The sequence below is a fragment of the Scyliorhinus torazame genome, chromosome 12 (genome assembly GCF_047496885.1).
Source record: "Scyliorhinus torazame isolate Kashiwa2021f chromosome 12, sScyTor2.1, whole genome shotgun sequence".
Lineage (NCBI taxonomy): Eukaryota > Metazoa > Chordata > Chondrichthyes > Carcharhiniformes > Scyliorhinidae > Scyliorhinus > Scyliorhinus torazame.
The window spans coordinates 111,273,165-111,417,343 of record NC_092718.1 but is presented as its reverse complement, the minus strand read 5'-3'; positions in this window follow the sequence as shown (position 1 = coordinate 111,417,343).

Below are 144,179 nucleotides of genomic sequence, written 5' to 3'. Positions count from 1 at the left end.
TCGGCAACGAACTAGGGAAGGTGTTAGATGTCTCGGTGGGAGAGCATTTAGGTGACAGTAACCACAACCCCTTGAGTTTTACCATAGTAATTGAGAGGGATAGGAACACACAGTATGGAAAGATATTTAATTGGGTGAGGGGAAATTATTCTGCTATTTGACAGGAGTTGAGAAGCATAAAATGGGAACAATTGTTCTTGGGGAAATGCACAACAGTAATGTGGGGTTTGTGGAAGGAGCACTTGCTGCGAGTGCTGAATAGCTTTGTCGCACTGAGATGAGAATGAATGATAAGAACTAGGAGCAGGAGTAAGCCATGTGGCCCCTCGAGCCTGCTCCACCATTCAATGAGATCATGGCTGATCTTTTGTGGACTCAGCTCCACTTTCCGGCCCGAACACCATAACCCTTAATCCCTTTATTCTTCAAAAAACTATCTATCTTTATCTTAAAAACATTGAATGAAGGAGCCTCTATGCTTCACTGGGCAAGTAATTCACAACCCTTTGGGTGAAGAGGTTCCTCCTAAACTTAGTCCTAAATCTACTTCCCCTTATTTTAAGGCTATGCCCTCTAGTTCTGCTTTCACCCGCCAGTGGAAACAAGCTGCCCGCATTGATCCTATCTATTCCCTTCATAATCCTATATGTTTCCATAAGATCCCCCCTCATCCTTCTAAATTCAAACGAGTACAGTCCCAGTCTACTCAACCTCTCCTCGTAATCCAGCCCCTTCAGCTCTGGGATTAACCTAGTGAATCTCCTCTACACACCCTCCAGTGCCAGTACGTCCTTTCTCAAGTAAGGAGACCAAAACTGAACACAATATTCCAGGTGTGGCCTCACTAACGCCTTATACAATTGCAGCAGAACCTCCCTAGTCTTAAACTCCATCCCTCTAGCAATGAAGGACAAAATTCCATTTGCCTTCTTAATCACCTGTTGCACCTGTAAACCAACGTTTTTCGACTCATGCACTACCACACCCAGGTCTCTCTGCACAGCAGCATGTTGTAATATTTTATCATTCAAATAATAATCCCTTTTGCTGTTGTTACTACCAAAATGGATAACCTCACATTTGTCAACTTGTATTCAATCTGCCAGACCCTAGCCCATTCACTTAGCCTATCCAAATCCCTCTGCAGACTTCCAGTATCCTCTGCACTTTTTGCTTTACCACTTATCTTAGTGTCGTCTGCAAATTTGGACACATTTCCCTTGGTCCCCAACTCCAAATCATCTATGTAAATTGTGAACAGTTGTGGGCCCAACACTGATCCATCAGGGACACCACTAGCTACTGATTGCCAACCAGAGAAACACCCATTAATCCCCACTCTTTGCTTTCTATTAAGTAACGAATCCTGTATCAATGCTACTACTTTCCCCTGAATGCCATGCATCTTTTTCTCATGCAGCAACCTTTTGTGTGGCACCTTGTCCAAGGCTTTCTGGAAATCCAGATATACCACATCCATTGGCTCCCCGTTACCTACCGCACTGTTAATGTCCTCATAAAATTCCACTAAATTAGTTCGGCACGACCTGCCCTTTGTGAACCCATGCTGCGTCTGCCCAATGGGACAATTTCCATCCAGATGCCTCGCTATTTCTTTCTTGATGATAGATTCCAGCATCTTCCCTACTACCGAAGTTAAGCTCACTGGCCTATAATTACCCGCTTTCTGCCTACCTTCTTTTTCAAACAGTGGTGCCACGTTTGCTAATTTCCAATCCGCCGGGACCACCCCAGAGTCCAGTGAACTTTGGTAAATTATCACTAGTGCATTTGCAATTTCCCTAGCCATCTCTTTTCGCAGTCTGGGATGCATTCCATCAGGTCCAGGATACTTGTCTACCTTTAGCCCCATTAGCTTGCCCATCACTACCTCCTTGGTGATAACAATCCTCTGAAGGTCCTCACCTGTCATAGCCTCATGTCCATCCGTCACTGGCATGTTATTTGTGTCTTCCACTGAGAAGACCGACCCAAAAAACGTTCTGCTCTTAAGAGGATGACCAGAGTGAGATCAGGGCCGATCAGGTATGATGGAGGGAACTTGTGCCTAGAATCTGAAGAGATGAGGTAGACCCTAAATGAATACTTTGCTTCAGTATTCACTAGAGAGAGGGTCCTTGTCGCCCATGAGAACAGTATGAACCAGGTTAATAGGCGCGAACGTGTTGATAGTAAGAAGGAGGATGTGCTGGAAATTTAGAAAATCATCAGGTTAGATAAGTCCCCTGGGCCTGACGGGATATAGCCAAGGTTACTATGGTAAGCGAGAGAGGAGATTCCTGCGCCGTTGGCGATGATCTTTCCGTCCTCACTCTCCACTGCATTAGTACCGGGTGATTGGATGGAGGCGAATGCTGTTCCACTGTACAAAAAAAGGGAATAGTTCAATCTCTGGGAATTACAGACCCACAGTCTTACGTCTGTGGTTAGCAAAATATTTAAAGGTTTCTGAGAGAAAGGATTTATGATTATTTAGAAAAACATAGTTTGATTAGAGATCGTCAGCATGGCTTTGTGAGGGGTAGGTCATGCCACACAAGCCTCATTGAATTATTTGATGATGTGACGAGACACATCGATGAAGGTCGGGCAGTGGATGTGGTGTGCATGGATTAGTGTAAGGCATTTGATAAGGTTCCCCGTGGCAGGCTCATTCAGAATTTTAGGGGGCATTAGATACAGAGAAATTTGGCTGTCTGGATACAGAATTAGCTGGCCGAAGGAAGACTGCGAGTGGTAGTAGATGGCAAGTATTCCGTCTGGATGTCGGAGACCAGTGGTATCCAGCATGGACCTGTTGTGGGACCTCTGCGCTTTGTAGTTTTAACAAATTGCTTGGATGGGGAAGTGGAAGGATGGTTAGTAAGTTTGCATGTTGGTGGAGTCGCAGATCGTGTTGTGGGTTGCTGTAGGTTACAACAGGGCATTGACAGGATGCAGAGCTGGGCTGAGAAGTGGCAGATGGAGTTCAACATCGATATATTTAAAGTGATCCATTTTGGAAGTTCGAATTTGAAGGCGTATGGTGTGTTGGCTTTCATTAACAGGGGGATTTTGTTTAAGAGCCGCGAGGTTTTGCTGCAGAATTATAAAACTCTAGTTAGACCACACTTGGAATATTATTGGCAAATCTTATGAAGAAAGGTTGATGGAGCAAGGGCTTTTCTCACTGCAGCCTAGAAGGCAGAGAGGTGACATGATTGAGGTGTACAAAGTAATGAGAGCATGGATATAGTGGATAGCCAGAGACTTAACCCCGGGGTGGAAACGGCTGCCACGAGGGGACATAATTTTAAGGTGATTGGAGGAAGGTGTCGGGGAGATGTCAGAGGTAAGTTATTTGCGCAGAAAGTCTTGGGTGCCTGGAATGCACTGCCAGCAGAGGTGGTAGAGTCTGAGTCATTATGGACACTTAAGCGACTCTTGACAGGCATATGGACAGACGTAAATTGAAGGGGTGTAGTTTAAGAACAAACAAAGAACAAAGAAATGTACAGCACAGGAACAGGCCCTTCGGCCCTCCAAGCCCGTGCCGACCATGCTGCCCGACTAAACTACAATCTTCTAAACTTCCTGGGTCCGTATCCCTCTATTCCCATCCTATTCATGTATTTGTCAAGATGCCCCTGAAATGACACTATCGTCCCTGCTTCCACCAACTCCTCCGGTAGCGAGTTCCAGGCACACACTACCCTCTGCGTAAAGAATTGCCTCGTACATCTACTCTAAACCTTGCCCCTCTCACCTTACACCTATGCCCCCTAGTAATTGACCCCTCTACCCTGGGGAAAAGCCTCTGACTATCCACTCTGTCTGTGCACCTCATAATTTTGTAGACCTCGATCAGGCCTCCCCTCAACCTCCTTCGTTCCAGTGAGAACAAACCGAGTTTATTCAACCGCTCGTCATAGCTAATGCCCTCCATACCAGGCAACATTCTGGTAAATCTCTTCTGCACCCTCTCGAAAGCCTCCACATCCTTCTGGTAGTGTGGCGACCAGAATTGAACACTATACTCCAAGTGTGGCCTAACTAAGATTCTATACAGCTGCAACATGACTTGCCAATTCTTATACTCAATGCGCCGGCCAATGAATGCAAGCATGCCGTATGCCTTGTTGACTACCTTCTCCACCTGTGTTGCCCCTTTCAATGACCTGTGGACCTGTACTCCTAGATCTCTTGGACTTTCAATACTCTTGAGGGTTCGACCATTCACTGTATATTCCCTACCTGCATTAGACCTTCCAAAATGCATTACCTCACATTTGTCCGGATTAAACTCCATCTGCCATCTCTCCGCCCAAGTCTCCAAACAAGCTAAATCCTGCTGCATCCTCCGACAGTCCTCATCGCTATCCGCAATTCCACCAACCTTTGTGTCGTCTGTAAACTTACTAATCAGACCAGCTACATTTTCCTCCAAATCATTTATATATACTACAAAGAGCAAAGGTCCCAGCACTGATCCCTGTGGAACACCACTGGTCACAGCCCTCCAATTAGAAAAGCATCCCTCCATTGCTACTCTCTGCCTTCTATGACCTAGCCAGTTCTGTATCCACTTTGCCAGCTCACCCCTGATCCCGTGTGACTTCACCTTTTGTACTACTTTACCATGAGGGACCTTGTCAAAGGCCTTACTGAAGTCCATATAGACAACATCCACTGCCCTACCTACATCAATCATCTTAGTGACCTCCTCGAAAAATGGTATCAAATTAGTGAGACACGACCTTCCCTTCACAAAACCGTTCTGCCTCTCACTAATACGTCCATTTGCTTCCAAATGGGAGTAGATCCTGTCTCGAAGAATTCTCTCCAGTAATTTCCCTACCACTGAAGTAAGGCTCACCGGCCTGTAGTTCCCGGGATTATCCTTGCTACCCTTCTTAAACAGAGGAACAACATTGGCTATTCTCCAGTCCTCGGGGACATCCCATGAAGACAGTGAGGAACCAAAGATTTCTGTCAAGGCCTCGGCAATTTCCTCTCCAGCCTCCTTCAGTATTCTGGGGTAGATCCCATCAGGCCCTGGGGACTTATCTACCTTCATATTTTAAAGACACCCAACACCTCGTCTTTTTGGACCTCAATGTGACCCAGGCTATCTACACACCCTTCTCCAGACTCAACATCTACCAATTTCTTCTCTTTGGTGAATACTGATGCAAAGTATTCATTTAGTACCTCGGCCATTTCCTCTGGCTCCACACATAGATTCCCTTGCCTATCCTGTAGTGGGCCAACCTTTTCCCTGGCTACCCTCTTGCTTTTTATGTACGTGTAAAAAACTTATTTGCCAATGACTTTTCGTGACCCCTTCTAGCCCTCCTGACTCCTTGCTTAAGTTCCTTCCTACTTTCCTTATATTCCACGCAGGTTTCGTCTGTTCCCAGCCTTTTAGCCCTGACAAATGCCTCCTTTTTCTTTTTGACGAGGCCTACAATATCTCTCGTTATCCAAGGTTCCCGAAAATTGCCTTATTTATCCTTCTTCCTCACAGGAACATGCCGGTCCTGAATTCCTTTCAACTGCCACTTGAAAGCCTCCCACATGTCAGATGTTGATTTGCCCTCAAACGTCCGCCCCCAATCTATGTTCTTCAGTTCCCGCCTAATATTGTTATAATTAGCCATCCCCCAATTTAGCACATTCATCCTAAGACCACTCGTATCCTTGTCCACCAGTACTTTAAAACTTACTGAATTGTGGTCACTGTTACCGAAATGCTCCCCGACAGAAACATCTACCACCTGGCCGGACTCATTCCCCAATACCAGGTCCAGTACCGACCCTTCCCTAGTTGGGCTGTCTACATATTGTTTTCAGAAGCCCTCCTGGATGCTCCTTACAAACTCCGCCCCGTCTAAGCCCCTGGCACTAAGTGAGTCCCAGTCAATATTGGGGAAGTTGAAGTCTCCCATCACCGCAACCCTGTTGTTTTTACTCTTTTCCAAAATCTGTCTACCTATCTGCTCCTTTATCTCCCGCTGGTTGTTGGGAGGCCTGTAGTAAACCCCCAACATTGTGACTGCACCCTTCGTATTCCTTATCTCTACCCATATAGCCTCACTGCCCTCTGAAGTGTCCTCCCGCTGTACAGCTGTGATATTCTCCCGAACCAGTAGCGCAACTCCGCCTCCCCTTTTACATCCCCCTCTATCCCGCCTGAAACATCTAAATCCTGGAACGTTTAGCTGCCAATCCTGCCCTTCCCTCAAGGAGTTCTCTGTAATGGCAACAATATCATAGTTCCAAGTACTAATCCAGGTTCTAAGTTCATCTGCATTACCCGTAATACTTCTTGCATTAAAACATATGCACTTCAGGCCACCAGACCCGCTGTGTTCAGCAACTTCTCCCTGTCTGCTCTGCCTCAGAGCCCCACTGTCCCTATTCCCAAGTTCTCCCTCAATGCTCTCACCTTCTGACCTATTGCTCCCGTGCACCCCCCCCCCCCCGCCTGCCATACTATTTTAAACCCTCTAGTGTGACACTAACAAACCTCGCGGCCAGGATATTGATGCCTCTCCGGTTTAGTTGCAACCCGTCCTTCTCATATAGGTCACACCTGCCCCGGAAGAGCTCCCAGTGGTCCAGATAACGGAAACCCTTCCGCCTACACCAGCTGTTTAGCCACGTGTTTAGCTGCTCTATCTTCCTATTTCTAGCCTCACTGGCACGTGGCACAGGGAGTAATCTCGAGATTACAACCCTCGAGGTCCTGTCTTTTAACTTTCTGCCTCGCTCCCTGAACTCCTGCTGCAGGATCTCATGCCCCTTCCTGCCTATGTCGTTAGTACCAATATGTACAACTGTTGATCTCCAAATTTCTTTCTCTGTCAGTCTGGCCTCAATAAAAGTTGAGACGGATTCGCACGTAAACAGAAGTTATTTATTTAGCTTGCAAGCTTAATCATCTTACAGAAATGTAAGAGACATCCAGCCTCTTTCATTCCAGAAAACGACTGAACTAACAGACAAAGGGATCTCTGCAAAATCAGTTCAAATGGTATCAAGTGTCACATACTCGACGGACATAGGTCAGCCTATGTCCCTCCTGACCTGTTCGATCTATTCTGATTGGCTCACTTCCAATCCCTTTCTCTGGCCCCTATCAATGAAGCATCACCCTCATAGACACACCTCTTCCTGATTTTTCCATGCGGTCTCAAATTCCTTTGTCCCTAACTGCAAAAATCAAAGTGGCTTATTTCTACATTACATTAACTAGTAACTCTAAAGTAACTATTTTATATCACATTCGTCATTCCCTCCTTTTATCATTCCATGATAACCGAACTATCCAATCTATAGCTACGGTTCCTCATCTAAAAAGATTCGTCGCTGCATTTCCAATTCCTGTCTTAGCCCCCCTTCATCTGCTTCACCCTCATGGATTTTAACAGTTAAATTTTTTTCTCGGTGATTGGGGCGGTGATCTGATCCAGTGCACCCAGCATTCTACCCATCACACATTTAAGGATGGCCAGGCCCACAAAGATGCAGCCGATAGCTACCACTAGATACATGGCCATATTTATCAACCAGTCCTTCCATCCTCCAAATCCCCAGTTACCCCAAGAGTCAGGATCCTGCATCCCGTCCAAGTGATCCCGTATGCGATCCATAAATTTAGTAATGTTAGCAGTCAAGTCCTGAATCCCCATAATACACTTGCCCTGTACTATGGCGCATACCCCACCCTCACGGGCCAGAAGATAGTCAAGAGCATACCGGTTGCGTAAGGACCTCCCAGTAGCCCAGTTTATCCAATTTTGAAATGCCCATTCGGGCCGCCCAGCAATGCAGAAAGCCCTAGTCCCAACAGTGATATGAGAGACATTCGCCCAGCCACAAAGGAGCTGGAGGCCAGCGTTCAATGGAACGCAAGTGGTGCTATAACAAATGCATTGGCCAGACGCCTGGGTGATATGGCACCTCCTGTCCGTACAGGTGGGAAACAGACATGTTATATTTGTGTCCACCTCTACCAGCAAACAGCCATATCCTTCACTGCTGAAGCAATTCTCGTACGACCGGGAATCCCTATTGGGAGTGAAGTGGCTAGGTATGTACGCCCTCCACCGTCGCAGCCTATCGTACTGTGAATGAGAATTATCCCGAGGGAGGGGAAGGCAAATAGCCGGTGGTGCTGAATCCGGATCGTAAGGAAGAGTGACTTGCTCGGGCAATGGCTCGGAACGCTGACAATGAACCACCGTTTGGGGAGTGCCCCAAAGCGGTGAAACAGAAAATAACCTAGACACCGCTGCGGGGTTTGGGTAGCAGACAACCCGTCCCTGGCCATACAGACGGTGGTAAATCTGGTAGAAGAGATTCATACTACCCGGGTTTTCCTCAGTTTGGCCTTTAATTAACTTAAGTGCATCTCCCGGTAACCTACGTTCTAGCTGTACTTCCCTCCTCACACGCCCCGTCCTCTCTCTAGTCCCTTTCTCTTTCTCATGGTCTCTTCCTACACTCTTCTGACAGCCTGATGTTACCTTTATTGTACCACTTTTAACACATCCAAAATCAAATTTACATGTATTTCAAAAACAAGGCAATGTCCATATAATGTTCCCTTCCCATCGCCGGGGCCGGTGCAGCTGCTTCATGACTCCCGCATTCTCCTTAACTTTGATGACCTTCCATGAGTCGATACCATGTCCTCGTATATGGGGGCAGTGAAGAACATCACCTGTGCATAGGTGATGTATCCTTGTAGATTGGTTGGGGCTACACAGATACATAATATTCCCCTTTTCCATGTCCATCGCCAATAACACGCCAAGCGAAGTGAGGCCAAATATCAGACAGACGATGCGTAGCCACTCCATCATGCTCCACACCTGTAAAATAGCACTGGAGAAGGGAGGCAGGTTAGTATCCGACCTTTTACAGTAGTGGAGATGGGCTCAATTTACAGTGATGTAGGTGGACCCAAGCACTTCGCCCCTCCACTTTAACTGCTGTGGGGGTGGTAAGGAGAACTTGGAAGGGCCCGTCCCATCGCGGCTCCGACCCCTTCCTAGTCCAATTTTTGACCATTACATAACTACCGGGCTGGACTGAAAGTGAGCTAGGTACTGGGCAATGGCTCGTGAGCCGCGCGGACTTGGCCATGGAGTTCCTTGAGCACTTGCGTAAGGGCTAGAACATAGGTGGTCATTTCCTCAGTCATCTGATGAAACTGAACCCGTCTGGGAACCTGCAGGCTCCAGGGAGTTCTAAGAGGCCTGCCATAGAGAATCTCGGCGGGAGAGAGCCGGGCCGGTCCCGCAGGTGTAACCCGCAGCTGGAAGAGGGCAACGGGGAGCAACTTAAGCCATGTCAGTCCCGTGTCTGCTCTTAATTTAGCCAATTTAGTTTTGAGGGTCTGATTGTGTCTTTCAACCACCCCGGCTGCCTGTGGTCTGTAAGCACAGTGTAACTGCTGGCGTATGCCCAACTGGGAGCAAAACTCCTTGTTAATTTGTCCAATAAAATGAGGCCCATTATCTGAACTTAACTGAGCTGGTATACCGTACCGGGGAATGATTTCCCTCATCAAGACTTTAACCACAGTAGCAGCTTTACTATAGATAGTCGGATACGCCTCAACCCATCTGCTGAACACATCCACAATGACCAAAACATATTTATAACATTGACACCTTTCCAACTCAATGTAATCCATTTGGAGCGTCTCAAAGGGACCACTGGGCAACAGGGTTTGCCCCTTCCCACAAGGGATACCTTTTCCGGTGTTATATTGCTGACAAATCAAACACCGATTACTGATACTTTGGGCCAACCCCTGCATTTTAGGGTGCCACCAAGTGTCCAGCAACAAATCACTAGTCCCCCGAGCCCCACAATGAGTTGCAAAGTGTACACATTCGATGACCCATAAAGCCAGTACATCAGACATACAAGTCTGATGTGCAGGCGTGGTCCATAAAGAGGAAACAGAATCATATGTACAACCTAACCGTTTCCACATTTGTTTATCACTCTCAGGAGCGTCCTCCTGTAACCTTATGACGTCTTGGATGGTTGGCATTGGCTTGTCAGAAGCAGACACATTCATAGTAGATCGTTTAGTCTGACTTAACATTTTAGGCACCATCACTTGCTGAATTTGTGCGGCTGTGCGCGCTGCACAATCTGCTCGTTCATTACCAACGTCAACTGGGGTTGTACCATTCGTGTGGGCAGCACATTTAATAACGGAAATCTGCGCTGGCAGAAGGAGGGCCTGCAGTAGGTCATTAACTAAACCCCGGTGGGATATTTGACCACACATAATCATGTCAGGTTGTTCTGACGAAATGTCACTCAAATCGCCCCTTATTGTGGTAGTTTCCTGAATCAAGGCTAAACAGTCGTGGCCAGGTGCGTCTTCATGGACAGGGGGACCACTAAGAAAACAGGCTGGATTGATAGTGGCACAGTATTTAAATGTCAGACGTGGATTGTTCAAAAGGTATATCTCATACCTATTCTGACGAGCTGCGGTAAGATGCTGACCATTCGCCCCATATCCCTGGCATGGTACTGGTCATGGACCTGACGTGTAATATGAGGGCTTGCCGAAGCTGACTGTGGCCATAAATGTGGTGATATTGTAACAAAATCGGCTGTACCTTCTTTTCCCGTGACTGTGGCTGTAACCTTGACTGGCCATTCGGTCTCAAGTAATGGCCAGTATTTGTCCTCCAACTCCCTGTTTCGTCCAGTTCTGTCATAGGCCAGGGTAACGTGATGCAGTGATAGTGGCTGTTCAATGTCTAACGTCCACCACTGGGGGGTGATAGAAATATAGCACTGTTGTCTCATCCTCCTCTTCGCTGATCCACCCACCCAAAGTCACTATATTGGAGCTCCTGCTGGTAAACTACCATTTCTGCCGCTTGTTGGGATCGCAGATCATCCTTTTTCATTACATACTCAGTCTTAACCTTTGTAACTGAGCCTCCTTCTTGGCCTACACCCTCCTTCCAGTAAAATCTGACTGCCCTTGCCATCTGGGAAGGGTCGTTCTCTGTCCAATTCATGTTATTACATTTCACAGCAGTAACCACAGAAGGTGGTAGGCAATGCATTAACATAGCACAGTATTGAGGGGAATTCTGACCATTTTGATACAGCAAATCGCCTGACTGCCCCCGGTAGATTTCATTAAAACGCCCCAGACATTCCTATGGCTCATCAATCTTCCTAGGTTTTAGGTCTAAGATAACAGAAAGATTTATGGGCCTTTGAAATGTGCTATTCAACGCATTCAAGATCTGTGTCCTTCTTTTCTCTATTTGCTCTCTTTTTTTTTAAAACTTAAAAATGTTTGAAAATTCAAATTGAATTACTGCAACTTGCAAGCTTAGCTCTGATCTCAACTCAGAACTAAATTTACAATTTGCTTAACACAAACTTGTATAACATTTACAACTTAATTATTTCTTTATCTTAACAATTTTTTCTTTTAACAAGTTTTTTTTTCTGTTACATACACATAAGTATTAGCAAAATCAACTATCATAAGTATTAGCAAAATCAATTATCATCTTCAGATTGACACTTTTTAAAATGGTGTCCATGATCTTCTTTAAGTTTCTATTAATCTCCAGATAAAATGAGATAAACCTTATTTCAAGTAAGTAAAATTTAAGATTCTGGCAATTTCAATCAATTGCTTTCGAAAATAATAACTTTTATCAAAGAGGTGGAGAAACCCACTGGTTTCCTTTAATTAATTCAAAACGTAACTTTGCTGGTGTTCACTGACTCAAAGGAAAGGTATCCGATTACACTGCAGACTGTTATCTCAAGGCCTGAGTGAGAAGCACTGTCTGTTTTCAACTCCGCCTGCTGCTGTTAACCCTTTGAGAGACTTCTGCTTCAACCTCACAATCTCAACTAGACCTCGGAACTTTACAGTCCAAGGAGACAATTTTAGCTTGATCAACTATATATTTAAAACACTCACACATAGAGTTGAACCATCTTCAGATTTAAAAACAGTTATACTGGACTGAACCCCCATCTATTGAAGTCCCATCAGCCCCTGAACCCATATAATAGACTGAACCTTTATTATTTAAAGTCCCATCAGCCTCTGAACCCCGATAATAGACTGAACCTTTATTATTTAAAGTCACATCAGCCTCTGAACCCCGATAATAGACTGAACCTTTATTATTTAAAGTCACATCAGCCTCTGAACCCCGATAATAGACTGAACCTTTATTATTTAAAGTCACATCAGCCTCTGAACCCCGATAATAGACTGAACCTTTATTATTTAAAGTCACATCAGCCTCTGAACCCCGATAATAGACTGAACCTTTATTATTTAAAGTCCCATCAGCCCAAAACCCTAACCCAAGCCGAAACAACAATATGAAATCCCATCAATTAAAGTGCTAATCCCCAGACTGACCTGTGATTTCGTCGAGGCGGTCTTTCTGTGCCAACCGCGAGTGACCAGACTAATCAGACGATAAAAAGAGGGGAACAATCAATGCTGGTCGTTTTCCATTTCTACATTGAGGGCCCTTTGTTCCCGTCCTCCTGTTCATAATCAGTCTAATTCTGATTTCGCAGTTGGAACAGGATCGCCCAGAGAAATCCCGGTTTTCGGCACCAAATGTTGATCTCCAAATTTCTTTCTCTGTCAGTCTGGCCTCAATAAAAGTTGAGACGGATTCGCACGTAAACAGAAGTTATTTATTTAGCTTGCAAGCTTAATCATCTTACAGAAATGTAAGAGACATCCAGCCTCTTTCATTCCAGAAAACGACTGAACTAACAGACAAAGGGATCTCTGCAAAATCAGTTCAAATGGTATCAAGTGTCACATACTCGACGGACATAGGTCAGCCTATGTCCCTCCTGACCTGTTCGATCTATTCTGATTGGCTCACTTCCAATCCCTTTCTCTGGCCCCTATCAATGAAGCATCACCCTCATAGACACACCTCTTCCTGCTTTTTCCATGCGGTCTCAAATTCCTTTGTCCCTAACTGCAAAAATCAAAGTGGCTTATTTCTACATTACATTAACTAGTAACTCTAAAGTAACTATTTTATATCACATTCGTCACAACGACCTCTGCCTGTTTGCCCTCCCCCTTCAGGATGCCCTTTCCCGTTCGGAGACATCCTGGACCCTGGCACCAGGGAGGCAACATACCATCCTGGAGTCTCTTTCACGTCCACAGAAGCGCCTATCTGTACCCCTGACTATAGAGTTCCCCTATTACTATTACTCTTCTGCGCTTTGACCCTCCCTTCTGAACATAAGAGCCAGCCGTGGTGCCACTGCTCTGGCTGCTGCTGTTTTCCCCTGATAGGCTATCCCACCCGACAGTATCCAAAGGGGTATACCTGTTCGAGAGGGGGGGCAACCACAGGGGATTCCTGCACTGACTGCCTGCCCTTTCTGATGGTCACCCATTTCTCTGCTTGCCCCTTGTGTGTGGCCACATTTACATAACTGCGATCTTTGACGCTTTCATCCACCTGCATGCTCCTAAGTGCATCCAATTGCTGCTGCAACCGAACCATGCGGTCTGTGAGGAGCTCCAGTTGGGTGCACTTTCTGCAGGTGAAGCCATCCGGGACGCTGGAAGCCTCCCGGACCTGCCACATCTCACAGTCAGAGCACTGAAACCCTCTAACTGATAATGCTTCAATTAATTAAAATTACAATTAAATTTAAAAAAAATGTATATATATATTTTAATTTTTTTTTCAAAGTTACTGTTAACTATCTGTTTCCGAGCACTAGCACTCGATTTCTAATAGAAATGCGAAAGCTAAATATAGTACTCTCCGATCTCTGGCTTAGATATCCCTCTAAATTATAATTAAGTAATTATGTTTAATTAGTTACCAATGCTTAATTTTTTAAATTTAGTGTAGATTCCCAACCAGCCACACAGGCCACAGCTTTTCTGTGATGTCACTTCAGTTTCCCCCCCGACACACACAATTTGAAAAAGGTATAAAAGTAAAAATTAGTAAAAATCACTTACTTATCTTTTTGCCCTCTGAGTGTGTTAGAGGTTGACTTTAGGTTGAACTTAAATCAGGATAAATGACCGGCACAAGATTGCGGGGTGTAGGGCCCGTACTGTGCTGGACTGTTCTAAGTCCTATTTGGACAATAACTTGCCTTTCTATTTTTCCCCGTCAAAATGGATAATTACACACGTATGTACATTAAACTACATCTGCAATGTTTTGCCCAAATCTCCGAGCCTACATATATATGCATCTGCATTTTTTCATTTCTTCATCACAGCCTGCCTTACCACCTATTTTTGCATTATTCGCAAATGTTGCTGTGTTGTACTCTTTCCCTGCTTGCAGCTCATTCATATAGATTTGGCATAGTTCAGGCCCGACGACTGATCATTTCGGCATGCCGCTCATTATATTTTTTCAGCTAGAGAATGGCCCATTTAGCCGAACCCTTTACTTTCTCTCAGTCAGTCAATACTCAATCGAGCCCTGCACTCTACCCCCCCCCCCCGATCCCCTGCGATATTCCTTTCTGCATCAGTTGTCATGCAACACTTTGTCGAATGCCTTCTCAAGTCTAGAAATACCATATTCCCAGGTGTCCTATTATCCATCTTGCTGGTTAAGACCTCAAATAACTCAAACAAGTTTGTCAATAATGTTTTACCCTGCATAAAAACATGCTCGTAGATTGAGCTTTGACGTTCCAAATGTTCGATCAACTCCTCCTTCACGCGTCACCCCACCACAAAGGTCAATCGAACATGTCGATAGTTTCCTACCATGCCTCTCTCACTTTCTGAGTCGGGGCGTCACTTTAGCGTCTCTCCAATACACCGGGACTCTTACAGAAACCAGGGAATTCTAAAATATCATAAACAATGGTTCCGATTTCCCTGCTGCAACCTCCATTAATACTCTTCTGTCCATGCGAGAAGGTCCAGGAGATTTCTCTGCCTTCAATCCCATCGGTTTATTCCATACCATTTCCCTAGTTATGTTTATTGCATCACCGTTCCTCTGCATTAACGGTAGTTTTGGATTTTTTGAAAAATATCTTCCTCCATGAAGCAGAGACAGAATATAGGTTCCGTGCCTCCACCCCCTCTGTGTTCACCATTATTACCTCAGCTGCGTCGTCCTCTAAACGGTCAACATTTTCTTTAGGTGTTCTCTTCCTCATTTTGTACTTTAAAAAATATTTTATCTGCAATGATTATTTTTCTGATAGTTTCCTTTCGTAGTTAATTCAGCTCTTTTGGTTTTATGGTCATTAGTTTTTTGATGAACCATAACCTCCTCCAATCCTCCAACGTAATATTGGTTTTGAACAATGACAAGCCCCAGTTTTTGTTTTAATGTCTTTCCGACTTCCTTTTTTCGCCATGGAATGTTTTTATCCCTTTTACAATTCCTCTTCCACTCAGGAATATACTTTAATTGAGAGGTAATAAATATCTCCATGAACATCCGGCATTGTCGCCCAAGTATACTACTCTCAAATAACTGTCCCGTGTCTACTTGGGTCAACTCTTTCCCCAGGTCTGTATAATTACCCTTGCCCAGCAGTAAAACTCTGATATGGTACATCTGTCTTCTCTCACTCAATCTGAACTGAAATTCGAGCATGCTGTGATCACTCATCCGAGTTGATCAAGAACGGCAAGACTATTTAGCAATCATTGTTCTTTTGTAATATTCCATTTAAATTAGACTGCTCCCTGGTTGGCTTCATGACATCCTTTTCCAAGAAGCAATTCCTTTTACACTCTATGCCATCTCCCTCGATTGTACCCTTGCCAATTTATTTTGTCCAGTCAATGGACATTTTAAAATGACTCATGATTGGCGTTACAACCTTTTCACAAACCCCCGATATTGATTGGTATATATTATGCCACACTTTGTAAGTGATGCTCGGAGGCCAGCAAATTACTCCTTCCAAGGAGTTTTTCTTCCCTTGTTTGTTTCATTTTATTTTCACCAATATCCCTTAGAACGAATACCATTCCTGAATACAGTTTTGCTGCCATCCTTACCTAATAAAGCAACTCCATCTCATGTTACATCCCGCATATACTTTTGGGACGCTGAGTAGCCTTGGATAGGTAATTGTCAGTCCATATATCCTCGCCCTCTCATTAATAACCACCAACTCAGACCCATTGTATCTCTTTGTGCTGTCATCTCATTGACCTTTTCCGAATACTGCATACATTTACATCCAAGGTTTTGAAATGTGCCCGATTGATGTCTCTTTCCTGTGCATGGATTTTATTGGGCACCACTCTTTTCACACATTCCTTTTTTTTAAAATTCGAGTACCCAATACATTTTTTCCAATTAAGGGGCAATTTTACGTGGCCAATCCACCTACCCTGCAGATCTTTGAGTTGTGGGGGCGAAACCCACGCAAACACGGGGAGAATGTGCAATCTCCACACGGATAGTGACACAGGGCTGGGATCGAACGTTAAACCTCGGATTCGTGAGGCAGCAGTGGTAACCACTGCGCCAGCGTGCTACCCAACCTTACACACATTCTGACCTCGTGGAATCCCTACTGTGCAGAATTAAGGCATTTGTCCGTTCGCGTTTGCACTGAGTCCTTGAATGAGCGCTCTACCCATGACAGACCACCCTGGCATGCACGTACCTGGACACCAAGGGACACTTTATCATGACCAATCCATTTCAACTGCACATCTTTGGAATGTGGGGTGAAACTGGAGCAGCCGGAATAAACCTAAGCAGACACAGGGAGAATGAACAAACTCCACACAGACAGTGACTGAACGCCTGTTCCCTGGCGCTGGGAGGCAACAGTACTAACCACCGAGCCACCGTGTCGCACTTTATTCATCTCTGATAACACTCGGCCTCATCCTAAAGGTTCAATCCAGAGTCACCTTTCATTTTCTCAATGAAATTTTCTTTCTGCTCGGTCTGCGTTCCACTGATCGGCTTGCTCATCCTATAAACCTCTATCTTCTGACATGCTGACCTGCTGCTTTGTTTCACGTGAACCATTAAACATCTGGCAGTTTTAACCTCAACTTCAAAGCACTAATTTGTAACTTCACAACGTTCAAGTCCTCCACAATTCGAGATCGGTTTCTCTTCAGAATTGATAATGATAAAGTGTGTGGATGTCTCTTCCGGAAAAAATAGATTCAGTTGAATGACCCAATGCAAGTTTGCAATGCGAGCGAATTAGCTGCGCACCGTATAAACACATTGGATGCACGGGCTTTTGGCTCGAAAGTCTGGAGCGATGCCGACATCATTGGTGTAGTGACGCACTCGAAAGTAAAATGTGATCTATGCAGCGGCGACCATTTTAAATGCTTGCCAGAAGCAGACGTGTAAAAGATATGGAACAACGCACTTCTCGATGCAGTGTCCATCATTTGGAAAATTGTGCACGAATTGCAAAGGCAAAACCCATTTTGGTAAACAATGTATCACAAATAAGACGGTTAATCTGGAAATGTCTAGCAGTACTGGTGATGATGTTTACTTAGAGGGCACATTTTCATCGATGTAGTCTCGAATGAAGACAAGGCCAGCGATGCAAGCGTAAATATCGCCAATAGAAAGAGACATGTATAAGAATGATACTGCAACGGTAACAAACGATATTTGGACAGTTTTGCTCAGAATAAATAAATCACTCATCAATTTTAAGCTAGTCACAGGAGCAAGAGCGAATCTCATCAGCATCAGGGATATTGAAGCTATGAATATGAAATCGAGAATTCTAAACAAGCCAGTCTTCTTGAAGGGTAATAATGGTCATAAAATTAACTCCTTAGCCATGTGCAAACTCGATGACAAAGCTCACAAAGTCAAGTTCTCTCGAGTAGCTAAAGATCATGAGTCGCTGTTAGATGTTGAAGCGTGTGAAGCACCAGAACAGGTAAAACGAGTGTGTACCACTGACGTTGCACTAAACACACGCGGCAGCTCGGTGGAATACATTGTGCAGGCATTTCTGGAAATTTAGAACATAGAATTTACAGCGCATAAGGAGGTGATTCGTTCCATCGAGTCTGCACCGGCCCTTGGAAAGAGCACCCCACTTGAGCCTTACACCTCCACTCTAACCCCGTTATCCAGTCTCACCTTATTTGGACAGGAAGGGCTATTTAACATGGCCAATCAACCTAACCTGCACATACTTGGACTGTGGGTGGAAATCGGAACACCCGGATTAAACACTCCCAGACACGGGGAGAAAGTGCAGACGTCGCACACACAGTGACCCAAGCCTGGAATCGAACCTGGGACCCTGGCGGTGCGAAGCAACCGTGCTAAACACTGTGCTACCGTGCTGCCCCAGGATTTGTCAGGGCTTTGGTGTTTTGCCTTTCACCTACACGATTCAACTAGAGAATGATGCTCATATCGTGATCCATGATCCGAGAAGAGTCCCAGCACCGTTACGTTGCCGTCTTAAAGCTGAATAAGACAGAATGACAAACCTTGGTGTGATCAAAAAGATCGAAGAGCCGACAGATTGGGCCAATGCGATGAAGTGTATTAAAAAACGAAGTAATCATATCAGGTTGTGCATGAATCTCAATGACCTCATTGTAAACATAAAAACGAACACTATCTGACACCTGCACAAGAGGTCGCAATTGAGATGATAGGTGCAGCACATTTCAGCAAACTTGATAATTCGTAGGAATTCTTGCAACTGGTGTTGGATTAACAGAATGCTAAATATTGGGCGTGTAATGCTCCATTTGGTAGATTTTGCTTGCCATTATGCCCTTTGGCATAACTTCAACATCAGAAATCGTCAATATAGCGATGGAGCAAATAGTTGAATGCATTCAGGGTGTTCGAGTATTTGTCGATGACATCATCATTTGAGGTTCCACACGAGAGGAACACAATGAAAGGCTAATCAGAGCACTGCAGAATTTTTAAAGAAAATGGGTGATGTCCTAACGGGGCCAATGTACATTTGATGTGCAGGAAATACCGTTTCCAGCAGGCAGGTTGTCTGCTCAAGGAATAAAGCCTGAGGACATGAAAAAAGAAGCCATTATGAATATGCCTCGAACAACAGAAAAAAAATAGAGCACTGAGAATATTAGGCATGAGTACTGTAATTGGTGAATTTATTCCAAACCTCTCAGCCAAGACAGACTGTCTCAGAGAAGTTCTCAAAAATGTAAATAACTTAACGTAGACAGACGCACATCAAGAAGAGTGGATCACATTGAAAACAGCTCGATCAACAACTCCAGTTCTAACACTTTTTTTTACCCGACCAAGGACACCCAAATGTCGACAGATGCATCGAAGGATGGTTTAGGTGCAGTTGTGTTGCAACAGTGAAATGATAGTGATTGGAAATCAGCAGCATATGCATGCAGATCAATTACACGGTCTGAGTGACGTTATGCTCAGTTTAAATGTCAAATGTCAAAACCCATAGCTGTCCTTCTTTGCATTGACCAATTTATTTTGTTTTCAGAATTAAAAAGACAGACTGAAATTATCAATCATACAGGTGGGAAAATTACATTTGTATCGTTGGTCGGCAACCTGTTTTGCCCGTTGATACACAAAGAGCAAGAGGATATCCATTATTAATTTCAAACTTGCATCGCATTCACCTGCAAAAATTAACACACGTATAAGCATAACGTGAACAGACACGGATATCACACTTACTGCAACGGGTAAATTATGTGATAATTTTCTTTCTGCAAGGCAGTTCCAGCGAAACGTGAACATTGCCTCAGAAATGAGAAGTCAATCATGTCCCAATTCTTCAGCAAAATGCCAATACGCAATGCACTGCAGTGCAGAAATCCTTTAGATTATTGGGGTCACGCGTACAACTGTGAGAAAGTTTTAAATCTACTCATGCTTGCACTTCATCCGATCTAACTTTGTGTTCTCACGTTTTGCAATAAAAATATACATTTAATATTCTACTGTCATATACATAGGTGTTCTAATCATTCTGGCGACATATCGCCGAAAATATTTTGAGGCATAATCGAAATTGTTCAATCAGGAAAACATAATTCTGAGACTTGAATGACAAAGACTTTTGTTATAAGTGGAACTCGCAATTTATCTGCTATAATTCAGGGCTTGGGCAGCACGGTGGCGCAGTGGGTTAGCCCTGCTGCCTCACGGCGCCGAGATCCCTAGTTCGATCCCGGCTCTGGGTCACTGTTTGTGTGGAGTATGAGCATTCTTCCCGTGTTTGCGTGGGTTTCGCCCCCACATCCCAAAAGATGTGCAGGCTAGGTGGATGAACACGCTAAATTGCCCCGTAATTGGAAAAAAATAATTTATACAGTTGAACTGCATAAAATACTTATTCTTCTGGAGCAACGCCAAAGCTATTTGCTGCATAGAATGCACCACACAGCCAGAACACTGTCGTGTTTTAGAACAGTCAAGACAGCCTCGAAAATGTGTGTGTGATACTGCATAACGAGAGGCTGGATCATGAAAACACTACGATCTGTTAGAATGAAGACCAACGTGTCATTTATGGTAAAATAAAATAGTCGCTTGTGATCCACAAGCGACGACATCTGCAGTTGGAATTGGATTTTCTTTACTGTCACGTGTACCGAGATACAGTGAAAAATATTTTTCTGCGCGCAGCTTAACAAATCATTAAATGCATGAAAATAAAATACAAGAAAAGAAAATACATAACAGGCAACACAAGGTACACAATGTAGCTTGTGTGCAGGTGTGTAGTGATCATCAGGTCAGTCCATAAGAGGGTCTTTTCGGAGCCTGGTAATTGCGGGGAAGAAATTGTTTTTCAGTCTGTTTGTGCGTGTTCACAGGCTTTTGCGTCTCATGCCCGATGGAAGAAGCTGGAAGAGTGAGTGCGCAGGGTTGGAGGGGTATTTGATTATGCTGCTCGCTTCCCACAGGCTGCGGGAGGTGTAGATGGAGTCAGTGGATAGGATGCAGGTTCGTGCGGTGGACCAGACGGTGTTCACGTCTCTCTGGTGTTTCTTGCGGTCTTGGGCCGAGCAGTTGCCATACCAGGCTGTGATACAGCCAGATAGGATGCTTTCTATGGTGCATCTGTGAAAGTTGTCAAACGTTAATGTGGTCATGCCGAATTTCCTTACTTTGATGAGGAAGTATAAGCGTAGTTGTGCTTTCTTGGTGGGAGCGTCGACATGAGTGGACCAGACAGATTTTAGGAAATGTGTACCACTCGGAATTTGCAATTGCTAACCATCTCCACATCGGCCCCGTTAATGCTGCCAGGGGTGAGTACAATAGTTCGCTTCCTGAAGTCAGTGAGCAGTTCTTTAGTTTTGCGGGCATTGGGGGTCAGATCATTGCTGCTGCACCAGTCCACGAGGTTCACTATCTCCCTTCTGTATTCTGACTCATCATTATTGGAGATCCAGCCCACTATGGTCGTATCGACAGCAAACATGTTGATGGAGTTGGAACCACATTTTGCCACGCAGTCGTGAGTGCACAAGGGGTATAGTAGGGGGCTATGTACGCAGCCTTGCATGAACCGCTATCGAGGACGATTGTGGAGAAGGGTTGTCGTTTATTCTTACTGATTGTGATCTGTGGGTCAAAAAGTCGAGGAACCAGTTGCAGAGTGAGGAGCCAATCACTTTGAAATAGACTGTTCGCAAAATCAGCATGGCCTGAAAGCAACAGGTTTTCCATTGTGTGGATTGTACGGTCAACTGAGTTCCGACTGGACATAAAATGTAAATGTCTGTTTGTAGCTCTTGACGGTTAGTTAATTGGACTCTCAGTGTTATCATAGCAGTTTTAAATAACTAGTGAATTGCATGCACGTCGAAGGGAAATTACTGCAAAATATAATTCCATGCATTGAATATCATATCTGCTGCGTATTGCACCTGAAACAAGTCAGCGTCACAACTCGAAAAAAATAATAATATTTTGGAGGAGAAAATCCATTCCACATTCCACGCATCATACATTATTAGTCATACAATTTTTAAAAATCTGGTGACACTGAAGAAAAACATGCTATAGTGAACGCACGACACGCCTCTTCGAATCACTGGGAAGGACATTGCGAGGATCACGTTGAAATATTTAATTAACGTGCAGGCTGAAAGTAAATGGAAACATACATTTCGAAGTGTATTTGGGCGCATATTGGACCCCCAGGCCACGCAAATTCAGTTACAACTGAAGTTCAGAAAGATAACTTCTGTTTGTACAGTTCTTTCAGCGAACTTCCAGTCAGTCATGATTAGCTGCACCAAAATTGTGGACAAAAGTATCAATCCTGCGCAGTTGCCAGGTCTTATGAATCTCTTTCCTGAGAAAGAAATTAAGTACCTCAGTGAGTATCGACGCAACCTCCATAGATTCAGCGGAAGAATAGAGGGGTGCGGGACTCTGTGCTTGAGCTATGTTTTGATAACGTTTGATATGCACGTTGTTATGGGCGAGGCGTTTTCAGAACCCCAAAATGTATCATGGAGTTCAACCAATCTATCCCTTTAATGGATTTGTTGCTTTTCCTTGCACACGGCTTTTTCCCTAGGTGTGGGATTACAATTAAGGACACGTGGGTTTTTTTAACACAAAACACTGTTTATTCCATGAACTCAACTTAACATCTTAAATAAACATTGGATCTCTTAACACCCCTTACTTCAAAGATAACTCACAACATATTGCAACAGTAAATAACTCCTTAAAATGGTCTTTCAAACTTCCAAGAGGCTTAACACCTTTAAGCAGTATCACATCAGGTTAAAGGATATATATATTTCTGCTGAATGGCTGAGATATATTAGCTTGGTTGACTTCAGCTCCAGCACCTTACTTTCTTCCTGCAGCTCTTTGGACACACACAGACACACACAAACCGATTTTTCCAACCCGGCTTTCTACTTTTAAACTGCTCTCAGCAAAACCAGCCAGGCACTTTTCAAACTGAAAAACCCAACTGCAATATGGCTCAACTGAGCTCAGCCCCATCCACTCTCTGACATCACTGTTTTCTTAAAGGTACATTGCTTAAACATCCATGTCTTGAAGGGACCCTCACTTGAAACCTCCCCCCAAGAAATAAAATAAACCATCAGCTTCAAGATGGTTTCATTTTTCACTTTTGCACCATCCACTAAGAAATGTACACAGTAAATTTACCTTCTCGTTTGAAAATAAACCCCACATGCAAACAGGTATCATAATATCGTCATTTTTTCTTTGATCTTCTTCCTCCAACCGAAATCCTTCTCCATTGACAGTGTCTTTCAAAAAATTCTCTGCACGATCCATCCATTCCTTTACTCCTTCGCATTTTTCTTCAGAATTAGATAATTTAGTTCAATCTGACCACAGAGTCCCTTGCAATTCCCCAATACAGGAACGTTGGTGATCACAGCTTTCAGGCAGTCAAATGCCTGTTGCAAGACCGCTGTCCATTGAAATTTTTTAGGTTTCTTTAGCAACTCCATCAGTGGAATAAGCACGCCACAAACCTTTTGCACAACTGTTCGATCAAATGCCAAGAAATCGCATTATTTTCCTTCGTTTTGAGGGTATCGTAAACTCCGCAAGGAAAGTGATTTGGGCTGCTCCAAATTCACTTTCGGCTATGTTCATCACCAAACTCGCCTCCTGAAGTAGATCGGATAACTGAATACGATGTTTGAAATGCTCTTTCTATGTCGGGAAATTGGAAAAAAAAGCAGATTGTCCCACTTTCTCCACGCAATCCTTCAAACGTGGGTTAAGATAACAGCCCGTTCTTGTAACTGCATTCACCTTTCTATACTCCACAAACAACCGTTGGGTACCGTCTGGTTTAAGTACTATCACTACGGGTGAGCTCCATTCGCTGCAACCCACTTTAAATATGCCATTTTTCAGCATACTCTCAATCTCTTTGTTAACCTGTGCCAAATTTAAAGGGTTAAGTCTCTGGATGTTGTTTGATCGGAACAGCATTTCCCACATCGACGTCATGTACAGCCATTTTAGTACTTCCCAATTTATCTCTACAAACTTGCCCATGTGATTTCATGATGTGGAGATGCCGGCGTTGGACTGGGGTGAGCACAGTAAGAAGTCTTAGAACACCAGGTTAACGTCCAACAGGTTTGTTTCGATGTCACTAGCATTCGGAGCGCTGCTCCTTCCTCGTGTAATTTCAATAACTCTATCAGGTCAGTTCGTTTTTTCTCTGGAAAGTAACTTAACAATTCATCCCAATTTTTAAGAACATCCTGATTTTCCAATTTAATTTGAGGTATGTCAAATTCACAGTCATCTGGATTTCGTTCGTCACTTTGAGTTAGAATCATTAATATCTCCTTTTTTTCCTCCTTCCCTTCCAAAGTACCTGTTAAGCGTATTCACATGACACACTCGGTGAGTCTTCCTTCTATCTGGTGTTTTTAACCACATAATTCACCTCACTTAATTTCCTTTCAATCTGATACGGTCCACAAAACCTAGCTTTTAACACTGGTAACAACACTAAAACTTTATCTCCACTGGAAAAACTACGACCTTTGGATTTCTTGTCCGCTACCTGTTTCATTATATTCAGCGCAACTTTCAAATGTTGTCTAGCAAATTCACCTGCTCTATTTAATCGTTCCCTAAAATTGACACGGAATCCAATCGTGTAATTTCCGATTTCTCACACACCAATTTTCCCTTAATCAATTTAAGTAGTCCTCTTACCTCATGACCAAAAATATGTTCAAAAGGAGTAAATTTGGTAGACTCATGAGGTGCAACCCTACTTGCCAACAATACGAATGGGATTCCTTTATCCCAATCCTCTGGATAATCTTGACAATACGCCCTCAACATTGTCTTTAATGTCTGATGCCACCTTTCTACCTCTACCTGCGATTCAGGATTTAAAGTGTTTTATTCCTGAGCTAACCATAACTTCTTTGAATAACTTCGCAGTAAAATTAGTTCCTTGATCCGATTGAATTTCTATGGATAGTCTATATCTAGTAAATAATTGAAGTAACTACTCCACAATACTTTTCCTGTAATATTACGTTCTGGAATGGCCTCTGGAAACCTAGTAGACACATCCATTATAGTCAAAAGATATTGATTCCCACTTTTTGTTTTAAGAAGCGGTCCTACACAATCAATTAGGACCCTTGTAAATGGTTCCTCAAATGCTGGAATGGGTATTAAGGGCGCTGGTTTTATCACTGCTTGAGCTTTCCATATCACTTGACATGTGTGAGATGATTGACAACATTTATCTACATCTTTATGTAGTCCAGGCTAATAAAAATGTTTCTGGATTTTAGCTTGGGTTTTTCTTATTCCCAAATGACCTCCCACTGATCTAACAGAGGTCAATAGAGCGGAGCTGCTGATTGGCTGTTGCAGGAGAGATTTGCATCGGTCCGTGTGCTCACCCTAACTTAGTGGTGTACCTGAGCAAGAGACCATAGCTGTTCAAGGCAAGACAAGCATCCAGCAGAGGGCAGTAGAGCGGAGCTGCTGATTGGCTGTTGCGGGAGAAATTTGCATACGTCCGTGTGCTCACCCTAACTTGAAGGTGGTTTGTGGAGGAGCTATTGTCAAGTGACACTTAAACGTCCCTCCCAACCCCCACCTCGAACAAAAAAAACCAACCGCTGTAAAGATCAAGAGGAAGGCCCATGGGCAGGTAGAAGTAAAAAGACGTTGAACCGTGACGTTACAGCCTGTAGTTAAGGGATTGGCTGGTGACTGGTAAGTAGTTTTTCTTTTATTTTCCCTCAGCTGTTATCGTGCGGGGCGCAGAGGTTGCTGAGTGCGTGCTTGCTGAGAAGGGGAGTGAATAACAAGCTTCTTCTTTTTTTTCCTTATTCTTATCTCGAGGGGATGGCAGGGAATGTAGTGCACTGTTCCTCCTGAAGAATGTTTGAGGTGAGGGACGTCGTCAGTATCCCTGCTGATTTCATCTGTGGGAAGTGCACCCATCTCCAACTCCTCAGAAACCGCGTTAGGGAAGTGGAGCTGGAGCTGGATGAACTTCGGATCATTCGGGAGGCAGAGGTGGCCATAGATATAAGTTTCAGAGATGTAGTTACTCCGAAGAATAAAGATAGATGGGTGACGGTGAGAGGGGCTAGAAGAAAGCAGTCAGTACAGGGATCCCCTGTGGTCTTTCCCCTTAGTAACAAGTATACCGCTTTGGATACTGTTGGGTGGGACGACTTACCAGGGGTAAGCCATGGGTTCCAGGTCTCTGGCACATAGTCTGTCCCTGTTGCTCAGAAGGGAAGGGGGGGGGTAGAGCATTAGTCATTGGAGACTCCATAGTTAGGGGGATAGATCGGAAATTCTGTGGGAACGAGAGAGACTCGCGGTTGGTGTGTTGCCTCCCAGGTGCCAAGGTGCGTGATGTCTCGGATCGTGTTTTCTGGATCCGTAAGGGAGAGGGGGAGCAGACCGAAGTCGTGGTGCACATAGGTACCAACGACATAGGTAGGAAAAGGGATAGTGAAGGATGGCAGTAATTCAGGGAGCTCGGGTGGAAACTTCGATCTAGGACAAACAGAGTTATTATCTCTGTGTTGTTACCCGTGCCACGTGATAGCGAGACGAGGAATAGGGAGAGAGAGGAGTGAAACACGTGGCTACAGGGATGGTGCAGGAAAGAGGGTTTCAGAATTCTGGATAATTGGGGCTTATTCTGGGGTCGGTGGGACCTCTACAAACGGGATGGTCTACACCTGGACCAGAGGGGTACCAATATCCTGGCCGGGGTGGGGGGGGGGGGATTTGCTAATGCTCTTCCGGAGGGTTTAAAGTAGTTCAGCACGGGCTTGGGAACCTGAATTGTAGCTCCAGTATACAGGAGGTTGAGAGTAGTGAGGTCATGAGTAAGGTTTCAAAGTTGCAGGGGTATACCGGCAGGCAGGAAGGTGGTTTAAAGTGTGTCTTCTTCAATGCCAGGAGCATCCGGAATAAGGTGGGTGAACTTGCAGGAATAGTTGTTGCTGGTGCCGGAGTTTAGAAATGTCAGAAAGCTCAGGGAAGGTGGCAAAAGAGGGGGAGGGGTGGCATTGGCAGTCAAGGACAATATTATGGTTGCAGAAAGGGCGTTTGCTGAGGACTCGTCTACTGAGGTAGTATGGGCTGAGGTTAGAAACAGGAAAGGAGAGGTCACCCTGTTTGGGGTATTCTATAGGCCTCCGAAAAGTTCCAAAGATGTAGAGGAAAGGATTGCAAAGATGATTCTGGATAGGAGCGAAAGCAACAGGGTAGTTGTTATGGGGGACTTCAACTTCCCAAATATTGACTGGAAACGCTATGGTTCGAGTAAGGTAGATGGGTCCATTTTTGTCCAATGTTTGCAGGAGTGTTTCCTGCCACAGTATATAGATGGGCCAAGGAGAGGAGTGGCCATATTGGAATTGGTACTGGGTAATGAACCAGGACCGGTGTTAGGTTTGGAGGTAGGCGAGCACTTTGGTGATAGTGAACACAATTCGATTACGTTTACTTTGGTGAAGGAAATGGATAGGTATATACCGCAGGGCAAGAGATATACCTGGGGGAAAAGCAATTATGATGCGATGAGGCTAGACGTAGGATGCATCGAATAGACAGGAAGACTGCAGGGGATAGCCACCATGCAAATTTGGCGCTTGTTCAAGGAACAGCTACTGCGTATCCTTGATAAGTATGTACCGGTTAGGCAGGGAGGAAGTGATCGAGCAATGGAACCGTGGTTTACTGAAGCAGTCGAAACAGTTGTCCAGAGGAAGAAGGAGGCGTATGCAAAGATGAGACGCAAAGGTTCAGTTAGTGTGCTCGAGAGTTACAAGTTAGCCAGGAATGACCTAAAGAGAGAGCTGAGAAGAGCTCGGAGGCGACATGAGACGTCTTTGGCAGGTAGGATCAAGGATAACCCTAAAGCTTTCTATAGATACATGAGGAATAAACGAATGACGAGGGTAAGAGTAGGGCCAGTCAAGGACAGTAGCGGGAAGTTGTGCTTGGAGTCCGAGGAGATAGGAGAGGTGCTGAATGAATATTTTTCGACAGTATTCACACAGGAAAAAGACTATGTTGTCGAGGAGAATACTGAGATTCTTGCTACTACATTAGAAGGGTCTCAGATTCTTGAGGAGGAGGTGTTTGCAGTTCTGGAAAGTGTTAAAATAGATAAGTCAGCTGGGCCGGATGGGATTTATCCTAGGATTCTCTGGGAAGCTAGGGAGGAGATTGCTGAGCCTTTGGCTTTGATCTTTAAGTCATCTCTGTCTACAGGAATAGTGCCAGAAGACTGGAGGATAGCAAACGTTGTCCCCTTGTTCAAGAAGGGGAGTAGAGATAACCCCGGTAACTATAGACCAGTGAGCCTTACTTCTGTTGTGGGCAAAATACTGGAAAGGTTTATAAGAGATAGGATGTATAATCATCTGGAAAGGAATCATTCGATTAGAGATAGTAAACACGGTTTTGTGAAGGGTAGGTCATGCCTCGCAAACCTTATTGACTTCTTTGATAAGGTGACCAAACAGGTGGATGAGGGTAGAGCAGTTGATGTGGAGTATATGGATTTCAAAAAAGCGTTTGATAACGTTCCCCACGGTAGGCTACTGCAAAAAATACGGAGAATTGGGATTTAGGGTGATTTAGCAGTTTGGATCAGAAATTGGCGAGCTGGAAGAAGACAAAGGGTGGTGGTTGATGGGAAATGTTCAGACTGGAGTCCAGTAGTGGTGTACCACAAGGATCTGTTTTGCGGCTACTGCTGTTCGTCATTTTTATAAATGACCTGGGGAAGAAGGATGGGTGAGTAAATTTGCAGATGACACTAAAGTCGGTGGAGTTGTGGACAGTGTGGAAGGATGTTACAAGTTACAGAGGGACATAGATAAGCTGCAAATGGAGTTTAATGCAGAAAAGTGTGAGATGATTCATTTTGGAAGGAATAACAGGAATACAGAGTACTGGGCTAATGGTAAGATTATTGGCAGTGTGGATGAGCAGAGAGATCTCGGTGTCCATGTACATAGATCCCTGAAAGTTGCCACCCAGGTTGAGAGGGCTGTTAAGAAGGCGTACGGTGTGTTAGCTTTTATTGGTAGAGGGATTGAGTTTCGGAGCCATGATGCCATGTTGCAGCTGTAGAAAACTCTGGTGCGGCCGCATTTGGAGTATTGCGTGCAATTCTGGTCGCCGCATTAAACGAAGGATGTGGAAGCATTGGAAAGGGTGCAGAGGAGATTTACCAGAATGTTGCCTGGTATGGAGGGAAGATCTTATGACGAAAGGCTGAGGGACTTGAGGCTGTTTTCGTTAGAGAGAAGAAGGTTAAGAGATGGCTTTATTGAGGCATACAAGATGATCAGAGGATTGGATAGGGTGGACAGTGAAAGCCTTTTCCCTCGGATGGTGATGTCTAGCACGAGGGGACATAGCTTTAAGTTGAGGGGGGATAGATATAAGACGGATGTCAGAGGTACTTTCTTTACTCAGAGAGTAGTAAGGGCGTGGAATGCCCTGCCTGCAACATTAGTGGACTCGCCAACACTAAGGGCATTCAAATGGTCATTGGATAGACATATGGACGATAAGGGAATCGTGTAGATAGGCTTTAGAGTGGTTTCGCAGGTCGGCGCAACATTGAGGGCCGAAGGGCCTGTACTGCGCTGCAATGTTCTATGTTTTACTGGTACCTCATGTGCAACTCGCAACACCTCCTTTCTATACCCTACCGGCAATATTACTTGATGAACTTCTGGCCACTTTTTATCCGCCTGCATATGTACAGGTCTCCATTTTCTCATCAGGACATCATTTTTACTGCAATAACACTCTGCTATACTCTCAGATTCCTCTTCCGTCTACGCTTTCTGATGTATCCGTTTTATTTCTATATCTTTCTGTTGTAAATCCGCTAATTTTCCTGAACTAAAAATATCCGCCTCATCCTCCACCTTTTCTTGTTCTTTTTCAACCATCTGATCAAAAATCTTTTCTGATAATTGCATTTCAACTTCATCTTCACTCTTTGATTTCTCCTCTTGTCTTAACCTGTGAGTTTGCGACGTTGTTACTCCACAATCCGGACAAATGCCAGGATATTCGTCCTTCAACACTTCAGTTGACTGATTTTCCAATGGTTTATCAACCACAGTGGCATCACTCCCACCTGCGATCCAGCTATCTCATTGCCCAAGATAAACTGTATTCCTGGACAAGATAGTTTATCTTTTGCTCCCACTACCACTTCACCACTCTTCACTGGACTTTCCAACCTTACCATATATAATTGAACGCTGCTCCTCTCACCCATAATTCCACATATCACCACCTTTTCCGGCAACTTTCTTCCCAAACTACATAATTCGTCATCTCTTACCATTAAAGATTGACTAGCCTCTGTATCTCTTAAAATTGTAACTTTTTTGCCCGCTCCTCCTGATACACACGAGAAAACTTTACCCACACAAGTTCATTCTTTCAAAACATCCGGCAACTTCTTAACAATTACTTCTTGAACAGGTTGTACAATCGTTAGCACCTCCTTCGCTTCCCTTGGGCTTTCCTTTACCACTCTAACAAACACTGTCTTATCCTGTTTTAACACATCAGCCTTCCCAGTGCTTTTCTTCAACCACCAACACTGTGACTTTACATGGCCTAGTTTATTTCAGTGAAAACATTTGAAACTTTTCATTTCTTTTCCACCCTCCTGTATTCCTTTTTTAATCTGTGGTAGACTCTCTTTATTGTTTCCCATCAGATCACTTTTACCTTTAGCACTTGCGTATTTCTCATGTCCCCAGTTTCTATCCCTCACCGGCTGAAACTGATGTCGGAAACCAATTTTTGATTTTTCAACTAATTCATAATCTCCTGCCATTTCCGCTGCTAATCTCGCAGTTTTAAGCCTCTGTTCTTCCACATGAGTTCTCACTACATCAGGAATTGAATTTGTAAACTCCTCCAAAATTATAATTTCTCTGAGCGCTTCATATGTTTGGTCTATTTTGAAAACCCTTATCCACCTATCAAAAGTACTTGGCTTGAGCCTTTCAAACTCCATGTATGTTTGACGAAATTATTTCCTTACATTTCTAAACCTTTGTCTGCAATCCTCAGACACTAGTTCATATGCAGTTAATATATATTTCTTCACCTCCTGATACGTTCCAGATACATCCTCCGGTAGTGATGCAAACACTTCACTAGCCCTACCTACCAGCTTTATTTGAATCAGTAACACCCACATGTCCTGTGGCCATTTCATTTGTTTAGCTACCTTCTCAAATGAAATGAAAAAGGCTTCCACTTCCTTCTCGTCAAGCCGTGGCAATGATTGGGCATATTTAAATATATGTCCACCAAGCCTTCGACTATGACGCTCTTTCTCACTCTCCTTATGACTATCATCCAAGTGTACGTTTCCCTTTACGTCTGACAATTTTAACTGAGTGTCATGTTTCATGACCATTTTCTGAAGTTCAAACTCCCTCTCTTTAGCTTTTCCCTGATCTGTATCTCCCTTTCTTTTTCTTTTTGGTCTGCTGGGGCTATTCTTTATTTTCTCCTTTCTTTTCTCTCCTTTTCTTTTTCCTCACTCTCTCTTTCTTTTTCTTTTGCCCCTCTCTCTCTTTCTCTTTCCTCTCTCTCACTCTCGTAGGCCTACCGCTTTAATTCTTTCTCATGTTCCATTTGCTTAATTTGCAACTGAATCTTTGCCATTTCCAATTAGTCAAACTCTATCTCAGGCAACTTTAAATGCTTAACTACCGCCATAATGACCGCATCTGTTCGCATTTCGCCAGGTAATGTTAACTGCAATGTTCTTGCCAAATCTAACAGTCTGATTTTCGTTTCTGTCCGTAAGGTACTTCGTATGACATTCCCCACCCCAAAGACTTCTGAGCCTCTGAAATAGTCATTCTTCACAACACTCTCCCCACTTAATAAAATACCACACCGGAAAAGCAACAATCCTTCACTGTCTTTATGTTCACAAAAGCCAATCCAATCAATAGACTTTTATCCCCCTCGAGCCCCCAATTGTTATGGGCGAGGCGTTTTTAGAACCCCAAAATGCATCATGGAGTTCAACCAACCTCTCCCTTTAATGGATTTGTTGCTTTCCTGCCACACGGCTTTTTCCCTAGGTATGGGATTACAATTATGGACACGTGGGTTTTTAAACACAAAACACTGTTTATTCCATGAACTCAACTTTACATCTTAATTAAACATTGGATCTCTTAACACACCTTACTTGAAAGAAAATTCAGAAAATTTTGAAACAGGAAATAACTTCTTAAAATGTTCCTTCAAACTTCCAAGAGACTTAACACCTTTAAACAGTATCACATCAGGTTAAAGGATATATATTTTTTCTGTAGAATGGCAGAGATATATTAGCTTGGTTGACTTCAGCTCCAGCACCTTGCTTTCTTCCTGCAGCTTTCTGGACACACACAGACACACACAAACTGCTTTTTCCAACCTGGCTTTCTCCTTTTAAACTGCTCTCAGCGAAACCAGCCAGACACTTTTTAGCTTCTCTCAGCAAAACCAGCCAGGCACTTTTCAAACTACAAAACCCAACGGCAAAATGGCTCACCTGAGCTCAGCCCCACCCACTCTCTGACATCACTATTTTCTCAAAGGTACATTGCTTAAACATCCATGTCTTAAATGTACCCTCACATGACACAGGTTCCTGATCTTTACTATCCCTCAAAACACGGGAGAATTTTATAGGCTCATTAAAACAGGAAGAAAACGCACATAACATAACATTGATAGCAAAAGCAAAATGCATAACATGTGCAGGGAACTCATCTGCGGCAATCGGTTTTGGCTCATCAGTGACACAGAAACTCAGTGAGAAAGATCGATGGATTATTGCTCAGAAGCATGTTTTTTTTTACAAATCATGCAAGGAGACAGCAAGCTCCCTCTGTGCATTCTGAAGTTTCTCTACATTCAGATAATAATTTCTGTTTTTTTCCCCCACAAAATGGGTACCCTCGCACTTAAACATGTAAAACCAAAGTGGTAAACGTTGGTCCACTCAGCAGACCTTTCCATATCCACTTGTAATTGCTCTTATTTTCTCATTGCAGCTTACCGTCTCCCCAAATGTAGTGTCGACTGCGAAATTTGAAACAGTGGCTTCAATCGTGGCATCCAAGTCATTAATAAAAATCATAAATAGTTGGGGCACGTGGACTCATCTATATGGCAGCGCAGTCCCTAAGACAGCGCATTAGTTGCATCCTGCCAAACGGTAAAATACACCGACACATTTATCCCGGTTCTACCTTCTTTCTGTCAGCCAGTCAGCTATCCAAACCAATAAATTGCCCCAACCCCATGTGTGTTAAGCTTCTCAAATGCCTTATGGAAATTCGAATATCGTCCATTTACCGGTCAACATTATCCACTTGGCGTGTTAAATGTTCGAATACCGCTAGAAAATCAGTCAAATTGCATTTACCTTTTTGAAATTCATGCGGACTCAGATGGTTGTCATTTTGACTTTCTTAATGTACTGTTATTACATCCTTAAAACAGATTCTCGCTATTTCTCAATTACAAATGTTAAGCTATCTAGTGTAAAGAATCCTAATTTCAGTTTTCCAACCTGAAGGAATAAGAGAGAACGAAGCATTTTTCCAATCCACAAGAAATTTTCCAACATCTGTGGAATGTTGAAACATTATAACCAGATTCTCCACTGCCCGACCTAGATTGTAACACGATCTGCTTACACGATCTGGAGACTTGTCTTTTCTTTAAACCCATTTAAATTTCCGTACATGAAAATGAAAATCGCTTATTTTCACAAGTAGGCTTCAAATGAAGTTACTGTGAAAAGCCCCTAGTCGCCAAATACCGGCACCTGTTCGGGGAGGCTGGTATGGAAATTGAATAGTGATGCTGGCCTGCCTTGGTCTCCTTTAAAAGCCAGCTATTTTGCCTAGTGTGCTAAACCAGCTCCGTCGTTATGGTTGTTCATAGTTGCTCCTTTGCACAACCACTGCATTGTCTGTTTCTATTGGTTCTATGGCCCCTCACCGTGAAAACTGAGGCAACATATTGATTATTTCGTCACTGACATTCATGTGCTCAACACTGTTCACATTCTGGTTTCATCCTCCAAGGGAGCAACGTGAAGTGCACCGACGCTGTAATACACTGAGTGATGATTTTGCTACATTTTTGAAAATGTTGCACTAGTTTTCTTCATTATTCGCCTTTGCGCTTTGTATTACTTTTTTTTAGTTCTTTTATTGTTCTTTCAAATGTTTCCCAAATCATTCAGCCCGCCTTTGTCTTTTGTAATGTATGATGCCTTCATTTTTATCTTCCTGTTTTCTTTAACTTCTCCGTTCAGCCATCGATGCTAATTACCCCTCTTAGAAGATTTCTTCTTCTCTGGAATTGATTGTAGTTTGGCGGAATTGAATATCTTGTGAAACAACTGCCATTGCATTTCAACAGCCCTACCTTTTAATAATCGTGCTCAGTCAACCCGATCTATCTGTATCAGCATGCCGATGCAATAACATTTGTTTAGCACCAGAAAGAGAGTGTGGAAATGCAGTTTCTCGCCCAAAAATTGAATTTTTAATTTTGGCATTCCATGATCGTTCTTTCAATAAGGTAGTTCAATCCAGAATGACCTCTCCAGAATAGCATGGTCGCTGATTTATTTCAGAATATATTGTTCCACCAAGCAATTTCTCACACATTCAGTCACCTCGCCCTCGAAGCTACATTTACCAGCTTGATTGCTCCTGTTTATATGCAGAAGGAACTCACCCATGACATTTGGCGTCGCTTTCTTAGAAGTCCCCATTATTTCCTCAGTTGTGGTATGTCCCAATGCACAACTTCTATTTTGGGGACCTGTACACTCTCCCTTGCAATTTCATTCTTGTCCACAGACTGACTCCACCTCTTGAACTTCAGCGCCGGTATAATATATTACTTACATAGATACATAGAAGGTAGGAGCAGGAGGAGCCATTTTGGCCCTTCGAGCCTGCTCCGCCATTCATCTCGATCATGGCTGATCATCCAAATCAACAGCGTAATCCTGCTTTCTCCTAAAAACTTTTGATGCCATTCGCCCCAAATGCTTTATCTAGCACCCTCTTGAGTTCAATGTTTTAGCCTCAACTACTTACTGTGGTAATGAATTCCACAGGTGCACCACTCTTTCTGTCAAAAATGTCTCCTCATCTCTGTCCGAAGTGGTTTACCCATAAGACTGTGACCACTGGTTCTGGACCCAAGTACCATCGGGAACATCTTCCATGCATCTATCCTGTCTCGGCCTTTTAGACTTTTAGAAGTCTCTATGAGATCCCCCTTGTACTTCTGATCTGCAGCCAGAACAATCCTAACCGCGTCAATCTCTACTCACATGACAGTCCCGCCATCCCTGGAATCAGCCTGGTAAACGTTCGCTGCACTCGCTCGAGAGCAAGAAGATCCATCCTCAGGAAAGGAGACCAACCCTGCACATAATATTCTAGGTGTGCCCGTATAATTGAGGATAATTGTAACAACACATCCCTGCTACTGTTCTCGAAACCTCGCGCAATGAAGGCCGACATACCATGAGAGTTCGTTACCGCCTACTGGATCTGCACAAGGACACTCAGGTCCCGCTGCACACTTCCCTCTCCCAATTTAGAAATGTTCAGGTTGTAATCTGACTTCCTGTTATTGCTGCCAAAGTGAATAACCTCACACTTATCCAAATTATACTACATCTGCCATTGGTTTGCCCACTCCCCCAACCTGTGCAGTTCATGCCTGAGGGTCTCTGCATCCTCGTCACAATTCACACTCCCCCCAACTTGATATCATCTGAAAACGTTGTGATGTTATATTTTGTTCGCTCATCCAAATCATTATTATATATTGTGAATAGATGGGCTCACAGCCCCGATCGCTGTGGCACCCCACTTGTTCCTGCTTTCCAGTTTGAAAAGGACCCATTAATCACCACACTTTGTATCCTCTCTCCGAATCAATTTTCTATCCATCTCACTAGACTTCACCCACAACCATGAGCATTCATTTTGCACAATAATCTCGTATGCGGGAGTCTTTCAAATGCCTTCTGAAAATCCAAAAATAGCATATCGACTGGCTCCCCATTGTCTCGTGCACTTGGTACATCTTCAATTAATTCCAACAGATTTTTCAAACATGATTTCCCCTTCATAAATCCACCGTGACTCGGACTGATCCTGACACTCCTTTCTCAATGTTCCGCTATCATTCCTTGATAATCGATGCAATAATTTTCCTCACTACTGATGTTCGGCTTGCTGGTCTATAATTTCCTGTTTTCCCTCTAACTCCGCTTTGGAATATTGGAGCGACATTATCTACCCTCCAACAGCACGGACTGTTCCAGTGTCTATAGAATCCCGGAAGAAGACCACCAATGCATCCATTATTTCCAGAGGTACCTGCCGAAGCACTCTAGAATGCAGATTATCAGACCCTACGTATTTTGCCGCCTTCAATCCCATCAATTTTCCATTACGATTTCTCCAATCATATTGATCTCCCTCCGTTCTTCCCTCTCAGAAAACCTTTCATTCTCCAACATTTCTGGTATTAGATGTGCGTCCTATTTTGTGAAGACAGAACCAAAGTATGGATTGAATTGTTCAGCCATTTCATTGTCCGTAAAAATGCATCCCCCTGTTTCTGTCTGCAAGGGGCCGACATTTCACTTTACCGATCTACGTTTCTTCACATATCTATAGAAACTCTTAGTGTCAGTCTTTATGGTCCCTGCAAGCATTCGTTCGCACTGTATTTTCCCCTTCTTAATCAGTACCTCGGTCCTTCTTTGCTGCATTCTAAACTGTTCCCAATCCTCAGACTTCTTATTTTTCTTGGCCAATCTGTGTGCTTGTTCCTTGGATCGGAGCACGTTTCTAATTTCCTCTGTAAGCCATGCACTGGCCCTCTTGTCCAATTTGCTTTTGTGCCAGACAGGACTGAGCGGTTTCTGCAGTTCCGCCATGTGTTCTTTGAATGTTTGCCATTGCCTATCCACGGTCATCCCTTGAAGCAACTCTCCCCAATCGATAAAGGTCAACTCACGCTTCATATCTTCATATTTGCTTTATTAAGATTCAGCGCCCTCGTCTCCGAATCAACGACTTCACTCTCCATCTTGATTTTAAAAAGTCGATCATGATATGGTCGCTTATCCCCAAGCGGTCTCGCACAGCCAGGTAGGCATAGAATCTCTTTTCATTACACAGTACCCAGTCTAAAATGCCCCGTTCTCCAGTTGCTCCCTGCAGATATTGTGAAGAAAACCATCCCGTGTACACTCCAGGAATTCAGCCTCTATGGCATTGTGGCTAATTTGATTTGCCAATCTATGTCCAGATTAAAAACGCCCATGATCACCGATATTCCTTCATTACATGCATCTTTAATTTCTTACTTAATGCCATTGCCAAAATTAGTACTGCGTGTTTTGGGTCCATACATGACACCACTAATGTTTTTTACCCTTTGGTATTTCTCAAGTCTACCCATACAGACTCCACATTGTCACAACTAATATCGTTTCTCACTGTTGTGTTAATTGCCTCTTTAAGCACAATGCCAAGCCACCACCTTTTCTTTATGCCTGTCCTTCCTAAATACTAAACACCCTGAGAAATTCATTTCCCATCCCTGGTCACGCTGCAGCCATGTCTCCGTGATTCCAATTTTATCGCACCGATTTATATCTATCTGCGCGATTAGTTCATCCACTGTATTGCAAATGCTCTGTGAATTAAGGCACACAGCCTTTAAGTTTCGTTTTTTCGCATTGTTTGTCTTCTGTCAATATTTTTCTTTTCACCTGGTTTGAATTTTGCCCTTGGTTTCTTCACCGATCAGTTTCCTTATTCCCTTTGCTATCTTTTATTTTGTCCTTGATTCCTCTTCCTCTGACTCCTTCCATAGGTTCCCCTCCCGCTGGCATGTTAGTTTAAACACTCTCCAACAGCTCTAGAAAACAATATCCCTTGGACATTGGTTCCAGTCCTGCGCAGTTGTAGACCGTCCGATTTGTAATGGTCCTACCGGTCCCAAAAATCTGAATCCGTCACTCCTGCACCACCTCTCAATCCACGTCTTCATCCTTTCTGTCCTGTCATTCTTACTCTGATTAGCACATGGAATTGGAAGCAATCCTCACATTACGATCTTAGAGGTCCTGCATTTTCGTGTAGCTCCCACCTCCCTTAATTCAGCATGTGGGCCCTCATCTCGTTTTATACCTATATCGTTGGTGCCTATATGCACCACGGCAGCTGGCTCTTCACCCTCCCCATCAGGAATAGAACAAAGAACAAAGAACAAAGAAATGTACAGCACAGGAACAGGCCCTTCGGCCCTCCAAGCCCGTGCCGACCATACTGCCCGACTAAACTACAATCTTCTACACCAGAATGTCCTGCAGCCGCATTGTGATATCCAGGAACATTGCACCCGGGAGGCAACATATCATCCTTGAGTCTCGTTTGCGTCCGCAGAACGCCTGTCAACTCCCATTACAATCGAATCCCCTATCCGCTGGCTCCAATCTCTTTTTCACGCCGTCCAGTGCAATAGAGCGGGACACGCAGGCATGACATTGGCTCCTGCTGTTTCCAGTTTTACTAGGGCAACAAGGTAGCACAAGTGGATAGCACTGTGACTTCACAGCGCCAAGTTTCGATTCCCTGCTGGGCCACTAGCTGTGCGGAGTCTGCACGTTCTCCCCATGTTTGCCTGGGCTTACTCCGGGTGCTCTGGTTTCCTGCCACAGTGCAAAGATGGGCCGGTTAGGTGGATTGGCCATGATAAATTATCCTCAGTGACCAAAAAGTGTATGAGGGGTTATTGGGTTGAAGTAAGGGCTTCAATGAGTGGGTGCAAACTCGATGGGCCGAATGGCCTCCTTCTGAACTGTATGTTTTATGTTCTCCTGCTGCCTTCCCCTGGTGCGCCATCTCCCTCAACATTATCCAAATAGTTATCCCTATTTTGGAGGGAAATGACACACGGGACCACGCATTGTCTTCCTGATCTTCCTCTGCTTGTTGGTCACCCATTTACTATCTCCCTCAGTACTCTTTATCCGCGGTGTGACCAACTCACTAAACGTGCTATCCACGACTCCCCCAACATCGTGGGTGCTCCAAAATGAGTCCATCCGCAGCTTCAGAGTCATCAAGCGGTGTAACAGGAGCTGCAACTGGACGCACTTATTGCACGGGAAGGAGCCAGGAACAGTGGATGAGTCTGTCAACTCCCACATCGAACAAGGGAGTCATCACACAGATCTGGGATCTCCAGCCATGTCGTAAACCTTAAGTTAATTTGCACAATTAAAATTGCCACCAAAAAATGATAAATGAACAGAAAAGAAAAGCTACTTATCTGTCAGCACTACATACCAGATATATTGTAATTTAGCAGTCTCCGAGGTCTGCCACTGGAGACTGAACAGGCACTTCTCTCCCTTGCAACATTTTCCCTCCAGCAGTTCCACCGAACTCCATCTTTCAGTCAACGCCAAGACCAATTTCTGTCAACCAAGGCAGGACTCACCGTGGAGACCTGTAATCAGACTGATTGTGTTGCTGTTCCTGCTTCTGTTGTTGCTGGTTTTGTTGTTTCTGCTGCGTAATGTCGAGGGTGATGTATTTGGGCGACACCCACCCCTCTCTTGCGGAGGGGTAAGGATGTGTACCGTCCCTCCATGGCGGGAAATCATCACACTAGATTCACCAGTACTGACTGAAAGTACAGGGAGGAGTGAAGGAAGCCAGGAACGGAGGAAGAATGGCAAACTCTTGCTGCGTACAACTGAGGAAGGAAGGAGAGGAACTGGTGTCTTATACCACCCCCCCCCCCCTCGCTCCTTCCTTTTCCTTGGCTTGTCATGAACAACTCGGCCCCTCCTTGGGCTGACGGTCTGCTCTCCATGATCCCTCTCTCAACCCGCCCACACCCAACACTCAGTCATCCCAATGGTACTGGTACACCCAGCGGCAGATTGCTGTGCCCCTTCCTGTGGTGAAGATCCCATCACAACATCTGAGGTGGGAGTGCAGTCCGGATGGGCCATCCAGGGCTGAAGATCGTTCTCCGCCCTCGGTCTTCACACACCGGTGCCTGAAGTGGTATTTGGACTGGTAGTGGGCCCGCCCGGGACGGAGGCCCTGCCCTGCCCTCAGTGCTCTAAATCGTCAGCCTCAGTGTGAGTGGGAATATTCAAGGAATTTTTTTGGACCTCTCGAGGGCCGACGATCGCCGCCCACCTTACAACCATCTGTGGCGGTGTGGAGCAGTGTGGGACATTGTTTACCCCCTGCCAAAGGCATCACGTGGGCTCCAGGTGCTGGGCGATGTGGGCAGGTGGATTAGTGCGGAGGGCCCTGCAGCGGTGCAGCCCCCATTCCCCCTCTGCAGGCGGCAGATTTCCCGGCAGGGAGGGACGGTACACGTCCTTATCCCTCCGCAAGAGAGAGGGTGGGTGCCGCCCAAATACATCACCCTCGACATCACGCCGAGCCGCACGAATAAGCGAATGAAGGCGGCCATCAGGGCTGCCACGGTGCCTGACTCGTCCTTGCCCCCCGAGCCGTAGGATCGGTGGATGGGCAGAGATGTGAGCCACAAAGACTCGTGCCGCCTGGTTCGGTTTTGCATCTCGGAACCTTTACTTTTTCGACGCTGCGGGGCAGCGGCCACTCGTTTATTTTCGTGTCATGGGTGGGTGGCGTCTAGGCTGTCTATCTGCCCGCTCCGTCCCAGCCAGCAAGCCTGCCTACCATTCAGGAGAATTTTCCAATCCTTTTCCTGCATCTCTCCGTTGACCCGGCGTCAGGTGCGTAGGCAGTGTCGGAGCCGTTGCCAACCACTGATCCTGAATCCCGGAAGGTGCCAGTCGTGAACCCGCCCGCTGTCGATCCTTGGGGTGGGATCACTTGGGGCCAAGGGCTGGTTGGTGGATCCGTGCCTCCCGCCACACTGCATGTGGCGAGGTCTCAGGCCGAGGAGGTGACTGCGTGGAGAAGGACGGCTGCTCAAATGCGAACGAGGATGACGATTTTTACGCCCATGCTGGGAGGCAGACGGCGCCCTCCTGCCCAGCACCGAATATCCCCTCATCCCCTCGGGGGAACATGGGTCCTTTTAAAAACAACATCACCGTCACCGAGAATGCGTGCGGTTGGCCCTGGACAGTTGGCGATGCTCCGCGAGTCCTCCCGTGAAAATGCCAAGGAGGCACGGGAGTTCGACCAGGACAAGGAGGAGCAGTGCCAAACTGTCAACTTCCAGGCAGGGCTCGTGCGGGAGCGGAGGTGCAGTTGTCCCTCTGCTCCCTCCCAGCACTGAGTTATGGGTGATTGTGGACGGACACACACTACAGCTGACATGGAGGTAACCGTAGCCAGCCTCAACATCCACGGCATGGAAGGTTCAGGGACAGTCATGTCTTACCAGCTCAATAGAATTCTTTGAGGAAGTGACAAAGTTGATTGATGAGGGAAGGGCTGTAGATGTCACATACATGGACTTCAGTAAGGCATTTGATAATGTTCCCCATGGTAGGCTGATGGAGAAAGTGAAGTTCTATGGGGTTCAGGGGGTACTACCTTGATGTATGAGGAACTGGCTGGCAACAGGGGACAGAGAGTTTTGGTGGAAGGGAGTGTCTCAAAATGGAGAAAGGTGACTAGTAGCGTTCCACAGAAATCCGTGCTCAGACCACTGTTGTTTGTGATATACATAAGTGATCTGGAGGAAGGTATAGGTGGTCTGATTAGCAAGTTTGCAGATGACAGTCAGATTGGTGGAGTAGCAGATGATGAAGGGGACTGTCAAAGAATACAGCAGAATATAGATAGATTGGCGAGTTGGGCGGAGAAATGGCAGATGGAGTTCAATCCGGGCAAATGCGAGGTGATGCGTTTTGGATGATCCAATTCAAGAGCGAACATTAGGTAAATGAAAAAGCCCTGGGGAAAATTGGTGTACAGAGACATCTGGGTGTTCAGGGCCATTGTACCCTGAAGGTGGCTGCGCAGGTCGATGGAGTGGTCAAGAAGACATACGGCATGCTTTCCTTCATTGGAAGGGGTATTGAGTGCAAAAGTTGGCAGGTCATGTTACAGTTCTATAAGACCTTGGTTCGGCCACATTTGGAATACTGCATACAGTTCTGGTCGCTACATTACCAAAAGGATGTGGTGCTTTGGAGAAGATGCAGATGAGGTTCACCAGGATGTTGCCTGGTGTGGAGGCCGCTAGCTATGAAAAGAGGTTGAGTAGATTAGGATTATTTTCATTGGAGAGGCGGAGGTTGAGTGGGGGGACCTCATTGAGGTCTAGAAAATCATGACAGGTATAGACAGGGTGGATAGCGATAAGCTTTTTCCCAGAGTGGGGGACTCAATTACTAGGGGTCACGAGTTCAAGGTGAGAGGGAAATATTTTAAGGGAGATATGCGTGGAAATGTCTTTAGACAGAGGGTGCTCAGTGCCTGGAACGCATTGGCGGTGGAGGTGGTAGAGGTGGGCACGATAGCGTATTTTAAGATGTATCGAGGCAAATACATGAATGGGCACGGAGCAGACGGATACAGATCCTTAGAAAATAGGCGACAGTTTTACATAGCGTATCTGGATCGGCGCAGGCTTGGAGGGCCGAAGGGCCTGTTCCTGTGCTGGAATGTTTCTTTGTTCGTTGGCAGCCGGGATGCGCATCAACGATTCCAGTGCTTCTCTATCCTCCAAGAAACCCACGCCGCTACGTGGACCAAGATAGATGAATTCTGGAGTGCCGAGCGTGAGCCTTCATGAGTCACTTGGCCTCACGTTCGGGCGGTGTGGCTATGTTGATGGCTGCGTATTTTCTGCCAGATATCTGGTGGGGGGGGGGTTCAAGGCCCTAGAGCAATGCCGTCAATTGCACTGAACAGACCGGGACCGGGAAGTGGTGCTTCACCGTTTGAAAGTCTGCCATGATTGCTGCATTGTCCACGTGCAAGAAAATAGGAATTCGGAAGAGGAGGCCATTTGTTCCCAGCATGTCCTCAAATATCTTCTATATAAATTCAATAATTCCTTACCGGCAAGACATTTTTTCAGACCTGTCAGTGAGAATAGAAAACTCGTGGATTATAAGCAGAAATTCTAATGGTTACGGAGATGAACTGAAGCATGTTGCAAAGGCGAGAAATGAAAATCAATGTTCCCGACTGATGTGGATATGAAATTTAAAAAATAGCCTCTCAAATACACAGACGTCTGTGAGGATTTAAACAAACAAATGTGGTTTAAAATAGTTAGTCCAAATATTAGTTACAATATGTAGATGTGAGCCAGTCTGATAGTAGTGAGTTCAGAATCAAAGGACAAAGGGATTTAGAAAGCATGGCAAGGATGGGGAAAACGATGCCGGGTAACAAGAGGCCCAGGGTTGAGGAATGCGAAGTGAGTCAATCAGGATATATGGCCAGGTCAGCAGGTGTATAGAATGACCTATGGGAATCTTGTATGTGAAACTTGATGCCATTTGAATGAGATTTGTAAAGTTTTCTTTGTCTCCGATAGCACTCGGTTCTGGAGCTCCAGGAGACCGCTCGTGTGTTCTGAAACTCTGTGGAGCGAGTCAGCCTTGCAAGTTGGTTAAAAATAAATAATACTATACCTATATTACCATCACGAGTTTTATTGAGGCCAGACTGATGGGTAAAGAATTCAATATTGTCATTTGGTGCCGAAACCCGGGATTTCTCCAGACAGTCACCGGCCAGCTGCGAAATCAGAATTAGACTGATGTTGGACAAGGAAAGTGGAAATGGGCCCACAATGTGTGTAGCTGGAAAATGCCCACATTGATTTTCCCCTCTTATCATGGTCTGATTGCTCTGGTCACTCGCGGTTGGTACGGAAAGATTGTCTCGACGAAAGTAAAGGTCAGTCTGGGGATTAGAAAATTAGAAATTTAGTCAATGTAGGTGCGACTGAGGTTTAAAAAAAACTGATGGGATATCAGAAGATTGATAGTTCAATTTTGAGTTAATTGTGGAATTAATGGGACGTCGGAAAGACGGTTCAGTTCCATGTGTATTTTGGAATTGATGGGACGTCGGAAAGACGGTTCAGTTCCCTGTATGTTTTGGAACTGATTGGACGTCAGAAAGACGGTTCAGTTCCATGAGTGTTTTGGAAACTATAGTTGATTCAGCACACATTGTAACCTTGGACTGTCGTGGCGAACAAGGCAGTCTTGAGGACTAGTTTGAGATTATGGGGAATTACTTGGCGAACTTGTGAGATTTATCCAGATAAAGCGAGGGATTTTAGGAAAACGTCAGCAACTTTAAGGAAGAAATTGGGTTATAACACCACCTGCGTTCTATTGAACGCCGGCCTCCAGCTCCTTTGTGGCTGGGCGAATGTCTCTCATATCACTGTTGGGACTAGGGCTTTCCGCATTGCTAGGAGACCCGAATGGGCGTTCCAAAGAAGAATAAACTGGGCTACTGGGCGATCCCTACTCAACCGATATACTGATTGTGATGCTGGCCTGTATACGGAGCAAGGATACTACTTTTTTTTTAAATGACATAGCGACCAATGTTTTGTCAACCCCATTTCCCCTTCAAATATCGGTACTCTAGTCACTACCACAGTCCCCTGCCACTCTGCGTGGATACTGCACAATCAGTTGGCATGCCGGTCAGTCTCAGACGAAATCTCCGTGTACTAGAAAAAACCTCGGGTTCTAGCACCCAACCGGGCCATTCAGCCGGATGGGGAATTCGGAGCGTCTTGACACTGGGAGGTGTGTGTGTGTGTCTGTGTGTGGGGGTGGGGGGGGGGGGGGGTGGGGGGGTCCTTGGCGGTCAGCGATAGGAATTATTTTATTTGTGGCCTTACCATCCTGGGAAATGAAAACTTGGGAGCCCTCGGGGCAAGAACCAAGGAATTGTCTCAGCTGCGTTTGTTTGCCATGCAGAACCGGTATGATCTTGACTATCTTCTGGCCCGTGAGGTTGGTGTATGCAGGACAAGTGTATCATGGGAGTTAAAGACCGAACCGCTAACATCACTAAATTTATGGATCGCATACGGGATCACCTGGACGGTGTGCAGGACCCTGGCTCTTGGGCTAACTGGGGATTCGGAGGTTGGAAGGACTGGTTGAGAAACATGGCCTTGTATTTAGCAATGGCACTCGGCTACATCTTTGTGGCCCTGGCCATCCTTGAATGCGTGATGGGTAAAATGCAGGGTGCCCTGGAACAGATAGACGCCCCGAGAATCTTGGCTGTTAGGATCCACGAGAGTACAGAGCGGATGACAGGGTGCTGCGACAGGAATTGGAAATGCAGCGACGAATCTTCTTAAATGAGGGGCCGTAGCTACAGATTGGACCGATAGGTTATCATGGAATGATAAAAGGTGGGAATGAGGAATTGAACAAACGAATGGGATATAAAATAGTCAGTTCAAATATTAGTTACAATAATGTAGATGTGAGCCAGTCTGATAGTAGTGAGTTCACAAACAAAGGACAAACGGATTCAGAAAGCATGGCAAGGATGGGGAAAAGGATGCTGGGTAATAAGAGGCCCAGGGTTAAGGAATGCGAAGTGAGACAATCAGGATATATGGCCAGGTCAGGAGGTGTACCGGGTGACCTATGGGAATATTGTATGTGAAACTTGATGCCATTTGAATGAGATTTGTAAAGATTTCTTTGTCCGATAGCACTTGGTTCTGGAGCTCCAGGAGACCGTTTGTGTGTTCTGAAACTCTGTGGAGCGAGTCAGCCTTGCAAGTTGGTTAAAAATAAATAATACTATACCTACAAATCCATCTCGAGTTTTATTGAGGCCAGACTGACGGGTAAACAATTCAATATTGCCATCTGCGGGCCCAAACCACGTGTGTCTCAACGACGCTCGGTTCGCGAGCGGTGAGATTTTACCTTATCTCCGCTTGTCAATAGGATTTCGTATTATAAACATGCCACAGAGCCGCGTAACCGCTGAAAGCCCGATTGAAGAATCATGACGAAGGAGAATTCCTTCCACACCTTCCATTCATGTGGTGCACAAATTGAAATGTTAAACCCTCAATGGAAAGTTGTCCACCATCAGCAATAATAAGAGGAACGAGGTCAATAAGTGTTCTGACTTTCACACATATTCGTAATTTAATTCAGATGATATATTCTTCCGTTCCTTCAGCGGAATAATTGACATTTTGTGGAGAATGTTTATACTGGGATTCTATTATTGGAACGAGCCGACCAAGGAGAGGAACGACAGCAGCAGCGACCTGTCCGGCATCTGTTGAGTGTTCAGCATTGGGCATCAGCCGGAGCAAGTGGAGCTGAGTTGCTGTGGTCCTATGTATAACTGTTTAGCTGTTAGATGAAAAAAATACATAGGTGGCAGGATTTTCAGAGGGAGTTCGAAATTATCGAACTTTGACAACTTTAAGTCTGAAAATATTCCGAAGTTGAAAGGTAGGAACATAACCTGTTTTTGATGCAACCATATTCTTTCTGATTAAAAATATCATGTGCCCCTTACAGAGGAGAAACTGGGTATTGAAACCGATTGTAATAATTAAACAAAATACCAGGTGGTGTTGGATCGGGAACCAGCATTTTGTAGCAGACTGATACGTAATTAAGAGGGTTGATTTGGTCAACCATATTTCAGACCGTTGCAGTCGCATTGCAATCGAATCTAATCGCTTGAAAGATTATCTGGAAGTCGAAAAAATAACTGAAAAGCGGTATGCAGTAAGTTCAAAGCGATATGTACATTGTGGTTTCTGTTTAATAGGCGGTATTTAAGTATACATGCGTAGCCATTGGCAGAGATGTCATCTCATCTGAAAGCACATGTTCAATTCTATTTTCTATTTAAATTCAGTAAGATCAAATTGAAAAAGGCCTGTCGAATACATACGGCACATTTGCTTGACAACATCCTAATTGTGAGTTTTAGGCGAACTTAACTGCATAGAGGTCTCGGAAAGGTTATTTCGAAAGAAAATAAACGACATTTCCACCTGTTGATGTTACCATTGCTGATAAGATCATTATACTTTTTGGAAAGGGAGAGTTTAAAGAACATCTGCAGTAATTTTTTTGAAGGCAATAACTGGAATGTGATGTCCCGATATTGAAAAAAACCTAAACTTGGATTTCTGCAAATTAGATCAATTGAAATTTTCCCAACGTGTATTCATGGTCGCCGAACAGAATTGACCAAACTCTTCGCTTTATCTTTTGGCAACCAGCCCTAATTTGTAACACAAATTGGACGTATTGAGTATCTTGACACCTGCTAGCACCAATTGCTTTCACAGAACATTATCTGTTCTTTTTTCCATTGCAGGCTTACAGCAACTTCAGTATTTCCCCATGTTTCACTTGCATTGGGCAACACATTCGCTCTGAAGACGGCGGCATGGTGGTTAGCACTGCTGCATCACAGAGCCGTGAGCAGGCGTTCGATGCCAGTCCTGGTCACTGTCCGTGTGGAGTTTGCACGTTTCCCCCGTGCCTGCGTGAGTCTCATTCTCACAACCCAAAAGATGTGCAGAGCCGGTGGATTCGCCATTGTAAATTGGTCCTTAATGGGAAAAAAATAATTATCTCTGTAAATGTACAGAAAATTATTTCCGCTCTGAAGTTCCAATCTGACCTCCCCCAAAGTTTTCCATTGTGTTAGATACAGAATTTTAACAGTCATGATGTTGCTTTGAGCGGAATCTGATCGGAGTCGAAAATGTCACCATAATTAGTTCATCTTTAAATCTCCGCAAATGATTTAATCTTCCCCCAGTGACATTAAATTGTTCGGCAGCCATGTATTAGCACTCAAGTGCGATTATTTATATTCATGTGCGACATTTATAATCCAAGTCTTTGGTTCCACAGGTATTTTCAGATGGAGGGTGATACATAAGGACACCTCTACACTTCCTGGGTTCGTAATATGGAATTTGCAAAGATCTGGATTATTATAAATTGGACAATGACATTGGTGTTCAGTGCAACATTAGAAAATCTGCTCAGTTCAGCCTAACCCGCATTGCGATAAGACTATGACTGAGATGACTGTGCTGTAAAACGAGCGTTATTCTGCCTCCCCACCGCCCACTGTGACCAGTAGATTTCAAGTTTGTTCCAATAATGCCATAAATCTGCTGGTATTTTATTCAAATGCAAGGCACCACTGATTTCTGAGGACCAAGAGGGCACATATTAACAACACTCCGAGCTAATAAATCCCCTCACCTCTATCCAAAGATTAAGAGCATGTATTACATAAATGATTCAACGAAGTTCATTTTTTTCAAAATGTTAAAACCTTTTTCAGGAAAAAGGCTTCATTGCATGATCGCGTCGACTACGGTTCATCTACATGATTACAAACGCTATATCTGTTTTTTTTAAAGAATTCCAAGAATTAATAACCTCAGCATGGGACAGAACAGCTGACGAAATACTTCCCATGTCGAGTTCCACTTGCATTACACGTCAATTTGATTTTGGTGAATGGGGGGATTTCATGCTCAAATTGTGGCACACTACCTTTCCTAAGTATTGTCTTTCTTCAATTTCAAAATTCACCAAATCTTCTCTTTCCGATGGACGTGGATGGATCATATGTCACAAAAATATAGCAGTAAGCAGCTTTAAACATTTTTATAAAATGCAAATATTTTCAGATCTTTTAGTCATAACAAAATACCAGGACGCAGAATGCCAAATTGTAATTTACTGCGCAAATTAACAGAAATTTTTATCAGAACAAAACACCGAAACTAAAATTTCACTGGTGATAGAGGTGTATCATGACAACCTCTCCACTCAAAGAGACGGTATAAAGACAAATGGTTCACAAGTATAATTTAGAGAGATTTAAAACTACGCATCCAGTGATTCAGACCAGATAAAGTGGGAAGAAATAAAACTGATAGAAAATTATTTACAAAGCATAACAGGAACGAGCTAAATAAATCGTTTGCCTTTTATTAGCATTCGTCGTTTTTTGTGATATGGTTCCACGACTGATAAATTTGACTTTCTTATACCAATTTGTATTCTTCGCATTTGTTGTTTGAAATGAGTCGAAACGGCAGGTTTGATGTCTTCTGCGTGCGCTGAGTCTTCAAGAAGGAAAACAACTACGTAAATGGAGAGAGACCATAGAATTCCGACAGAGCTCAAGGACGCCACTGGGTCAATTTAGAGTGCATCAACCTTCTGAAAGAGCACCCTTACTTGCCCCCCCCACCCCTCCCCACCACAGCTCTTGAACCCGTCTGAACATACACATGCTTGGACTATAAGGGGGCATTTCAAATGTCAATCAATCTAACATGCCCATACTTGCACTGTAGCATCAACTTTCGAGGTTAGAGTTTTGAGCAGTAAACAGCTTCAAGTATTTTCAATGCACTTGAAAACACAGCCTATATCAGTTCCCTTCTTCTGAATTATTCAGATCTGTCAGTCATAACGAAAAACTAGTAATTTGTATGCCAAAATCGAATGTCACATGCAAAATTAACGGAGGTACTTAAAAAAAACATAATGAACAATACATTTCACGAGTGAATGGCAGATTTTATGACAATCTGAACACTCAAAGTAACAACATCAATACACATGGTGTGCAAATATAAATAACACAGGTTTTTATGGAACGTGTACTTTGACTTTTCAGAGGTGAAACGAGATCAACAGGCAAAAAATGATCTTAAAAAATTACCTTTACACCAGAATGTAGTGAAGAGTGTCTTTGGTGTGTGTAAATTTATTGTGTTCGTCTCATAAATGTACAAAACGGTTCGATGAAACATTATGGAAACGTTCTGGTAGCCAACAGAGACGTAACCAATGGATTAATCACTTCAAACGTATTTCTGGTCTTAAGCAGGAGACATACAGTCGAATCAGACCATGTGTCAGATCATGTTTCATCCTGTAAAATAAATGCGGAACAATTATCAGCAGCCAAAAGAACAAAGACATGTACAGTACGAAGTCTTACAACACCAGGTTAAAGTCCAACAGGTTTGTTTCGATGTCACTAGCTTTCGGAGCGCTGCTCCTTCCTCAGGTGAATGAAGAGGTCTGTTCCAGAAACCTATAGCCAAGTTCCGCACACATGATTGCGGCCTCAACCGGGACCTGGGATTCATGTCACATTACATTCATCCCCCACCATCTGGCCTGCGAAATCCTACCAACTGTCCTGGCTTGAGACAATTCACACCTCTTTAACCTGGGGTTACCCCATCTCTGGATCTGTAAAGATTTAATCACCTGCTAATGCTCGCATTCCTAGCATTGTTTGGCATCTTTGAATTTGTCAATATATGTGTTTCTGGAACAGACCTCTTCATTCACCTGAGGAAGGAGCAGCGCTCCGAAAGCTAGTGACATCGAAACAAACCTGTTGGACTTTAACCTGGTGTTGTAAGACTTCGTACTGTGCTCCCCCCAGTCCAACGACGGCATGTCCACATCAAAGAAATGTACAGCACAGGAACAGGCCCTTCGGCCCTCCAAGCCCGTGCCGACCATGCTGCCCGACTAATCTATAATCCTCTACACGTCCTGGGTCCGTATCCCTCTAGTCCCATCCTATTCATGTATTTGTCAAGATGCCCCTTAAATGTCATTATCGTCCCTGCTTCCACCACCTCCTCCGGTAGCGAGTTCCAGGCACCCACTGCCCTCTGTGTAAAAGACTTGCCTCGTACATCTACTCTAAACCTTGCCCCTCTCACCTTAACCCTATGCTCCCTAGTAATTGACCCCTCTACCCTGGGGAAAAGCCTCTGACTATCCACTCTGTCTCTGCCACTCATAATTTTGTAGACCTCTATCAGGTCACCCCTCAACCTCCGTCGTTCCAGTGAGAACAAACGGAGTTTATTCAACTGCTCCTCATAGCTAATGCCCTCTATACCAGGCAACATTCTGGTAAATGTCTTCTGCACCGTCTCTAAAGCCACCACATCCTTCTGGTAGTGTGGCGACCAGAATTGAACACTCTCCTCCAAGTGTGGCCTAACTAAGGTACTATACAGCTGCAACATGACTTGCCAATCCTTATACTCAATGCCCCGGCCAATGAAGGCAAGCATGCCGTATGCCTTGTCGACTACCTTCTCCACCTGTGTTGCCCCTTTCAGTGACCTGTGGACCTGTACGCCTAGATCCATCTGACTTTCAATACTCTTGAGGGTTCTACCATTCACTGTATATTCCCTACCTGCATTAGACCTTCCAAAATGCATTACCTCACATTTGTCCGGATTAAACTCCATCTGCCATCTCTCCGCCCAAGTCTCCAAACAATCTAAATTCTGCTGTATCCTCTGACAGTCCTCATCGCTATCCGCAATTCCACTCACCTTTGTGTCGTCTGCAAACTTACTAATCAGACCAGTTACATTTTCCTCCAAATCATTTATATATACTACAAACAGCAAAGGCCCCAGCACTGATCCCTGCGGAACACCACTGGCCACAGCCCTCCAATTAAAAAAGCATCCTTCCATTGCTACTCTCTGCCTTCGATGACCTAGCCAATTCAGTATCCACCTTGCCAGCTCACCCCTGATCCCGTGTGACTTCACCTTTTGTAATAGTCGTTACATTTATAGCTAACAAATGAAGAATTAGGCCAAAACTTATATCTATAAATTTGGGGTCGCTGACAATTCCGCATTTCTTGCTGTTAGGAATGTCAAAGTCTTCAGTTGCGATGGAGACGTTTAAAATAATTTTAGACAAATACAGGAATAAGGTAGAAATATAGCGATATGGACCCCGGAAGTGAAGGAAGTTTTAGTGTAGACAGGCATTTTGATTGCCGCAAGCTCGGAGGACTGCAGGGTCTGATCCTGTGCTGGACAGTTATTTGCATATTTTGGAACGCTAATTCACCGGAAAGCCAACGGCTGGTTGCCTGTACATTTCGTGTGCTTTAAATTAGGGTCGTCGATTAAAGGTCAATGCACTGGAGCCTAGATATTTGCTTCAAGATATGCCAAATTTCTGAATTTCCCGAGCACCTAAAATCCGTGAGATCGATGCCCCATCTTCAATGGTAAAAAGCGGCTGGAATGCGCCGGTCGTTGTGATTCATTGTTCACGCCTGCAGTGCAGCAACATCAACCAGTTTGCCGGCAACTTGATGTGGTTGCAATTGGAAATTCACAAGTGGCTGGAACCCCAGGCCAGCAGACGAGGAATCCCCGCCCAAAATTTCGAATTGTGGATTTCGGCCTTGCCTGTAAAATCAACTGACCAGCTTCGCTGCATAGAATTAGAAACGCCACCGAGCGCGATTATTTTACATGACCATGCATGCCGCGTGACAGTGTTCAGAAAGTGATACATAGTTTGCTTTTGCAGCAGATTTATTCACTAAATTTTCGCCGAAGTGAATTTATTGCCAGCGTGTGAAATTGGACATATATCCCCTCTTCACATTAATGTTTCGGCAGCAGATGTAAAATTCAATTGAAGTGATCTTCTGAGATATACAGCCGCCTGGCAGCTCCTGTTTTCAGAAAGTTCTTATTCAAAATAAAATGCCGATCTTCATTGTTAGACATTGTGCAACCGCTCATGGACAGCATATATACTTCAAATTCGGACTGTAATTTATATTCCGGGGCAGTGCGGTGGCGCACTGGTTTGCACTGCTGCCTCACGGCTACGAGGTCAGATTTTCAATCCCGGCTTGGGTCACTGTTCGTGTGGACGTTACACATTCTCTCTGTGTTCGCGTGGGTTTCGCCTGCATAACCCAAACGATGTGCAGCTTCGTTGAATGGGCCACACTAAATTGGCCGTTAATTGGAAAAACATAATTGGGTTCTTTAAAAGTTTTGGAGAAAATTTGATTGATTTGCCGAGACTGTATATCGAACATTATGTTATCTTACAAAGGGTGCAAAACTTTGTACTCTCCATGTTCTAAAATTGATGAATTATTGCATCCCTACCCAGGCTTCTGCTCTCAGAGAATTGCATTTCCACACTCATCTGTACCTGCACGACGTTGATAAATGTGCCAGAATCGGCTTGAAAATATGCAAACTGAACGCATTAGCCATCAGAAGCACGGCAGATTATCTGAACTCCAATGTTAATCAATCTATTAGCTTCCATGAAACAATGCGCTATTCCCGGCCAGGTATCACAACGTGTCTCACTTCCTGCCATTTGTTGATTATTCGCTTCGTGGCTTTTCCCGATCAAATTCCACAACCGTATAATTCTCGGGAATGAATGCGTCCCTGAGTCAAACCTCTGCCATGATTTTGGAGTCCTAAGATATTGGTTCAAGAACCACAGGCTGTATTATGCATTGGATAATGCCGAAATCGAGAAACGTGATATGTCCCTCCGCCATTATCTTGGTGGGCACCGATTTGATGCAAAATCGCATTTCTGCGTCACCAATACAGCTGCGGCAATACAGTCCGGAACACACAAACAGTAAACACGGTCGGCACGATTCTCCGTTTCTGAGAATAAGCGCCGGATATTCCGACTGGCGATGGAGAAAACAAAAAACGCATTTGGACTGAAAATAGGTTCTGACGCAAACGTAGAGGTGGACGCTGGTTTGATAAGTAATCAGAATGTTCCGACACCCCGAAAATGGGGTAAATTCGTCACTTGTCGCGCGGAGTTAAGGTACAGTAGGCATGTCATTAGTGGGAATTCCAGCCTATTCTCCGGGGCAATCACTCTGAGATTCACCGCCTCCGATTGGCAGAGTTGACAACGGCATGGTTCACTTTTGGTTAAAGGCGAGATGGCTGCTGAGCGAGAGGGGAGAGGAAGGAAATGGTGTGGAGTGACTGCAGACGACCAACCTGGACACTGGTCGTGCTGGCTGCGGTGGGAGATCACCTGCCAGGACCGGGAGTAGGGAGGGAGGGAGGGAGTGACAGGCTGAGCAGCCGAGTGCTCCCCCCACCCAATCCCACCCCCACCGGCCCAGGCACCGACCGGCATTACAGCGGTCACCTTGCTGAGTCTCCATCAAAACACCTAGTTCTACACAGTGAGAACAGTCGTATGGTGCGCCGAACCCTACACAATAACTCCCGCCCGCAAACACCTCGCCCAACCTCCCGCCACCCACTGGCACACCACCAACGGCCACACTCATGTCGACTAGGACCGGGGCACCGATGGCGCTGTGTACTGCCGGTTCCGGTCTGCTGATGTGGGGCAGAGATACGCATTGCAGGGGCCCACAGTGCCAACTGGGACCACCGTGTAGCCCAAAGAAGCTGGTTGCGCATGGGAGTGTGTGCCATGTTGATATGCTGGCCTTCCAACCCTGCAGAAAATGTTTTTTGGCGTTCAACCAGCAATGTTGGCCGCCGTGGTGATGTTCGCAGCTCTGCGCGATGCCCTGCTCTTGACGAGCGGAAAACTACTGCAGTACAGCGGGCATCAGCAGTGCAGGTAGCATCGGAACAGGCGACAGAGGATCGGGCTGCAGAGGAACGGGGTGCTGAGTGACAAATGGCGGCTGCAGAGGCTTTAGGGCTGGTCAGCCAATACGTCGAGGAGGCCGAGGTGCCAAGGAGGCGCTGCATGACGCCTCGTGTGTACCGGCTACGCCTGCCACTCCAGAATCTGTCAGACTAGGCATGCAATTGGAGACGCCGGCTGAGTAGAGGAACAGTACGAGACATCTGTCACATTATGGCACAACTGGCAGCATAGGGGTAAGCGAGGGGGGGGCACACTAACACTAACCCTAACCCTAACTCTTACCCGCTCCACGTGACCGGTCACCCTGAATTTCAACGCGAGGGTGTTCTTCTGTCACCGAGAATAAATCTGTCGGGGATCTCACAGGTCTCAGCGCACAAGTTCATCCTCGCTGTCATGGAGGCGCCATATTTCCAGGCGGATCACTACATTCGTTTCCATGTGGACAGAGACCACCAGGTTGCCCGGGCAGTGGAGTGCGCTCACACTGCCAGTTTGCTTCGGGTTTATGTGATAGGTTGGATGTACGTCGCCCCATGGGCAGCTGTGGATAGCAGGTCGCTCTACAGTAACTGAAGGGGATATCACTCAATGAAGATCCAGCTCAACTCTAACCATCAGCTGTGCATCGTGCAGCTCCTCGACCGAAACCAGGGCAGTCTGCATGACTCCTTCAACTTGGCACACTCAGGGATTCCTGACATATTTCAGTGGCAGCCGCCTCCGGCTGGGTGATGGATTAACCACAGCGGCCGTACCCGATGACACCTATGCGGAGGCCAGAGACCGTCGCGGAGGCACGCCACAGCGACGACCGTACAACGACCAGGAATGTGATTGAGCGGTGCGTCTGAATCCTGAACATGCACTTCAGGTGCCTGGACTGCTCTTGAGAGGCCATCCAGTATGATGCTGAGAGGGTCGCCTGCATCAAGGTGGCCTGCTGCATGCGCCACAACATTGTGCAGCAGGCCACCTTGGGGACATATTCTGGAGGAGCAACAGAAGGAGGAAGGGCAGGCATCGTCCGACGAGGAGGATACGGGGGAGTGGGACGATGAGCTGGACATGGGTCCCGGGCAGGCAGGGGGAGGCGAAGTAAGCTTCAGGGCCAATGCACACAGGATGTTCTGATCGCCTCCTGGTTCACAGTCTAGGATAGAGCGAGTGGCGAGGAGGGAGAGGGTGCTGGCCAGGGTAATGGACACCACAAACTAGACACACACCCACTCATCTTCCACCCCACCAAATTGCCCCCTTTGCACACCCCTCCGTTATATATGCGGCACTACGAAGTTGGCGCCCCGGGTTTGCAGTAACAGTGGTCCCCGATCATGGGATAGAGGATAATGACAACTGCCTCTGCGATGAGCTCCGCGCTCCACATCGAATGACAACGTCTGACAAATACCCACAGTAGCACGTTCCATCTGCGTGACCCCTGCATGCAATCTGGCAAGTCCATCACACGGTCCCGTCGAATACACGGGTGGAGTTGCTATGGACAATCGAAGCCGGCGGGGGGCGGGGGGGGGGGAGCGAAGTGGGAGCACGGTCCTACCACATAGCCTGCACTAGTCCTCCGAAAGCGCCAACCCGCTCCACCCCCTTCCTCCCACCTTCCAGCCCAACCAGCCCACCCTGCACCCCTCAGACAGAGAACCTAGGCACCTTTTAACGGTGTTACCATATGTTTATTGTGCGGAAATATATACTGTCAGTACCAGAGCTGCTAATACTAAGCTATGCCCTGCACTCGTGTCAACTTAACTGACGTCTACGTTGCTGGCCTTACTGGGCCCCGAACACTACGCCAAGGTGGTTCCCCAGACGCTACAGCTGGGATGCAGGCGTCCTACGGTGATTCATGACCTGGGGCAGGTTTTCCCCTTTGGCGCACGTCTCCTGGGAAGACCCGGTCTGAATGAGCTAGGCCGCTGCTCGGGTGTCCCGGATGACGATGCACCGACCAGATCTGCCCGCTGCCCACCAGGTGCACCAGGGACAGGGTGGGGTGAGTCCGGGGTTCTGTGGTGTTCCAGCATCTCCCCTTCTGGGGTCAACAGCATGCGCCCACCACCTCCTCAGCCTTCGGGTTGTCCTATGGCCTCCGGGCTACTGCGTTGGATTGTGGTGAGAGCGCTGCCATCACCTGAGGCCCCCACGCCATCTGGCGCTTCCAGTCCTGGAGGCCCGCCCTGGTTTCGACCAGGGTCCGCTCGCTCGCTGCCATGGACCACCGGGAGTGGACCATCACCGACAAGGAGCTGCACCACAACACACTGCGACTGTCCCACATCAGCCAGTGACTGTTTCACCTCCCTGTGCGACTGGGGCACCTCCCTCGGAGACTGGGCTACCCCAGCCAGTGTCTGTTCAAAGACTGCCAGCGCCAGGGAAATGCTATTGACGTTCCCAGCCGTGGCCTGCTGTGATTGGGCAATGCCGAGTAGCGCCGCTGCAATGCCCAGGTGGCTCGGACACATGGCTGCCTGTGAGAGGGCAGCCCTTCACTGGTTTCAGCCACAGCCTGCTCAGAATATTCCTGTCCGTGGACATGCTGATACATAGCCAAAACCTTCGCCCTCAGTCCCTCCAGCTCCGAAGCCACCCTTGTGGTGTGGGTCTGATGGCATGCATGGCCGGCAGCATAGCCTGCTCCTTACACGCAGATGGACTACTCCATCTGCGCTTGCAGGTGCTGACTGCCGACTGCCATCCCTTCCTATTGTCCCTGGGTCTGTGGTTGCATTTGCACTGTAGCGGGGACTGGATGTTCCAGAAACTCGTAACCCATCTGGACGGCAGCTGGGCCTTGGGGCCGACCTGCCATCCAACCGCCTGGCCCCTCGGTTGCTCGTACCTCGACCTACTGGACCGAATGCGAGGAGTGATGCGCACCCTGTAATGTCCCAGGTGCCTCTTCACTGATATGCTCAACCGTGGTGATAGTCTCTGGAATGGTATGGGTATAGGAGACAGCTGTGCTGGAAAGACACTGTCATCCTCCGATCCGAGGTCCGAGCTGTCCTGAGTGTCGGGCGGACGGTGCGTGTTCGGGATGCTATCCCCGTCATGCTCGGCTGTCCTGCCGAGGGGGGGGGAGGAGACCTGCTCTGGCACAAGCTGAGGGCGCCGGGCTCTGGATCGACTGCCCCCGTCTTGCACAAATCCTGTAAGACACACGACTACATGTATGATTAGACAGCGGGCCGAGTGCAAAGCAATGTCGGATTCGCCAGATCCATGATTGACACTCAGGAGCCGGACAAGTTGCAGCTGCATATAAACAACTCTCCCTCCACCCCCGACAGCATCCCAGCCAACAGGATTGCTGAAAGGAGTGCGGCGCCAAGGTTCGCGGTCTCAGCGCTCGAGACGCTCCTGGGCGCCATGGAGGAGAATGGGGGTGGGGGTGGGTGGGGGGGGGGGTGGGGGGGGGGCTGTGTTGAAGGGGTGAGCGTGGTGAAAGTTGAGAGGCGTGAGAGGGTTGAGGCGTTGTGAGGTGAGTGGCTTGGCTGCTGGGGGTGAGAGGGTCGGGGTTGTGTCCACACACATGTCATGGAGATCCACAAATAACCAGGGTCCCACTTTCTCGCCCGGCGCTGAAGTCCACCTTGATGCCCTCCCTTCCCTTCGGGACGCCGACCAAGTCCAGTGAACTCTGCTCGGGTTTGGTGAGGAGCCGCAATTCTGTCCAATGTTTGGTCTTCTCCCTCTCCCGACGGTTGTGTGCGACCTATTCCAGGGGGGTGGGGGGGGGGAGCCGGCGGGGTACAAACATATAATGACACTGTGAGACGGTCACACGCATGCAGTCCAGGGATTGTGTAGATGGTGGCCAGGGCGGCCGGCATGGTTACTGGCATTTGGGGAACGGTGGGATAGTGGCCATCCCCCGGTTGGGCATGGGCTGAGTTACGGGTGTGTGGGGTGGGAGTGTTTTGTGCCAAGGGAACAGAGTAGCCGATCGATCCTGCCGCCCTGAGGATATTGTGGAGCTTGTTTTGGAAGGGCATTGCAGTCCGGACGACATTGGCAATGGCGTTGACCGCCACTGCCACCTATACGAATGTCGGTGCCTGGCGGCCGTCCTATTGGGCCGGGGTTCAGGGACATCCTTCTCTCCTCCACAGCGTTCACGAGGGTGGCCAGCTCAACGTCCCTGAACCGTGGCGCGGTTCTCCTTCCAGCCATCGTGTTCACTGGGTCCATGTGTTTGGTCGGAATGACCGTTTAAGTGCGTCTGTGGCGTGCGATTCGCACGTGCACCAATCATAGACCTGGCGAATCGGACACCGTTTTCCATGGAATAGATTGCGTTCCATGTGGGGACGGTGCTAGCCCATTTAAAGTAGCTGAATCAGTGCAGCGGTTACGCCATTTTTTTCTCTCCTAAAATGCCACGGTTCCCATGCCAGCACCTTCACTTAGTCTCAAGATTGGAGAATCCATCCCTCAGTGTTGGTGCCAACGGATGGTCTGTGGTCTTTCATGACAGAAATATCGGCGCCACATCTGCACCCATTCAGCTACGACTGAGGGGCTAGCACCGGTGCCGCGTGGAACCCAATCGGATCTAATGAAAAACAGTGTCGGACTCGCCAGATCCATGATGGTCACTTAGGAGGCGGACAAGCTGCAGGTGCATATAAACAACTCTACACCCCCACGGCATCCCAGCCAACAAGATTGCTGAAAGGAGTGCGGCACCAATGTTAGTGGACGCAGCAGTCGAGACGATCCTGGGCACCGTAAAGGAGAGGCGCTTGGCCCTGTAACCCAACCCGGGAAGCAGGTTGCCTGCATCCACTGATCGCCGTGTCTGTGCGCAGGTGGCAAAGGCGCTCAGCGCCGTGAGCAACGTCGCCTGGTCGCCCAGCAGTGCACAAAATACTGCATGGCCTCCTCAGCATGGCCAGGCTGAGTAGGCAGTACTTGGCCCCTGGCCCTAACTTCCCCCTGCGAGCCGTCCGTAACCCACTCCCTGCCCTACCGCGTGACGGCCAAACCCCCAAACCCACACCAATGCCAGCCGCCATGGCCGGGTGCCCTGGCCACTGAAGCCAACACCTGACCACCCCATCCCCCAAAAACGTCAGATTGTGTAACACTGTTGATTTTTGTGTATGCCCCCGATCGCCCATGAGAAGGTGGCACAACCGCCGGGAGCGCGAGAAGACAGGAGAAGGGCCACCAGCCTGCGGCACCTCATCATGAAAGAGCAGAACCTGTACGTGGACGGCGGGCAGCAGGAGGGTGAGGTCATCCAGGAGAGAGTAAGTGCGACGCTGCTGAGCTGCGGTTCCCCATGACACATCTGCCAACAACCAGCAACAGCACCCCCACACCACCCCTATCCCAATGCCACCCATATTCCCACACGATCCCCACACCCACATTATTCCCACCGTTACACTGCCACACCCCCTCACTACCATCACTCCACACCATCCTCATCCCCATCCACAACCTGTCTCTACACCATTCCCACACCACCATACCACACGCCTCGACAATCACCACCAACCCCGGCCCATAGACTAGTCATGAGTCTTGTCTTGTGTCTTCCAGGACATGTTGGAAGCGGGCCCCGCACAAATGGCGCCGACCACCCATGACAGTGCTGCCGCCGGAGCCCCCCCACCCCGTCCACCGTGAGCGTGGCAGCGACGGGAGCTGGTCCAAAGTTGTGCAGGGTAGGTGGATTGGCCATCCTAAATTGGTCTCAGTGCCCACAAAAATATAAGTTTAGGTTGGGTTACGACGATAAAGGGGATAGGGTGGAGGCAAGGGGCTTAAGTAGAGTGCTCTTTCCCAGGGCTGTTGCTGACTCGTTGGGCTGAACAGTGTCCTACTGCACTGTAAATTCTATGATTTTATGATTCTCTGACACCAGCACTCCGCCCGAAATTCTGGAGAGCCCTGAGCTCTGGTCGTTGGATGATGGTGATTTTCCGTTACCGCTGTCTCCAACAGCCTCTACCATTCCAGAAAAACTCACCACCGTCAGCTATGTTAATGAAGAAAGACGCAGCACGGTGGCACAGTGGGCTAGCCCTTTGTCACAGCGCCGAGATCCCAGGTTCGATCCAGGCTCTGGGTCAGTGCCTCTGTGGAGTTTGCATATTCTCCCCATGTTTGCGTGGCCTTCACCCCCACAATTCAAAAGATGTGCAGATAGGTGGATTGACCATGCTAAATTGCCCCTTAATTGGAAACAAATGAATTGGGAACTCCACATTTTAAAAAAATGTTACTGCAGAAGCTTCTGGTACACTATCCGGTGCGCATCACACAGTTGACCAGGTACAGCAAGTGCAGTTGGCAACACCAGAGGCGGCGGACGGTCGGAGGGCAAACCGATCCCAGAGACTCGTGCTGTCGATTTGGGTCTCGGGAGTCTGGAATAGACAGTACCATCTGCAGTGGAGGTGCAGATCCTCGGAATACATGAGACGTCTGCGGCGAGCATCCTGCACGTGCAGGCGCTGATTGAGGAGTACAACCGCGAGCAGGGACAGGGGGTGGTTTCGACAATGCGTGACAATAAGGCTTGGGTTAGTCTCAGCAGGCGCTAGCCGAGGCCCAGGTCAGGGTAGCCGCCTCACGGGCGACTATGTCCCAGAGACACCTGGAACTCGCAGTGGCACTCAGGGATGTGGCGCAGTCACAATTGTCCATAGCTGGGAACATCGGCGGCAAAGCCCAGGCATTGGCCGACGTGGCACAGTCACAGATGGAGTTTTTTCCAGTCCAGAGGGAGATTTCACAGTGACAGGCTGATGTGACACAGGCCTAGAAGGTGGTGACACAGTTGCAGCGTGATGTCGTGCAGTCCCAGACTGAGACGGTTGACTCCCTGTTCTCCATGGTCGCGGACGTGTAGTCCACGACCGAGATCAGAGCAGGCCTCCAGAACTAGCATTCCCAGATGGCGGGAGAGCCTCAGGGGTACCTCCACGTGCACCCTAGTCCCAAGGAGTAGCAACGGGACATCTGGCATCTCGAGGGAGGAGCAGGTGTTGGGGCCTCGGCCTGTTACTACTGCAGTGGAGGTGCCAGAACACAGCTGTACTTAGGATTCCCACCTTCCTGTCCCTGGCGCATCCGGTGGGCGGCGGGAAGAACAGGGCTTCACCACGCCACCTGGGAGACCCGCCTAGCAGTCGGCCCCATCCATTATCGGTCGCCCATGAAGTAGCCCACTGACGGAAACCCAAGGTCGCAGGGCGGCAATCACAGCAGGCCGCCTCCACTCCTGTTGTGCAATCTCGTGAGCCACCAAGATGTAGCAATATGGTCAGCAAGACCAGAAGAGTAGACACCTGTGAAACTGGCACAGGTGCAGGGCAGTGTTTAGTCATAGGGGCTAGGGCACGAACCTCTAATTATTTCTCCACAATTACCACATGTTACCACATGTTACAACCTGCTTCGTTGCGCTGTCTGGCGGGATGAGGGGTGAGTTTGTCTTCACAGGCCGGTGGGGGGGAAATGGGTGGAAGTTGTGGGTTGAGGGTGGGGCTGTTCCTGTGTGTTGCCCGTGCTCCCCATAACCCCCCCCCCCCCCCCCCCCCCCCCCCAACCGCGTAGACCGTATCCACGATCGTCACACCAGGGATTCGATCGGACTGTGTTATTGGATTGCCAGCTGGCATGCAGGGGTCACCTATGTGGACGGTGAGAAGTGCTACCGTAGGAAGGAGTCAGACGCTGGCATATGTTTCGGACCACTCGAGCCCATCGCAAACTGGATTCTCGTCCTCCTGGATCCCATCGGCCAGACCCGCTGTTCCTGCTTAGCCCGTTTTGTGGCCTGTCTGTATCAGGGAATTGGTTGAAGGTCTTTTGGTGGCTGGGGGAGAGGGGGTGTAGGGTTTGGGTAGATTTGCCCATAACCGTGGCTAGTGCCCCCTACAACTTCTTCTGGTCAGTGAACCTGGAGGCGATCATAGCGACCAGTGCACGTTGGTCCTGTCGCACATATCGCACGTCCACCTGTTCCTGCCTTGCCTCCACGTCCTGCTCACCCCCATCATTCCCCCGCACCAGCCCCCTGCACCAGCCTCGCCTGACTAGTCATGATATTCATCCTCCTCCTCTGGCACATCGACCCTCTGCTGTGCAATTTTGTGCAGGGCGGCGCACCATGCCGCTACGATGCGGACGCTGCTCTCAGTTCCTACTGGAGTGCACCTCCAGATCACTCCAGACACTTGAGGCGCTTCTTCAGGATGCCGAAGCAACGCTCGATCACAGTCCTGGTCGCTGTATGGGCGTCGTTGCACGTTTGCCCGCGTCAGTCTGTTGCCTTCGGATAGGTGTCATTGACCATGGCTGCAGTGGACAGGTGTCATCGACCATTACCGCAGTGGACAACCCCTGCCACCCAGGAGCCGACACCTCACGGAGGTTACGGTGGGGTGGGGGTGGGGTGGGGTGGGGGGGGGGGAAGTGGGCGTCCCGAACATATCAGCGACCATCGAGCGTGCCAGCATGAAAATATGGTTTACACTGCCCAGGGATCGGCACAGATGTTTATGATGTGCAGGTGATGATCACATATCAGCTGCACGTTCCTCGAATGGAAACCATTTAACTTTGTGCAGAGATATCTGTCGGTGCCCATAGATGGACATGCGTCTCGCCAACTACCCCCTGGACATGGTGCATCCCGCCGATAGCGGCAAACCCCGCTGACCGACCATCCTGGTTGGCTCGGATCACATCGATGTAGATGTACTAATCCATCTGGGCATATAGGGCCTCCCAGATGGCATGGATGCACCTGTGCACCGAAGCCTGTGAGAGCTCTGACAAGTCCTAACTCGGCGACTGGAACGATTATGTAGCCTAAAAGTTCAGGCCGACCGTGACCTTGACGGCCACTGGGAGCGTGTGTTCCCCCCTGCACCCCGAAGCTACCAGGCGCCCTGTTGGACTTCCGGCTATCGAACATGGGCGGCTGACACGTGCTCCTCTGTTGCCCGATGCACTGTTGTCCGCTCCTCTGCTGCAGCCTCCTCCTCCACCTCGAGCAGCTGCCGCTCGTAGAGCAGCAGAACCTCCCCGATGGTGGCATTAAAGAAGCTCACTGTTTCAAAGTGTCAGCTGTAGACACCCACATACCTTGCTCCAATCTCAGTGTACAAGTTGCTCAGGCATCACTGATTTACAGACTCATTCACTCCTTGCTCTCTGTTCATGTTATTTGGGATCCCTCAGATAAACCGTTCTATAGGTACTGCATGAATGTTCCTGCACATTAGAACACATGTTCATATTAAAATAATTTGTTGAAAAGAATATTAGTATTACCTGCTCTGCTCGCCAGTGATAAGCACACTTTCTAACTTTGCAGAATATTATCAATGATTGAAAGCAATTTCTTGCGAGCATTGACTGACGCGAGTGTGGTTTCTTTCACTTTCTGAATCCAAAGACCATTGTTAGAAGTTTCTTGTGACCGTTTGGCTGAAATTGCTTTCCACTAATTAGGTGAAATGCATTCTCTGGTTAACCCGTTGAATTGCTAAAACTGAATCTAAATAAAATAGTTAAATGAACTCGATAAATCATAACAGATCGTATAAAATCAGCGATTTTTCCAAATTGCGAGAAATGGAGCTGATAAAAGGCATAAACAGCGCGACATGGTACCAATTCAAAATGGGAACTCCTGCACACACCTGAAGATACCGCAGTTCTAAAAAGTGACGATTCACGTCCAGCAGATTGTGAACGATGTCGAGTTGCCCATCGTTGAAGTTATAAAATCTCTTTTTCTGATCCACCATTTAAAATTGCATCCTACTTTCATATGTATGTGATTGTTCAATATTTGCATTTATCCCCCAATGAAGGTCGCATTTTACTTCTCTCCTCGATTTCAAGCTTGTCCAGTACAATTATGATAAAAGTGTTTTGAAGCCTTAAAACATATGAAGATGGTTTTGAAGTTGGTGTAAAACATACCATTTCATCTGAACTGAGCGCTGACACAGAAGGTGTTTATTGCACGCGTTGACATCATTAGGGTAACGACCTCTTTCGGAATATGCCTTGCTCGAACATGTGTTGCAGTGGGTAAATGGCATGTGGAGGCAGCCGATAATATTGGAACATTCTCATGCCACTACTCTGCCTCGGACAAAAATCGATGCTTCCCTTGTGGCCCGCAAAGTCTGTTCATTTTTGCCTGATGTAAAGTTCTTTGTTCATGGAAAGTTTCAAGATTGAAATGCTTCAGCATGGGGACTCATTCGGATCAAATCGGTAATACTTCATTGTACAATATGATGACTGTATGTTCTGAGAATATTCGCTTCAATTAAATGGGAAAGGTTGCCGTCCGGTAAATATGTTTCAAAAGCCGTTGGACTTGTTGTGCTGAAAATAATTGTTTGCATCTCTTTCAGTAATTAAGCTGCGCGCTTGTGAGAGAGGTAATTTATCAGAAACTATTGATTTGGTGGTGTTATAAACACACAACTGCGGCGCTGTTAAAACACGTAGTTCCAAGTTATACAACCTCTATAGACAACGTGCAATCTAAAATAACTTCGACTGTAGGTTTTGCCTTTTCTTACAATGTGGTAACGTTAAATTCAGGCTCCAGTATAAAGACATGAACGGTGAAAATACATCCCAAACCGTAGTCCTGTGCACTTTCACGACGCTTTATGGCTTGATAAACAAGCGACGTGGATGAACATCAGGAAGCAATGATGAAATTAATTTAAAACGCACCGAAGCTGTATCATTAATTATCTGTTCATTTACCTGACAACATTACCAGGCACCCCGGGTAAATTGTTGCTTCGCTTGCCAGAATTGAACAGTGGTGCCGGGGTCCACGGTACGTAAGTTGTCGGGATAGGAGCAGCTCCGGTGCAGATATTCGCTCCTCATACCCCCTACATCACACAGGCCCATATCTGACTGAATAGAAAACGCATTATGCAGTTGAACTCCTTTTGCTTTTCATACTGGTTAAATAAATAATTTCTGGCTGCATGGTGGTGCAGTGGTTGTCACTGCTGCAACACGGCGCCGAGGACTCAAGGTCGTCTCCGGCAAAAAGTCACTGCCCGTGAGAAATTTCCACATTGTCGTGAGTCTTACCCCCTCAACCTGGTCACGCTAAATTGCTCCATGGTTAGAAAGAAAATCCAGCTGTCATGAATAATGAGCAAGACACGGCTGGCATCTGACGGATTATTCTGTATGTTTTCATTGACAATGCTTTTCGAATGCTTTTTCTTAAAATGTCAATGGGCCAAAACGTACGGTGTCTCCACCACGTCCGAAAACAGGTCTGTACTCGCAAATGAGGATCCAAGACCCAGACAACGCGAAAAAATATCACTTACTTTTTTGTTAATGAAAAAACCTTTCTCCCATTACTGATCTTCGTTTTAGAACTAAAAGGAAAGTGCAGAACAAATGGTGAGTTCAAACAGGTTTTCTTTGACAGTGAGCATACAGCGACCGCACGGTAGCACAGTGATTAGCAATGTTGTTTCACAGTGCAAGGGTCCCATGTTCGAATCCCGCTTCGATGACTGTCTGCACGGAGTCTACAACGTCTCCCCGTGTCTGCGTAGTGTTTCCTCCAGTGCTCCGGTTTCCTCCCACAGGTTCCTAAAGACGTGCTTGTTAGATGAATTGTATATTCTGAATTCTACCTCTGTTATCCGAACAGGCGCTGGAATGTGGCGCCGATGGGCTTATCACAGCAACGTAATTGCCGTGTTAATAAAGATTGTATCATTATGAATCAGGATGCAGATGGATGCTCAGAATATAATGAAGCCGTGTAACAAAGACCAGATGGAGAATAAGGTGCAGGAATTTCTCGAGCGATATCCAAAGCTGAATTGTCAGATTGTTGTGTTCCAGACTGCCAAAAACATTCTTGAAAATCAGGGAGAACTGTTCAAGAATCCAGATGTTGAGGAGGGTAGCGAATTGGTAGTGATGAAGATGATTGCATTAATCGGCAACCGCTCAACCTTCATGATAATGTTGTCACATTTTGGCGAAGTGGAAAAATGTTGGAGGGGGAATTTCATACCCAAGACATTGTTAATTATGTTGGTTTGTTGATCCATGGGAATTGTGCAATGGGTGAACGGTGAACAGCGTGTGTTTGATGTTGATTGGGGTGCTTTGTCGGCTGATGCCCGAATAAGGAAGGACTTCGGCGGAGATTCGATCGTGAAGCCAAAATCGTGCTGAAGGCAGTCATCCGCCAGAATACTATGCTCCGGTACCTCCACAGCAAAGTTAATGAGTTCCACTGGACACATAGAGTAATCGCCGTTAGCATATTATTGGCAGGTTAAATAATTAGTGCAATAATCGAGAAACAGGCGCCGTGACGAATGAGGGAGATAGAGGAACTCGGGCACGCAGAAGCGTGACTGTGGGCTCTCGGACTTGCCACTGGCAGGCTGGCTGGGAGACGGGATGGGAGATATCTGGTAGGCCGGTGACCGGAACAGCGGGGTGACGGGGAAGATCAGTGGATGGCCCGTGATGTCGGGGTGACATCCCATGGGACTGGAAGGCACCCATCACGCTACATTGTACCTCACAGACCGCCTACAATGGCCCGTGATTGCGCAGCGAGACACCCTCCCACCCAAAATCCTCGCTTTCCAACCTGTTCCATCCACCCCACAGACTCCGCCTCCACAACGGACCATTACCTGCCACCGGAGCAGCAACGGTGCACCCAGAGCGAATGCCACAGTATCCCCTACAGGTGGCTGTCGGTTGGAAGCTGAATAGCGTATCGCTAGCATTGTTGTGCCAGCTACCGATACCCGTGCAGCAAGAATGGATGCCAGTGCTAGAGGCCCCACAGTGCCGGCCACCACCGGGGCCAGGTGCGCGGATGGAAAAGTGCAAAGGGAACAGTCGCGGTTGGGTTTGGGATGGGCAGGAGTGTCACGAGGGACAACCGGAGACACCTTCAGTGCAGACCGGACCACCATGTAGCAGGGTGCACCTGACTGGGCACAGCGCTTCGGACCATGCTCTAATGTGTGCATTTAACCCCCAGCAGACAACAGGCTGCGTTATCCGACCAGGAATGGTCACGTCTGTCCTAATCGCTACAGCCCTGGAGAATGCACTGAGGCAGTACCGCCTTGTTCTGATGAAGCCGGACCCTGTAAGAGTGATGCATGCCCTGAGGAACAGGAGGCAGCAGCAAAGGATTTAGAGCCTGCCGCCCAACAAACAGAGGAGGAGGTGAGAATGAGGCTCTGCATCAGACATCATATGTAACGCCAAAGCCAGTCATTCAAGGACGTGCCGACAGGGCATGCAGTCACTGACTCAGGCTGAGTTGTGTGACAGTGTGACATCTCTGCCAGGTCATGGGGCACCTTGCACCGCAGATGTATAAGGGGAGTACGCCCGGTACAATGCAGGTCAAGGCCACGCTCGCCCTTAGCCTGAATGCCACAGGATCATTCCAGGTCGTGTGTGGATTCCTTCCAGAATCTCACAGATATCGGTGCACATGTGCACCCGCACAGGAACGGAGGCCCGTATTCTCGGTTCGCACAATACATCAATTTCTACTTGGACAGTGGCCACCAAATTGCCTGTCCTGTGGGGGTCGCCATCATCAACGTGGTGCCCCGTCTCCACGGAATGTCCCATGTGATGCATGTCGCCCTACGAGATTGGAACGCGAGGATTTTGGGTTGGGTGCCCCCGCACGGAGGGTGTCTCGCTGCGCAATCACGGGCCATTGTAGGCGGTCTGTGAGGTACAATGTAGCGTGATGGGTGCCTTCCAGTCCAATGGGATGTCACCCCGACATCACGGGCCATACACTGATCTTCCCCGTCACCCCGCTGTTCCGGTCACCGGCCTACCAGATATCTCCCATCCCGTCTTCCAGCCAGCCTGCCAGTGGCAAGTCCGAGAGCCCACAGTCACGCTTCTGGGTGCCCGCGTTCCTCTATCTCCCTGGTGTTCCCTAATGCTAGGGGTTGCAGTCGACGCATGTGCGGCTGTTGTGTGAGCATCATCATTCACGTCTGTGCCCGACAGCCGGGTAGCGGGCACGGCACTTCATCCTGGAAGACCGACGGTTCGTGGTCTCACCGAGAACAGCCCTGAATGACTTATTGGCTTCTGGGCAGCAGTGCTTATCTGTTGTGGCCATGCTGACGACAGATATCCGGAGCCTTTAGCATGACGTGGCGACCGGTTACAATGATGCCCGTGCCGCGATCACGGGCGTGCTCGAGCACTGCTTCAGCATCCTGAAGATGCGGTTAAGGTTCCTGGACCGCTCCATAGCGATCCCCCAGTAAAGCGCTTGGGGAGTCTCCAAGATTGTGCTGGCTTGCTGCATCCTCCAACTCAGCCTGCAGCAGAAGGCAACCTTCCGGAGGCGAACGATGAATACCTGGCCTCGTCCGACAAGGCAGGTGCAGAAAAGGGAGAGGACTGGCTGGACATTGACCCAGAGAAGCTTTGGAGGCCACATAGGACGTTCTAATCGCGCCCAAGTTGCACGACTAGGAGTAGTGCGGACACGCCTTCCCAACACCACACCAGGTCGTTCCCGCCCATGAAAACTCTCGCTGCGGTCCACCCCGAGGCGACCCCCTCCCTGTTTCCTATTCTTCTCATTACAGGGTGTGGGCCCAAGGTTGGCAGTAAAAATTGGACTTTCATTCGGACGGAGGATGATGAGCTCCCGTGCTTCGCACCGATTGTGAACGTCTGACTCCTGCGCATAGTAGCATTTTTGACATCTGAATGGGTGGTCATTGCAGATCGGCTGACAATTCTATAAAAAGGTCCCATCCGCTGTGATGACAGAGGTGGGAAAGGGGTAGTGGAGGTGTGTGGTATGGGGTGGAGAGAGATGGCAGTGAGAACCAGAGCAGTAAATGTCGGATGTACTCGGTTCTCTAGCTGTCCCATTCCCACTGTCGGCTATCTACTCCTCTCCAACCCATTCCTGAAATCTACCCGTCCGAAATAGCACAGAGGCTGTTTGGTTATTGGGAGAGAAGGGGGTAAGGCCGAGGAGCTGTGCTGTTCCATCGTTGCGGGATCACCTGCACAGGCGCATCGGCTCTCGCACCCTTCGGGTGTACGACGGGCCGGGCTACTCAATGGGAAGTGGTTGACTGGTGCTACCCCACGATTCCCCCCTTGCCTAATCCCCATCACCTGGCACAGCATCTGCTGGAGGCCCAATTCGGTCTCAGCCAAGGACTCGATATTCTTGGCTATAGAACAGAGGGAGTGGGACAACTTTCTCGGTGACCGTCTAACATCAACCTGTTACTGTGCCACAAATTTCTGGGTCTATGGTTCATCAGCCATTGTTTGCGGCACTTCCCTCTGGGTCTGTGCTGCATCACCCAGAGCCCAGGCAATGCCGCTCACATCATCATCCATGTCCGGTATGACAGGGCCACGTTCACGTGGAGTTTGTTTGCGGGATTGTGGGGATTGTGAAGGTGGACGGCTGTCTGCAGGGGCGTGGGTTTGGGATGGGAGTTGTGAAGGGGGTGGGGACACACTTGTCGTTGGTACCGAATCTGACCTGCTCCTCTCGCTGAGGGGCCGGTGCTCCTGCGTTCCACCTCCAGTCTTTTGCATCTCCCGGCGCTTGTAGGCCGCCTGTGCCCTGGGGGAGGGCGTGGGGAGTCGGGGGAACAGACAGTAAAAGCATACTGGTAGACCTTCGCACCACAGGGGGCGGGTAGTTGCTGGCCTTTGCGGACAGGGCATCCGGACATTGTGGCCGATCTGGCAGCTGGCACGTGGTGCAGGGTAGTTTGTCCCTCCAGGTGGAAGCTGGGAAGGGGGAGGAATGTGTGGGATGCCAGCTCGTGCGAAGCATGCAGTGGTGTCTGCTCACCCTGGCCGACCTGACGCTGTCATGCAATTTTTTAATGGAACGTCTTGCTGTTCGCTTCTCACTCTGGGGCCAACGGCGCATATGGTGTCTGCCACTGTGCCCAAGTCCGGTTTACGGCAGCGGCTGGCATCCTCTTTCCTACCTTTGCGTGAAATGTAGTTTGCAGCACGTCAATAACTTCTAGCAGGGTCTCCAGGTCTGCGTCCGTATGCGGGGTACTGCTCGGAGTTCTGTCATCCTGTTCACTGGGTTACGTGTGTGTGTGGGGAGTAGAGTCGTAATATGCGCCGCAAGGGCAGCAAGGTGGCGCAGTGTGTTAACCCTGCTGCCTCACGGCGCCGAGGTCCCATTTCGATCCAGGCTCTGGGTCACTGTCCGTGTGGCGTTACATTTTCTCCCCATGTTTGCGTGGGTTTCGCCTCCACAACCCAAAGATGTGCAGGCTCGGTAGATTGGCCATACTAAATTGCCCCTTAATTGGAAAAATGAATTGGGTACACTAAAAAAAATAAAAAAATACGCGCTGCTGCTTGTCAGTCTCCTCAATGTTAATCCCGACTCTGGCATATCCGTGACTGTTTCTCATTGGACTCACTCGTATTCCACGTGCCACTGTTGCTAACTCATAAACGGTTGATCAATTGCTCCGGGGGGAGGCGCCAATTCTGGTGCCTTACAAGTCCCCCAAATTCTATACCGGCTTCTGCACGCAGTCTCTGAAACGGAGAATCCCGCCAAATGTCTTTCAAGAGCTCATTTTCATCGAAGCGGACAATGGGAAGCCTGCAAAACGTGCATTAAAAATAAAAGTTCCAATTCATATAGTTACGTGATCGAATCTCTATTTCATACATGAAATGGGACGCAGAGATGTTTGGCCAGCTTAAAGTAGTGGAAATGGCGCTGATGATGATTATGTGTTAGGTTGATATCACAATTCCAGGCGAGCAAAAAATCAATAAAGTGACAACGTAAGCAATAGACAGTTGAAATGTGGCAATGGTGAACGATGTCCCGAACTGTATTGAGAAGGTGAGCACGCGGAGTCAATTTGCTTTAAAGATAGAGGATGGTGCAGGGCCGGAGCAGACCGAGGGCACGAAGCGAAATGAAAACAAGAATGGCAATTTAAATCTTCGCAACAGAGAGCCGCGTTCGCGTAGTTTTTTGTTCCTGGAACGGGAACACAGAGGTGAAGGGAAGGTTCTCTCCAGCTGACACCAAACCATGTCAGGAACAATGCTAGACTATGAATGCAATGCATATCTGAATCAAGTAGTTAATCCATACCAATAAGAATGCCCTTGGACAGATGTCAGAGCCCACTCAGTCATATCTAAGCTCAAAGAAATCCATAATAAACAAGATGCAGCCACGTCCGCCACCCAGCATCAGTCATGGAACAACGAACGAGCCTGAGACCAGTATTGCTAACGTCTGACTTAAAAATTAGGTCAGATGTAGATGACAGTGAGTGGAGAAAAACGGCTGCTTTGTGACTGGAAGCAAGTGTCGTGTGGTTTAACACAGGGATCTGTGTTGTGTCCCGTATTCATATAAGCGATATAGATGACTATGTGAGCGTAGGTTCAGTAAGTTTGCGGATAGCTCAAAGATTGGCCAGGTGGTTCAGAGAGAGGTTGTGTGATGTGTCACAGGAAGATACAAACTGGAGAGTTCAATCGGCAAAAATGCGGCAGATTGAATTTGAAGCTAAAAACTGTGAGGTAATACACATTGAAAGGAATCAGTTGACAAGGAGGTACTCAATGAATATCGCGACACGACGAAGTTCGTTAGATCTAGGGGACCTTGATTTGTTGGTTCATCGATCACTGAAGACAGGCGGGAATGTTAATGGGCTGCTGGATAAGTCAAATGGGACACTTGCCTTTATCAATCGAGGCATGGCATACAACAACAGAAAAGTCTTGATGTAGTTGTGTAGAAATGTTGGTGAGACCGCAGCTCGAGTATTGTGTACAATACTGGTCGCCAAATTATAGGAAGGATATGATTGTGGCAGAATAGCGGCAGAGTGTTTAGCCATGGTGCCTCACAGCGAGAGAGACCAGGTTTTATTCCCACCTCCCGTGACTGTGTGTTGGACGCACATTCTTACCGTTGTGCGTGGGTTTCCTCCCGGTTCCACATTGCTGTGCGTATCTGCGTCTAAGTTGAAGGGAGTGACTACTTGTGGACGCATGCAAATTCATTGGTCTGCATAGTGAGTATTGTTGGAGCTGCACTAATGCAACCAAGTGTGGAACATTCCATAACATTCCTCACTTGGAGCTTGCACTGGTGGACAGGATTTGGTGAGTCAGGAGGTAATATACTCACCAGGGATTCCTAGCATCTGACATGCATTTGTCGACACAGTATTTGTAAGGATTGTCCAATTGATTTTCTGGTCAATATTTTCAGTAGTGGGTACTGGTCGATGTTGGTAGTGCGCAATTCTGTGATTGTAATGTCCTTCAGGGTCAAGGAAAGTTGCTTGAATTCTCTCTTACTGGAGACGGGCATTTCTTGGCACTTGTTTGGCACAAATGTTTCTTGCCAGCAGTGAGCCCAAGCCTGGATCTTGTCCAAGTCTTCCTGATTCTGAGCACGGAGTGTTTCAATAACAAAGAACAAACAAAGAACAAAGAAATGTACAGCACAGGAACAGGCCCTTCGGCCCTCCAAGCGCGTGCCGACCATACTGCCCGACTAAACTACAATCTTCTACACTTCCTGGGTCCGTATCGTTCTATTCCCATCCCATTCATATATTTCTCAAGATGCCCCTTAAATGTCCCTATCGTCCCTGCTTCCACTACCTCCTCCGGTAGTGAGTTCCAGGCACCCACTACCCTCTGCGTAAAAAACTTGCCTCGTACATCTACTCTAAACCTTGCCCCTCTCACCTTAAACCTATGCCCCCTAGTAATTGACCCCTCTACCCTGGGGAAAAGCCTCTGACTATACACTCTGTCTATGCCCCTCATAATTTTGTATACCTCTGTCAGGTCGCCCCTCAACCTCCTTCGTTCCAGTGAGAACAAACCGAGTTTATTCAATCGCTCCTCATAGCTTATGCCCTCCATACCAGGCAACATTCTGGTAAATCTCTTCTGCACCCTCTCTAAAGCCTCCACATCCTTCTGGTAGTGCGGCGACCAGAATTGAACACTATACTCCAAGTGTGGCCTAACTAAGGTTCTATACAGCTGCAACATGACTTGCCAATTCTTATACTCAATGCCCCGGCCAATGAAGGCAAGCATGCCGTATGCCTTCTTGACTACCTTCTCCACCTGTGTTGCCCCATTCAATGACCTGTGGACCTGTACTCCTAGATCTCTTTGACTTTCAATACTCTTGAGGGTTCTACCATTCACTGTATATTCCCTACCTGCATTAGCCCTTCCAAAATGCATTACCTCACATTTGTCCGGATTAAACTCCATCTGCCATCTCTCTGCCCAAGTCTCCAGACAATTTAAATCCTGCTGTATCCTCAGACAGTCCTCATCGCTATCCGCAATTCCACCAACCTTTGTGTCGTCTGCAAACTTACTAATCAGACCAGTTACATTTTCTTCCAAATCATTTATATATACTACAAACGGCAAAGGTCCCAACACTGATCCCTGTGGAACACCACTGGTCACAGCCCCCAATTAGAAAAGCATCCCTCCATTGCTACCCTCTGCCTTCTATGGCCTAGCCAGTTCTGTATCCACCTTGCCAGTTCACCCCTGATCCCGTGTGACTTCACCTTTTGTACTAGTCTACCATGAGGGACCTTGTCAAAGGCCTTACTGAAGTCCATATAGACAACATCTACTGCCCTACCTGCATCAATCATCTTAGTGACCTCCTCGAAAAACTCTATCAAGTTAGTGAGACACGACCTCCCCTTCACAAAACCGTGCTGCCTCTCACTAATACGTCCATTTGCTTCCAAATGGGAGTAGATCCTGTCTCGAAGAATTGTCTCCAGTAATTTCCCTACCACTGAAGTAAGGCTCACCGGCCTGTAGTTCCCGGGATTATCCTTGCTACCCTTCTTAAACCGAGGAACAACATTGGCTATTCTCCAGTCCTCCGGGACATCCCCTGAAGACAGCGAGGATCCAAAGATTTCTGTCAAGGCCTCAGCAATTTCCTCTCCAGCCTCCTTCAGTATTCTGGGGTAGATCCCATCAGGCCCTGGGGACTTATCTACCTTAATATTTTTTAAGACACCCAACACCTCGTCTTTTTGGATCACAATGTGACCCAGGCTATCTACACCCCCTTCTCCAGACTCAACATCTACCAATTACTTCTCTTTGGTGAATACTGATGCAAAGTATTCATTTAGTACCTCGCCCATCTCCTCTGGCTCCACACATAGATTCCCTTGCCTATCCTTCAGTGGGCCAACCCTTTCCCTGGCCACCCTCTTGCTTTTTATGTACGTGTAAAATGCCTTGGGATTTTCCTTAACCCTATTTGCCAATGACTTTTCATGACCCCTTCTAGCCCTCCTGACTCCTTGCTTAAGTTCCTTCCTACTTTCCTTATATGCCACACAGGCTTCGTCTGTTCCCAGCCTTTTAGCCCTGACAAATGCCTCCTTTTTCTTTTTGACGAGGCCTACAATATCACTCGTCATCCAAGGTTCCCGAAAATTGCCGTATTTATCTTTCTTCCTCACAGGAACATGCCTGTCCTGTATTCCTTTCAACTGACACTTTAAAGCCTCCCACATGTCAGATGTTGATTTGCCCTCAAACATCCACCCCCAATCTATGTTCTTCAGTTCCCGCCTGATATTGTTATAATTAGCCTTCCCCCAATTTAGCACATTCATCCTCGGACCACTCTTATCCTTGTCAACCAGTACTTTAAAACTTACTGAATAGTGGTCACTGTTACCGAAATGCTCCCCTACTGAAACATCTACCACCTGGCCGGGCTCATTCCCCAATACCAGGTCCAGTACCGCCCCTTCCCTAGTTGGACTGTTTACATATTGTTTTAAGAAGCCCTCCTGGATGCTCCTTACAAACTCCGCCCCGTCTAAGCCCCTGGCACTAAGTGAGTCCCAGTCAATATTGGGGAAGTTGAAGTTTCCCATCACCACAACCCTGTTGTTTTTACTCTTTTCCAAAGTCTGTCTACCTATCTGCTCCTCTATCTCCCGCTGGCTGTTGGGAGGCCTGTAGTATACCCCCAACATTGTGACTGCACCCTTCTTATTCCTGATCTCTACCCATATAGCCTCACTGCCCTCTGAGGTGTCCTCTCGCAGTATAGCTGTGATATTCTCCCTAACAAGTAGCGCATCTCCGCCTCCCCTTTTACATCCCCCTCTATCCCGCCTGAAACATCTAAATCCTGGAACGTTTAGCTGCCAATCCTGCCCTTCCCTCAACCAGGTCTCTGTAATGGCAACAACATCATAGTTCCAAGTAGTAATCCAAGCTCTAAGTTCATCTGCCTTACCCGTAATGCTCCTTGCATTAAAACATATGCACTTCAGGCCACCAGACCCGCTGTGTTCAGCAACTTCTCCCGTCTGCTCTGCCTCAGAGCCACACTGTCCCTATTCCCTAGTTCTCCCTCAATGCTCTCACCTTCTGACCTATTGCTCCCGTGCCCACCCCCCTGCCATACTAGTTTAAACCCTCCCATGTGACACTAGCAAACCTCGCGGCCGGGATATTTATGCCTCTCCGGTTTAGATGAAACCCGTCCATCTTATACAGGTCACACCTGCCGCGGAAGAGCTCCCAGTGGTCCAGAAAACGGAAACCCTCCCTCCTACACCAGCTGTTTAGCCACGTGTTTGTCTGCTCTATCTTCCTATTTTTAGCCTCACTGGCACGTGGCACAGGGAGTAATCCCGAGATTACAACCCTCGAGGTCCTGTCTTTTAACTTTCTGCCTAGCTCCCTGAACTCCTGCTGCAGGACCTCATGCCCCTTCCTGCCTATGTCGTTAGTACCAATGTGTACAACGACCTCTGCCTGTTTGCCCTCCCCCTTCAGGATTTCCTCTACCCGTTCGGAGACATCGTGGACCCTGGCACCAGGGAGGCAACATACCATCCTGGAGTCTCTTTCACGTCCACAGAAGCGCCTATCTGTGCCCGTGACTATAGAGTCCCCTATTACTATTACTCTTCTGCGCTTTGACCCTCCCTTCTGAACATCAGAGCCAGCCGTGGTGCCACTGCTCTGGCTGCTGCTGTTTTCCCCTGATAGGCTATCCCCCCCGACAGTATCCAAAGGGGTACATCTGTTCGAGAGGGGGACAACCACAGGGGATTCCTGCACTGACTGACTGCCCTTTCTGGTGGTCACCCATTTCTCTGCCTGCACCTTGGGTGTGACCACATTTACATAACTGCGATCTATGACGCTTTCCGCCACCTGCATGCTCCTAAGTGCATCCAATTGCTGCTCCAACCGAACCATGCGGTCTGTGAGGAGCTGCAGTTGGGTGCACTTTCTGCAGATGAAGCCATCCGGGACGCTGGAAGCCTCCCGGACCTGCCACATCTCACAGTCAGAGCACAGCACCCCTCTAACTGACATTGCGTCAATTAATTAAAATTAAAATTTGTCTTTTTTTTTATAAATACTTTTTTTTTTAAATTGCAAAGTTACTGTCAACTATCTGTTTCCTAGCACTAGATTTCTAATAGAAATGCGATAGCTAACTATAATACTCTCCGATCTCTGGCTTAGATATCCTCTGAATTATAATTAAGTTATTATGTTTAATTAGTTCCCAAATACTCAAATTTTTTTAAAAATTTAGGTTAGAATCCCAACCAGCCACTCAGGTCACAGCTTTTCTGTGATGTCACTTCAGTTTCCCCCCGACACACACAATTTGAAAAAAGGTATAAAAGTAAAAATCACTTACTTACCTTCTTACCTTCTGAGTGTCTGAGATGTTCTCAGGTTCTCTCGCTGACAGAGACTGCTCCTCCACCACCGATCCTTGACCTGCACAATGCTAATAATATAATAATATAATATGGCACTTACCTTACACCAATGGGTCTTATTATTAGGTTAGAGGAGGAGGGCGGGTGGGAGACACTACACGTGTAGTGTCTCGGGTTTCCTCTCCACCAGAATTTATTGGTGGGGGGGGGGGGGGGGCTTGCCAGAGGTCGAACTACCGGTTCCCGCCTTATATAAAAACAAATAAAACAGAAAAGAAGAACAGACGCGGGACCAGGCAAGGCTTTTTAAACTCACTACTCACCTCCAAGAAGGCCCCTGCGCACCGCTGCCGCCGAAATCCAAAGGGCTGCTCCTGTAAAGGTAAGGTTTTTAAATACACGACTCACCTCCCAGAAGGCCCCTGCGCACCGCTGCCGCCGAAATCCAAAGGGCTGCTCCTGTAAAGGTAAGGTTTTTAAATACACGACTCACCTCCCAGAAGGCCCCTGCGCACCGCTGCCGCCGAAATCCAAAGGGCTGCTCCTGTAAAGGTAAGGTTTTTAAATACACTACTCACCTCCCAGAAGGCCCCTGCGCACCGCTGCCGCCGAAATCCAAAGGGCTGCTCCTGTAAAGGTAAGGTTTTTAAATACACTACTCACCTCCCAGAAGGCCCCTGCGCACCGCTGCCGCCGAAATCCAAAGGGCTGCTCCTGTAAAGGTAAGGTTTTTAAATACACTACTCACCTCCCAGAAGGCCCCTGCGCACCGCTGCCGCCGAAATCCAAAGGGCTGCTCCTGTAAAGGTAAGGTTTTTAAATACACGACTCACCTCCCAGAAGGCCCCTGCGCACCGCTGCCGCCGAAATCCAAAGGGCTGCTCCTGTAAAGGTAAGGTTTTTAAATACACTACTCACCTCCCAGAAGGCCCCTGCGCACCGCTGCCGCCGAAATCCAAAGGGCTGCTCCTGTAAAGGTAAGGTTTTTAAATACACTACTCACCTCCCAGAAGGCCCCTGCGCACCGCTGCCGCCGAAATCCAAAGGGCTGCTCCTGTAAAGGTAAGGTTTTTAAATACACTACTCACCTCCCAGAAGGCCCCTGCGCACCGCTGCCGCCGAAATCCAAAGGGCTGCTCCTGTAAAGGTAAGGTTTTTAAATACACGACTCACCTCCCAGAAGGCCCCTGCGCACCGCTGCCGCCGAAATCCAAAGGGCTGCTCCTGTAAAGGTAAGGTTTTTAAATACACGACTCACCTCCCAGAAGGCCCCTGCGCACCGCTGCCGCCGAAATCCAAAGGGCTGCTCCTGTAAAGGTAAGGTTTTTAAATACACTACTCACTTCCCAGAAGGCCCCTGCGCACCGCTGCCGCCGAAATCCAAAGGGCTGCTCCTGTAAAGGTAAGGTTTTTAAATACACTACTCACCTCCCAGAAGGCCCCTGCGCACCGCTGCCGCCGAAATCCAAAATATATGTAGAGCCGCCTTCTCTGGTCTCTCCTCAGTCCAAAACACTTGAATAGATGGTGAAAATAATACATCGACATAAAGGTACAACCCCCTAAAAAAAATCATGCAGAGATCTAAATTGAACTCAACGGTGAGCACACCTGGGGAAATAGAAACCGTTATTGGAGAGAAATTGATTCACATTTCTGATCATCATTGAATTTTGGTTTACCCTTTATGATATGCAGTGTGGCCGTCTAGTGTGTGGAGTAAATGACTTCAAGTGGTGGCCATGATGTGAGTTATCCTGCTTAAAGGCACAAGAAATAACTCTTTTTACCTTATGCTCGGTGGAATTCTGATTGACAGCCGTTAGTGAATGTTGGAGGAGTAGTTTCTCCCGGGAATGGTACGTCTGCTGCTTATTAAACCCGGCAGAACAGTAAGCGTGCATGCGGGGGCCAGGCTGATGCAAGCTGGACGGCCTCAGCTGGAGTTGATGGCTGTTATTGAGGTGGAATTCCTGCAACACAGGAAGTAAATGCACAAGGATTGCTCGAAGGCTATCGAAGGAGCATTGGCACCCCTGACGCGTTCTTTCGAATCGGTGGAGAAGTGTTTAGAGATGCAGGGGTCGCAGATTCCGGAGACAGAAGGAGTGATCTCGGATCACCGCCATTGCGTGGTGGTTCTGAAAGCGGACGTAGGGCTCCAAGGGGACATCTCAAAAATGTTGAGACAACGATGGAGGAGCAGGGTAGTACCTCAAGAAAGCAGCGCCTGTGAATAGTGGACTTCCTGAAAGAGTAGAAGGTGTAAGTGCCACGGGGCACGCCTCGAAGATGCCTGGGGGGGGGGGGGGGGTGGTGGTGGTGGGGGGGGGGGGGGGGAGCTTATGGCAGCAGGAGCGGTAGATAAGGCGCCTGAAGTGTACAGAGCGCAGAGGTCCACGAGGCAGAATCCTAAAGCTGGGAAGCCGCAGCAGGCGGTGAACGTGAGACTACACCTATTTGTTGAGAAAGAGAAGATTTTGCGATGGACCAAGGAGAAGCGTACCTGCGAGTGGGAGGCGTATGAGATCCGAAAAGAACAGGGCATCGCAGCTGAGATGACGCGACGGGCAGGCTTCAACAAGGCCAGTGGCAGTGCTGTCCCGGCGGCAGATCAGATTTGGAATGCTCTACCCGGCGAAATTGTGGGTGACGTTCGGTGTTCGAGAGTATTATTTCGAGCTCCAAGAAGTGGCCGAGGTCTTCATTGAGGAGCATAAACTGGGAGAGAACAGAACGGACAATCATTGGAAACGAGGTGTGTTGGCATTTTGTAATGATTGGAGTATTTCTGAAGTGGGGGGGAGGGATTCGGGGATTTTCGTCTTTTATTTTGGGGGGGGGGCTGTTTACTGGTGCGATTGTTGGGGGTTGTTGTCAGGGTGAAAGGTTTATGTGCAGATGAATGTGCCACTCCTCCCACCCCCCCCCCCCCCACCCTATATTGTGGGACAGTTTGTGTTTGACATTTGTTTGTGTGCTTTTGGAGAAGGATGCCTGGATTTCAGCAGAATTTGTTGCTCTGAGGAGGGAGGATCAGGTTAGCAGGGTGCCTTCCTCTTTGTGCTGAGGAGTGGGGGAGGAAAGGGCGGTAATTTGGAGGTACCTTTGGCAGGGACTCTAATGTTAGCATGTGATGCTGTTGAACGGAAGTAAGGTGGTGGGGAGAAGGCAGAGAGGTGTGGCCGGGGGGAGGGCAGGCTGATGGGGAAATGGAGGAGGGAGGGAGGTTGTTTCGACGTGGCAGGGGGTGAGAGATGACATGGTCAGGGTCGGCGAAAGGGGCCATCTGGAATGGTCTAGGTATAGGGTGGAATCAAAGGGGTGGGAGTTATGTTGGAAAGATTGCGGGCGATAGAGGGGATTGGAGATGTAGGCCTCCACGAAGGCTGGTAACGTGGAACGTCTGGGGACTGAATGGGCCAGTTAAAACTTCCCGGATGTTCGTGCACCTGAAGGGTTTGAAAGCGGGGCAGGTGATCCTGCAGGAGACGCACCTCCGTTTGAAGGACCAGGATCGGTTAAGGAAGGGGTGGACACTGTAGGTTATCTACTCGGGGTTTGATTCGAAATCGATCGAGTAGCGGTTTTGATGAGCACGATAATGGGATTTTTGAGTGCGAACGAGTTGTAGAATCCGGGTGGGAGATATGTGAACGAAAGCGGGATATTCGAAGGGGCACCACTGGTGTTGGTAAGTGTGGCTGCCCCACATTTGGATGATGTGGGTTTGATGAGAGAATTGCTGGCAGCGATCCACTATTTGGCCATCCACCAGTTGATCATTGGAGGAGATTTTAACTGTGCCCTCGAGCCAAGGGTGGATAACTCGAGTCCCAGGTAAATGGCAGAGTACGAATGCCAAGGGAGCTGGGGGGGGGGGGGGGGGGGGGAGACGGGGCAACGTTATGGAGAGGATGCGAATGGTTGATCCATGACACTTTCAGAATCCTGGGGAAGAGAGTTTTCCGTATCTTCGCACGTCTATAATTTGTACTCGAGCATTGAGTACTTTGTAGTGAGTTGGGTGACATTAGTTTGGGGTGGAGAGGGCAGAATATGTGGGCTACGTTATCTCGGATCATGTGCCCAAGTGGCTGGATGTTCTGTTTAGATCGAGATGAGAGCCGAGGCCGGAGTGAAGGCTTGATTCCGGGTTGTTGTCAGATGAAGGATTTTGTGATAAGGTGCGGGCCGCGATTCATGAGAGTGTGGAGTTGAATCAGAATGGGGAGGTGCTGGTGAAATTTTTGAGGGAAGCACTGAAGGCAGTGGTCCAGGGGAAATTATACTGTTTAAGCCTCTTGCGGTTAGGGAAAGGAGTGAGGAACACGACCGTCTAGTGAGCGACGTAATAGAGGTCGACAGGTCTATTCAAGGGTGTTCACCGTGGAGGGATTTGCGACCAGGAAAATGTTGCAGAGGCAGTTTGACATGCCGCAACGGGTAGGGCAGTTGGGCAATGCGGGGGCAATAGTAGTAAGGGGAGAATTTGACCCGCATGCTGGCGCACCAGCTCCAACATTCGTTTAAATGCCCCTAATAACTCTGACTCCACTACATCCACTGGCATTGTCTCCCACGCACCACCACACTTTGTGTGAAGAACCTACCTCTGACATCTCCCCATACTTACCTCCATTCAACTTAAAATTATGTTCCCTCGTGACAGCCATTTCAGCCCTGGGGAAAACTCTCTGGCTATCCACTCTACACTTGTCTCTCATCACCTTGTACACCTCTATTAAGTCACCACTCTTCCTTCTTCGTTGCAGTTGGACAACCCTCGCTCCCTCGACCTTTCTTCATAAGAGATGTCCTCCAGTATCGGCAGCATCCTGGTAAATCTCCTCTGCATCCTCTCCAAGGCATCCACATCCTTCCTATGATGATATGACCAGAACTGGACATTTTATTCTTAGCATGGTCTAACTAGGGGTTTAATACAGCTGCAGCAAACCTCGGCTGTTTAACTCAGTCCTCCTGTTAATGAAAGCCAACACACCGTACCACTTCATAACAACCATATCAACCTGTGTTGCAAATTTGAGGCATTTATGTACGTGTACCTCAAGAGCCCACTGCTCCTCCAACCTTCCAAGTATCATGCCTTTAACCTTGTATTCAGCATTGATGCAGGTTGAACTCCATCTGCCGCTTCTCAGCCCAGCTCTCCATCCTGTCAATGTCACGTTGTAACCAGCAGCAGCTCTCGACACTATTTGCAACACCACCAACCTTCGTGTCATTGGCAAACTTACTAACCACCATTCCCCTTTCTCATCCAAGTCATGTAAGAACTGCAAAGAACAGAGGTCGTTGCGGAACTCGCCTAGTCGCCAACCTCCAGGCAGAAAACGTTCCATTCACTAACTCTCGCTGTCTTCTTTCGGCCAGCGAATTCTGTATCCAGACAGCAAATTGTCCCTGTATCACATGTCCCCTAACTTTCTGAATGTGCCTACCGTAGGAAACCTTATCAAATGCCTTACTTAACTCAATATACACCACATCGACAGCCCCATCTTCATCTATGTGTCTCGTCACGTCTTCTAAAATTTCAATGAGGCCTGGGAGGCATGACCTGCCTCTCACAAAGCCATGCTTATCATCTTTAATCAAACTATGTTTTTCCAAATAAGCATCAATCCTATCACTCAGAATCCTTTCTAGTAAAGTGCTCACCACAGACGTAAGACTGACTGGTCTACAATTCTCCGGGATTTCCCTATTCCCTTTCTAGAACAGGGGAACAACATTCGCCTCCCTCCAATTATCTGGCACTACTCCATTGGAAAGCGAGGACGCAAAGAACATCACCAACGGCGCAGGAGTCTCCTCCCTCGCTTCCCGTAGTGTCATTGGGTACATCCCGTCTGACCCAGGGGACTTAGCTATCCTAATTCTTTTCACAAGTTCCAGCACATCCTCCTTCTTAATATCAGCGTTTTCGAGCCTATTAACCTGGTTCATGCTGTTCTCATGGGGAACAAGATTCCTCTCCCTTCTGAACACTGAAGGAAAATATTCATTTAGGGTCTCCCCTACCTCCTCAAACTATATGCACAAGTTCCCGCCACTCTCCCTCGTTGGCCCTATTCAAAGTCTGATCATCGTCTTATGTCTCACATAAGTGAAGAACGTCTTGGGGTTTTCCGTAATTCTACTCGACGGGGCTTTTTCATGCCCCCTTCTTGCTCTCCAGTCCATTTTGAGTTCCTTCCTGACTACGTTGGAGCCATCTGGATCCTTGCTTCCTCAATCTTACGTAAGCTTCTTTTTACTACTTGACTAGAAGCTCCACTTCTTTTGTCGTCCATGGCTCCTTCACCTTACCATTCCTTCCTTGTCTCAGTGGGACACAACGAACCAACACTCGCAGCAAGTGCTCGTTAACCAACACTCACATTACCGTTGTGCATTTCCCTGGGAACATATGCTCCCAATTTATGATCCTCGGCTCCTGTCTGATAGCAGTATAATTTCCCCTCCCCCAATTAAATACCATTCCATAACGTCTGTTCCTATATTCAGTACTATATTCGGCCAAGGTTATTGTTTGTCTCTCAAGCTCTCCCGATCTTTCTACCAAGCGCCTTTTTTCGGAATGTGGACACGATCATTCCGGACTTTGTATGGGCGGTGAATGTGGGGAGGACACTGCTGCAGAGGCAGACGCAGCGGGGTGTATTGGCGTTCCCGGAGTTGTTTCATTATTATTTGGTGGTGCATATGGACAAAGTGAGGCAGTGGTGCGAAGGAGAAAGGGTAGACTGGGTTAGGATGGCGGAGGAATCTTGTAAGCTGTCTAGGTGGAGGGCTATAGTGACCCCAGCGTTGCCAATGGCTCCGAGTAGATATTCAGGGAGCCCCGTGGTGCATTCCAGGGTGAAGAATTTAAATCAGTTGAGGAGCCATTTTTGGGTGGAAGGGATGTCGTTGTTCATGCTGTTGCCCGGGAAACATGGATTAAGCCGGGCGTGATGGATAGTGTATTCTGGAGATCGAGGGACGTGGGACTGGTCAAGCTCAGTGATCTGTGTTTGGAGGAAGTGTTCGCCAGTCTGGAGTAGCGAAGGGAGATGGTAGAGCTTCCGAAGGGGAGTGAGTTCGGGTCTCTGTAGGTTAGGGACTTTGCGCGAAAGGTCTGGAAGGGGTTGCCCGGTTTGGTGTGATATACCCTGCTGGATGGGGAACAGGTGGGCGAGCGCGTGTTGAAGATCAAGGAGAAATAGGAAGCGTAGTTGGGAGGAGAGATCAATTGAGGAGTATGGAGTGAGGCACTGCGAAGGATAAACGGGCGTGTGCAAGAACGAGCCTGATACAGTTGAAGGTACTGCACAGGGTTCATATGATTCGGGCAAGAATGAACTCCCTGGTACTTTCATAAGGTAGCAGATGAGTGAGATATGTGGGCGGGGACAGAGAATCACGCGCACATGTTTTGGTATTGCAAAAGATTGGGAAGATTCTCGTCGAGAGTGTTCGTGGCCTTAGCAAGGATACTGGAGGAGGAGGCGGACCTAGACGGTTTGTTGGCGGTATTTGGGCTTTCAGATAAGCCGGAGCTCATGGTGAGGAGGAAGGCATATGTCGTGACCTTCGGCTCTCTGATTGCATAGTGGCGAAGTTTACTGCAGTGGCGGCCGGCATCAACACCGGGAGTTACCTGGGTGATCTGTACGACTTCCTGAGGTTGGAGAAGATAGAGAATGAGTTAAGGGCCTCTGCAGTGGGGTTTCAGAAGAGTGAGGGATGTTTGTGACCGTCTTTGAGGAGGTGTTCGTCGCAGGAGGGTGTGTTGGGAGGGGGACGGTGAAAAGGGGAAAACATCTGTACAGGCTATATAGTTGATTGCTGGGAAGGTTGCTTCCCAGGGAGATTATTTGCTGTAACCAGTGTTGATATGTGTTTGTAATAAAATGCATTTAAAAATAACAATAGTGTGTGGAGTAATAATGTTGCCATACTGAAAAAAGCTGTTAGCAGAGCAGATAACAGCAAGAACAGCGTTATGTCAGAAAAGGATGTGATGTTGTTCCAAAGAGAGAAAGCGGGGAGGACACCAAGTTTTGAAGGGAAGCTGCTCATTGCAGCAATGCCAAGCTAGCGGGGCGGGAAATACAGAGCTTGTGAGAGATTAGATATATAAAAGGCTGGGGCTACAAACCAAGATATGTGAACATTGTGATCGGTGTAGGGGAACCACCCCCAGGAAAAAGATAGGTTCAAGGATGTTGTGTGTTCTTCCTCTGCAGTTAAGTACATCTTATCAGCGAACATACAGTAAACCAAGGTCAGCCCGGTGCTCACAACGTCAAGATTACGTCTCCCAAAAGAGCATGGAGGATAATTGTGACGAGGGAGCATTTGTGCATTTGTTGAATAACATTCCGATGGATCAGATAGCCCGTATCCGAATAATGCTGCTGGTTAGTGATCATCTGCTCAAAATGGAAGTTGGGAAATAAGCCTCTGCCATATTTTTGGGACATAAACCTATCGCTAGTTGCAAGAAAACGTAATTTTAAACAGACTCAATTTTCCAGTTGGCGACACAGCTGGGAGAGGTTATGTTGGGTACCACATGATTCCCTCGCAATTACAGGCAGAAGAGAGCCTTCCTGTCCATAATTTTCATTGCGTCCAAGGACCAAGCCTGGGGCGTCGATATCTGGTTTCCAAAATTAAAGTAAATTACCTCAATATTTTAACATTAATGAATGAACCATAAGATCTACATGAAGTCCTCAAAAGGTACAAAACGTATTTCAAAAGGATCTGTGCAAAATCCGTGCATTGTAAACCAACGTTCCTTTGAATATGGGGGCAATTTATATCAATGTTTAAGAGGCAGGCTTGTTCCGTATACTTTCCTCATTATGATGAAGAGCGAATATAAATTTTGAGAGGTTTCGGACAGAGAAATTACCGTGAATCTTTAGACTTGTCAGGTCCATTGTACCAGTGCTGAATCCGGATACGACCACACGAAAATACGGAGATCAAAAAGTAGCCGTGGACATGGGATCAATACTACTCATGTATGCTCAATCCAGAATGAACGATTTATGGGGGACAAAATGGCCGGCAGTCCAATATACACGAAGATCGGAATGAGTCAAGCATAACAGCAGCGGGGACTGAATGAAAATTCCGGAGGTTTTACGACGATTACCATAGAATAAGGTTCAGTACAAATCTGGTGGATTGGAGTTTCTTCTGCCTGCGAAATATTTCAATGCGAAATGGAGAGCCTATTGCAAGGGGTACCTAATTTCGTCGTCTTTTTGGATGGTCTGCCAATCACTGGATCCAGAGAAGAGTAGCATTTAATTAACCCATTAGTAGGTTATAAAAGGACCCAAAAAGCAGGAGTAAGATTAAACGGGTGAAATGGACACTTCAATTATGCCAGGTGGCAGGACTGCAGTTTAGAGTAGAGGTGCAAGGATTTCATCCGCTGGAGGAAAAAAAAGTAAAGCCTTATGGTGTCTCCCCTTGACGGAAGGTGAGCCAATTCCATCATTGCCACCATACCTTTGCTCTACCATGTATTTTCTCTTTGCAGTATCTGTGTATAAAACGCAGCCCAAATGCTTCAACCAAGGGCAGCCAGTGTTGCCCAAAGTAAAACATTTTGTCCAACATTATTATAGAAAGCTTGAAGAAATACAACCTTTTGAACTGAGTTGCGAAGGGGCGTTCTTTTGTTGGGACTTAGGCAGGTATGCCTGGCGGTCCATGTTCTTGAGGAATTACACAGTGACCCCCAATGTATGTCGGGTGTAATAGCTGGCTCGCAGAGATGTTCGGAGACTGGGGATAGATTCGTACATGGAGAGGACGGTTGAGAATTTCGTGCAATTGTGACGAGCATCAAAAGTTATCATCTGAAGAGACGATGCACATTTGAGGCGGGCAGAGGCGGCCATGGGTGCGACTTCACGTGGATTTTCCCGGCCCTTTTCTGGATGCAACTTTTATTGGAGGCACGTTCAAATGACGGTATATTTATTCGATGAATTCTCCCACATATTACATAGCGGTGGCGATGCCAAGGCATGCCTTTGCCAACCATGAGTTGAAGGAGGAGTTGGTCCCAGATAATTAAATGGCATTTGGTACATGCTACCGAGCAGTTAAAGTATTCCATGTAGTCAAAGAGCATTAAATATTAACGTACCACAATTTACCACCCGTCAACGAATCAACACCCTGAGGCGGTTGTACAGACATTCAATGCAGTCACGTCCAAACAACCACCAGCATCCCAGCAGGAAACGTTCCATGTTTCTCCTTCAGAATGACTCAACATCAGTTATCACCGTTGGTTTCAGCATTACAGGGTTGCAGTTGGGCAGGCGTGCCTGAACCAAACAAAGAACAAAGAACAAAGAAATGTACAGCACAGGAACAGGCCCTACGGCCCTCCAAGCCCGTGCCAAGCATGCTGCCCGACTAAACTACAATCTTCTACACTTCCTGGGTCCATATCCTTCTATTGCCATCCTATTCATGTATTTGTCAAGATGCCCCTTAAATGTCCCTATCGTCCCTGCTTCCACCACCTCCTCCGGTAGCGAGTTCCAGGCACCCACTACCCTCTGCGTAAAAAACTTGCCTCGTAAATGTACTCTAAACCTTGCCCCTCTCACCTTAAACCTATGCCCCCTAGTAATTGACCCCTCTACCCTGGGGAAAAGCCTCTGACTATCCACTCTGTCTATGCCCCTTATAATTTTGTATACCTCTATCGCTCCTCAACCTCCTTCGTTCCAGTGAGAACAAACCGAGTTTATTCAACCGCTCCTCATAGCTAATGCCCTCCATACCAGGAAACATTCTGGTAAATCTCTTCTGCACCCTCTCTAAAGCCTCCGCATCCTTCTGGTAGTGTGGCGACCAGAATTGAACACTATACTCCAAGTGTGGCCTAACTAACAGCTGCAACATGACTTGCCAATTCTTATACTCAATGCCCCGGCCAATGAAGGCAAGCATGCCGTATGCCTACTTGACTACCTTCTCCACCTGTGTTGCCCCTTTCAATGACCAGTGGACCTGTACTCCTAGATCTCTTTGACTTTCAATACTCTTGAGGGTTCTACCATTCACTGTATATTCCCTACCTGCATTAGACCTTCCAAAATGCATTACCTCACATTTGTCCGGATTAAACTCCATCTGCCATCTCTCCGCCCAAGTCTCCAGACAATCTAAACCCTGCTGTATCCTCCGACAGTCCTCACCGCTATCCGCAATTCCACCAACCTTTGAGTCGTCTGCAAACTTACTAATCAGACCAGTTACATTTTCCTCCAAATCATTTATATATACTACAAAGAGCAAAGGTCCCAGCACTGATCCCTGTGGAACACCACTGGTCACAGCCCTCCAGTTAGAAAAGCATCCCTCCATTGCTACTCTCTGCCTTCTATGGCCTAGCCAGTTCTGTATCCACCTTGCCAGCTCACCCCTGATCCCGTGTGACTTCACCTTTTGTACTAGTCTACCATGAGGGACCTTGTCAAAGGCCTTACTGAAGTCCATATAGACAACATCTACTGCCCTACCTGCATCAATAATTTAGTGACCTTCTCGAAAAACTCTATCAAGTTAGTGAAACACGACCTCCCCTTCACAAAACCGTGCTGCCTCTCACTAATACGTCCATTTGCTTCCAAATGGGAGTAGATCCTGTCTCGAAGAATTGTCTCCAGTAATCTCCCTACCACTAAAGTAAGACACACCGGCCTGTAGTTCCAGGGATTCTCCTTGCTACCCTTCGTAAACAGAGGAACAACATTGGCAATTCTCCAGTCCTCCGGGACATCCCCTGAAGACAGCGAGGATCCAAAGATTTCTGCCAAAGCCTCAGCAATTTCCTCTCTAGCCTCCTTCAGTATTCTGGGGTAGATCCCATCAGGCCCTGGGGACTTATCTACCTTAATATTTTTTAGGACACCCAACCCCTTGTCTTTTTGGATCACAATGTGACCCAGGCTATCTACACCCCCTTCTCCAGACTCAACATCTACCAATTCCTTCTCTTTGGTGAATACTGATGCAAAGTATTCATTTAGTACCTCGCCCATTTCCTCTGGCTCCACACATAGATTCCCTTGACTATCCTTCAGTGGGCCAACCCTTTCCCTGGCTACCCTCTTGCTTTTTATGTACGTGTAAAAAGCCTTGGGATTTTCCTTAACCCTATTTGCCAATGACTTTTCGTGACCCCCTTCTAGTTCTCCTGACTCCTTGCTTAAGTTCCTTCCTACTTTCCTTATATTCCACGCAGGCTTCGTCTGTTCCCAGCCTTTGAGCCCTGACAAATGCCTCCTTTTTCTTTTTGACGAGGCCTACAATATCACTCGTCTTCCAAGGTTCCCGAAAATTGCCGTATTTATCTTTCTTCCTCACAGGAACATGCCGGTCCTGTATTCCTTTCAACTGCCACTTGAAAGCCTCCCACATGTCAGATGTTGATTTGCCCTCAAACATCCGCCCCCAATCTATGTTCTTCAGTTCCCGCCTAATATTGTTATAATTAGCTTTCCCCCAATTTAGCACATTCATCCTCGGACCACTCTTATCCTTGTCCACCAGTACTTTAAAACTTACTGAATTGTGGTCACTGTTACCGAAATGCCACCCTACTGAAACATCTACCACCTGGCCGGGCACATTCCCCAATACCAGGTCCAGTACCGCCCCTTCCCTAGTTGGACTGTCTACATATTGTTTTAAGAAGCCCTCCTGGATGCTCCTTACAAACTCCGCCCCATCTAAGCCCCTGGCACTAAGTGAGTCCCAGTCAATATTGGGGAAGTTGAAGTCTCCCATCACCACAACCCTGTTGTTTTTACTCTTTTCCAAAATCTGTCTACCTATCTGCTCCTCTATCTCCCGCTGGCTATTGGGAGGCCTGTAGTATGCCCCCAACATTGTGACTGCACCCTTCTTACTCCTGATCTCTACCCATATAGCCTCACTGCCCTCTGAGGTGTCCTGTCGCAGTATAGCTGTGATATTCTCCCGAACAAGTAGCGCAACTCCGCCTCCCCTTTTACACCCCTCTCTATCCCGCCTGAAACATCTAAATCCTGGAACGTTTAGCTGCCAATCCTGCCCTTCCCTCAACCAGGTCTCTGTAATGGCAATAACATCATAGTTCCAAGTACTCATCCAAGCTCTAAGTTCATCTGCTTTACCCGTAATACTCCTTGCATTAAAACATGTGCACTTCAGGTCACCAGACCCGCTGTGTTCAGCAACGTCTCCCTGTCTGCTCTGCCTCAGAGCCACACTGTCCCTATTCCCTAGTTGTCCCTCAATGCTCTCACCTTTTGACCTATTGCTCCCGTGCCCATCCCCCTGCCATACTAGTTTAAACCCTCCCGTGTGACACTAGCAAACCTCGCGGCCAGGATATTTATGCCTCTCCGGTTTAGATGCAACCCGTCCTTCTTATACAGGTCACACCTGCCCCGGAAGAGCTCCCAGTGGTCCAGATAATGGAAACCCTCCCTCCTACACCAGCTGTTTAGCCACGTGTTTAGCTGCTCTATCTTCCTATTTCTAGCCTCACTGGCACGTGGCACAGGGAGTAATCCCGAGATTACAACCCTCGAGGTCCTGTCTTTTAACTTTCTGCCTAGCTCCCTGAACTCCTGCTGCAGGAACTCATGCCCCTTCCTGCCTATGTCGTTAGTACCAATATGTACAACGACCTCTGCCTGTTTGCCCCCCCCCCCCCTTCAGGATGCCCTCTACCCGTACGGAGACATCCTGGACCCTGGCACCTGGGAGGCAACATACCATCCTGGAGTCTCTTTCACGTCCACAGAAGCGCCTAGCTGTGCCCCTGACTATAGAGTCCCCTACTACTATTACTCTTCTGCGCTTTGCCCCTCCCTTCTGAACATCAAAGCCAGCGGTGGTGCCACTGCTCTGGCTGCTGCTGTTTTCCCCTGATAGGCTATCCCCCCCGACAGTATCCAAAGGGGTATATCTGTTCGAGAGGGGGACAACCACAGTGGATTCCTGCACTGACTGCATGCCCTCTCTGGTGGTCACCCATTTCTCTGCCTGCACCTTGGGTGTGACCACATTTACATAACTGCGATCTATGACGCTTTCCGCCACCTGCATGCTCCTAAGTGCATCCAATTGCTGCTCCAACCGAACCATGCGGTCTGTGAGGAGCTCCAGTTGGGTGCACTTTCTTCAGATGAAGCCTCCCGGACCTGCCACATCTCACAGTCAGAGCACAGCACCCCTCTAACTGACATTGCGTCGATTAATTAAAATTAATTTTTTTTAAAAAATGTTTTTTTAAAATTTCAAAGTTACTGTTAACTATCTGTTTCCTAGCACTAGATTTCTAATAGAAATGCGAAAGCTAAATATAGTACTCTCCGATCTCTGGCTTAGATATCCCTCTAAATTATAATTAAGTTATTATGTTTAATTAGTTACCAATGCTTAATTTTTTTTTAATGTTAGTGTAGAATTCCAACCAGCCACTCAGGCCACAGCTTTTCTGTGATGTCACTTCAGTTTCCCCCCGACACACACAATTTGAAAAAGGTATAAATGTAAAAACGAGTAAAAATCACTTACTTACCTTCTTACCTGCTGAGTGTCTTAGATGTTCTCAGATTCTCTCGCTGACAGAGACTGCTCCTCCACCTCCGAACCTTGACCCGCACAATGCTGATAATATAATAATAATATAATATGGCACTTACCTCACACCAGCTTTGAGTTGTTTTTGTTCAAATTTGTGGGGGACAGTGGAGGGAGAGTGGATAGGTGAATTACGATTCAACAAAGATAAAGAGGATATTCGAAGTGGGCAATCTGGTGTATGTCATGAAATTAAGGATTGGTCCCAATTGGCTCCCTGGTGTTGCTTTGGCCAGAAAGGGACTAATATCGCATGAGGTGGCAAATTCAGTTAAACTATTCCAAAATAACTTAGATCACGTGAGAACATAAAAACATAAGAACTAGGAACAGGAGTAGGCCATCTGGCCCCTCGAGCCTGCTCCGTCATTTAATGAGATCATGGCTGATCTTTGTGGACTCAGCTCCACTCTCCGGCCCGTACACCATATCCCCGAATCCCTGTATTCTTTCGAAAGGCATCTATCTTTTTCTGAAAAACGTTTAAAGAAGGAGCCTCAACTGCTTCACTGGGCAAGGAATTCCAGAGATTCACAACCCTTTGGTTGAAGAAGTTCCTCCTACACTCCGTCCTAAATCTACCTCCCCTTATTTTGAGGCTATGCCCCCTAGTTCTGCTTTCCCCGACCATTGGAAACTACCTGCCTGCATCTATCCTATCTATACCCTTCATAATTTTATATGTCTCAATAAGATCCCCCCCCCCCCCCCCGCCACCCCGCATCCTTCTAAACTCCAATGAGTACAGTCCCAGTCTACTCAACCTCTCGTCATAATCTAATCCCCTCAACTCTGGGATCAAGAAGAAGTGAGTCCTTTCGAGAACAAATTGAGCAGAGTTCCCCGATTATACATGGCAGTAAAATCAGTGTTAGGGAAAGAATCGTGAAAGCAGTCGAACAGAGAAAGGGCAAATTAGGACCCCACCGGGAACCGCAAGAAGCACTGATGTACATTTGCAGTATGAAAGTATAATTTCAGAAGGACAACAGTGGAACTTCTCTGGTTTGAAGGCACCACCGGCTGAACAACATCGCCACCAAGCCCTGGAAAGGCCGAGGCAGGCGAACCTAATGAAACACTGTGATAAAGAACGTATTCATTGTTGATCAATTTTGATCGGTTTACCTTTTGTTTGTTTGTGGTATTAAGGAACTTAAGAGCGAGTGATCTAGTCACGAGCGCCTGACAACGGGCGAGGTTTCGAGGGACTCTGACCCTATTGGCAAATCGTTCCAAGGAGCATAAATTATGGGGCTCAGCGCTCGCTTTTACCATAAGCTGGAAATTTTAGTTGAAGTCAGCCTTTTCACTTTCTCGGATGCTCTTCATAGTTTATTATTGCAATAAGCAGTTTGCGTAATTAATATGCTTGGTGTTTTCCCGTCCTTGAGCTATTGCAGCATGCTAGCAAAAAACTCAGTGGAAGAGGAATTTGTTAAACTATTTTTAATCTCAATTATAGAGGATCTGAATCTATCACTGAACAATGGCACAGCTGAAGAATTCCCAACATTCTTCAGCCAGACATTTCAAATGGCTCATTCACCATAGACTCATTCTATCGTTCCCATCATTACAGGTGCTAGACTCAGAAATTTCGATCCATTCCAAATTATACAGTAACAACTGAAGAACGTCAAAGTTGTACCTTCACTTATAATGTTCCGTAATTAGTTTGAAGACTTGTAATTCAAAACGTGCAGGCAAGTTAGTGACATGTGTGCAAAATTAGTATCACCGGTTATGTCCTATACACAGAATGAGGATATATCGAATCCGATCGACGATTTCCACTACAATTATATGGGGCATTGGTGACCTTAGAATCACAACAGTGCAGAAGGATGTCATTCAGCTCATCGAATCTGCACCGACCCCTGAAAGAGCACTCCATCCAATTCCAATTTCCCACCCTTTTCAAATAACCTGTTTACCAAAACTGAACATCCCTGGACACTAAGAAGCAATTTATCATGGCCAATCCACCGAGGAAGCCGGAGTACTCCGGGTGAAACGCTCGCATCACGGTGAGAAAGCAAAAACTCCACACAGGCACTCACGCGAAGTCAGAATTGAACCCAGATCCCAGGCGCAGTGAGGGACTAGTGCTAACCACTGTGCCACTGTGCCGCCGGTGGAAATATGAATCTTATCTCGAAAATTAGTAAAGTTCCTGATTGGGCATCAAGTACTAGCAAGTGGCAAGTCCGCAATAGTAACATACGCCTTTTTGCTTCCAGCTGGCACATTTACATTCTAACTTCATTACAGCCTTGATTCACACATGTAAAATAGTTTGGAATATCAGAGGTGTAGTGAGAGTCCAGACCCTTGACACAATGAACATTTCGCTCTACAGTGGCATTAAGTAGCCATAGCAAAATCGGAGTCAATGGCAAAGATGGAGTGAACATCGAGCAGTTGGATTCATATTTGGCACAGAATGAAGAATATTGTAATGGGTGGAGTTCAACCATCTCAGTTCCAGGACAACGCTGTTGGAGGTCGCAAACCCATACCATCCTCATGTCCTTCATCAACACCCTGAATTAATGCATTTGCGTCAGAAGTAGGTATGTCAGTTGACGATTTCACAATTTTCAGCATCATTTCTTCGTGAAGAACAAGCCAGCTAGTTTCGGCACATTGAAAATTGACAATTTGCATTAATACACTGGTAATAATAAAGGCTTGCACAAATTAATGCCAGTCGTATTCAGCCAAATCAGTCAACCACCCTGAACGACAGTTCTCTGTATCATACAGAGGCAGCTAAAACTCCCATTAATTGAATATAGGAAAATCACTGGTGAGTCACAACTTATTTGTTTTAATTTGGAACTGAAATTAAAGTGGAAACCTGACGTTGTTCATACCAGGAGGCTACAGCGTTGGTTGGGTCAATATAAAATGTGTTGCAGTACATTTTATAACAAGTTGAACACCTCATTCACTTTGCAGATGAACGAGTACTTGAGGGCGAATTAGGTAACATCTTTCCTTGTTTGGGAATACCATCCGTTTAATTATGATAATACTTAAATGATATATATTTGGAATTATCATGCTATTGAAGTTTCAAATGTTCCACCAATACGTCTCATGGTCTTTTTGTTGATCAAGACATATCATACCATCTGGTGTATCAGGACAAAAAACGTATTCGCCCAATTAAGTTATTTATCTCACCTCATGCAGACACTGCAAGCCTTTGCAATCTCTGAGAGATATGAATAACAACAACAAAACGCGAACGAGACACCAGTTGAAACATTCGGTCCGAAATTACACACCTGGCTTTGTGTGCTGATGAGCAGCCCAATAAATGACATCGATCAACTGTAAATTACTATGAGGAAAGACGCTTTGCCTCTGCTGTGGTCCTATCCATATGAATAAAAACAAATATGTAACTCATTTTCGGTTACATACAGAGAGTATACCAACAGTGAGCACCCTACGTATTATCGAGGCATATAACGCGCATGCGAAAATGGAACAGGTTCAGGTGCATTGCACTCTCATCAATAAACAATTTAAGTTCTTAGACACATATCCTGGGACTGCAGGACAACTGTAACCATCTATAATAACGTGCATTTTACAGATCATTTATTATGCTATAATTCTGGAATATTGCGGAACAAAAGAAAAGCTTTGAAAGCTTTACATTTTGTTTCTCATCAAGAGAAATCAAACATGACGCCATCAGGTACGACAATACGAGACGGAAAAAAGGGTCTGTTAATTGTGAACCCACCCAACTGAGCGTCGCAAGGAGAAATACGATCCCTAACTTTGCGGGAAATTGAAATATTCCTTCATATTGCAGAGTTCAACTTATTATTTCTGAAACATTTCTATCTCATATCAAGAATAAACTATGACCAAATTCGTTCAGTTAATTATCTTGCATTCGATGTCCTACAAGCTAAGATATCACTTAGAATTTTTCAGCAAATGTGGCGTAAGTATTGAATCACATCGGTGGTTTTTGCAAACACGTGCTGTGTGACCAATCGTTGGATTATGCCTGTTATGAACAATCGAAGGAAAATCTTGAATCGATTGGAATTTCCGTTTAGTGCCATTAATGACGCGGTCAGCAACATTCACAGAGGTGCAAAGGCTTCGAACATAGACGGACCGTACTTTTGCCCAGGTGCTGCATCGAAATACCAAAACAGATATCTCTTACACAGCGACTGCATAATAGCAGCAATAAATGATTCTATTCAATATAATGTCTGGTACGTTTACTTATTTTGTCCGCAGATTGTATTTGAGGGCGACCATGCTGAAGGAGTCTAAAAGCGACATTGGTTCAGTTAATTTTTTTTCACTATTCCAAGCGAATAGAAAATGCAATTTCAGTCTCTATCAAGTCAGTGAGAAACGACCTCCCCTTCACAAAATCATGCTGTCTCTCACTAATACGTCCATTTGCTTCCGAATGGCAGTAGATCCTGTCTCGAAGAATTCTCTGCAGTAATTTCCCTACCACTGAAGTAAGGCTCACGGGCCTGTAGTTCCCTGGATTATCCTTGCTACCCTTCTTAAACAGAGGAACAACATTGGCTATTCTCCAGTCCTCCGGGACATCACCTGAAGCCAGTGAGGATCCGAAGATTTCTGTCAAGGCCTCAGCAATTTCCTCTCCAGCCTCCTTCAGTATTCTGGTGTAGATGCCATCAGGCCCTGGGGCCATATCTACCTTAATATTTTTCAAGTCGCCAAACACCTCGTCTTTTTGGATCTCAATGTGGCCCAGGCTTTCTACACACACTTCTCCAGACTCAACATCTACCAATTTCTTCTCTTTGGTGAATACTGATGCAAAGTATTCATTTAGTACCTCGCACATTTCCTCTGGCTCCACACATAGATTCCCTTGCCTATCCTTCAGTGGGCCAACCCTTTCCCTGGCTACCCTCTTGCTTTTTATGTTCGTGTAAAAAGCCTTGGGATTTTCCGAAATCCTCTTTGCCAATGACTTTTCGTGACCCCTGCTAGCCCTCCTGACTCCTTGCTTAAGTTCCTTCCTACGTTCCTTATATTCCACACAGGCTTCGTCTGTTCCCAGCCTTTTAGCCCTGACAAATGCCTCCTTTTTCTTTTTGACGAGGCCTACAATATCTGTCGTTATCCAAGGTTCCCGAAAATTGCCGTATTTATCCTTCTTCCTCACAGGAACATGCCGGTCCTAAATTCCTTTCGACGGACACTTGGAAGCCTACCACATGTCAGATGTTGATTTGCCCTCAAACATCCGCCCTCAATCTGGGTTCTTCAGTTCCCGCCTAATATTGCTATAATTAGCCTTCCCCCAATTTACTACATTCACCCTAGGACCACTCTTACCCTTGTCCACCAGCACTTTAAAACTTACAGAATTGTGGTCACTGTTCCCGAAATGCTTCCCTACTGAAACTTCTACCACCTGCCCGGGCTCATTTCCCAATACCAGGTCCAGTACCGCCCCTTCCCTAGTTGGACTGTCTACATATTGTTTTAAGAAGCATTCCTGGATGCTCCTTACAAACTCTGCCACGTCTAAGCGCCTGGCACTAAGTGAGTCCCAGTCAATATTGGGGACGTTGATGTCTCCCATCACCACAACCCTGTTGTTTTTACTCTTCTCCAAAATCAGTCTACCTTTCTGCTACTCTATCTCCCGCTGGCTGCTGGGAGGCCTGTAGTAAACCCCCAACATTGTGACTGCACCCTTCTTATTCCTTATCTCTACCCATATAGCCTCACTTCCCTCTGAAGTGTCGTCCCGCTGTACAGCTGTGATATTCTCCCGAACCAGTAGCGCAACTCCGCCTCCCCTTTTACATCCCCCTCTATCCCGCCTGAAACATCTAAATCCTGGAACGGTTCGCTGCCAATCCTGCCATTCCCTCAATCATGGCAACAACATCATAGTTCCAAGTACTTATCCAAGCTCTAAGTTCATCTGCCTTACCCGTAATACTACTTGCATTAAAACATATGCACTTCAGGCCACCGGACCCGCTGTGTTCTGCAACCTCGACCTCAGAGCCACATTGGCCCTATTCCCTATTTCTCCCTCAATGCTCTCACCATCTGACCAATTCCTCCCGTGCCCACTCCCCTGATATACTAGTTTAAACCCTCCCGTGTGACACTAGCAAACCTCGCAGCCAGGATATTTATGCCTCTCCAGTTTAGATGCTACCCGTCCTTCTTATATAGGTCACACCTGCCCCGGAAGAGCTCACAGTGGTCCAGATAACGGAAACCCTCCCTCCTACACCAGCTGTTTAGCCACGTGTTTAGCTGCTCCATCTTCCTATTCCTAGCCTCACTGCCACGTGGCACAGGGAGTAATCCCGAGATTCCAGCCCTAGAGGTCCTGTCTTTTAACTTTCTGCCTAGCTCCCTGAACTCCTGCTGCAGGACCTCATGCCCCTTCCTGCCTATGTCGTTAGTACCAATATGTACAACGACCTCTGCCTGTTTGCCCTCTCGCTTCAGGATGCCCTCTACCCGTTCGGAGACATCCTGATCCCTGGCACCAGGGAGGCAACATAGGAGTCTCTTTCACGTCCACAGAAGCGTCTATCTGTGCCCCTGCCTATAGAGTCCCCTATTACTATTGCTCTTCTGCGCTTTGACCCTCCCTTCTGAAAATCAGAGCCAGCCGTGGTGCCACTGCTCTGGCTGCTGCTGCTTTCCCCTGATAGGCGATCGCCCCCGACAGTATCCAAAGGTTCTGACAGTATGTGTTCGAGAGGGGGACAACCACAGGGGATACCTGCACTGACTGCCTGCCCTTTCCGGTGGTCACCCATTTCTCTGCCTGCACATTGGGTATGACCTCATTGATATAACTGCGATCAATGACGCTTTCCGCCACCTGCATGCTCCTAGGTGCATCCAATTGCTGCTCCAACCGAACCATGCGGTCTGTGAGGAACTCCAGTTGTGTGCCCTTACTGCAGATGAACCCATCCGGGATGCTGGAAGCCTCCCGGACCTGACACATATCACAGACAGAGCACTGCACCCCTCTCAGTGATATTGCGTCAATTAATTAGTAAATTAAAATCAAAAGTTACAATTTTTAAAAAAAAGTTACTGTTAACTAACTGTTTCCGAGCACTAGATTTCTACTATAAATGTGAAAGCTAAATATACTACTCTCCGATCACTGGCTTAAATACCCCTCTAAATTATAAATAAGTAATTATGTTTGCTTAGTTACCAATGCTTAATTTTTTAAATTTAGTGTAGATTCCCAACCAGCCACTCAGGTCAGAGCTTTTCCGTGATGTCACTACAGCCCCCCCCCCCCCCCCACACACACACAATTTGAATTAAAAGTAATAAAAGTAAAAATAAGTAAAAATCACGTACTTACCTTCTTACCTTCTGAGGGTCTTAGATGTTCTCAGGTTCTCTCCCTGACAGAGACTGCTCCTCCTCCTCCGACCGGCTCCCGAAACTAGGCCGCGAACCTTTTATATCTCCGCTATGACTCGCAGCTCCCGCGCTTTTTAAATCTCCGCTCTGACTCGCAGCTCCCGCTCTTTTTAAATCTCCTCTCCGACTCGCAGCTCCGTCTCTTTTTAAATCTCCGCTCCGACTCGCAGCTCTTGCGCTTTTTACGGAGCCATTACATGACGGGTAACATTGGGAAACGGTGTCCAATGCATTAAAGATAGAGAATTTCGTTGAAATATCAGGGCAATGTGGTTTTCCTTTCCAGAATTGGAGAAACTGAAGACAAGTCTGCAAGATACAGGTCCATGTTTTAGTTAATCGACAAGCGGAATTGACAACTTCTTAAATTTAAATTTCTTTCGCTCAAAATATGTACCTCATGAAGGACTTCAAATGTTTTACACAACTACTGCATGCCGAGATACCATCTTAGTTGAATAGGAGAGGAAGGTGACATTGATTTTTTAGATCTTCGATCAAATTAATTATGTTCACTTGCGCCTTCTAGAGGGCCTTCCATTTAACTGTATATCTAATTTCCCTTAACAGTAATGTTGGATGCCCTGACACGCGTGTTTAAGCCTGAATGATTCAGAGAAAAAGAACAAGATGAACGAAAAAACTGACACATTGTTTTGCGGTTGTTCCCCCCCCCCAATTATCGTAATACTAAGAGGGCGGGTTTACAACTCTGCTTCCAGTGAAAATCGTATCTTCATTTTTTAATTCGATCAAGGCACTTCGCGACGCTCACTCAGAGGGCGCCATTCTTCTGTAGTCTTGTCCGAGACACACGCAATACTTCAGCGGAGGCCCAACAAGGAACTTGCCAATTGTTTGATTAACGTATTTGCGTATGCAGTGCATGGTTCGACTGAGAAAACAGAGGGTGCATTATGCCGTTGAACCGGAGTGCATGTTTGACCTACTTGGATGACAGATTTCTTAAGTGCATCTCATTATGGATATTTAGCTACAAACCTTTACATTTCGTATTGCGTATGAAAACACCAAAATGTACAGAACAGACCATCCAACAAAGAAACAAACCTAGTTGGAACTATCAATAAGATATTCATTTGGTTACAGTGTGTAGTGCAGACGTTAAACTACATGAAGATACCATTGTTAAATTCAGGTTGTTGGTAAATAGACTACTGTCTTCGCCACCCGTCTTATATATCTGCCGAATGTTTTCAGTTTACTAGCAGAAAGAAAAAGTTGTGTGTGGAATTTGCACATTTTCCCCGTGGCTGCGTGGGTTTCGCCCCCACAACCCAACGATGTGCAGAGTAGGTTGACTGGCCACCCGAAATTGCCCCTTAATTGGAAAAAATGAATTGGGTACTCTAAATTTTAAAAAAAGAAGAAAAAAATAGAAAAAAAGAAAGAGAAAGTTTGCAATAACATAATGGTTTGCCGAACCACTACTGCAGTTGTACGATTATAGATGGCACGGTAGCACATTTGTTAGCACTGTTGCCTCACAGCTCTAGGGTCCCAGGTTCGATTCCCGGCTTCGACCACTGTCTGTGTGGAGTCTGCACGTTCTCCCCGTGGCTATGTGGGTTTCCTCCGGATGCTCCGGTTTCTTCCCACAGTTCAAAGATGTGCAGGTTAGGTGGATTGACCAATGTAAATTGACCTGAGTGGTAAAAAGGGTGAGGTGGAGTTCCGCGGAAAAGGGGGATGTGTGGAGTTAAGTAAGGTGCTTTTTCAAAGTGCCGGTGCAGACTCAACTGACCTAATGGCCATATTCTGCACTATAATTTCTCCGATTGATTTTCACTGATGAAAGCTGTGTCTCATTTTGAGTGAATTCTCGCCACCAAAATCGACATTTCCAACAGGGCGACTCAGGGAGTGTTGCATTAACGAGGGGAGCAATTGTTATCTCATACTTTACACAGGAGTTGGGCTTTCCCGATATATGTGATTTTCACCTGTAAGGATTTATTTCGCTATCTGCTTTCGAAATTAAGTAATAATCAGCCGCCCCCAACAGCTCTATTTTATTTCTTTATATTTCAGAACATAAACTTGCTTTCTGTAACCAAGGTAAATACTGTTTCATGATTTTGCATATGGTAAACGGTGTTCTGGGAGACCTATAGTAAATACAATACTAATTTGCAATGCTTTCTTTTGGTTATTGCTAATTTAGAGCTACATGATTCGTTCAAAAGTGGTGGTGAGTATGATGGGCTGGCTCTCGCAAGTGCACGGGTGCTTCTTGATTTAGTGCAGCTGCAATTTGCAACGGTGTGGTCGTCCCTTCGCGCTTCTCTGGCTAGATATATGTCATAATATGATTCGTTTATTCACAAACACTTGTAAAATGGAAACAGTGTAAAACGAACATGACGCAAAACGAATCGGTGTGTTTTTTTTCAATCTGATGAATCAAGTGTGAACTATTCTGATTGGGACCTTAGTTTATCAGTTCAGAATTTCAAATGTTTAATAGGACTCTCGAACTAGCAGAACGTTTCCGGTAGATTACACTTAGAACAAAATACTCGATGCAGCTTTTTTTTTCACGGTCACCGCAGGGAGAGGGTAAAACTGTTCGGTCTGGCAATTTCATCCAAATATCTGGTCCACTTCAAATGTAGCGCTGATGCCGCGACGCTGCGGTAAGCACATGTCACATGTGTACCTTACTCTTAGGTTGGACTCTTGTCTCCGTAGATGCGCAAAACATGGTTATATTGTCAATGCAATCAGAACCAGGAGAGCACTTAAACCATGGACTATCGTCTGGCATACCTTCCATTTCGAGGCAAATGCATCTCGTATACTACTGCCAGACGATTTGCGATTAATTCTATTCCAAGGCCTCATTATTGGGCGAGTCCTTTCTATTTCACAATATGTCCTGAAAAAAAAAGCATAATCGAAATTCTCAAAGCAGTCCATCGAGATTTAATTTTTACCCCCTCGAATTCAAATTTGGGCCTCTTAACTATTCAACCGAGGTGAGAAAACGCGTGAGACAAATGTCGATTTTTCCAGGGTACCGTCAACTGAACGTTCTTAGTAAACGAGAAGGCTAGAAAATATTTTAAAATGGCGCAAAACGCGGTGGCGAATGCTTGCAGACGGTGATGGGGATGTCGTTGCATCGTCCAGGCACTCTCGCATGATATAAAGGTTCAGCTCATACTTTCTACTTTGAACCACAAAATGTAACCAATATATGTCATAATTTAACGGGCTCTTCTGGCTTATGTTCATTGCAGATCAGCGGCTGCTTGATAAAGTTTTAGGTAAAATTATTCGTACCAAAACAGTTCCATTAAACAACTATATTAGTACGTTTTCATGGTAATCCTTTTCACAATTGAAAACTAATGTGAACATGCAAAGGAAAATGTTTCACATTGCATGCGACAATAGGTCATGAAACGACGTCCACTCATGAATTGAAGGAAAAAGCACATCCCATGTGTTTGTACCGTTGACACTTCGACCAGACTGCACTCCGACAGGAATATTAAATGTTCGATCGGTTATTGTTTCAAAGAGAACGAGTGTCCCCACCCTGCCTCCGTAACCCACGCATTGATCAAGGCCAATCCACGCGTCCTGCACATATTTGGTCACTAAGAGGCAATTTAGCATGGATAATCCACCAAACCTTTGGACTCTAGGAGCAAACAGGAGCATTCATCGTTGGCAGCACGGTGTCACAGTGGCAATGTTTGCTGCCTCACAGTACCAGGGACGCACTTCACTTCAGGCAGGAGTCACCTGGGTGACTGTGTGGGGCTTGTCTTCATCTCATGGAATATTGGTAATATCTTCAAGACTGAATAAACGTTAAAAAAAACTAAATATAAAGGCGTTCCGTCATTTAATATGCCGTGCATATCATAAATATCAAATATAATTTAAAACCACTCCTCAGGCCCGATTATCCTACCAGAAGCGGAATATGCGTCCATCGCAAATTCAAGTACATTCAACAACAGACCGTTCAGACAATACAATTTTAGTCACGGATTATATCGATGAGAACTGACAGCAAAATTGGAAAAATTGCTGCATTCCCATGTACTTCAATCGGGTCATGTTCCGTATAAAACAAACGAATCTGTTTTTCAGTATATTACATAGTGGATGCAACACGTGCATAGAATTATCCCTTACACACCAACACCCCGCTGCCCCCGAAAAAATACATTTGATGGATTAATTGAAAATCTAAAACCAAAATTATGTTTTTTAGTCTGTTTATATTATAAAAGCTAAATAATTCGAAAATAAGGTCCCAGGAGTTTGGCAAATCGAATCATTAAATAATGTTTGGACCTTAGCACACACTCGGCTCTCTGATTGAATTATCCTTCGTTTTGTTGAAGGGTCACAAAAGGATCGAGTAGAGCCACATGTATCGATGAATATATTTTAGCATTTATTATGTTCGATATCATTGCTGCAACCTTCGATTTCCTTTGTAATCAATCAGTAAAATGTCCAGTGCTCATCACAAGTTTTTCCTAACGCCTTACTTTCGATGAGATTTCATCAGATAGGTGTTTTATGTTCTTGATTAGTGTGCACGAAATCTACCCTATTTCGGTCCATTTGAGACTGACACTCAATTAAAGGTGACGTCGGAGTGAAGGGAATCAAGGCGTGAGAGTTCTCCACAACCGCCCAACATTAATACGACACATGGTAAAGCTGTTTGGTCGCACCTAGCTGCAAAAGCAAAATAATTTCCGAATATTGTGGCATCGATATTATCACTAATCGTGTTACTATTTTTTATTGTGTTTGACTGGCTATTGTTTAATCCTAATTGCCACGGATATTGAGCCGTGAGACATTTTCTTTACCCACTGCTGTGCATGGCGTTAAGTTATACTCAGTGGTGTCAAGGCGGGAGCACCAGAATTTTGAACAAAGAACAGAGAATAATTAAGATATTTTTCGAAGCAGGCCTTGGTGGGGAATGTCAAGCATCAGTTGTCCTTTCCGTTGAGTAGTCAGTGCTAGCGGTTTTTGCATCAGAGTTTGAATGTACCTCAGTAAATTGAGGTCACGCATCATCAACATGCTAAATACAGCTTCAACCTGAGTCACTTTGGAGACTAATTTCATTTTTGATTAATTTCACGGAGTGGGGAATTATCTGGTAGATCATCCGAACCTAATTGCTCTTGAATATGTAAGCATGACCTGCATTCTTGAACCGATGCCGCTGCTTAGATGTCGGTAACCCCACCATGTTGTGAGATGTTTTTCACGGACTTTGGCACAACAGCGGAGTAACGACCAGATATTTCCAAGAGAGGATAGTGTACGGCTTGATGTACGTCTTTGACGAATAGTTAATCTGCTTTTAATTCAATGGTTGTCTACCTGTCGACAGAGTTCGGAGTCAGGAGTGTGATGACATTTACTGAGTTGTCTCGATTATTGCAGCTTAAAGATTGCAGAGGAAGCTTGTCAATTTCCATTGGTCATCAACAGGATCTGAGAGCATCACTTCCACGAACATTCATTCCCTACACCACGGACAAACATGAGAAGGAGAATGTACCATCTACAAGAAGCAGCGCCAGAATGTAACAAGTCACCTTTCTGCCCAACGAGACGATCTCTGCCACCTTGAAACTTAGGGCAGCACACGGCACTGAACAGAATTAACTTCAGTTCCTGAATTTAGAACAAAATCGGTCATGAGGTCACGAGTTCAATGACGCTAGAGCCACCGAGCTGAGAATCAATGCGCAGGTCCGCTAGCATGCTCGCTGCTGCAGCTTTTAACCCTCTTGGTGATCTCGCCCATGACTTCGCTGGTGATGGCAGCAGATTGGCGGGGTGTAATGAGACATGTGCAAGTTGTCATGGTTTTTGTGATCACAGTACACTTGTACAATTTTCCAAATGACCCGGTAGGAACTAGTATTGCAGTGGCACTGGGACGTTATCTTTCAGGACGCGAATGTTTCTGGTGCGTAATTATTGAATGCAGCTTCTGGAAATTTGCCAGGGCCGTAGACATTGCAGCGTGCAGTTAATGAAGCCTTGTTGGATTTCATGCGGCAAAATTCCAATTTTCTGAAAACTGACATCTGTTATGTTGGGATCGACCATGCACTCGACATCTATGGCAGAAGATGGTTATGACTGCTGCAGTCTTACATGTTGTACTGTTGGGCTTGGAACTTACATCTCTGAGATCAGAACACGTATGGAGTTTCTTCCCACTGAATGGTGCTAAATTGACCAGCAGCATTCACGTCTGCATGAGTCAGGACTGAAGACCAAACGTCTATTGGCCTTGATTGTGAAACAAATCATTTACGAATTGTGCTTGCTGTCTATGCTGTTTAGCAGGTAGTTCGTCCTGTTTTGTGTCTTAAACAAGGTAACGACTCGTTTTAAAGTAAGTTTGATATTTCTCCTTTCATGCTCTTCTGCATTCCCTTGAACTAGCGCGGATCCCATTGTTTTATGGTAAGAGTAAAGTTGGGGATATGCTGGATCATGAGTTTACAGACTGATCATGTGCCATTATTCTTTTGTTGTACACTGAATTCAGTTTACTGATGACTTGGCTTGGGCTGCTCGATCTGTTCAAATCTAGCACATTTAGAAAGGTGTTGAGAACATAGTACATGGTCGAGGGCTCCCTCATTGTAAAGACGGAACTTTCTCTGCGTAAGGCCTGTGTGGTCAACAGGATTACTGACTCAAACCTGTCCAGATGCAATCGTAGCTTGAGGGTTAGTGAGAATTATTGCAGGCAGGTGTTCCTTTGTGTTGGGTAAATTACCATCTGCCGAAGGCACTCTCTGGCGGCAATATTATTTGGAATACACCAGCTCTGTTTCTTGTACAGACACACCAGGTGAGTATTGAAGTCTCCATTCAGAACACATGGCGCGCTGTTGCAGTCGTCGCTGCTTTTCAAGTGTTTTTCAGCATGGAGGAATATTGTTATTCAGATGAGAGGCGTGTAGGTGTTAAACAGCGAGATTCCTTGTTTATGCCTGAACTGATGAAATTAACATCCAAGAGGGGGATAGTCGATGTTGAGGATTCCTGAGGCTCCGTAAGAAGAGCACTGTGGTGCCTCCGCTGTTATTATGTTTATGGTATGTATTGTGTTCCTATAGTCGAAAAATATCCAGCCAAGTTGACGATGAAGCCAGGGACATGATCGGCAATGTATGATTCTGCGAGGATGAACTTGTAAAGTATTAATTGAATATTCTCACTCCTTCTTTGAATATTGACGCAAACCCTGCGATGTTCTTACCAATGATGTTGCAGGGCCCACAAGGCATGGGTTGCCGTTCTTGTTCTCGATGCTTTCGTCGATGCCGTGTGATTCATCAAATTTCTTGAATTCTTGCGGTTAGCTGAAAATGACTGATTTGCGTAGACAACCAGTGGGCAATTCAGTGTCGACCAAACTATTATGTGTACGGAATTGAATGGAGGCCAGATAGGGTGCAAACTGCATATTGCCATCCGTTATGGTTATCAGATATCCAAATGTGTTTTAATATAATAATAATCGCTTATTGTCACAAATAGGCTTCAATGAAGTTACTGTGAAATGCCCTTAGTCGCCACATTTCGGCGCCTGTTCGGGGAGGGCGGTACGGGAATTGAACCCGCGCTGCTGGCCTTGGCCTGCATTACAAGACAGCTGTTTAGCCAACTGTGCTAAACCAACCTCTAATATGAAGATGCGTCCATCCATACACATTTATAATATTTGCGCACATTTCGTCGAACATTTTTTGTTATGTGTTCAGGCATTTAGTAGGCAGGAAGTCATTTAATTGTCGCAAAGCTTGCAACCTATGACCTCTAGTGATGTGAACGGCCGTATAATCATATTTAATTCCATATTGGTGCGGTTTCTTGCAGAAAAATATCTTGCTGAGAAAAGTTTCTTCGTGCGACGCACAAATTACTGAACTTCATACCAAATTCTTCATGAGCTCCAGCGGTATTTGCATTCTGCTGAAAAGAAAGCAAACGACTGCATTTACTGGAAATCTGTAGTAGTGCACGAAAAACGTGACCTGCTGCCCATGTTCAGTTTGGTAGCACACTCTTTGTTGGAGAGCACGCATAACGTTAGTTATACAACCTGAAGTCTAAGTCGTGTATCTAACTCCACAATTGATCCCTAAGCTCTGAGGTCCGTGCTGCATGTGTGTATCTCTTTTGCAATGGTGCACACCTTCCCGAGCGCTTTTAATTTGCTATATAAATGTGGACTTCCCATTCATAGCTCACAATTTGGGAGATACTACTTGACGACGTGAATGCGTATAAGAGATCTGCTATATCACCCCTGGTACTGTGCATTGCAAAATGATTTATGGGCTGAATAAATCTTGCACGTTCACCTCGTCAATGGAAATTTCGTTTGCATTGTATGGCAAACAAACTCGTCCGCCTACAAAGGCTGGTTTGTGGTTGAACAAACGTTTGCACATGTGTGTGGCAACAGGAAATTACAGCAACGGTTGGAGCCGACGAGGTATTATTGGCATTGGATCATTTCAGCAGTCCCTATGGGAAATCAAATTTGCGACTCTCAATCCCTCATGCATGTTCCTGAGCCCGCCTAATTATTATCTGCTCAGTTAAATGTCGAATTCCCGTGAAATGCCACAATCACGCCACTACAGTCTTTGATAGTGCCTTTTATGTCTTACTCACTAGGTGCCTGAAACATTTGATGTCTTCTTTGGTCTCTCGCATGAGTCGTTAGATACATTTCGTTCAGTTTTTCATAAACGCACAAACACACATTGAACATGATTCATATTTCGTTTCGGCGCCAGCGCCAATCCCTTCTCCCTCATGCTGAAGCTTATTGCCATAAAATTGTACATTACAGCAGAAAAAAATCTGAAATGGATAGACCACCCACGCCGTGTGTCAAACAGGGTCGCTCATTGAGGTCATACCCAATAATTGCATGAAACGTCACTTTGATGTCGGGAATCAAGCACCCACAATTCGTTGGGAGCAGAAAATCCTGACAACTTCAGCTTGACTATATTGACCGATGGAGTGAACTTTGTGCTCCACGTTGTGGATTAGTATACTGCGCCATTTTCGAACTGACGAGCTTTCTATCCATCTCGCTGCAAGTAATGATTCTAATCCCCTGAGACACGATAACATATGTCAGGTTATCAGTCAGAAGCCACAACTTCTTTTAGATTGACAGCTTTTCCAGAGGTGTGTATGTGTTCCAATTGGATCACATGTTATTCTCCAAATATTGAGATACGTGAAAAGGGCCCATGGTATTCGAGGCAAGGTACTAACATGGATTGACGATTGGCTGTCAGGCAGAAGGCAGAGAGTTGTGATAAAAGGTTCTTTTTCGGAATGGCAACAGGTGACGAGTGGTGTCCCGCAGGGTTCAGTGTTGGGGCCACAGCTGTTCTCTTTATATATCAACGATCTAGATGACGGGACTGGGGGCATTCTTGCTAAGTTTGCCGATGATACCAAGATAGGTGGAGGGGCAGGCAGTATGGAGGAGGTGGGGAGGCTGCAGAAAGATTTAGACAGTTTAGGAGAGTGCTCCAAGAATTGGCTGATGAAATTCACCGTGGGCGTTGCACTTTGGAAAAAAGAATAGAGGCATGGAATATTTTCTAAACGGTGACAAAATTCATAATGCTGAAGTGCAAATGGACTTGGGAGTCCCAGTCCAGGATTCTCTAAAGGTAAACTTGCAGGTTGAGTCCGTAATTAAGAAAGCAAATGCAATGTTGTCATTTATCTCAAGAGGCTTGGAATATAAAAGCGGGGATGTACTTCTGAAGCTTTATAAAGCATTAGTTTAGGCACCATTTAGAATACTGTGAGCAATTTTGGGCCCCACTCCTCAGGAAGGACATACTGGCACTGGAGCGGGTCCAGCGGAGATTCACACGGATGATCGCAGGAATGGTCGGCCTAACATACGATGAACGTCTGAGGATCCTGGGATTATATTCATTGGAGTTTAGGAGGTTGAGGGGAGATCTAATAGAAACTTACAAGATAATGAATGGCTTATATAGGGTGGACGGAGGGAAGTTGTTTCCATTAGTAGGGGAGACTAGGACCCGGGGGCACAGCCTTAGAATAAAAGGCTGAGAAAAGCCTTACTTCACCTGAGGAAGGAGCAGCGCTCTGAAAGCTAGTGACATCGAAACAAACCTGTTGGACTTTAACCTGGTGTTGTAAGACTTCGGACTGTGTTAGAATAAAAGGAATACACTTTAGAACAGAGATGAGGAGACATTTCTTCAGCGAGAGAGTGGTGGGTCTGTGGAATTCATTGACACAGAGGGCGGTGGGGGACGGGACGTTGAGTGTGTTTAAGACAGAAGTTGATATATTCTTGATTTCTCGAGGAATTAAGGGCTCTGGAGAGAGAGCGGGCAAATGGAGTTGAAATCAGCCATGATTGAATGGTGGAGTGGACTCGATGGACCGAATGGCCTTACTTCGGCTCCTATGTCGTATGGTCTTATGGTTATGTCAAACGTGTTATGTCTGTAATTGGAGGAGACCACTTTCAATACAGCGACCAGAACAGTAAACAGTTAATCTCTCGTTTTCAATGCAAAGCTATATTACATGACTAAAGAGTCGGAAACTGACAAATATTTCCACAACTACTGTTCAGCGCTACTAAGGCGCTGATCCCCCAACAGCAGCACCCCCCCCCCATCTATTTCAATCAATGACCAGCGGATATTCGCCTTGCCAGTTGTGTTGTGTCCCAAGTGCATGTCAGCCACGCGGGTCTGTCTCTCAGAACATCTGTGTTTACGAGGTTCTCGTATTAAAAAATGAACTGTTATTCTCACTGGATAATCAAATCAAATAGACTTAGACGTACCCACAATACATTCCATCTACTATCGTGTTCCCCATTCACTAAACTACCAATATCACAGTGCAGCTTTATTGTGTGCTCGACTTGTCGGCCGATGCAACTGTATGTCCCCTGCAAACCTGACACACATGAATCTGTGTTCATTGGTCATAGTAGCGAAGGCGCTTTCTCCCATATTGGATGTTCTGAAATACTTCCAAATTTAAAAAAGGATATGTAGGCCACATAAATTAATTTCCTGCCTTCGAGCCAATCGTCCTCAATACCTAATTGCTCTGCAGGATATCGGGCATTATTATTGGTCTTGAACCAACCGTTTACACTGGGCAGCGTTACGTTGATCAATTCAATATTCCAAACTCGAAATGTCTGGTTGTTTTTAAGTGTGTCTTCTTTATCACTTTGTTGAGCTATGATGATTTCCTGTAATCTCAAAATTAAATTCTAAATTTATTTCTCAATCTCCCCGATTGTGTAATTCCAGCACTCACGCATGAATGATTTATGTCTCGCTTATGTCGCCATTTTCTATAGACCGCCTGTCTTGACAGAATTATCCCATTGATGTTGAACAAATGCTTTAACAAAGTGATCCATGATTTTACGTACAATTTCCAACACGCTCCTCCCCAAAATATCCAGATAGGCGCAAAGCCTTAATAACTCCCAAGCCAATATTTTTCTTTAAACTTAGAGTACCCAATTCATTTTTTTCCAATTAAGGGTCAATTGAGCGTGGCCAATCCACCTTGCTTGCGCATGTTTGGGTTGTGGTTGCGAAATCCACACAAACACGGGCAGAATGTGCAAACTCCACACGGACAGTGACCCAGATCCGGGATTGAACCTGGGACCTCGACGCCGTGAGGCGGCAGTGCTACCCCACTGCGCCACCGTGCTGCCCTCTCCCAAGCTAATAATTAATGCCATTTTCAAATATTGTGAACATATGCGCTAAACCCAAGATGCTTGTGCCTGCTTTCGAATACCAATGACTTCATATATTGTTGTAGACTTTCCTACCTCCAATACAAATACAACGCTTTGCCATGATTTCAACACTTTTCATCTGTCATGTGTCCGCTAGTCGATGCTATTGATGTCCTCTTAAGTCCATAATACTCCTTCTATTTTCACAAGATATTCAGGTTTTGTATCAACCAACAGGGTGTAATTTATTTTATGCTGGTAGTCCAATTATAGGTCTGGTAAGGTCTGTGAAAACGTGGCCCTCGAAGCAGGCCATTGAAAACACGCGACTATGTAGCTGGGAAATAGCGAAAAATTACAACTTGTTCTACATTTCCTCACAAAGCATTTGAGGTCCCGATCTGACGCCACTCCTTTATTATGTGGCACTTTCATAGCACTTTCTCAAATAGAAACATCAAGGCCATGGTAAATATTTCAACTGCATTGACATCATCAATAGTCATAGTTAGCTCAAAAAAATACGACGATGCAGAGGAATTTAAACATACTTCTACGGCTGTAGCCAACAGCTATCTCAATATGTCAGTTAATTTAAAATTGCCTCCTGCAATGCTCAATATCCATGGGAATGAGGTATATTTTCATTCTTGTTCTGCAATTTGGATGTCGAGTGAGACATCGTATATACTTGGTTGAATATTATTGTTGATGTTCATACACAAATGTCTGCTCTTGTTATTGTTGTACTTAAATAGTTCATAACACTATTGTATTATTAACTTGCTTCCTAGAAACAGAAAAGACGAAAACTGTTCTGCAAGAAACACGTGAGTGTTCTGTCCGGATGTCCAATATCTTGATGTTATTATTTCTTGTTCTTTGTCAGTTTTAGTGTTTCATTTTTCTGAGGTAAAGCAAAACAATTCGTTTCAAATTGTATACACTGCTCCAATCATATTGCAGTCTGTTCTTGAAAAACACCGCCTTGAATGTCATTTGGGGCGTTTGATGGCTTACCTTGACTCTATTGTCTGTCTAATTTACATTCCGGTTATTCAGTATATTACTGAAATACAAAGCATATGCCGATTTACAAGTTGTATTAGTATTTTACTCGACTGCCATACAACACAACAACTGCAGACCCAGCAGTAGTCAAAAAAATAACAGTTTTCACAGGGTCTGCGGAGAGACAGAATGAGTTCGTGTTTCAAGTTCAAATTGAATCCTCTATGGGACCCAAGAAAAATTCATTTTTTTAACATTTGCCTTTAATATTGGAAAGGAGAAATTAGGACGAAACAGACCGTCTGGGCTGGTTCCGAGAGCGGGGTGATTAAGGGTGGCAAAGTGGTTAGCACTGTTGCCTCACAGGGTCCTGTTTTCAATTCCGGTCTCGGGTGTCTGTGTGGAGTTTGCACGTATTCTGCGTCTACGTGATATTCCCCCGGATGCTCTGGTTTTACCCAACAGTCGAAAGCGGTGCAGGTTAAGTGGATTGACCATGCTCAATTGCGACTTCGTGTCAAAAGCTTAGTTGAGGCTTTCCGGGAATAGGGCAGCGTGGGGAGGGACGGGAGGAGGGGCTGTGTCTTGGTTGGGGGCTCCTTCGGAGGGTGGGTGCAGCCTCGGCGGACCAGAGCAGATCCTTCTGCACTGTCTGGATTGTATCCATTTTTAAAAAACCATCAATGGAATGAATTAGATTGCGCCGTGCCAGTTCATTTACACCGAATGAAAATAACATATTGTAGCTTTTGGCGGCGTGTTGGCACGGCGCCAGCGCCCTGCATTCGAATCCGACTCCGGGTGACTATCTGTGTAGGGGTTTCGCACTCGCTTCGTGTCTGCATAGGTTTCTTCCGGTGCTCCGAGTTGCTCTCACTGTCCAGCTTATATGATTTAACGAAGGAATGTTGTCCAAAGCTCGGTTGGCAGGGAGAGGAGCGGGGCGAAGAGCTACGGTGATTTGTCGGAGCAAGGTCTGTGCAGACACGATGGGTCCTCTGGTACTTCTAAAAATCGCATTAGACATCCGCCCAGCAGTCGAGGAACTCGAAGGTAAATTTCATGATTCCTTGAAATCTATTCTATGAAATACCTCAAGCATCTTGACAACTACATGAATAGGATGGGATTAGAGGGATACGCACCCAGGAAGTGTAGAAGATTGTAGTTTAGTCGGGCAGCATGGTCGGCACGGGCTTGGAGGGCCGAAGGGCCTGTTCCTGTGCTGTACATTTCTTTGTTCTTTGTTCTTGTTCGTCGTCTCAGTCCAATCTGTACCCAGCCTTCCAGGTTGCAAGTAAAATAAATCGCAGCGATTTCAGTCAGTGTGATATGAATTTGTTTTTTTGTAATGTATACAGTGGTACAGTGAAAGGTGTTGTTCAGACAGATCGTTACTTACATGAAAAATGACATATATATATATATATATGCAACATAAATGCATAGGCACATGCAACGGAGCATACGGAGTGCAGTACTACTCAGTAGGGAAGATGTGTAACGAACTCAGTTCCGTCCATAAAGAGGCCATTCACGTTTATCGTCACAGCGGGGAAGTTGCTGGTTTGGAGCTGCGACTCCGTGTTACCAGACGATCCTACCTCCTGCCCAATGTAAGACGCTGGATGAGAGAATGGCATGGGTGGCAGATGTCTTAGATTTTGCTGTTCACTTTCACAAGGCTGCGGGGGTGTAGACAGAGTCAATGGATGGGGGATGGGTTCCCGTGATGGACTAGGCTAAAGTCACGTCTCCCTATGGTTTCTAATGGCCTTTGCCTGAGCAGCTCCCATACCAGACGGTAATCCAGCCGGCACGGATGCTTTCTATGGTATCTCTGGAAAAAGTGGTATGAGTCAATCTGGAGATGCTGAACCTGCTTAGTTTCCTGAGGAACTATCGGCGTTGTTGTGCTTTCTTGATCGTAGAGTCGACGTGGATGGACCAGCATGGTGAGGTGAACAGCTGGGAATTTGAGGCTGTGATACATCGCCATCCACTTCAACACAATTTATTCAGACAGGGGTGTGTCCGATGAATTGGGTCTTGAAGTCAATTATCAATTCTTTGGTTTTACTGACGTTAAGGGAGAGATTGTTGTCATTACGCCATGCCACTATGTTTTCTATATTCCTCATGTACTCTGACTCATCGTTGTTCTACATCCCACCAACTGTTTTTTCATCAGCAAATATGGAGATTGAGAGGGAGCTATGTCTTGGATTTTGGTGTTGAAGGCGTAGCTGTACACAATGAATACGCGACTTACATAAGAGTTCTTGGTGTCGAGATGCTCCGGAGATGAGTGCAGAGCCAGGGTGATGATGCCTGCTGTGGTTTGGTTGTTACGGTATCCAAATTACAGTGGATCAAGTCATTCTAGGAGTATGGAGGTGATGTGTCCCATGACTAATCTCTCGAAGCACTTCGTAATGATCTATGTCAAAACCAGCGGATGGTAGTCGTTGAGGCACGCTGTCTGGTTCTTCTTTGGCACCGGAATGATGATCCATTTGCCGAGAAGTTTTCAGCCCTTGCAACATATTTTTAAATCTCCTGCATAGCCTATCTCATGCAATTCCAAATGTATTTGATTTTAGGATAACATGCCTCCTTTATTCTAAGATGAACATATCATTTGCAACATTACGATGGGAATATGAAATCCACCACGACAAAGACAACCTCAGAATCTCAGCCTAGCTTCGCTTCAGCGTTAAGCAATAAAGATCAGAAAGTCATGAAGTAGATGCTTCACGTAATAAGATGTAACAATGCATGGTGCGTGTAGGCTCTTGTCGAAACCAAACAAGGAAACCCGTTGGCCATTCACGTCATCTAAATGCGCTTCATGATCGAAAACGTAAATAACAGAATGAGAGGTTGGATAGACAGAGAACCTCCCGAATTCTGCACCAGAAAGCAAATATGTTTAACCTAAAAATAAACTTGTGGAAAAAATATTCAAATGTTTGCCTTACCTATTCTCCTTTCTTCATTCCCAGAAAGAAAATTAAACGACTGTCAAAAGGGTAATTCGGGGACATTCTAAAGAGCATTGAGGATTTGAATGTTTCCAAACATAGTCAGTTGTTTCCATACTGATCATTAAAAAAAATATTTCATTTCGTTTCAGTGTTTGAACACAAGTGTGACAGAGGTTAGTTCGAATACTTACCTTATTACATGATGTAAATGTGAGAAGCATTGGATTACAACAGAATATACCCGTTCATCGTTCCTTTGCCCAAAAGTTGTGGAGATGATTCGTGGAAGTGCTACTGATTAAATGAGCGGGAAAGCATCTTCACTCTGGTGGAAATTCAAACTGCAGCAGCTGCACTGTGCAGAGTTTGCGCTGCTGCCTCCGAGCGGTATGGATTCGGTTTCAATTGCAGCATTGGATAACTGTGTTGAGTTTGGAGGTTTCACCCCTGGTCTGTGTGTGTTGCACAAAGATCTTCAGGTTAGGTGCATTGGCCAAGGTAAATTGCGGCTTGGTGTACAAAAATTAGGTGTGGTTACAGGGATGGGTAATGGAGCGGACATAGGAAGTGTGCTTTTATCGATGGTACCTGCAGCCTCAATGGGCAAGTAGCCTCCTTGTGCACTGAAGGGATTCTGTGGTTCCATGTACTGTCATCGTGATATATTTCTTGGACTGAATGTGAGCAGTGAATGTGGAAATGTTGCTCGATCATGCACGTTTTTGCTTAACATTTGTTCATACCCGATTGGACTGTCGGGAGTCATAACACGAAAATATCTGTCAACTTCTCTTTTATATAACTTAAGTTAGTGTGAGTGGATTTTTTCACATTGAAAATTTTGCGGGCAGTACAAATTCGACCATGGCTTTCCAAGTATGGGAATGGCCGATTCCCCAAACCCAACGCTAATGCACCAATCGCCAGTCATGCATGTCGGCTGAAGTTCAGGTTTGTTGACTCGATGTTAGGATCATGAATACTGGGGCAGAGAAACGTGTCATTCAAAGTCCGCATTGCATCTATGAAGTTGAAGTATGCAGGATGTGTTCTTCATTAGTCTACACCTCACTTTCAAAAGCTCGACACTGTGGCGTCTGTTAGCAGTGCTCCCTCACGGCGCTGGGGATCCGGCCTCTATTCCCACCCGGGTCAAACTGCGTATGATATTTGCACATTCTCCCCGTGTCTGCGTGTCAAAAGATGTGCAGGGTAGGTAGATTTGGCAAGCGAAATCGCCCCTTAATTAAACAAATTAAAAGAAAGAAACGTTGAAATGATTCACATTGTCGACAACGATGTGGTTGGTGATGTAACTCGTCGTGATTTGTTTGAGCTGAATACTATTTTCCTTGAACTCCAGATCGAAGGCTCTTAAACGCAGCTATAGGTAACAACATACGTAACGTTTTTGAGATAATAATACAATCTTTATCTATGTTTTCTGCCATTTAGCGTTATCTGAACAACTTTTACATGATGCATAGGTTCAGAAAAGATAATTCCACTTCGGAGGAGTGCATTAAAGAATCAGTAGGACAATAAAGCGTCTCAAACTGTGTGCAACGACAGGCTGTTTTAATACTGCTTCTATAATAAATGTGAAGGATTTCGTTCAATAATTAAAATAATTACGTCGTTGTCTCGATTGAGTGAAAATAACTAATCTCCTGGTAGAGTTCACGGCACAATAACGCCAAATGACATGAGATTGAAGACTGGACAAACTGAATTAACCTTAAAGGTAAGGTACTGCATTTTCACAAATGGGAAATACGAATCTGCAACACCCAGCTCCATAAGATGGTCAGGATAAATCCGCTGTTTATTCAATCTATGGGAAAGAAACACACTTATTGATGTGCTGTGGCAATGACGCCGAATTTCAATATATTTCGAAACGCACTCCAGTCGCAATGATTTTGGTCGAATCTATCCCGAGATTACATGTAGGCGCACATACCGCAGACCGGCTAATTGGTCTATATGTTCACACGATCACATCATTTGAAAATACAATCCACTGAATTTTAAAGACGTATTCAATGAAAACAGAGACGTAGACAAACGTACTGCCGTATTTTACAGTTTGGTAAATATGTTCGCTTTTGATCCACGCAGCAAGACTGATTCATCCGTCGTCATGCCATCATTGCATATTTTTGAAACAATCAGCAAAGGCACGCTGTTAGCTCTGCTGCCAAAGGGCAGATAGTTCAATGCAATATTAAGCAGTCAACAGATGAATGTCCACTTGTTATCCATGCCAAGGCATGAAACATCGCACCCAATATGTGTTCTTCAAATGCCGCAGTGAATGAGTCAAATTTCTCCTAATCCTCCAGTCTCCAGTTTCAGATTTCATCTTTCACTGTTTAATAAGGATTTGGTCTAAATATCCTCAAGCTGTCGTTAAACATACTCGCTGACTAAAGTAAAATCTAAGCTGGTTGGGGGAAGTGGAACATTGGCAGAGAGAGCTTTTTGAGATGAGACCATATCATAGATTATCATAGAATTGACAATGCTGAAGGAGGCCATTCGGCCCATCGAGTCTGCACCGGCTCTTGGAAAGAGCACCCTACCCAAGGTCAACACCTCCACCCTATCCCCATAACCCAGTGACCCCACCCAACATTAAGGGCAATTGTTGTTACTACGGGCAATTTGTCATGGCCAATCCACCTAACCTGGACTTTGGACTGTGGGAGGAAACCCGAGCACCCAGAGAAACCCCACGCAAACACGGGGAGGATGTGCAGACTCCGCACAGACAGTGACCCAAGCTGGAATCAAGCCTGGGACCCTGGAGCTGTGAAGCAATTGTGCTATCCACAATGCTACCGTGCTGGTAGTACCGAAGTTCCGTCTTCTACAATGTCAGGGAAATGAAGCGTTTTAGTATTCTTGTAGATCAAGGCACAGCATTGTTGCGCACACCCGTTTCCCATTAAGTATTGATATATAACATAACCGGTCGAAAATACATACAAGATTATCGGATCTCCACTTAATTGCTGTTGCCGTTTCGTTCATTTTCTTGATATAAATTAGCTGCCCAGTTCTAAAATGTAATGTTATCTGCCCCTCGGATTTGAAAACATGTTCCTAAGTGTGTGGACACCTGAGGTCCAGTCGGTTGCAATCTTTAGCGTCCCATATTTTGGCCTGTCATTATTTTCGTAATGGTAATTTAAATGTCACTTCCAGTCACGGATCTAATGGCTATTATCAAAGATTTCCTTGAACTGTTTTCCAGAAACGGCGAATCTTGACAAACTTTACCCATCGATATTGAAAGGCATGAAGGCCATATTTAACAAAACCAATTATATCGATATAAAATATTTTGATTTTGCCCTTCAGAGCTGGAAGAATTGAAGCAGAAGCTGGATGATTCCGGTAATGGAAGACATATAATTCTCAATTTGATTTCAAGTTGTATGCGAATACTTTTGAGTCGACATTCAAATTGGTTACATGAATAAATCATAGAATTTACAGTGCAGAAGGAGGCCATTCGGCCCATCGAGTCTGCACCGGCTCTTGGAAAGAGCACCCTACCCAAGGTCAACACCTCCACCCTATCCCCATAACCCAGTAACCTCACCCAACATTAAGGGCAATTTTGGACACTAAGGGCAATTTATCATGGCCAATCCACCTAACCTGCACTTCTTTGGACTGTGGGAGGAAGCCGGAGCACCCGGAAGAAATCCACGCACTCACGGGGAGGATGTGCAGACTCCGCAAAGACAGTGACCCAAGCAGGAATCGAACCTGGGACCCTGGAGCTGTGAAGCAATTGTGCTATCCACAATGCTACCGTGCTGCCCCAAAGCAAGTGCTTCAAAGCGCACTGCCTTTCTTCACAGGTGCAAGAAAATATACGGATTTATAAATATAAATAACTGAAATGTACATTCAAAATAAAAGGTTTTATTTATTGAATATTAAGGAGGCCGGAGAATTTTAACGGAATGTGGAGGAGTTTTTTAAGTAGGCAGTATATATAGCGAGATGGAAATATTCTCAGGGATTGAGTAGTGAGTCGGATGAAAACGTTGGTTGTAAAGTTAGACTTCTGATGATAGAAGCCAGGATGTTCGTCTATTCATAAAGGGCAGTTGAATTCTGTAACCAAATCGCCTGTCACTGAAACCCAAAACCCACCCACACTCCCCTCGCCAAATGCGTTAGACTAGAGTTTCCGATGTGGGAATAGTGGAGTTTGTTTATGCATTGATATTATGCCTCACAGAATAACATAGAGACAGATTTAGTTTTGTTGTTGTAGAAACTTTATAACACAAACACGAGTGCGGATGAGCTGTGCCGAAAACCTTCCGATATTTTACGCACTGAGTAAAATGTAGTTCATTATTTTGTTCTTCACCTGCAGAATACAAATTTCGTCAACGCGAGGAAGGTAGTAGAAGAGGGAATTGCTTTCTGTATTTTTTTTAATGTAATGTTAACTTTCCCCTCCTTCAGCAATTTTGTATTTCTTTCTTAGAGCTTAACAGAAAGTGCAAAACTACGGGTGAGCGACCTATCCCAATCAAGTTCCGTTTTGTGCAACATATTGCAAAATATACCGATCAGCGGCAGCTACGAATTATACAGGGTTCATTTGGTATAAAGTAGGTTTCAGGCAAACATGATTGCACCGAAAACGTGTTTGCCCTGAGAAAGAAAGTGCAAGGCATGCATAAATTCTAACAACATAATCACGAAGACCACAATGATAATTCGGATTGATAATGATCTGTTATGAATGAAACACAATATGCCTCTTACACGAAAACAATATATTTTTCTGAACAAAATGGAGAGGGTCATCGCCAAACGCATCCCATTAGACTCTTGAGTTCACTTTGGAATTCAGCTTCAAGGAGCTGGACGTAAAATTCAAGAATGACAATGGCAACATAACACCTGATATACTGGTCAAAGTCATGATTTAGGAAAACTAATCTAAGTGAATTGACGGTTGAGACAATATTGTAGTTAATCAATTCATCATCAAACAACGAACACAACAACAAGAAGAAACACGTATCTGTGACCTGTTAATCGGTTAATATAAATACGATACGTGAGTATTTTCAAACAAACATTGATACACGGCCACGGAGGCAAATGTTGGGAAAACGCTGAACAGACGTGCTGTCCAACAGTGAATTGTAACAAACATTTCAAAACAGGCTTCAAATGTAAACATGTAATGCGACTGAAAGAGGGAATTTTTCAAAAGAAAATGTCGAATGCCCATTTTTTTTTTCCAATGAAGGGGCAATTTAGCATGGCCAATCCATATAGCCTGCACATCTTTGGGTTGTGGGGGCGAAACGCAAGCACTGGGTGAACGTGGAAACACCACACGGAGAGTGACCCAGGGCCGGGATTGAACCTGGGACCTCAGCGCCATGAGGCAGTACTGCTAACCACTGTGCCACTGTGCTGCCCTTGAAAGAGGGAATTGAAGGGCTTGAGCGAAAGGACTTTACTGTTATTGTCTAAGTAGGCGCAGTATACGAACCAAGGTAAATGCGCTTGTTGTGCACATTGAAATTGGCCAGTACGATGTTGTGGGCATCACACCGACGTGGCTGCAAGTGGATCAGGGCTTGGATCTAAATATATATGGATATGCGTCCTATCTAAAGGAGTAGCATTGTTAGTAAGGAATGAAGTTAAATCGATCGCAAGGGGCGAAATGGATAGGAAGGCATAGAATATCTGTGTGTAGAGTTGCGGACTCACAAAGGTAAACAGATGCTGATGGGAGTTATGTACAGCCCCCCTATCTGTAGTCAGGATGCTGGGCAGGAGGGCAGCATGGTGGCGCAGTGGGTTCGCTCTGCTGTCTCAAGGCGCCGAGGTCCCAGATTCGACCCCGGCTCTGCGTTGCTGTCCGTGTGGGGTTTTCACATTCTCCCCGTGTTTGCGTGGGTTTCGCCCCACAACCCAAAGATCTCCAGGGTAGGTGGATTGGATACGCTAAGTGGTCCCTTAATTGGAAAAAATGTATTGAGCTCTCTAACATTTTTTTTAAAAGATGTGGGGCAGAAAATAAATCAGGAAATAGAAACGGCATTCAGAAAAGGCAATATTGCGATACTCACGTGGGACTTCAATATGGAGGTGGACTGCGAAACTTAGTTTGGTAGTGGATTCCAAGGAAGGAAATTTTTGCAATGTCTAAGAGATGGTTCTCTGGAACAGCTTGTGACAGAGCCTGCCAGGGAACAGGCAATTCAGGATTTGGTGAGGTGTAATTTCATAGAATTCACAGTGCAGAAGGAGGCCATTCGGCCCATCGAGTCTGCACCGGCTCTTAGAAAGAGCACCCCACCCAAGGTCCACACCTCCACCCAATCCCCATCCGCATAACCCAGTAACCCCACCCAACACTAAGGGCAATTTTGGACACTATGGGAAATTTAGCTTGGCCACCTAACCCGCTCATCTTTGGACTGTGGGAGGGAACCGGAGCACCCGGAGGAAACTCACGCACACACGGGGAGAATGTGCAGATTCCGCACAGACAGTGACCCAAGCCGGAAATCGAACCTGGGACTCTGGAGCTGTGAAGCAATTGTGCTATCCACAATGCTACCATGCTGCCCGTATTGAGGCAGACTTTATTAGGGAACTTAAGGAGACGGAACCCTTAGGGTGCAGGGACCATAATATGATACAATTTACCATGCAGTTTGAGAGTGAGAAGCTGGACTCAAATGTAACAATATTATAATTAAATAGGGGAAACTATAAAGACTTGCGCAAGGAGCTGGCCAGAGTTGTTTGGAAAAAAAGAGCCGAGCAGCAAAGCATATTTAAATGAAAATGAAAAATGAAAATCGCTTCTTGTCACGAGTAGGCTTCAATGAAGTTACTGTGAAAAGCCCCTAGTCGCCACATTCCGGAACCTGTTCGGGGAGGCTGGTACGGGAATTGAACTGTGCTGCTGGCCTGCTTGGTCTGCTTTAAAAGCCAGCGATTTAGCCCAGTGTGCTAAACCAGCCCCTATTAGACACGAAAGGCAGGGGTTTGGGGGATAATAATAATCGCTTATTGTCACAAGTGGGCTTCATTGAAGTTACTATGAAAAGCACCAAGTCGGCACATTCCGTCACCTGTTCGGGGAGGTCGGCATTCGGGAGGCACAATAGAAATTCAACCCACGGAAGAGAAAACACGGCAAGGGGAGGATAACGCATCCATGGCAGGCGAGAGAAGTCAAGGGCAGTATAAAAGCAAAAGCACAAGCATACAAAGTGGCGAGAATTAGTGGGAAGCCAGATGATTGAGATTCCATTAAAAGTGAGCAGAGGGCAATGAAAAAATGAGCAGAGGGCAATGAGGTCGGGAGCAGATGAAATATGAGTGCACGCGAGCTAGCAATACAAAAGAAGACAGGAAGATTAAAAATATATATATAAATGGTTCGAGAGAGAGAAAATAGGCATTGGACCACTTGAAAATGTAGTTGAAGGAGCAATAATAGGCAACAAAGACATGGCAGAAGAACTGAATAGCTACGTTGCATCCGTCTGCACGTTACAAAGACCAGTGGGATGACAGAGCTCTAGGATAATCACGGGGCACAGGTGAGTGAAGTGGTCATCAACAAGAAGAAGGTTCTGGGGAATCCGCAAGGTCTGAAGGTGGAAAAATCTCCTGGATCGGATGGACTACGTTTCAGGCTTCCCAAATGGGACAGCTGAGGAGATTGTGGAGGGATTGATCGTGACCTTTCAGGAATAATGGAGGCAAGGATGTTCCCAGAGGACCGGGCAGTATCTAATGTAACACCACTGTTTAAAAGGGAAGGAGGCAGATGACGGGAAATTCTTAGCTGGTTGGCTTGAGTTCAGTAATTTATGCAATTATCTCATTATAATAAATCTCATTATTAAAGATGAGATCGCTTGTACTTGGAAGGGCATTGCAAAATAGGACTGAGTCAGCATGGCTTCGTCAAGGGGAGGTCATGTCTGACAAATCTGATAGCGTTATTTGAGGAGGTAACAAGGACGTTAGACAAAGAGAACCAGTTGAGCTGATTTATTTAGATTTCCAGACGTCCTTTGACAAAGAGCCGCGTAGGTAACTATTAGATACATTAAGAGCCAATGCTGGCATGCATAGAGGATTGGCTGACTGGCAGAAGGCAGAGACTGGGGATAAAGCGCAACTTTTCAAATGGCAGCCGGTGACTAGTGGTTTTCCTCGGTGGTCCGTTCACAATAAACATTAATGATCTGGAAGAAGGAACTGAAGGCACTGTTGCTTAATCTGCATGCGATGCAAAGTTATGTCGAGGGACAGGTAGTATCGAGGGAGCAGGGGTGATTCAGAATTACTTGGACAGTCTACGAGACTGGGCAACGAAGTGGCAAATGGAATTCAACGTGGAAAAGTGCGATCGAATGCACTTTGGAAGGAGAAATAGAGGCATGGAGTATTTTCTAAATGGGGAATGCTTAGGAAATCAGAAGTACAAAGGGACTTGGTACCCATGTTCAAGACTATTTTCTGATTAACGTGCATGTTCACTCGGCATTTAGGAAGGCAATGTTAGCATTCATGTTGACAGGGCTGTAATACAAGAGCAGGGACATACTTCTGAGGCTTTATCAGGCTCTGGTCAACCCCATTTGGACTATTGTGAGCAGCGTTTGGCCCCATATCGAAGGAAGGATGTACTGACCTTGGAAAATGTCCAGAGAAGGTTCACAATAATGATCCCTGGAATGAAGAGCTTGCCAAACGAGGACCCGCTGAGGACTCTGGATCTCTACTCCTTGGTGTTTGGAAGGATGAGGGGGGATCTTATTGAAAATTACAGGATAATGCGAGGCCCTGGCAGTGTGGACGTGGATCGGATGTTTCCATTTGTAATAAAAACTAGAACAAGAGGACAACAGCTCAGACTAAAGGGACGATTCTTTAAAAAGGAGACGAGGAGGAATTTTTGAGCCAGAGGGTGGTGAATCTGTGGACTTCTTTGCCGCAAAAGGCTTTGGAGGCCAAATCACTGAGTGTATTTAAGGGGCAGATGCATCGGTTCATTATCAATAAGAGAATCATGGGTTATGGGGAGAAGGCAGTAGTGTGACGTTGAGAGAAATATCAGCCATGAATAAATGGCCGAGAAGACGCCATGGGCCTTGTGGCCTAACGCTGCATCTATATCTGATGATCTATTGGTCTTATGGTCTCCAGTTGTGATTGTATTAAATGGAGAATGCACAGGCGAACGTAATTTTCGGAGTCGGGAGATCTTGCCGGCGAAATAAGGTTATAAAATTAATGGATTAGGAAGTGGATTTCAAATCAAATCAATCGTGATTATTGAACAAAAAATAAAAGAATTTCAAACTGAACAGATATCGGGCAGGAACGTAAAGACGAGTTTTAGGATACAATAATTAATATTTTGCCTTTAAACATTTCAGTTAATGGGACCATGTGAAATAAGGGAATACATGTCTTCATTTTGTGAACAGAAACAGTCGCGAAAGGGATGTATCAGGCACCTTTTTCTTCAACCGGGGGCGGTATCTGTCCTTGTCAATCGAATGCTCAGCATTGAAAGCGAGTGTCATCATGATGAACCATCGTCGCCTGTTTCAGGTTGCTGTAAATCTATTAAATTCGCGATCCTGCGCGATCTTAACAGTGTAGATGCGGACACGATGTTTCATCGAGCCCGAAAATGTCGAACCAGTTGTCACCATTTAAAATGCCGTGCCTATTGGATGGAGGGAAATGTAGATTTTCAACTTACCTGAATGTGCAGTGAATGTTTGGACCGCTCTTACTGTGAAGGCTTTGACCATAAATGCTGCATACTTTGAAAGAAGAGTTAGATAAGCCTTTGAGAAAATGCGCAGGTCTGAGGCTTGCAGAGTTTGGTAGGAAGTTCGAAAAAGATCACCAGCAACATATTGAATGGGAGAGCAGGTTCGAATGTTCGAGTGATTGACTAGAACAAAACAACAAAGAACAAAGAAAATTACAGCACAGGAACAGGCCCTTAGGCCCTCCCAGCCTGCGCCAATCCAGATCCTTTATCTAAACCTGTCGCCTCTTTTCCAAGGATCTGCTTCCCTCTGTTCCCCACCCGTTCATATATCTCTCTAGATGCATCTTAAATGATGTTATCGTGCCCGCCTCTACCACCTCCGCTGGCAAAGCGTTCCAGGCACCCACCACCCTCAGCGTAAAAAGCTTTTTACGCACATCTCCCTTTAACTTTCCCCGTCTCACCTTGAAATCGTGACCCCTTGTAATTGACACCCTGCACTCTTGGAAAAAGCATGTTGCAATACACCCTTTCCATACCTCTCATAATTATGTCGTCCTCAATCAGGTCCCCCCTCAACCACCGTCTTTCCAACGAAAACAATCCTAATCTACTCAACCTTACTTCATAGCTACCACCCTCCATACCAGGGAACATCGTGGTGAACCTCCTCGAAACCCTCTCTAAAACATCCACATCGTTCTGGGAATGTGGCGACAAAGAACATAGAACATAGAACATAGAAAATACAGCACAGAACAGGCCCTTCGGCCCACAATTTTGTGCCGAACCTTTGTCCTAGATTAATCATAGATTATCATTGAATTTACAGTGCAGAAGGAGGCCATTCGGACCATTGAGTCTGCACCGGCTCTTGGAAAGAGCACCCTACCCAAAGTCAACACCTCCACCCAACACCAAGGGCAATTTGGACACTAAGGGCAATTTTTCATTGGCCAATTCACCTAACCCGCACATCTTTGGACTGTGGGAGGAAACCGGAGCACCCGGAGGAAACCCACGCAGACACGGGGAGGATGTGCAGACTCCGCACAGACAATGACCCAAGCCGGAATCGAACCTGGGACCATGGAGCTGTGAAGCAATTGTGCAATCCACAATGCTACCGTGCTGTCCTTAAGAACAAATAAATCTACACTATATCATTTTACCGTAATCAATGTACCTATCCAATAGCTGCTTGAAGTTCCCTAATGTTTCCGACTCAACTACTTCCACAGGCAGTGCATTCCATGCCCCCACTACTCTCTGGGTAAAGAACCTACCTCTGATATCCCTCCTATATCTTCCACCTTTCACGTTAAATTTATGTCCCCTTGTAATGGCTTGTTCCACCCGGGGAAACAGTATCTGACTGTCTACTCTATCTATTCCCCTGATCATCTTATAAACCTCTATCAAGTCGCCCCTCATCCTTCTCCGCCCTAATGAGAAAAGGCCTAGCACCCTCAACCTTTCCTCGTAAGACCTGCTCTCCATTCCAGGCAACATCCTGGTAAATCTTTTTTGCACCTTTTCCAGAGCTTCCACATCCTTCCTAAAATGAGGCAACCAAAACTGTACACAATACTCCAAATGTGGCCTTACCAAAGTTTTGTACAGCTGCATCATCACCTCACGGCTATTAAATTCAATCCCTCTGTTAATGAACGCGAGCACACCATAGACCTTCTTCACAGCTCTATCCACTTGAGTGGCAACTTTCAAAGATGTATGAACATAGACCCCAAGATCTCTCTGCTCCTCCACATTGCCAAGAACTCTACCGTTAAACCTGTATTCCGCATTCATATTTGTCCTTCCAAAATGGACAACCTCACACTTTTCAGGATTAAACTCCTTATGCCACTTCTCAGCCCAGCTCTGCATCCTATCTATGTCTCTTTGCAGCCGACAACAGCCCTCCTTAGTATCCACAACTCCACCAATCTTCGTATCGTCTGCAAATTTACTGACCCACCCTTCAACTCCCTCATCCAAGTCATTAATGAAAATCACAAACAGCAGAGGACCCAGAACTGATCCCTGCGGTACGCCACTGGTAACTGGGATCCAGGCTGAATATTTGCCATCCACCACCACTCTCTGACTTCTATCGGTTAGCCAGTTCGTTATCCAACTGGCCAAATTTCCCACTATCCCATGCCTCCTTACTTTCTGCATAAGCCTACCATGGTGAACTTTATCAAATGCCTTACTAAAATCCATGTACACTACATCCACTGATTTACCTTCATCCACATGCTTGGTCACCTCCTCAAATAATTCAATAAGATTTGTAAGGCAAGACCTACCCCTCACAAATCCATGCTGACTATCCCTAATCAAGCAGTGTATTTCCAGATGCTCAGAAATCCTATCCTTCAGTACCCTTTCCATTACGTTGCCTACCACCGAAGTAAGACTAACTGGCCTGTAATTCCCAGGGTTATCCCTAGTTCCTTTTTTGAACAGGGGCACGACATTCGCCACTCTCCAATCCCCTGGTACCACCCCTGTTGACAGTGAGGACGAAAAGATCATTGCCAACGGCTCTGCAATTTCATCTCTTGCTTCCCATAGAATCCTTGGATATATCCCGTCAGGCCCGGGGGACTTGTCTATCCTCAAGTTTTTCAAAATGCCCAACACATCTTCCTTCTTAACAAGTATTTCCTCGAGCTTACCAATCTGTTTCACACTGTCCTCTCCAACAATATCGCCCCTCTCATTTGTAAGTACAGAAGAAAAGTACTCGTTCAAGACCTCTCCTATCTCTTCAGACTCAATACACAATCTCCTGCTACTCTCCTTGATCGGACCTACCCTCGCTCTAGTCATTCTCATATTTCTCACATATGTGTAAAAGGCCTTGGGGTTTTCCTTGATCCTACCCGCCAAAGATTGTTCATGCCCTCACTTAGCTATCCTAATCCCTTTCTTCAGTTCCCTCCTGGCTATCTTGTATCCCTCCAATGCCCTGTCTGAACCTTGTTTCCTCAGCCTTACATAAGTCACCTTTTTCCACTTAACAAGACATTCAACCTCTCTTGTCAACCATGGTTCCCTCACTCGACCATCTCTTCCCTGCCTGACAGGGACATACATATCAAGGACACGTAGCACCTGTTCCTTGAACAAGTTCCACATTTCACTTGTGTCCTTCCCTGCCAGCCTATGTTCCCAACTTATGCACTTCAATTCTTGTCTGACAACATCGTATTTACCCTTCCCCCAATTGTAAACCTTGCCCTGTTGCACGTACCTATCCCTCTCCATTACTAAAGTGAAAGTCACAGAATTGTGGTCACTATCTCCAAAATGCTCCCCCACTAACAAATCTATCACTTGCCCTGGTTCATTACCCAGTACTAAATCCGATATTGCCCCTCCTCTGGTCGGACAATCTACATACTGTGTTAGAAAAGCTTCCTGGACACACTGCACCAACACCACCCCATCCAAACTATTTGATCTAAAGAGTTTCCACTCAATATTTGGGAAGTTAAAGTCGCCCATGACTACTACCCTATGACTTCTGCACCTTTCCAAAATCTGTTTCCCAATCTGTTCCTCCACATCTCTGTTACTCTTGGGGGGCCTATAGAAAACTCCTAACAAAGTGACTGCTCCTTTCCTATTTCTGACTTCAACCCATGCTACCTCAATAGGGTGACACTCCTCGAACTGCCTTTCTGCAGCTGTTATACTATCTCTAATTAATAATGCCCCCCCCCCCACCTCTTTTACCACCCTCCCTAATCTTATTGAAACATCTATAACCAGGAACCTCCAACAGCCATTTCTGCCCCTCTTCTATCCAAGTTTCCGTGATGGCCACCACATCATAGTCCCAAGTACCGATCCATGCCTTAAGTTCACCCATCTTATTCCTTCTTGCGTTGAAGATTACACACTTCAACCCATCTCCGTGCCTGCAAGTACTCGCCTTTGTCAGTGTTCCCTTCCCCACTGCCTCATTACATGCTTTGGCGTCCTGAATATCGGCTACCTTAGTTGCTGGACTACAACTCCGGTTTCCATTCCCCTGCCAAATTAGTTTAAACCCTACCGAAGAGTACTAGAAAACATCCCTCCCAGGATATTGGTGCCCCTCTGGTTCAGATGCAACCCGTCCTGCTTGTACAGGTCCCACCTTCCCCAGAATGCGCTCCAATTATGCAAATACCTGAAGCCCTCCCTCCTACACCATTCCTGCAGCCACGTGTTCAACTGCACTCTCTCCCTGTTCCTAGCCTCGCTATTACGTGACACCGGCAACAAACCAGAGATGACAACTCTGTCTGTCCTGGCTTTCAACTTCCAGCCTAACTCCCTAATCTTGTTTATTACCTCCACACCCCTTTTCCTACCTATGTCGTTGGTACCAATGTGCACCACGACTTCTGGCTGCTCCCCCTCCCCCTTAAGGATCCTGAAGACACGTTCCGAGACATCCCTGGCCCTGGCACCCGGGAGGCAAGATACCTTCCGGGAGTCTCGCTCTCGACCACATAATCTCCTATCTATTCCCCTAACCATTGAATCTCCTACAACTATTGCTTTTCTATTCTCCCCCTTCCCTTCTGAGCCCCAGAGCCAGACTCAGTGCCAGAGACCTGGCCGCTAGGGCCGTCCCCCGGTAGGTCATCCCTCCCAACAGCATCCAAAACGGTATCCTTGTTTTGAAGGGGAACGGCCACGAGGGATCCCTGCACTGTCTGCCTGTTTCCCCCCCCCCCCCCCCTGACTGTAACCCAGCTATTCTTGTCCTGTACCTTGGGTGTGGTAACCTCCCTGTAACTCTTCTCAATCACCCCCTCTGCCTCCCGGATGATCCGAAGTTCATCCAGCTTCAGCTCCAGTTTCCTAACACGGTCTTTGAGGAGCTGAAGTTGGGTGCACTTCCCGCAGGTATAGTCAGTGGGGACACCGGTGGTATCCCTCACCACCCACATCCTACAGGAGGAGCATGTAACTGGCCTAGCCCCCATTCCCTCTTACCTTACAGAATATAGCTATCGTGTGGACGAACTAGATCTCCGCCCTCCGACTCTGCTCCCAGTCAGCTACACTTCCTGTAAACTCCTGGCTCTCTTCGCACTCTTTGCGGAAATGTCAGAAACAAAATGAAAGGAGCACCTTACTCCCTCCTCACCTAACTCCCTCGGTCACCAAACTCTCACTATCGCACTCAAAAAGTACCAAATTCAGCACTCAGTGCAAACAAAGTCTGCACTGTAGGGGATCACTTTTATACTACTGTGAATCGTGCCTCTGAAAATCTGGCCTAATCCAATTAACTAATTAACAAGCTACAGCTGCAAGTGCCTACAAGTAGAAGCCTGTTTAAAGCTGATTGAAAATTCACCTTCTTCCAAACCAAACAGCAACTTTTAAGTTAATTAACTAAATAAAAGAAAGACTAAACTTTAGATAAAAATGAATCCTTATACTCCCTCGGTCACCAAACTCTCATTATCGCACTCAAAAAGCACCAAATTCAGCACTCAGTGCAAACAAATAACTGCACGCAGTATTCCAAATGTGGCTAACCATATTCCTATCCAACTGTAACATGAACTGCCGACTCTTGTACTCAATACCCCGTGCGATGAAGGCAAGCATGCTGTATGCCTTCTTGACCACTCTATCGACCTGCGTTGCCACCTTCAGGACACAATGGACCTGAACTCCCAGATCTCTCTGTACATCAATGTTCTTCTAATTCCAAAGTGCGTCCGTTTGCAATGGAGTTCACAAATCTAGATATTGCGAGAGGACAGGAAGGGCCTCGATCATCCCAATACCTTGTCATCCGATGCGCCAATATATGATTTAATGACAGAGCACCGCAGATCGTATTACCGCAGGATAGCAAGGTAGCATAGTGGTTGGCACAATTGCTTCACAGCTCCAGGGTTCTAGGTTCGATTCCCAGTTGGGTCAGCTGTGTGGAATCTGCACGTTTCCCCCGTGTCTGCGTGTGTTTCCGCCAGATGCCCTGGTTTCCTCCCACAGTCCAATGACGTGCGGCTGAGATGGATCGGCCATGCTAAATTGCCCTCAGTGTCCAAAAAAATAAAAAGGTTAATTGGGGGTTACTGGGTTACGGGGACAGTGTAGACATTTGGGCTTGAGTAGGGCGGTCTTTGTAAGGGCCGGTTCAGACTCGATGGGCCTAATGCCCCCCTTCTGCACTGTAAATTCTATGATTTTTAGTAAATAGAAACTGAGTAATTGTGATGAAGTGGACTTGCTTTTATTTGGAAACTCAGGTAAACTAATTTGGATATCTTGACTTCCCATTTATTCTATTTGTCGGAGTCGCTCTCGAGGCCCACATTCTTTGCCAAACCCCATTTGCCCTTGGGCACGTGGTGATGAAGATCCTTATTCAACCGTTGTCGTCCATATATTGTTGCAAATCCAACAGTTAAGAGGGAGGGAGTTACTGGATTGACCCATGGGACAGTGAAAGAACGGCTACCTATTTCTATGTCAAAATAATGGATTCCTTAAAGGGGAAATTCCAGATGGTGTAAGCCTCGTGCATTTTTTTCTTTTCTGTCCTAAATGGTAGTGGTTCTGGGCTAGGACGGTGATGTTTGAAGAGAAGGCGATTTATTATAGTACATATTGTAGAGAATACACAATGCCGCTATTGATCCTCGCTGACGGTGGCTGATATGTTAGTGGGCTAAATGCTGATCAACAGATTTGCTTTATAGCGATAGTGTCCAGCCTCTGTCAAGCCTTTGTGGTGTACTAATACAATCAAGGAGAGATATGTAATTTAAATTCCTGATTTGTGACTACTGAACACACATCCGCAACCATCCACTCTTATTATAGTTTGATTGCCGACTGGTGGTTGAGGAAGCAGCTGAAGATCTTTAGGACGAGAACATACTTCTGAGGATTTCACCCTCGGTATCTTGAAGGAGAGTTGACTGACCACCAAGAACATCAAGCATCTCCCGTTTTAAAAGAATAAAGAACAAAGAAAAGTACAGCACGGGAACAGGCCCTTCGGCCCTCCAAGCCCGTGCCGACCTTGCTGCCTGACTAAACTACAATGTTCTACACGTCCTGGGTCCATATCCCTCTATTCCCATCCTATTCATGTATTTGTCAAGATGCCCCTTAAATGTCGCTATCGTCCCTGCTTCCACCACCTCCTCCGGTAGCGAGTTCCAGGCACCCACGACCCTCTGTCTCAAAAACTTGCCTCGTACATCTATTCTAAATCTTGCCCCTCGCACCTTAAACGTATGCCCCATAGTAATTGACCCCTCTACCCTGGGAAAAGCCTCTGTCTATCGACTCTGTCTATGCCCCTCATAATTTTGTAGACCTCTATCAGGTCGCCCCTCATCCTCCGTCGTTCCAGCGAGAACAAACCGAGTTTATTCAACCGTTCCTCATAGCTAATGCCCTCCATACCAGGCAACATTCTGGTAAATCTCTTCTGCACCCTCTCTAAAGACTTCACATCCTTCTGGTAATGTGGCGACCAGCATTGAACATAATACTCCAAGTGGCGCCTACATAAGGTTCTCCACAGCTGCAACATGACTTGCAAATTCTTATACTCGATGCCCAGGCCAATGAAGGCAAACATGCCGTATGCCTTCTTGACTACCTTCTCCACCTGTGTTGTCCCTTTCAGTGACCTGTGGACCTGTACACCTAGATCTCTCTGACTTTCAATACCCTTAAGGGTTCTAGAATTCAATATATATTCCCTACCTCCTTTAGACCTTCCAAAATGCATTACCTCAAGTTTGTCCGGATTAAACTCCATCTGCCATCCCTCCGCCCAAGTCTCCAAACAATCTAAATTCTGCTGTATCCTCTGACAGTCCTCATTGGTATCCGCAATTCCACCAACATTTGTGTCGTCTGCAAACTTACTAATCAGACCAGTTACATTTTCCTCCAAATCATTTATATCTACTACAAACAGCAAAGGTCCCAGCACTGATCCTTGTGGAACACCACTAGTCACAGACCTTCAATTAGAAAAGCATCCTTCCATTGCTACTCTCTGCCTTCTATAGCCTAGCCACTTCTGTATCCACCTTGCCAGCTCCCCCCTAATCGCGTGTGACTTCACCTTTTGTTCTAGTTTACCATGAGGGGCCTTGTCAAAGGCCTTAGTCAAGTCAATATAGACAACATTCACTGCCCTACCTGCATCAATCATCTTTGTGACCTCTTCGAAAAACTCTAACAAGTTAGTGACACACGACCTCCCCTTCGCAAAACCATGCTGCCTCTCACTAATACGTCCATTTGCTTCCAAACGGGAGTAGATCCTGTCTCGAATAATTCTCTCCAGTAATTTCCCACCACTGACGTAAGGCTCACCGGCCTGTAGTTCCCTGGATTATCCTTGCTACCCTTCATAAACAGAGGAACATCATTGGCTATTCTTCAGTCCTCCGCGACATCACCTGACGACAGTGAGGATCCAAATATTTCTGTCAAGGCCTCAGCAATTTCTTCGCTAGCCTCCTTCAGTATTCAGGGGTAGATCCCATCAGTCCATGGGGACGTATCTACCTTAATATTTTTTAAGACGCCCAACACCTCGTCTTTTTGGATCTCACTGTGACCCAGGCTAATTACACACTCTTCTCCAGGACTCAACATCGACCAATTCCTTCTCTTTGGTGAATACTGATGCAAGGTATTCATTTAGTACCTCGCCCATTCCCTCTGGCTCCACACATAGATTCCCCTGTCTATCCTTCAGTGGGCCAACCCTTTCCCTGGCTACCCTCTTGCTTTTTATGTACGTGTAAAAAGCCTTGGGATTTTCCTTAACCCTATTTGCCAATGGCTATTCGTGACCCCTTCTAGTCCTCCTGACTCCTTGCTTAAGTTCCTTCCTACTTTCCTTATATTCCGCACAGGCTTCGTCTGTTCCCAACCTTTTATTACTGACAAATACGTCCTTTTTCGTTTTGACGAGGCTAACAATATCTCTCGTTATGCAAGGTTCCCGAAAATTGCGGTATTTATCCTTCTTCCTCAAAGGAACATGCCGGTCCTGAATTCCTTTCAACTGACACTTGAAAGCCTCCCACATGTCAGAGGTTGATTTACCCTCAAACATCCGGCCCAATCTAGGTTCTTCAGTTCCCGCCTAAAATTGTTATGATTAGCCTTCTCCCAATTTAGCACATTCACCCGAGGTCCACTCTTATACTTTTCTACCAGCACTTTAAAATTACTGAATTGTGGCCACTGTTCCCGAAATGCTCCCCGACTGAAACTCGTACCACCTGGCCGGGCTCATTCGCCAATACCAGGTCCAGTACAGCGCCTTCCCTAGTTGGACTGTCCACATATTGTTTTAAGAAGCCCTCCTGGATACCCCTTACAATCTCTGCCCCGTCTAATCCCCTGGCACTAAATGAGTCGCAGTCAATATTGGGGAAGTTGAAGTCTCCCATCACAACAACCCTGTTGTCTTTACTCTTTTCCAAAATCTGTCTACCCATCTGCTCCTCTATCTCCCGCTGGCTGTTGGGAGGCCTGTTGAAAACCACCAACATTGTGACTGCACCCTTATTATTCCTGAACTCTACCCATATAGCCTCACTGCCCTCTCAGGTGCCCTCCCGTTTTACAGCTGTGATATTCTCCCTAACCAATAGCGCAACTCCGTCACCCCTTTTACTTCCCCCTCTATCCCGCCTGGAACATCTAAATCCTGGAACGTTTAGCTGCCAATCCTGCCCTTCCTCAACCAGGTATCTGTAATGGCAACAACATCATAGTTCCAAGTCTAATCCAAGCTCAAAGTTAATCTGCCTTACCCGTAATACTTCTTTCATTAAAACATATGCACTTCAGGCCACCAGACCCGCTGTGTTCAGCAACGTCACCCTGCCTGCTCTGCCTCAGAGCCACACTGGCCCTATTTCCTAGTTCTCCCTCAATGCTCTCACCTTCTGACCTATTGCTCCGGTGCCCACCCCCCTGCCATACTAATTTAAACCCTCCCGTGTGGCACTAGAAAACAATTATGCCAACAATGACTCAAACACAGCGAGTTTAAACCCGATGTCCATTGGATCCAGTTTTGATAGAACAGTTGAATACCACGCTTACATAAATGCGAATATGAAGAGCAAACCCTCTCACATAATGTCCTTTGACATTACCTCGGCAAAGTATGCTCATAATAAGAGAGCGTGGATTTTAGAAAAATTGGAATATGCAATTTAGAAGTAAACGAAATGCATTCTGAATGATCTCGTGATGGCTACTACAAGCATACATGCACAATACGTGTTGAATCTCTCACGAGAAAGTGGTTGACATTCATAATTGAACCAAGAAATGAAATGTCAACCAACCGAAGATTAATCAGGGCAAAATCATTGGAAGTATTTTTATGGAACGTGTTAACAGCTGACCAACCTCATGAATATTGATCGGCTCAAGAGAAGCACTGATTTGCGGAATAATTTGCGTTTGATGAGGTAACGTTGAACAATTTTCCAGTGGCTCTTTGTTTATTGCCTATCTGGGGCTTCACAACCCTTTGCATGAAAGACAAGAAGGAAAATCAAGTGGTGCACGCATTGGCAACATTATCACATTTGTGCCCGAAAACTCAGTTTTTTCAACGATCTGCACCAGGATTTTGATGTCGCAGACGAATGTTTCGTTCAATACAGAAACTGGGAATTAACTTTCAGTTGTGCTTTTGGTCCACTCTCTTCCAGATATATTCGCGGCTTTGATGCAAGGAAAATTCAGGAATAAAAACGTGCAGGGCAGCGTGCTGAAACTTTTCCTTGATGCAAAATCGGGACAGTGGTAGTTATTAATCAGCGAACATACAGTGCCGAAGGAGGCCATTCAGCACATCGGGTCTGCACCGACCCACCTAAGCCCTCACTTCCGCCCCATCCCCCGAACTCAATAATCCCTCCTAAACGTTTTTGCTCACTAAGGGCATTTTATCATGACCAATTAACCTAACCTGCATGTCTTTGGACTGTGGGAGGAAACCGGAGCTCCCGGAAGTAACCTACGCAGACACGGGGAGAACTTGAAGACTCCGCAAAGAGAGTGGCCCAGAGGGGAATCGAACCTGGGACCTTTGCACTTTGAAGCCACAGTGCTAGTCATTTGTGCAACCGTGTTGCCCGATACAAATATAAGTTTGTTTGATATCCACCACTGCGAAAGCAATATGATAGTTGGAACTCAGAACTATCCAGTTCCATTAAGTGTTGTTTTCAGGTGAAAAATTGGGCAGATACGATCGCATCTGCACGCTAGAAATTGAGTTGGACAAGCCATTGAGTCTGAAAAAAATCAGGTTATACATACTTTTCCTGAATGGTATATTTTATGATTTCGTTACATCATGACTTTATGAATTTCCAACATCTGCAGACGGACACACGCAAGCACACGCACACACACACAATATAGACGACATCCTATTTGTAATGGTGTAAGTGGTTGGTCACTGCAATTGCTGTTTTAAAGTCATGTGTTTTTCTCTCTCGCTAAAGTTCTTCAAATTGTTCGTTGACATGTGCATTAGTACCATATTTGTCCGGAAATTCCAGAACAAACATCAGCACAAATGATGCGATATTGCAATGGTCAGCAATATGGTTTCACAGCGCCAGGGTCTCTGGTTCGATTACCAGCGTGATGCCTGTCTGTGCGAAGTCTGCGCGATCTCCCGGTGTCTCGCGGTGCCCTATTTCCTCGCACAAGTTCCGAAAGACATGCTTATCAGATGAAGTGAGCAGTTTGAATTTTCTTTCAGTGCACCGGAAAAGGTGACGGAGTGTAGCGACTGGGTGATTTTCAGAGTAACTTAAGTGTAGCGTTAATGTAAACCTCCTTCTGACATTAATAAGGATAATTATTATATTTTCCAATTTCTCCTCTGCTGTACAGACGAAAAAATACTCGAAAAAGATATAGGTAAATCTTTCGTAAATTAATTCAACATTCTGTTATAAGTCATATTATTTTTCGCTGAATAAGAGTTCATTGGCATATTTCGAATCATAACTTTTTAGGCAATGGTAAAATCACATTTCCTTCTTCTGTTGCTTGCTTTATTTAATTGATTGCATCTTCGCATTTTGGGGGCTGCACGCCTGCGTTCCCAGCACACAGCCAACGCATGGGGTTCAGTTCCCGCATGGGGTGGCGTTGTGCAGCACGTGTGTTTTCTCTCTGTCTGCCTTGGTCCCTGCAGATGCTCCGGTTTGCTGCTGCATTCCAAAATGTACAGCACTAGACCAATGCGCCGACTTACAGTGAAAGGCCGGGGGCGTTGCCGTAGTTTGAGTTGTCATACCGACGGTTGGTGCAGACTCGATGGAACGACTGCTCTCCCTCTTCACTGTCCGACATCTGTGGCTTTATCTGAGTGGAAATTCCAGACATCTTGTGTTAATAGTATTCATTTCTGGGCTGCGAAATCCGAAATCTGAAGCATGAACTCAATTCTGCTTTGCTCAAGATGATATTTAAATTCAATCGATTCCCTCTGTGATCGGTGTAAAGGCACGTTCCTTCTTCTAGTGTCTCCTGATTCGTCCTCCCAACACTGTTGTTTTTATTCGCAGTTCCTTCAGTCTTAAACTTGCTCACCAGCCACTCTTCGCGGCAGGGCGAGGAAGCTTACTGCTACAACACACAGGAGACGTACAGGGAAGGACCAACTAGCCACCCGTCAGCCTCGTGGAATAAAAGCATCCCGCTGAGGTGCTGGATTCATCAATGGAGTAATGAACTCTAGTATAAAAGCCGGTCCAGATAGGAGCGAAGGATGGGTAGTCCGGGCTGGGACGTGGAGGGCACTGAGTATATACATTACATTGTAAAAATATAAGTTTCTTCAAACATCAGTTGTGGCCACCTCTATGGCCAGCAAACTTGCCACGAGGGTAAAAGTGTAGCTCCAGTTGACACTTCGAAGTGTTTTCAAACAGTGATCTCCTATCGCACTACCGGAATAAGATCTGCACTGATGTTGAAATGCCGGTCTTTTGGAGAACTGATATGTTTGGTGCGACCATGGAATATTGGACGCAATATGCAAACCGAGTGTGGAATTTGTTTTGGAGCTGACGCTATTAGTGGTGATGAGTGAAAGAAAGTAATACTCTTGGCTGTCAGTTGAGTCTGCCCCTTCAACGTGATGAAAAACCTCAGGTATCCCACAGCCTAGTACTGCAAGAGCTTTGAAGAGCTGGGAGCCCTGATGACGAACTATTCAGGATCAAACCTGTGGATCGCCATGTATAAATAATGGTTTAACGCGGCAAAGCCGATCCCAGGGGCGTCCGTTACAGACTCTTTAACACATTCAAGAAAATTGGCTCTGTTTTGTAACGATGGGTCTTCCCTTCAGGAGATTCAGCTGGATTGGTTGGTTCGTGGCTTCAACAATGAACTGGATAAAATCGAACATTAGGTGGCGGGGGGGGGGGGGATTGAGGGGAGGGGAACTGTGTGTGTTTCTGATGACTGTGAGTTATTCCTGATTCCATTTGTTTATGTGAACATGCGGGCTAATGCTTGGGATCGGATCGTTGATATTGATATGGGGATGGACATATCTGTTACTGATTATTGTTTATTGTTCGTGGGTGTAAATTTGGGAGAAAATTTGCAAAAGGAGGAGAGTAAAAATATTTACAAAAAAACAATCTGACGACCATTGAAAGTCACTGGCCGAACTACGGCGAGACATGAAGTAGGTTGCAGGAATTTATATTGTACGTGGAAGTGCAGAAAACTGAGTACATTTTCTCCAAAGGCTGTAAGTTATCATTGTGGGACGTCCCTCTCGCAGAATTCAGCGTCTCCCAGAACAGGAATCCCAGATGCCTGCCAAAGGCGAACACGACAGAGGCCAGGGACTGAGATAAAGAGTCACATTGACTAGGCCAGATACGTCCCCAGGTCCTTATAGGGATGATATGGGGCGTGCAACTGGAGAAAACTCAAGGAACAAAAGTCACCAGCGACCAACAAATCCGTCACTCCATCGGAGATAAGCATCAACCCAGAGCCCACACTTTAATTTGCAATAGCCCGATGAAGTGTGCACCTAAGCAGAATCGCGACAGCAAAGATGCTCCCATTCAGATCACCATTCAGAGAAACGGTTATACTCTCGTAATATAATTGGCACGGGTCCAAAGGAAACGCAATCACGCCATAGGTAAACAAACGTTTGAAAAAAACATTGAAGTGTATGACGGTTGATGTTACGTGATATGGAGGCATGAATAGCAACATTCATGGGGCGGGGGGGGGCACTTGACAGAGCTGGCAACACGATGACTCTGGTGATGTAAGGGCATCAAGCTCGATGCCCTATTCTGTTAGCCCGTGTTTGGCTGCAACCTTTTCACCTAGATCATTCAGATGGCTGCTGGAGGCCTCGATGAGACGTTGGGGAAATACCAGGAGGTGTGCCATACCGGATTGGCAAATATTTCCGTCGATCCTGAAGCACAGCGTAAACCATTTTGGGCCCGTCCAATCTCCGATACGCTAATAACCAGGTTTGAGGCAGGTCTCTGCCGACTAGATGGCCTCTGGACCAATCGGTAGATAAAATCTTTTGACGGGGCAGCGCCCATAGCCTCCATCCTCAAGCTGGACAAAACGCTTAAACTTTCGGGGGACTATAATCTCACAGTAAATTGGGCCTCCCGATTGGATAGGTACATGATTGCATGCTTCTGAGACTGATGTGTACTATTGGTAGGACATCACATTTTGAAAACAGCCCTGCTTATCTTTACTGGAACTAGACGCTGCACCCAGAAAACGTGTGAGTGTAAATGTCTACAGGGGGCCTTTATGAGTATTCTAGTTTGCCCTTTGGTGTATTTGCAGCCTACGACTTTTCCACTGAGCAATTGGAAACAATCTGAGCGGCCTGTCACATTAAATGTTTCTTTTGGAAGGCGTATTGATCACAGAGCTGACGGAGCGAGAACACTTGAGCAACATTGACAAAGTGCTCAGTTGTTTTTTCAGAGTTGAAAGTCCACCTCAAAATAGAGAAGTGTATCTTCCTCGCCTAGAGGCCATTTAGTTAATGTACCGTTGAGACCGCAATGACCAACACCTGGTGGACGAGCATGTATAAGCAATTATCAAAACTCCAACCCCGGAGTACAGAACCAGCTAAATTCATGTTTTTTTTCAATTCAGGGGCAATCCACCGGCCCAAAATATATTTCAGGTTGTGGGGGTGAGACCCAGAAAGACACGGTGAGAATGCTCAAACTCAACGTGGACTGTGACCGAGGGCCGGTATTCAACTCGGGTCTTCAGCGGCATGAGGTAGCCGTGCTAACCGCTGGCCCACCGTGCCCCCCAAGCTGTGTTGTTTTTCAGGGTCTGCTAAATTGATACGGGACATTCCTACACGGCCTTGCAACATTGATAGCACCCCCGCTCCGATAGAAAGAATGCTGATAGAAAAAGAGCCCTGGGTTTGGAGAGCCGTAAAGGAAGAAGTGTTAGACCATAAGACCATAAGACATAGGAGCGGAAGTAAGGCCATTCGGCCCATCGAGTTCACTCCACCATTCAATCATGGCTGATTTCAACTCCATTTACCCGCTCTCTCTCCATAGCCCTTAATTCCTCGAGAAATCAAGAATTTACCAACTTCTGTCTTAAAGACACTCAACGTCCCGGCCTCCACCGCCCTCTGTGGCAATGAATTCCACAGACCCACCACTCACTGGCTGAAGACATTTCTCCTTATCTCTGTTCTAAAGTGACTCCCTTTTATTCTAAGGCCATGCCCCCGGGTCCTAGTCTCCCCTGCTAATGGAAACAACTTCCCTAAGTCCACCCTATCTAAGCCATTCATTATCGTGTAAGTTTCTATTAGATCTCCCCTCAACCTCCTAAACTCCAATGAATATAATGCCAGGATCCTCAGAGGTTCATCCTATGTTAGGCCTACCATTCCTGGGATCATCCGTGTGAATCTCCGCTGGACCCGCTCCAGTGCCAGTATGTCCTTCCTGAGGTGTGGGGCCCAAAATTGCTTACAGTATTCTAAATGGGACCTAACTAATGCTTCATAAAGCTTCAGAAGTATATCCCTGCTTTTATATTCCAAGCCTCTTGAGATAAATTACAACATTGCATTTGCTTTCTTCATTACGGACTCAACCTGCAAGTTTACCTTTGGAGAATCCTGGACTAGGACTCCCAAGTCCCTTTGCACTTCAGCATTATGAATTGTGTCACCGTTGAGAAAATAGTCCATGCCTCTATTCTTTTTTCCAAAGTGCAAGACCTCGCACTTGCCCACGTTGAATTTCATCAGCCATTTCTCGGACCCCTCTCCAAAAGTGTCTAAATCTTTCTGCAGCCTCCCCACCTCCTCCATACTACCTGCCCCTCCACCTATCTTTGTATCATCGGCAAACTGAGCCAGAATGCCCCCAGTCCCGTCATCTAGATCGTTAATATATAAAGAGAACAGCTGTGGCCCCAACACTAAACCCTGCGGGACACCACTCGTCACCGGTTGCCATTCCGGAAAAGAACCTTTTATCCCAACTCTCTGCCTTCTGCCTGACAGCCAATCGTCAATCCATGTTAGTACCTTGCCTCGAATACCATGGGCCCTTATTTAACTCAGCAGTCTCCCTTGAGGCACCTTATCAGAGGCCTTTTGGAAGTCAAGATAGAGAACATCGTTTGGCTCTCCTTGGTCTCATCTATTTGTTATCTCTTCAAAGAACTCAACAGGTTTGTCAGGCACGACCTCCCCTTACTAAATCCATGCTGACTTGTCCTAATCCGACCCTGCACTTCCAAGAATTTAGAAATCTCATCCTTAACAATCTTGCCAACAACCGAGGTTGGGCTAATAATTTTCCATATTGTTCCTTATTCCCTTCTTGAACAGGGGGGTTACAACAGCGATTTTCCAATCCTCTGGGACTTTCCCTGACTCCAGTCACTCTTGAAAGATCATAACAAACGCCTCCTTGATTTCTTCATCTATCTCCTTTAGCACTCTAGGATGTAGCCATCTGGGCCAGGAGGTTTATCAATTTTTAGACCCCTTAGTTTCTCTTGCACTGTCTCCTTTGTGATGGATACCATATTCAACTCTGGCCCCTGACTCTCCTGAATTGTTGGGCTATTACTCAAGTCTTCTACTGTGAAGACTGACGCAAAGTACTTATTTCGTTCCTCAGCTATTTCCTTGTCGCCCATCACTGGATTAACAGCGTCAGTTTCGAGCGGACCAATGTCTACTTTTGCCTCCCGTTTGTGTTTAATGTATTCAAATAAACTTTTACTATCATTCCCAATGTTACTGGCAAGCCTACCTTGATAATTGATCCTCTCTTTCCTTATTTCTCTCTTTGTTATCCTCTGTTGGTTTTTGTAGCCTTCCCAATCTTCTGACTTCCCACTACTCTTTGCCACATTATAGGCTTTCTCTTTTGCTTTGATGCATTCCCTAACTTCCTTTGTCAGCCATGGCTTCCTAATCCCCCCTCTGATAACCTTTATTTTCTTTGGGATGAACCTCTGTACTGTGTCCTCAATTACTCCCAGAAACCCCTGCCATTGCTGTTCTACTGTCTTTCCCACTAGGCTCTGCTCCCAGTCGATTTTCGTCAGTTCCTCCCTCATGCCCCTGTAGTTACCTTTATTTAACTGTAACACCTTTATATCTGATTCTACCTTCTTTCTCTCAAATTGGAGATTGAATTCTACCGTATTATGATCACTGCCTCCTAAGCGTTCCCTTACTTTAAGATCTTTAATCAAGTCTGGCTCATTACATAACACTACGTCCAGAATGGCCGGTCCCCTTGTGGGCTCCATCACAAGCTGTTCCAACCAAAAAGCCCTCCTGCAAACATTCAAAGAATTCCCTTTCCTTGGGTCCACTGGCAGCATTATTTACCCAGTCCACCTGCATATTGAAGGCTCCCATGATCACTGTGACCTTGCCTTTCTGACATGCACTTTCTATTTCGTGGTGCATTTTGTGCCCCTGGTCCTGACCACTGTTAGGAGGCCTGTACATAACTCCCATTATATATTTTTTTGCCTTTGTGGTTCCTCAACTCTACCCACACAGACTCCACATCATCTGACCTTATGTCGTTTAGTGCTATTGATTTAATTTCATTCATAATTCACAAGGCAACCCCGCCCCCTCTGCCCACCTCTCTGTCTTTTCGATAGGTTGTGAATCGCTGGATTTTTAAATGCCAGTCCTGAACCCCTTACAACCACGTCTCTGTGATGCCTACCACATCATACCTGCCAGTCACAATCTGGGCCACAAGCTCATCTACCTTGTTCCGTACACTGCGCGCATTTAAAAATAGCACCTTTAATTCTCTATTGACCGTCCCTTTTTGTTTTCTTAGTGTGGTGGACCTTGGTTTACTGAGCCTTTCCATACACTGTGTCATATTTTGTGGGATGGGGACTATCGTAACCTCTCCTGAGTTCTGTCTTTTCGTGTGTTTTTTTAAATTCCTAAGCAGCTACGCTTCCCACTGATTACTTCACCTCTTGTTCCCTGACTTTCCCTTCGCCCCCCCCCCCAATCTCTAGTTTAAAGTCCCATTGACCACCATATTTACTCTTTTGTTTACTCCTGTCAAGAAGCATTTTACTTAATGCAGTCTACCGATGCACTATAATGGCGCCCAAAAAACTGGAAGTCGAGTGTGAGGTTTCACTGCATGGCTTTGGCAGTGTATCCACACACAACATGGACGACGGTAGAGAATTGTCTTTGCCTCCAGAAAACTGTCCGCAGCAGAGATAGACTGCGCACAAATCGAAACATTTGGATAAGCTGTATTTTAGCAGGCAAAATGTTCCAT